Here is a 144,179-nt window from a genome sequence, read left to right as displayed (position 1 = left end):
CAAGACTCAGATGGAGTAGGACGCATCTTGCAGTGTCTCCCTCCTCCAGCGGCCGACCTAAAGAAACTAGCTGCAGTGGGGCTTTGGGGGCACAAACGGGCCCCTTCCTAAACTCCACCAACCCATCTACCCCGTATCTGCAACCCGCTTTGTCTTCCAGGCCCGAACTGGGGGCTGATACATAGTGGGCAACCAGGGAGAGCGGCTTTGCCCACCATCTTGGTCCTGGGGCTCGTGGAAGAGTCCAGACCGGTGGGGACCTGGGACCCCATTGTGGGGGCCCTGGCCAATGATTATTGGTGACCGGGGAGTGGTGCCTGAATTCCACGGGCATGGATGGGCCTCCGACGCCCCCACTTAGGGGGCTTGATTGCCAGACCCGGCTGGAGCTGAGCAGATAGTTGGACGGGTGGGGGGGTCAGGACGGTCCTCGCCTGCTCGGCGCCCAGTGGGTCCCATCTTCTCGGATCTATTTCAGACCCAATCTGTGTGGTTGTATCAGCGGGGATGTGTCTTCAAGCGATTGGACTGTTACCTGGAGGGGCCTCTGTCATCTGAGGCCGGCGACGCCATCATCGGGCACCATCTTGCAGGCTTCCTCCCCGTGACTAACCGGATGAGGAGAGGCGAAAACGCCCCACCTGTGCTGCCTGAGTTGAACTGTGGCATCCCCCTGCGGGGAAAGAGAAGTGATCCCGCTGCCCCTGAGTGGAGGTGCTCCATTCAGCAGGTTCCTGCCTCGGGGAGTCCCCGCCAGCGTGTGTATTGGAGAGAAAGATGCCGGCCCTCATCGGAGGCCGTGATGTTTATCGAGCTGAGTGTGGAGACTGGAGTGAATCTGCGCCACGCACAGACGGAGCTGAGGCGACCAGCTGTGCATTCGGCCAGCGAACCCAACCCCATACATCTGCCCTCCAGTCTTTGACGTTTAGTGGCCAGTGAGGCGGGGCTGGATCCTTTGCCTTTAATCTGTCAAGGCTTTGAGGTGACCGACCTGGCGGGGGCCACCACGCTATGAGGTTGCAATTGTTTGAACTAAGGGAGCTCCGGGAGACCGGCTTTGCAGTCGCACAGCGAGCCTGACCCCCATCCTGTGCCCTCCATGTTTGGCCTCCGGTGAGACCCTGACTTGAGGGTTGTGGGCTTATTTGATTGCCCTTTGCCTAACTCAGCAAAAAATGTAAGAGAGACCCTGAGAACACTGGTTCTGGGGGCAATTCCAATCCAGGGAATAATACAATGGTAAACAAGAATGAAAGGCCCCACTACAAACAATATGAAAGGGCAATAGCTCCAAATGTAAAAATGTAACCCACCAAAAAGCTGATATCACAATTATTTATTCATCGTATTTTCGGTAGCGATATGCTTGTAAGAGACATTTATTAGTGATAGATTCCTTACCTTAGAATTACCCCAGACGTCAGACAGGATCCAGAGAAATTCTATCTTAGCAGTACCCATGCACGTCAGTTGGTGGCGTCGGTTGACTCTGCATCCGTCGTCGCCATCGTGGTCGCCGGGATCACATTGCGCTGTTTACTTAGATGCCATCACTGCATTCTGATGTTAGTTCTGAAATGACTTTCCACACCAGAAGCGCAGAGCCATGCAACACCCTGACCATTTGCACACAAACCTAGGGCCCTGTAAGGGAGTCCCTATCCCTAGAAGTCAGTTCGCAGAACGGGAAGGATGGGTGGGACGGTAAGGAATCTACAACTAATGTCTTTCTTAGAGATACATCGTTATCGAAGGTAACTTGCTCATCTGAAAGAGACTATTAGTTATAAATTCCTCACCTTAGAATAGATACCCCAGCAATAACAACCCCGGAGGTGGGTCTGCGAACTAAGTTCACACCAGGAAGAGCTGGAGTACAGAACGTCTGAAAAAGCTGTCTCTCCGGACTTGGCTGTCCAGGCAGTAGTGCTTAGTAAATGTGTGCAGGGATTCCCCTGTGGCTGCCTGGCAGTTGTCAACCAGCGGAACTCCATGTCCCAAAGCAGTAGTCGCTGCCGTCGCCCTGGTAGAGTGGCCGCGAGGCCTACTGGAGGTTCCTTTTTAGCCAAAGAATAATATATCCGAATGCATAGGGCGCCCCATAGAGAGATGGTACATTTGTGCACTGCCCAACCTTTCTTGGCGTCCACATAACCCCCAAAGAGCTGATCGTCCACCCAGAAGTCTTTAGTGCGGTCAAGGTGGAATACAGCAATACAGCACACGTTTTGGTTCCAGATTGTGGAGTCTCTCCTCCTTTTTGGAAGGGTGCGGAGGCGGGAAGAAGGGGGTCATGTGATGGTCTGACCTATGTGGAAAGAGGTTACCACTTTGGGCAGAAAAGATGGCCTAGTGCAAAGAACCACTTTGTCCAGATGGACAGCAAGAAAGGGAGGTTTGGAACATAAAGCTTAAAGCTCACTCACCCTGCGAGCAGAGGTGATGGCAAGCAGGAAAGCAGTCATTAAAGTAAGGAGACAAAGAGGACAATTATGTAGTGCCTCAAAAGGAGCACACATAAGATAAGTAAGGACAAGATTCAAGTCCCACTGGGGCATTACGAAAGGAGAAGGAGGAAAGAGATGAGTAAAGCCTTTCAGAAATCTGTTACCAACAGGGGACTTGAAAAGAGAAGGCTGATCAGGAAGGCGAAGAAAAGCCAAAAAGGCCAAAAGATAGCCTTTAGGAGTGCCCAGAGCAGAGCCCTGCTGGACCAAAGAAAAAATGGAAGAGGGGCAGAAAGGAGAACCACAGCTTTTGCTGTGCACCATGCCACAAATTAGTTCCATCTACAGGCGTATACAGTTTTAGTGGAGGGACACCTGGCTGCCAAGATGACATTACAGACTTCAGGAGGAAGGTCGAAACCTGTCAGCTGTCGCCGCCCAATCTCCACTCAAGGAGGTAGAGGCTGGACAGGTTAGGGTGGAGGGCCGTCCCCTGCTGCTGCGACAGAAGATCCTTCTGAAGAGCCAGTCTGATCGGAGGATCGATGGCCATGCTCAAGAGCTCGGGGTACCGGACTGTTCGTACCCAGTCCGGAGCCACAAGAATGACGGGCCCGGTCGCGCTTGATCTTCTTCAGCACTCTGGGCAGAAGTGGTAAGGCGGAAAGGCAGACAGGAGGCCGCAATTTCACTCATGACGAAAAGCGTTGCTGAGCGAGTGCTGCCTTGGAAACTCTAACGCGCAGAACTGCTGACACTGCGTGTTCTCTTGGTGGTGAATAGATCTACCCAAGGCTCTCCACACCAACGAAAGAGCGCTTGCACCACGTCCGAGTGAAGGAACCATTCGTGATCCATGATGCACCAGCGGATGAGTTCATCCACCCTGGCGGAACCTGCCAGGTGTTGAACCGCCAAGGTCATGCCCTGATGTTCCAGCCATGTCCAAAGGTGAAGAGCCTCTTGACATAGGGTCCACAACCGCACCAAGTCAAGTCAAGTCAAGTTTAAATTTGTATAGCGCACTACTCACCCAGAGGGTCTCAAGGCGCTTGAGGGAGGGGGGAGCTTTTACCGCGCCTTGTGTGTTGCAGTGGCCACAAGGAAGTGGTGTTGTCCGTGAACACCTGCACTTCTCTTCCTTTGACAGAAGGAAGGAATGCTTTCACTGCAAGACGAATCGTCCGGAGCTTCAAAAGGTTGTTGTGGACCCCCGACTCCACCAGATGCCAGCGGCCTCTGATCTCCGCCTCTCCCATGTAGCCGCCCCATCCCAGGAGTGATGCATTAGTCACTACTGTGAATTCTGGTTGGGGAAGGGAGAGGGATCTGACGTTGAGCCAATCCTGGTTCGTAAGCCACCACTGCAACTGACTTGCAGTCCCATCCGAGATCTGGATGACATCTGAAAGACTCCCCTGATGCTGCACCCACTTGAACTTCAGGTCCCACTGCAGAGTTCGCATATGCCATCTGGCATGATCTTCCAGAAGGATGCAGGAGACCATGAGGCCCAGCAACCTTAGGATCATTCTCACCGAAATCCAGGATAGAGGCTGATACATCAGTATCATAGCCCGAATATCCTGGACTCGCTGCTCGGGAGGGTAAGCCCGAAACTGCCCTGTATCCAGAACTGCTCCGATGATAAGGAGCTTCTGAGAGGGAATCAGGTGCAACTTCGGCAAGTTGATAGTGAACCCCAGTGAGTCAAGGAAGTCCGTCGTAGTCTGGAGGTGGGAAACGACAGCCTGGGGCAAGACCACCATCAACATCCAGTCGTCGAGACAGGGAAAACTGGAACCCCTGGTCTATGCAGATGAGCTGCAACCACCGCCATCACTTCTGTAAACACCGAGAGGGGCTGGTAAGGCAGAAGGGGAGCACAGTAAACTGAAAATGCTCGTTGCCTACCGTGAACCGTAGGTAACACCAGTGGGCAGACAAGACAGAGATGTGAAAATAAACGTCTTGCAAGTCCAATGCTACCATCCAGTCTCCAGGGTCGAGGACAGACAAGACCTGAGCCAAGGTTAACATTTTGAACTTCTCCTTCCGGAGGAAGCGGATGACGACCCTGAGGTCTATTAAAGGATGCAGGCCTTTGACCTTCTTGGGTACCAGGAAGTAGTGGGAGCTACCACAACCTACTTCTGGCACAGGGGCCTGTTTGATAGCTCCCTTGGCCAAGACAGCCGCTACTTCCTGGCGAAGAAGGGCCAAATGATCCTCAAACATGCAATGGAGTGTTGGTAGCATGGAGGGAGGAGGGGTCTCAAAGGGGAGGGAGTAGCCCCTTCGGACTATCTGCAAAACCCACCTGTCCAATGTGATGTTGTGCCAGTGGGAGAGTTGATGGCAGGTCATGCCACCCACTGGCAACTGGTGGCCCTGAAAGGTCGGACTAGGAAGTTTTGAAGGCTGCTTCAAAGGGGGCATTGGTTAAATGGCCCACCCGCTGGCCCCCAGACCTGCGACACTGGGTCCCATGTTGTCCCGGGCCACACATAGGCTGGGTAGCTTCCACTGCACTGTGGCTCTGGGTGGAACGTTGTGGGGTACCCCTTCCGCAGCCACAAAAGGGCCAAAAGACGCACTGCATGAGGTGAGAAGATACTGCGAGGCCCCAGGATCTGACCGTAGCCCTAGAGTACTTGAAACGCTCGAGCGACGGCCATCAAAGGCCATGTCCAAAAGACTAGATTAGACATCCCCAGAGAAGCCAGACATTCTCAGCCAGGCGTAGGGCCTCAGGGCTACCAACGTGGAAAACCTTTCTACCTAAGGAGTTAGCGGTATTCAGCCCAAACCGGACGGTAAACTTTGCTGCGCCTCGACCCTCAGCAACAGCGTGGGGGAGCACAGCCCTGGCCTCCTCCGGGCACTGCGGCAGCACTTGCACAACTGTATCTCACACCGTTTGTGTGTAGCGGCTCAAAAGACATGCAGTGTCCACCCACCGCAGTTCTAAGCTGGCGGAAGAAACATCTTCTTTCCAAGAGGGTCCAGCACCTTGGATTCCCTATCTGGTGTAGCAGTAGGGAATGCGCCTCTTGAGGATGAGCCGAGGACCACCAAGCTCTCAGGGGTAGGGTGTTGAGAGAGGAAAAGGGTTTACCGGGGCCAGGCGGTGGAATTGGGCAATCATCCTGTCCACAGGAGCCCCTGTGTTGGGCTTGGACCAAGTGTCCCCAAGGGGATCAATGAATGCCTCATTAAAAGGCAGCAGGGGCTCCGAAGAGGCTGCTGCTGGCTCAAGCACCTCAGTCATGAAGTTAGTCCTGACAGCCACCGTAGGAAGATCAAGGCCCAGGGACTGAGCCACGCTAAGCAACACAACAGCATAGGAGGCTCTCTACTCCAAAGCCACAATTGGGGGATAAAGCATACCAAGGTCTGGGGAGGTATCCAGATCACTGGCATCACCGAACTCATCTCTCCAGTCCAGCTCCTCAAGTTGGTCTGCTAGAGGGTCAAAGACCCCTCCCAGTCATCCTCACCTGCCTATGTCTTCCAGTCAAGGCAGTAGGGAACGCCAGGGATGAACAATGGTACAAAAGTATCGTCCGCGCGGAGCAGACTGCCGGGCCTCCAAAAGCTTTCGGGTCTGCTCTGTCAGCGACTTCTGCTTCAGGGCCGGGCAGTCGGAGCACGATTTTGGGTCGCTGTCGTGCTCCAGGCACCAACGACACACGAGGTGTGGATCGGTGACCGACATCGACTTGTGACAGGAGTCACACAGGGCTTGAAACCAGGCCGATGGCTGGACATCCCTTATGCATCAGGAGTCGAAGACTCAAAAGACGTCGACAAAAAGTTGGAAAAAGTTAGTCAAAAAGCAACTAAGGGGCAAGCTCTCTCTGGACTGGCAAGCACGGAAAAAGAAATAACCGACGACAGTGCGCAGGGGCGGCATCTAAATAGAAACTGCGACGTCGTCCCGGTGACCACAACGCCGCCGACAGACGCGGATTTGACCAATGCCACATACAGAAGCACAGAGGTACTCCTGAGAAAAAAGATCTCCGGATCCAGTCTGACGCATGCCCAGACATGGGTCCCTTCCTCACTTTGCCACTGGATTCAAGCTAGCTTGGCTGATGACGGGTGTTAACCAGAAACCGGTCCCCGGATGCTTGTTTCCGGTCCAGGGAAGACATGACTTGGCAGTTCAGACTGGACTGTTCCCATGAGGCACAGGGTCAAGATTGATTTGCAGATAGCTATATCTGAACTGGGGTGGCAAAGTGACCTAAAGAATGATGATGGATTCATCCCTGATCTGTGACTGGTGGTGAGTGTCTCAAAAGTTTCAGCGCCTCTTCCATCATTTCCTTGTGTTTGCTTTTTGGGGGTAATTCTAAGGCAAGGAATCTATAACTAATAGTCTCTTTCAGACAGGTGTGATTTGCGTGCATTGGTAACAGCAATGTCTGAACCCTACCACCAAACAATGCCATTACATGGTAAGGTTGGTGGGCACTATAAAGACAGTCTCTTGCCTATATAGAGAGATACAGGAGTATACACTATAGCCACTGAAGACTTTGAAGTTTCACTGGGAGGAGGACCTGGGGATCCCCATTAAAGCAACAGTTTGGTGTAATATTTTAGCAAGCGTACCAAAAGTCTCCAGAAATGCACGATTTAAATTGATTAGCAACATTTCCCTACACAGACAATACATGTTACAAGGCCATATCAACACATATTTCCACACATTGGAGGAGGCCTGCCTGACATGCAGAACAGTGAGAGTGGTGTTCAAACACATGATCTGAGAATGCCCAACATTGGTATCTTATTGGGAAGACCTCACAGCAGCAGTAGCGAATACAATTTCCAGGTCGGTCCCTTGCACAATGGGCCTCTGCATAGTAAACTGTTTCCCCCACACCACCAAGGCGAAGGTAACAAGCAGATTCCAAGACTTGTTTTCATCCTAGCAAAACGAGAGATTATGAGAAATTGGAAAGCCCTGGGAGGACCGAGAATAGCAGGGTGGCGAAAGGAGCTAGAAAAATGGGGCAATTACTTAGGGAGGCCATGAGGAGCAATCGCTCCATTGAAATAGAGAGGGATTCGGAGATACTAATGGAGTTGTTGAGACACCCAGACCGAGATACACGAGTCCCCATCCCGGAAGGCTCACCAACACCAACTCCCCCTCTGTCTGGAGAGTCTTGCTTATCGCTATATTCATGATGACCCACATTGTATGTGCATTACTCTCCAACTGTGTGCGATTCACAGTTCGCATTAGACTAGTCGACCAGTAGTATGCTTACCCTCATTACAGATTCCTTGTAAAATGGAATCGACTTATGTAATAGGGAGTGTGGGAGAATTGGGATTATGGCAGTTGTCTATATTATAACGTGATGAAATGTAAAGATGTCTGACTTATGAGAAGGCCTATGAGGCGACGTTGCCTCAAAAAGTAGTCTGCTGTAGTTGACAAAAGCTTCAATAAAATCTGTTTACAAAAAAAAAACAAGTGTTGAGGTCTGAACACGGGGTTAAGTAGCAGTCTCAGTGTAACTTAGGGGCGAACTAGCTTCTGGAGGGCTTGCGCTGGCCGCTCCATTCCCTGTAACTACCTGATCTGTAGTGCCTTGTGCTGGTGTTGCCTTATACAGGGGTGGTTATACTCTAAGGAGTTTGTCTATGAATGGGTCTTCCTCTTCACTCTCTGGTTCTGCCTTATCTTTCGGTTTCTTTTTTCAAAAATGTTTTTCTTCTCAGAGTCATCGCCTTATATCAGTGAGTAAGCTCCTATTGTTTCAATCACTTCCTCCCTCCTCTTCTGCCTCTCATCATCTTGCAGGCTTATCCACTAATAAGCCTTTTTTTTAAAAAAAAAAACATTTTATTGACATGAAGAATAAACAATGGCATTTGAGAAAGACAATCAAGGCATACAGTTGTAAGGACTAATCAAAGACGAGTGAAATCAAGTATAGTGACACATTGCAAAGAATATAATACAGCTGTGGCATCATAGCAGCCCCTCCACTCCTTTCCCGAAACCCCTCATCACCCTCCCCCTCTAGTCGGAGTCAGTATCACTATCTAACTGCGGTGGGTCACAGATGAACCCTCTATACTCATTCCACGCCCCCCAAATCTTGGCCCACTGCCGTGGGCATTTTCGATTCAGATACACCGCTCTTTCTGCTACCATCGCAAAATCCAGATCAGCACACCAGTCCCTAAGCGCCGGTACCAAAGGGAACCCCCAAGCTTTGGCTACGTTTTGTTTAGCATACATAATACCTAGCGTGGCCCAATCTTGCATGGGGTGACTCAGATCGTTAGGCTCCCAAATGTTCAGCAGGCAACAGCGCGGCTCTGGAACCAGTGAGACCCTCGCTACTTGAGAGATGGTCCGCATAACCTTGGCCCAGAAACTAGCAATCAACGGGCAGTCCCAAATGGTATGAAAGAAAGTTCCCCCCTCCCCGCACCCCCGCAAGCAATACTGATGTGTAATTCTCCCTATCTTGTGAAGAGTGACCCTAGTATAATATACCCGGTGTAACATTTTCAGCTGCACCAATCTGAGCCTAGATGGCACAGCAACCTCCCGAGGAGAGGAAAGCGCGGTCTGCCAGTCAGACTCATCCATATCCCCTATCTCCACCATCCAGGCTGCCTTCAACTTCAGAGTGGGGTCGAGCAAATTATTGACAAGCTTACGATAAACCAACGAGGTTGCCTTTTTGGGCATATGCTCCGTAAGCAGTCTGTCTTCCAGCGGAGTGGATTCAGACAGCTCATCACCAGCGGGAATCACCGACCGGAGGGCATGGCTATCCTGTAAATACCGGAAGTGCTCTGTAGGTGCCAAATCATATTTGTCCACTAATTGGTCAAACACGAGGACTGCGCCCCACCGCCAAAGGTCCCCAACCGTTGACATACAAATCAAGTCCCAGGCCTCAAATCCCTTACTTTTGCAGAGCTGGCCGAGTTGACAGGAGGACCAAAGTGGCATCATCTGCGTGATCTTACCTTTTCATTTAAGGCGAGCCGAGGCCAAGTACCACAACCTTACCGTATGGGTCGTAGGGCCCAACAAGGCCGCCTCACTTTTAATATCGTAGAGCGCTGCCAGTACCCCACCGCCACCTAGATCGTACCTATCCGCTTTATACGCCGGTTCAGTCTGCGGAGCATGGAGCCAGTGATTTATAACCTTTAACTGGGCCGCCCAATAATACAGTTGAATATCCGAAAGGGCTATACCTCCATCATAGCAGCCCCTAACTAACTTCTGCCTGGAAATGCGTGCAGGTTTATCCCCCCAGAGGAGACCTGAGACCAGTGCGTTTATAGACGTAAAGTATTTCAAAGGCACAAGATACGGAGTGTTCTCAAGGATATATAATAATCGCGGTAAAGTCATCATTTTGAATAACGCCGCTTTCCCCAAAAGGATCAGCGGTAGGGTGTGCCAATGCTTCACTTCTGTACGGAACCGGTCAAGCGGGGGTGTCAAATTATGTAAGGCCTCCTGGCTAGGCGTCACCCAAACCCCCAAATATCTAAAGGGCCCATCAGTGATCACCAAGGGACAATCAGCCGGAAGTAGTGGTGGGGGTCCCTTAAGAACAAACAAAACCGATTTGGACCAGTTGATAGTGTATCCTGAAGCCCTGCCAAAAATGTCACAAATGTTAAGGAATACTATAATTACCCGCCTGGGCAAGGTCGAATAGAGAAGAATATCATCAGCATATAGAGATATGCGTTCTTCCCACTTCTCTCTCCAGCTAAGTCCTTTACTCATGGGGTCCCACCTTATCCATGCCGCCAGGGGTTCCAGGATTAGAGCGAAGGGCAGAGGCGACAAAGGGCATCCCTGATGCATGCCACGACCAAGCTGAAAGTCTCTGGAAATATGGCTGTTAGCCACCACATGTGCAAGAGTCTTCGTATACAGTAACTTCACCCAAGCACAAAACTTGGGAACGAAGCGCATATGTCGAAGAACCGCGAACAGATACGGCCATTCGACCGTGTCGAAAGCCATTCGGGCGTCCAACGAAAGAATCACCACCTGCTCAGACAGACTGGTTATCTGTGCCATCACCACATGGACTCGTCTCAAATTTAGTGCAGTATTTCTGTTTGGCATAAACCCGGATTGGTCCGGGTGGATGAGTGTCTCCAAGTGCGGGGTCAGACGACTAGCTATCATTTTTGCCAATATTTTCGCTTCCGCATTTAACAATGAAATCGGGCGAGAGGACGTGCACTCGTCCGGAGGCTTGCCTGGTTTTGGTATAGCAATTATCGTGGTTGTCCGCTGATCCCGCGGCAATTCCCCCTTATTCAAGCTATATACAAACATCTTCAAAAGAGGCGGGGCCGCGAGGTCGGAGATTCGCTTGTAGAGCTCTATAGGGATTCCGTTCCCTCCCAGGGCCTTACCCGAATGCAAGGAGTGTATTGCAATCAGGACCTCATCCTTCGTAAAGTCAGAGTCCAAGAGTGAGGCTTCAGTGTCTGATAGTGAAGGCATTCTTATATCTTGGATATAAGTCTGCGCCTCGTCTGTTGACAAGTGGGCGGTGGGGGTATAGACTGTCTCATAATAGTCGGCTAAGGTATCTAAGATGTCCGCAGGAGCGGTGACTACATCGCCGTTTGGGGTGCGGAGTTGTGCTATCGTCCTCTGGGCCCGTTCCTTTCTTTCCAGCCAGGCTAGAAGTTTCCCGGCCTTATCGTCAACTTCATAGACAGTATGTTGCAACCGCATGAGCCGCTGTCGAACCTGGGTCCGCTGATATTCAGTGAATTCAGCCTGTTTGAGTCGTAACTGTTGCGTAACCTCCTCAGTAGGGTCTTCCTCATGTCGGGACTGTAGCACTGCCAAGTCACCCTCGATCACCTGGAGGTCAGCGTGCATAGCTCGCTTGTGACCCATTATAGAAGCTATCGCTTGGCCCCGTAGCACCGTTTTATACGCCTCCCAGAGGACCCCGGGCGAGTCGACCGATTCCGTATTTTCTTGGAAGTAATATTTTGTGACCGTGACCAACTCTTTTCTGATTTGGGGGATCTGTAAATATCCAGTGGAGATCGGAAAAGTACGTCTCAGAGCTTTGAGATAGGAGAAATACGTCAGGGAGACCGGTGAGTGATCGGAAATACCTCTTGGGCCTATCACTGCCTCCGTTAAATGGGGCAGACTATCAGCGGATAGGATGAAATAGTCGATGCGTGAGAGACTATTGTGTACCCCTGAATAGAAGGTGTATCGGCGTTCCCTAGGATGTTTAAACCTCCACCCATCCGTGAGGCCAAGGGCTTCTGTGAAACCAGTCAGTTGCGACCTACCCGACCCCGGCTGCCTGCAGGGATGGCGGTCCAGCCCATCGTCTACAACCGCATTGAAATGAGTTCACCTTCCGGCAGTGTCACCAAAAAAGCACTAAGGGCGGGGAATGCAACAGCATGAAGGGCCGGTGGAATGTACACTGTCACCATATTGAACTTCCTCCCATCCCACAGACAGGAGATAGCTGAAAATCGTCCCTGCGTATCCCTCCATACCTGTTGTACAATCAAAGGGAAGCGTTTGCGCACCAATATGCCACGCCCCTGGAGCCAGTGGAAAATTCAGAATGCACCACCATCGTGTACCCCCAACGGTCCAGGGCCTTACAGGTCGACCGCACCAAGTGCGTCTCCTGGAGCAATACAAGTGCCAGGGCAGCACGGCGAACATACTGCAATACTAATCCTCACTTAATTTTGTCCCCCAACCCGTGCACGTTCCAAGTAAGCAAGGGCATGGGGGTCATAACAAGGGCGACAATATCTATCTTCGTCTCACCCAATTCATCGTCTGCCATCACAATCAAAATCGCCTTGAAGTCCCATCACTGTACCACGCACCTTAGCATAGAAAACTATAAGATGTAGCCTAAAACCAAAAGAAAAAACAAAACACAACAACCCCCCCTCTTCTGCCATTGAAAATGCAAGTCGTACATTGTCACTGCAATCAGTACCTTCAATCTCCCCGACATCGCCCCTCCAAATCCCTTCCAACCCCCTCCCTGCTCCCCTGCCAGTGGACCTCGAACTGCCCACCCCCCAACAAGGCAGAGTGCCTGTAGTACCCCAAACCATGTTAAACACGCAGAGGTGAAGCGGTCCCCCCCAACCCATGGCTAGGACTTTGATTATAAAAGAATGTTGCTTATCATTTAAAGACACAACCTTTAGAACAATATCATAACATGTCTATGAAAAAACGCAAAGTAGGCCTATTACACAATCGGAACATCGAGCTCGAGCGCTCCTCAAGGTCCCCCCTCCCGCCAGGTTAACCCCCCCTCTCACAGCACATCCCCCCACCCGTTACTTGTAAATGTCATCAGGGGCAGTCCATCAGGCGGACAAGGATGCCGCTCATTCCTGCTCGTCTAGTCCACTGGCCTCCATCCCAGCCTCCATCACTGGAGCAGCAGACTCTCCACCTTCCTGTCGCTTCGCCCTGTTGCGGCGGGTTCCTCTTGCGTCGCCGACCTTTGTCCATCCCTCCAGCCATTCCCAAGTTGCATCCAGAGAGTCAAAGAACCACGGTTTACCGTCCCATTCCACTCGCAATTTGAGTGGGAAAAGCATGGCATACTTGATTTCCCTGCTGCGGAGTTCCTGCTTAACCGCCTGGAAGCTGCGTCTCTGTGCTTGGACCCGCGATGCAAAATCAGGAAAAAAGGAGACCTCGTAGTTGTCTATCTTCAGCGGTGGACCAGCCATCGAGGCCTGTAAAATATTATCTCTGTCTCTAAAATTAAAAACTCTTGCAATCAAGGGTCTCGGCGGGGCCCCAGGCTTGGGTCGCCCGCCTGGCACTCTGTGAGCGCGCTCAATGGAAAAATAAACAGAGAGCGCCTTAGGATTCAGATGTTTCACAATCAACTCCTCTACAAAAAAGGTCCGCAGTAGGCCCCTCTGTTTTTTCCGGAACCCCAAGGATTCGTATATTGTTCCGGCGGGTCCTCCCTTCATAGTCGTCCAGTTGCTGCGCCTTGCGAGTCTGTTTCTTTTCCAGGTCTAACACTTGACGCTGCAACTCAGAGGTGTCCTCCTGTAGTGCCGCCGTCACCACCTTGAGCTTCTTCACTTTTTCATTTGTTTGTTTGGAACCTGCCCGGAGCAGGGAGACTTCAGTTGTGACAGAGTCCAGGGATGTACGCATACCCCCTATGGCCGCCAGGACGTCGTGAAGTGTTGGTTCCTTGGTCGGGGTAGACGATGCTCCCGCTCCCCCTTGTCCGCTCTCGGCGAGTCACCCTTGTCCGCTCCCTTGGTCCAGGCGAACTTGGACAACTGTGCCTGAGGTTTACTCCTAGAGCATCTGCCCCCCGTCGCCATTTTCTTCGTTGGCATAAGGATCAAGCCTGGGGACGCACAACGCCAGCAGTCTCAGCCTCTCCGCGATCTCCACCAGCTCCAAAAAGCTTGCAGGAAGGATGACTGCTACCCTTAGTAGCCCAGTGACGTAGTGGATGTGCAGTAGGCAGCACCTCAAATCCAGGTCGCACTCCCCAGCCGCAATCGATCACAGGGGACACGCCAAGAGCATGCAGCAGTGGACACCAGTATCCCCGCATACGGGCGTCACAGTTTAAGCCACCAGTGCCTGTCCAAGCCCTCCGACCAACATGCCCCCAGGAAAAGTCACCAAGGAAAGAGGGGCCCAATGCGCCCCCCTAAAAAAAAAAAAAAAGGGGTTTATTGCAGAGGGGGGAGCAGAGACACCAACCGCCCCCTGAATGCTGTGTCATGGCCCGCAGGCCCAAGAGCTTAGTCCCGGTCTTCGTAGACGGTTACAAAGGTCCACCTAGCGCCAGGTCTCGTGCCCAGTGAGGCAATTTCAGTTGCTCCAAATGAAAGCATCCTGGCAGCGTATCATGGGAGCAGCAAATCTTCCAAAGCCCCGCGGAAGACGCGGGGGGCCCCCGCAGCGATGTCGGCCTCAAACGGACACCAAACTGACCTCCGCTGTAGAACTGTCCGTGACCATGCGCCTCTCCACTCTATGCTCTGCAATATCGATCTCCGAGCTCCACCAGGCCCCAAAGCTGGGGCCTCAGGTAGCACCACGCCCCAGCCTGCACCTCCAGCCTTCACAGGGCCGGTGAGAAGTCTCGCAGGGGGAGCCGGTATCCGTAGCTTCCCGCAGCAGCACCCCCGTGCCCAAGGGTTCTTCAATCGGAGGGGGGGGGAAGGGCCCACACCAGTCCGGCCACGCACTCCCCCCGGCGTCGATCAGCGCTAGGCCCCGAAGCCGAGGCCTCAATTTGGGCCGCTTCCCGGGCCGACTAGACCACACCTCACGGAGCCCAGGATTGCACGAAAGGGCTGTCTCCGTCGTCCCCCGGTGTCTCGTTCCCCAGTCCGAGGAGCCAGGCCTGCCAAAGTCAACAGCTGAGGTATACGAGGGGTCCCCCGCAGAGTCTGGCGCACCCCAGCTCGGTGCTCACGCCGGCGGCGCCATTTTGCGGAGTGCAGTCTCGGGGCCTTCCAATCACTCGCCAGTCGTGTCTCAAGGGTCACGGCCCCGCAAATATCCTACCGGAGCCTCTCAAAGGGTTTCAGGCTTCCGATCGTGTCACCCCTGCTCAAATTTGCCCGAATCTGCAGGCTGTGTCTGTACTTTTAGCCACGGGTCAGTCGGAGCTCACTCAGGCTGCGGCCATCGCACTTGGCCGCTAGCCACGCCCCCCCCCACTAATAAGCCTTTTTGAGGACCTTGGATGCAAGCTTCTTCCTTTTCTTTTCATAGGCAACCTGCCCCCAAAGATTTAGGGCCTCAAAGTGTGAGGGTCTGGTCTGGGGGCTCAAATCGTACAATCTCATTCTCATATTCGCTATTCTGCAGAAAGTACCTGTAGGAAGCTGGCTCTGTATATGCTATACCAAAATGAAGTGTAGTGTGCACAAAGTCCAGTGGAATCCCAAAGGTAGGCAGAGGTAAAAGTAGATAGCACCTTAATCTCTATTTGTGGTAGGGTGGGCGAACAGTAAGGCTTTATCAGAGTGTAGTGTTAAGCATTTGTTGTACACACTCAATGAGAAAATGATGTCCCACACTCAAAGACTGAACTCAGACCAATTTTGTTTGTATAAAAATATTATCAATGTATTTTATTTCTAGAACCAAGCCAAGCTTGACACAGGTAAGTGAAATAAATGCTTTGCAATATATTATGCAGTGTTTACAAGTGAATGCAAGTTCAAATGCAGTTGCTTGAAATATAGGTAAGACAGGGTATTGAAATTACTGAAACAGATTACTTTTTAGATTACTTTTTCTGCTCAGTGTGATATGCCTAGATATCACACTGGGACATTTCCTAGAGAAAAGGTAAGTAAATTCTGTTTTCCACAATTGTTATTTTTCAGGTTTCCATACAAATCTACTCCACACTTAAAACAATTTTCAGAGAAAAACAGTCAATTGCTCCCTATGGAGAGAAATGAAGTTAACCGTAACCAGGTAAGTAATTGGTCTTTGGGGTTGAGCTTCTGGGGTTAGAACAAGGGTTCCCCCAGGGTCACGAATGCATTCTTTTTAAACCCTCAGCGGCACAAGGGCGGCCGGGTTCAGAGTGCTAACGCCCAATGTTATCCAACGGGGGATAGAGGGCCTCTGGTTAGTGGCTGCTTACAAGCAGGCCACTGGGTTGTGGCAGCAAAGCTCCTGGTGTTAGGCTCAGGGCAAGGGGGGATCCGGTTTAGCATACAAAGTGCACCCACAGAGGCGCAGGCGCAGCTGGAAGAAGGGGGCTGTTTTGGCGTTGGGTTCCCTGTTGTTTTCAATGGGGACTTTTGGTTTTGGTTTACAGCTGCAGTGCCTTTTGTTGTTGGATTTCACCTTACCAGGCCACTCGCTGTTGGGGGGATCTCCGTGCAGAGGCTGCAGGGGAAGTCGGGGAGTCCTAGAGGGGTCAACTCACTGTGGACGTGGGCTCCGGAGTGCTGGGGGACGTCGCTGGGACCGGTGGGCCATTCAAACTTGAGCAGTAAGCGACGAATGCAGTGGTGGTTCCAGGCATTGCGTTTCTTTGTCTTCAGCAGGCTCAGACTCTGTCTTGGGAGTTTTCTTTTGAACAGACCTGTTGTTCACATGAGATCTGGTCTTTGTTGAAGGCAGTCAATCCTCCCAGTGTTCTGCAGTCTCCTCTGCTGGGCGTCTTCTTTTGTCCTTTTTAAGTCACGCATTTGAGACCTCTTGTATATACTTTAGTATGTACTTACATGTACTTTGTGGGCTCTGGAGATCAGTCCTAGAACTTGTCGGCTTCCGCTTAGGGACTTTTATTTCTGTTCAACTACCTCTATTTAACTGTCTTGATAAAAACCGACCAGCAGAGGTCAATAAAATACCAGATTTAGCATTCTCTAAATTCCAGTCCATAGAAATTGTCTTACACGAGCACACGTTGACTTTTCAGTGATATAAACACCGAAGGCCCTGATTTTATATTAAAAACAATGCTTTGGACTATACCATTCTCCGCTGAAAGGCAATATTTCTCTCCATATGTTCCCATACCTGGAGTGTCAAACAGTTTGGTGCTTACTTTCCCACCATGTTGAAGAACAATAGATGTTTCAGCACCCAGGCTAATGTGCTGCATAGCTAAATACACATAAGGTCCCAAAGACGAGACCCAGAGATTTAAGTGGGCCGGGTATCACCGGTGCTGAGCACCAGCAGTTTTTGAAAGGGGGCCTCGAAATGGGTCTCTATCGGGTTCGTTTTTGTGCCCTGGCACAGGCTGTCTGTATTTTTGCGGACTGCAGTGACAGCAGGCACAATGATGTGTGCATACTCACACTGCTCACTAATGGAAAAGTTACGTCATGACGTCATGCCAGGTGAGTGTTGTAGAGGAAGGGGAATCCTTTAAAGAGACTTATTTTCTCTTTGGATGTCCCCTCTCCTTTTGAAACTCAGACGCAGAAACGTAGGGCCCGATTGACAGAACTAACTTAAGACAAAATCCTAACCTTACTACTTTTGGTATTCACAGAAGTTAGGATTTTATCTTAAATTTGTCTTAAGACAGACTTAAGACAGACTTAAGACAAAATCCTAACTTAAGTCTGTCTTAAGTCTGTCTTAAGACAAACTTAAGACAAAATCCTAACATCTGTGAATACCAAAAGTAGTAAGTTTAGGATTTTGTCTTAAGTTAGTTCTGTGAATCGGCCCCATTGTTGTGGTGTCACCAGGGCTTTTAGTTGGAGCTTTTTCAATATTATATACAAGCCATAGTTGCTGCTTATTTATCTTTTGCAACTAACAACCATTGACTAAGCCAATAGTCCTGACTTCTTGTACGTATGATGTTACTTATATCATATCTGGCAGCAATGACAGAAACAGCAAAATACAAGTCCGGCAGCCCACTATGCTAAGCACAGACTTTTAGCTTACGTGTTTTAAGCCACACCCTTAATTACATTGGCCACGCCCCTTTATGAGACCCTCCTAGATTTTTCATCCAACTTAAAGCCCTGGCGAGACTGATTGCATTGCAAATGCTTGTGTTATACTGTTGCTTCATTATTTTTTCATTTTTAGGTCGAGCCTATAGCGGCAGAAAGCATGTGCTGCTCGCTTTGCGAGGCATGAAGTATGGAGTGGAAGCTCTGCCCACTTCCACGCCCATCTTTTTCATTGGCTTGTGTCTTTGTCCTTTCTAAATGCTTCCTTCCGATTGGTTTATAGGCTGTTAGTCCATCCTCATGATGGCCATGTCCTCATTTATATCCTTCCATGGCTACTGGTCCCTTTACTTCGTGTGTTAAATGGTATGTGTTATTTAGATTGTAAGTACTATTTTCTTTCCATGCTCTCCCCCGTACTGCAGTCCATTCCTTCTCGCTCTTCTGACACCCCGCCCGCACTCCCGCTGGCAGTGCCTTCCCGCCCCCCTGCCTCCCCCCCACTCCAGTTTGCAATGCAATAGGTCTCGGGTAAATGCGAGTCCTATTGCATTGCAAATCTTGCTCTTCTTAGGTTGCGGGAATCTGCCTTCTTGGTTCAGGGCTGCCCTCTAAATACTGTATTTAGGTGAGTTTTAGGGGTCTCGGGGTCAGTAGCCATTGGGCTACTGACCTTAGGGTGGGTACACCCTTGGTGTGCCTACCCCACATGGGGGAGTGACCACACTCCCTAATCCTGATTGGGGAGTGCCTGCCATCTGCAAGATGGTGGGCACTTAAGAGTGGACTTCACCTCGCCTCCCCCACCTGAGGGGAGGTGTTGGCAGAGGTGGGAACACCTTCTGGGCTGGCTACATTTTCCCTCCTGTCTTCCCGCTGAAAAGGAGGGGAGACAGGAAGGGGGCCTGCTCCTGATAGCAGGAGAGGCTGGGGGTCGTATTACAAAGGCTGCAAGGCCTTTGAAGCTCCCCTGCCACAGATGGCACTTCCTGGACTGGGGGAGGTGGGAACACCTCCACCCAGAAAAGGATTTGTTTCTGGGCTCGGGGAGCAAAGGCTCCCATCCCACGGGTCCACAAACATGTTTTGTGGTGGCAGGCTGGAGTGTACCAGTCAGGAAACCCACCAGAGGCTGGTCGTTTTTCAGGGGGCATCTTTAACATGCCCTCTGAGTGCATTTTTCTTTGAATTCCACACTGACATCAGTGTGGGTTTAATGTCCTGAGGAGTTTTATACCAAACTTCTCGGTTTTCATTGTAGCCATTACAGTGCTGTGGAGGTAGTAATGACACCCTCCCTGTACCATATACTCTTAATGGCAGCACTGTACTTACAATGTCTAAGAAAGGACTTAGACACTGTAGGGATACAGGGCTCATGCACTTGTACCCTCACCACTGGTATAGTGCACTCAGCTAGAGTGGTGGATGAGCAATGCCAAGGCAGTGGGTTGTAGGCATGGCACACAGGGATGTGTGCCAAAACTAAATGAATACTACTGGTCTGTTGACAAAGTAATATACGGCAAAAAACAGAGTCTGTGGCAGCTAAAACTGTGCTAAGTTGGAAAGGAATCCCATCAGCCCACCAGATGGCAGAACTTTATCATCTGGGATTTGTAAGACTGGTATATGATAGGCAACTCACCTTATACAATCGTGAGCTGTCCTAACACACAACCACCAGTGATGGATCAAGCCATGAATGTAAGCTCGTGGTGCTATTAAATGTGAGAAAAAATCACATGTGCTGATTAAAATTGACTACTACGATAACAAAGGTAAATTTATTAGAGGCTTATCATAGTGTCAAAACTAAAAAGAGTGTGGATAGTTTGTCAAAATAACTATCGTCAGATGACTAAAGAGGACTTTAGTCATCTGACGATAGTTATTTATCTAAGAAATTTACCTTTGATATCATAGTAGTCAATTTTAATCTGCACATATGATTTTTTCTCACATTTAATATCACTGCAAAATTAGTTTTTGTTTTTCAGCACCACAGAGCTTACATTCATGGCTTGATCCATCACTGGTGGTTGTGTGTTAGGACAGCTCACGATTGTATAAGGTGAGTTGCCTATCATATACCAGTCTTACAAATCCAAGATGATGAAGTTCTGCCATCTGGTGGGCTGATGGGATTCCTTTCCAACTTAGCACAATTCTACCTGCCACAGACTCTGTTTTTTGCTGTATATTACTTTGTAAACAGACCAGTAGTATTCATTTAGTTTTGGCATATTGTGGATGGGGGACAAAATACTACTTGGTCTATAACGGAATTTCACCTTGGACCCTTTATCAATTGTGTATTTTGTTCACAGGGATGTGTGCCATGTCGACTCTTCACTTTGTTCTGCACCAAAACATGCAGCCTGCAAAGGCAGTGTGTTAGTGTAAAGGTAAAGGACCTCTAAGGGTGGCACAATATGTGGTGCAGCCCTTAGAGACCTTCCCTGGTCACATTGCCCTGGGTACTTGGGGTACCATTTACCAGGGGCTGACCTGTGGCCAGGGTGCCAATTGGGTTTGGTACCGTTTTGGAGAAAGAACACAGACCCTGGGAACCTGATTGGCAGGGGCCCAGGGCACATCAAGTCAAAGTGCATCAGTAGTTCTGGCAACAAGTGGGGGTGTTACTGCAACAGAAATCCAGCTTCTCACAGTACCGCTCAGTGGGAAGCACAGACTTTTCTGGATCCCTAATACTCTTTCCAGAAAACATATCTTCAAAAACTTCGTAGTGAAAAAGGGATCTTAGATCATTATAAATATTCTTCAGTTAACTTTTTTCTTAGCTGTGCAACTTTCATCAAGTCCAAGCAACCTATTGTGACAGACAGAAAAGTTAATTTCGGTTAACTTCATGAAAATGCCTAGTTGGTCCTGCTTTAAAACTCCCCTAAAAGCTGGGTGTTTAGCCTGCAACTAAAAGAAATATCCCTGTCGGGGTAGAAATGGAATGGTGGTGAATGATGCCTATTGTGGATCAACATAGAGCACTTGCTTCCTTACCTTGTTCCATCGGCTTTATTCGTATCCACTAGCAACTGGAAACCTAACAAGGAACTCATCATCCATGCTCCCACTAACCAAATATTACAGAAATGCAGTACATGTCCCTGACAAACCAAATCCGTGTGGCGTATTAATTCACAGAAAAATGGCTCTCTGTCCATTCTGGGGCATGGAATAGACAAAGGCATCTTTATTCTTATATATTATTTTCAAATGGATTCTTTTTGTACTTTCTAGGATACCAATCCAAAGACAAAATTATGCTGTATGGAAGAAAGAAAAATTCTAACATATTAAAATGTTCTAAGGCACATTTGCCTCCTCTGTGTTTAACACCCTTATGCTAAATCCTTTAGCACCTCACATGTTCACATAATTTATCATTCCACGAATGGCTGATGGTGGGAAGTGCTGCTTTTTGTGCCACTGCAGACCAGCAACATCTTAGCTTCCTGAATAGAACTGTGTTGCCTTGCTACCATCCATCTTCAGACTGTGACATCATTGGTTCTTACCAGAGTGAGCTGGCTTTGTGACATCAAAGAATCTTCACGGTCGCTAAGGCGCTGGTGTGTCAACATTGGCAGCTGTAGTCAAGACTTTGCTGCCATCTTTGTCAAAGTTGTTACATGCTACAGAATTTGTTTCTGGTTTAGAGATTTTGTCAGGCCTCCACCTACATCATTATCATAAATCTTCACTGTTACATCTTTGTGACATGACAGGTAAGGAATTCCTCATTTTATATTTTAAATGGCTCATTTATTCCCATACATATGATGTGATAAAGTAACTTGATGTTAATGTCTCATTTTGCCCCTTCATTTTGTGTCCTTCATCATCAGAATCGAAGACATATCAAGGATCAATAGCCAAACATCAGAGTCTTTGATATGTTCCTTCTCATTCACACCTTATCTCAGTACTTTTATTTCTGTTACCACTTTAGTACTGAAGACTTTCTACCTTGACTTGACTTGTAAACACAACGTAGCTAGGAAGCCTAGATCATCACATAAAAATCCTCATCTCTGTCCATACTGTGTTTCCAATGATTAACATACGTTGTAAAGCTAAGGGCTATGTTTTTAGGACATCAATAGCTCTAAACTCTTCATTGACATAACTGCCAGGCTAATAGAATGAGAAATGAGAGTGAAATACTAAAGAGAGAACCCAAGACAGAAATAAGAAATTAGGAAGATTTCATAATGAAAGACTCACTTAATCTGATCAGCGGCTTAGGGACATTGTACACCACAGACCTATATAAACCAGAGATGCATTTCCCCTCTACATCACAATTGTAAGCCTGGCCCTAGGGGGCTACACTACAAAAGTGCCCTGGCTGGCAGCTAGTAATTGTCTAGTGCATGTCAAAGTTGTAGATAAAAGAAAAATTGTGATTTTTGCAAATCATATTCGGCCTTTAGTTGTTCGTAGAGGGTCATGTGGTCAGACAGTCTACAGTTCAGAAATTCATGGCATGTACCACTTCTTCCTTCTACCTAAAATCCAAAACATTTCCCAGCTCGCTACATGCTTAATATTCTCAATCAATTCTCTCACATGCATCTTTAATCCCTTCAACTTTAACAGCTTTAACTCCTTGTCCCCACCAACATCCTGACATTCTTTCTCAACTACCTACTCTGTGTTAGAACAAATCCGCATTAATCTGACACCTTCTATTTTTGCTTAGGCTTTGTGTACCCTGGCAGCTCCCTTGCTCATGTAAAGCAATTTGCTCTCATTGTTATGCCCTAAGAAGTCCATCCCTACATTGTCTTTCATGATTTCCTCAAACTCAAAAAATTTAGAAATAAGTGGGGCGTGGCCAAGACTCCAATGGAGTAGGACGCACCTTGCAGTGTCTCCTTTCTCCAGCGGCCGACTTAAAGGAACTAGCAGCAGCGGGGGGCCTTGGGAGCACGAACGGGCCCCTTCCTAAACTCCACCAACCCATCTACCCGGTATCTACAAACCACTTTGTCTTCCAGGCCCGAGCTGGGGCCTGATAAATAGTGGGCAACCACGGAGAGTGGCTTCACTCACCATCTTTGGTCCGGGGCTTGTGGTAGAGTCCAGACCGGTGGGGACTTGGGACCCCAATGTGGGGGCCCTGGCCAACAATTATTGGTGACCGGGGAGTGGTGCCTGAATTCCAAGGGCATGGATGGGCTTCCGACGCCCCCACTCAGGGGGGCTTGATTGCCAGACCTGGCGGGAGCTGAGCAGATCGCTGGACTGATGGCGGGGTCCGGACAGGCCTTGCCTGCTGTGCGCCTGGCGGGTCCCACCTTCTCAGATCTCTTTGGGACCCAATCTGTGTGGTGGCATCAGCGGGGATGTGTCCTCAAGCGATTGGACTGTTACCTGGAGGGGCCTCTGTCATCTGAGGCTGGCGACGCCATCATCTTGTAGGCTTCCTCCCAGTGACTATCCTGGTGAGGAGAGGCAAAAATGCCCCACCTGTACTGCCTGAGTTGAACTGTGGCATTCCCCGGCGGGGAAAGAGGTGTGATCCCGCTGCCCTCCGAGTGGAGGTGCTCCATTCCGCAGGTTCCTGGCTCGGGGAGTCCCCGCCAGTATGGGTATCGGAGAGAAAGACGCCGGCCCTCATCAGAGGCCCTGATATCCATCGAGCTGTGTGTGGAGACTGGAGTGGATCTGCGCCATGCACAGACGGAGCTGAGGCGACCAGCTGTGCATTCGGCCAGATAGCCCAACCCCATCCAGCTGCCCTCCAGTCTTCAACATTCAGTAGCCAGTGAGGCGGGCTGGATCCTTTGCCGTTAACCTGTCCAGGCTTTTGGGTGATCGACATGGTTGGGCCACCACGCTATGGGGTTGCAATTGTTTGAACTAAGGGGGGGTCCGGGAGACCGGCTTTGCAGGCGGACAGCGAGCCTGACCCCTATCCTGTACCCTCCATGTTTGCTCTCCGGTAAGACCCTGACTTGAGGGATGGGGGCTTATTTGATTGCCCTTTGCCTAACTCAGAAAATAACGCAACAGGGACCCTGAGAACACTGGTTCGGAGGGCAATTCCAATCCAGGGAATAATACAATGAGAAACAAGAATGAAAGGCCCAACTACAAACAATATGAAAGGGCAATAGCTCCAAATGTAAAAATGTCACCCACCAAAAAGCTGATATCACAATTATTTATTCATCATATTTTCGGTAGCGATGTGTTTGTAAGAGACATTTATTAGTTATAGATTCCTTACCTTATAATTACCCCAGACATCAGACTGGATCCAGAGAAATGTTATCTTAGCAGTACCCATGCGCGTCAGTTGGTGGCGTCGGCTGACTCTGCATCCATCGTCGGCATCGTGGTCGCCGGTTTCACATTGCGTTGTCTACTTAGATGCCACCACTGCATGCTGATGTCAGTTCTGACATGACTTTCCACACCAGAAGCGCAGAGCCATCCAAGACCCTGACCACTTGCGCACAAACCTAGGACCCTGTAAGGGAGTCCCTATCCCTAGAAGTCAGTTCGCAGAATGGGAAGGAATCTACAACTAATGTATTTTTCTTGAAAGATACATCGTTTCCTAAGGTAAGTAACTTGCTCATCTTAAAGAGATTATTAGTTATAAATTCCTTACCATACAATAGATACCCCAGCAATAACAACCCCGGAGGTGGGTCTGCGAACTAAGTTCACACCAGGAAGAGCTGGAGAACAGAATGGCTGAAAAAGCTGTCTCTCCGGACTTGGCTGCCCAGGCAGTAGTGCTTAGTAAATGTGTGCAGGGATGCCCCTGTGGCTGCCTGGCAGATGTCAACCAGCGGCATTCCATGTCCCAAAGCAGTAGTCGCTGCCTTCGCCCTGGTAGAGTGGGCGCGAGGCCTACGGGAGGTTCCTTTTTAGCTAAAGAATAATAATGCATAAGGCGCCCCATAGAGAGATGGTACATTTGTGCACGGCCCAACCTTTCTTGGCGCCCACATAACCCACAAAGAGTTGATCGTCCACCCAGAAGTCTTTAGTGCGGTCAAGGTGGAAATACAGCAATGCAGCACACGTTTTGGGTCCAGATGGTGGAGTCTCTCCTCCTTTTTGGAAGGGTGCAGAGGCGGGAAGAAGGTGGTCATGTGATGGTCTGACCTATGTGGAAAGAGGTTACCACTTTGGGCAGAAAAGAGGGCAAAGAACCACTTTGTCCAGATGGACAGCAAGAAAGGGTGGTTTGGAACATAAAGCTTAAATCTCACTCACCCTGGGAGCAGAGGTGATGGCAAGCAAGAAAGCAGTCTTTAAAGTAAGGAGACGAATAGGACAATTATGAAATGCTTCAAAGGGAGCACCCATAAGATAAGTAAGGACAAGATTCAAGTGCCACTGGGGCATTACGAAAGGAGAAGGAGGAAAGAGATGAGTAATGCCTTTCAGGAATCTGTTAACAATAGGGGACTTGAAAATAGAAGGCTGATCAGGAAGGCGAAGAAAAGCCGAAAAGGCAAAAGATAGCCTTTAGGAGTGCCCAGAGCAGAGCCCTGCTGGACCAAAGAAAGAATGAAAGAGGGGCAGAAAGGGGATCCACAGCCTTTGCTGTGCACCATGCAACAAATTAGTTCCATCTACAGTCGTATACCGTTTTAGTGGAGGGATACCTGGCTGCCAAGATGATATTACAGACTTCAGGAGGAAGGTCGAAAGCTGTCAGCTGTCGCCGGCCAATCTCCACTCAAGGAGGTAGAGGCTGGACAGGTTAGGGTGGAGGACTGTCCCCTGCTGCTGCGACTGAAGATCCTCCTGAAGAGGAAGTCTGATCGGAGGATCGAAGGCCATGCTCAAGAGCTTGGGGTACCAGACTCTGCGTACCCAGTCCGGAGCCACAAGAATGATGGGCCCGGTCGCACTTGATCTTCTTCAGCACTCTGGGCAAAAGTGGTATAGGCGGAAAGGAGGCCGCAATTCCACTCATGACGAAAAGCGTCGCTGAGCGAGTGCTGCCTTGGAAACTCTAACGCACAGAACTGCTGACACTGCGTATTCTCTTCAGTGGTGAATAGATCTACCCAAGGCTCTCCCCACCGCCGAAAGAGAGCTTGCACCACCTCCGAAGGAGCGATTTGTGATCCATGATGCACCGGCGGCTGAGTTTGTCCGCCCTGGTATTCAGGGAACCTGCCAGGTGTTGTACCACCTAGGACATGCCCTGATGTTCCAGCCATACCGTGCCTTGTTTGTTGCAGTGTTGTCCGTGAACACATGCACTACTGACAGAAGAAAGGAATGCTTTCACTGCAAGATGAATCGTCCGGAGCTTCAAAAGGTTGTTGTGGACTCCGGACTCCACCGGAGACCAGCGGCCTCTCATCTCCGCCTCTCCCATGTGGCCGCCCCATCCCAGGAGTGATGCATCCGTCATTACTGTGGATTCTGGTTGGGGAAGGGAGAGGGATCTGCCGTTGAGCCAATCGTGGTTCGTGAGCCACCACTGCAATTGACTTGCAGTCCCATCAGAGATCTGGATGACATCGGAAAGATTCCCCTGATGCTGCACCCACTGGAACTTCAGGTCCCACTGCTGAGCCCGCATATGCCATCTGCCATGATCTTCCAGAAGGATGCAGGAGACCATGAGGCTCAGCAACCTTAGGATCATTCTCACCGAAATCCAGGATAGAGGCTTAAACATCAGTATCATAGCACGAATATCCGGGACTCGCTGCTCGGGAGGATAAGCCCGAAACTGCGCTGTATCCAGAACTGCTCCGATGAAAAGGAGCTTCTGAGAGGGAATCAGGGGAGACTTCGGCAAGTTGATAGTGAACTCCAGGGAGTCCAGGAAGTCTGGCGTAGTCTGGAGGTGGGAGACGACAGCTTGGGGCGAGCCCACCATCAACAGCCAGTCGTCAAGACAGGGAAGACTGGCACACCTGATCTACGCAGATGAGCTGCAACCATCGCCCTCACTTCTGTAAACACCGAGGGGCACTGGTAAGGCCAAAGGGGAGCAAAGTAAACTGAAATTGCTCGTGGCCTACCGTGAACCGTAGGTAACGCCAGTGGGCAGACAAAACAGGGATGTGAAAATAAGCATCTTGCAAGTCCAAGGCTACCATCCAGTCTTCAGGGTCGAGAGCAGACAAGACCTGAGCAAAGGTTAACATTTTGAACTTCTCCTTCTGGAGGAAGCGGATGATGTCCATAAGGTCTAAGATAATATGCAGGCCCTTGTCCTTCTTGGGTACCGGGAAGTAGTGGGAGCAACCACGACCTACTTCTGGCACAGGGACCTGTTCGATAGCTCCCTTGGCCAAGACAGCCGCAACTTCCTGGCGGAGAAGGGCCAAATGATCCTCCGACATGCGATGGAGTGTTGGTGACATGGAGGGAGGAGGATTTCTCAAAGGGGAGGGAGTAGCTCCTTCGGACTATCTGCAAAACCCACACGTCCAACGTGATGTAGTGCCAGTGGGAGAGTTGATGGCGGATCATGCCACCCACTGGCAACTGGTGGCCCTGAAAGGTCGGACTAGGAAGGTTTGAAGGCTGCTGCAAAAGGGCATTGGTTAAATGGCCCACCCCCTGGCCCCCAGACCTTCGACACTGGGTCCCACGTCGTACCGGGCCACACATAGGCTGGGTAGCTTCCACTGCACTGTGGCTTTGGATGGAACATGGTGGGGTACCCCTTCTGTACACACAAAAGGGCCAAAAGACGCACTGCATGAGGTGAGAAGACGCTGCGAGGCCCAAAGATCTGACCGGAGCCCTAGAGTCCTTGATACGCTCGAGCAACGGCCATCAAAGGACATGTCCAAAAGACTAGATTAGACATCTCCAGAGAAGCCAGATATTCTCAGCCAGGCATAGGGCCTCAGGGCTACCGACGTGGAAAACCTTTCTACCTAGTGAGTTGGCGGTATCTAGCCCACAATGGACGGTAAACTTTGCTGCGCTTCTACCCTCAGCACTAGAGTGGGGGAGCACAGCCCAGGACTCCTCCGGGCACTGCGGCAGTACTTGCACAACTCTATCCCACACAGTTTGTTTGTAGCGGCTCAAAAGACATGCAGTGTTCACCAACCGCAGTTCTAAGCTGGCGGAAGAAACATCTTCTTCCCAAGATGGTCCAGCACCTTGGATTCTCTATCTGGTGGAGCAGAGGGGAATGCACCTCTTAAGGACGAGCCTAGGACCACCAAGCTCTCAGGGGTAGGGTGTTGAGAGAGGAAAAGGGTTCACCCGGGTCAGGCGGTGGAGTTGGGCAATCATCCTGTCCACAGGTGCCCCTGTGTTGGGCTTGGACCAAGTGCCCCAAAGGACAACAGTGAGGGCCTCATTAAAAGTGAGCAGGGGCTCCGAAGAGGCTGCTGCTAGCTGAAGCACCTCAGTCATGAAGTTAGTCCTGACAGCCACCGTAGGAAGCTCGAGGCCCAGGGAATTAGCCACCCTACGCAACACAACAGCGTAGGAGGTTCTCTACTCCATAGCCACAGTCGAGGGAGAAAGCATACCAAGGTCTGGGGAGGTATCCAGATCACTGGCATCACCCAACTCCTCTCTCCAGTCCAGCTCCTCAAGTTGGTTTGTAGAGGGTCAAAGACCCCTCCCAGTCCTCCTCACCCTCCTATGGCTACCAGTCAGGGTGGTAGGGAACACCAGGGATGAACATTAGTACAAAAGTACCCTCCGACGCCAGCAGCACCGTATCCCCGTAGGAGGTGAAGCTTGAGTGAATGCCGGTTTGGGACAAAACCGTTGTCGGGGCGTCTCCACTGAAATTGGCGCCAGGGTAGGTACCATGAGGTGGACCAGCACCAATCTGGAACCAGCCTTTAATCCTTGGGGCCCTGCGAAGCCGGGCGAGAGCCACTGGCATCGAAGGCTCAGGGCACCCAACCGAGTCCGTAGGGCCCAAAGCTGTGCCTGCATGCAATGTCGGGCTGACCTAAGATGCTGTGCACCGTTTCGTAAAATTGACAAAGCTGGGCAGGGCATGCTACGGGAAAGGGAGGGAATCTTGCAGTCGTCCCAACACGCTCCGAGGAAGAAGTCAGAGAGTGATGAATCTCCGGGTCCAGTGTCCCGTCGGCCGATGGACGGGTAGAAGGCAAAAATCATCGATGCTTTTGCTTACCCAAGGTTATGAAGCCTTCGATAATGAGCGGTGATGGCTCAGCGGCCGGTCCCGCAACCTTCCCCTTGACTGGGGCCTCGAGCGGCGCGGAGCAGACTGCCGGACCTCCAAAAGCTTTCGGGACTGCTCCCGCAGCGACTTCTGCTTCAGGGCCTGGCAGTCGGAGCACGAATTTGGGTCGCTGTCGTGCTCCAGGCACCAACGGCACCCAAGGTGTGGATCGGTGACCGACATCTACTTGTGACAGGAGTCACACAGGACTTGAAACCGGGCCGATGGCTGGACTTCCCTTATGCACCAGAAAAAGTTAGTCAAAAAGCAACTAAGGGGCAAGTTCTCTCAGGATCTGGCTGGCACGGAAAAAGAAAGAACTGACGTCAGTGCGCAGGGGCGGCATCTAAGTAGAAACCGCGACGTCATCCCAGTGACCACAACGTCGCCGAATGATGAGGATTTGACCAATGCCACCTACAGAAGCACAGAGGTACTGCAAAGAAAAAAGATCTCCAGATCCAGTCTGATGTATGCCCAGACATGGGTCCCTTCCTCACTTTGTCACTGGATTCAAGATAGCTTGGCTGATGACAGGTGTCACCCAGAGACCGGTCCCAGGATGCTTGTTTCTGGTCCAGGGAAGACATGGCCTGACAGTTCAGGCTGGACTGTGCCCATGAGGCACGGGGTCAAGACTGATTTGCATATAGCTTTGTCTGAACCGGGGTGGCAAAGTGAGCTAAAGAATGATGATGGATTCAACCCAGATCTGTGACTGGGGTTGAGTGTCTGAAAAGTTTCAGCGCTCCGTCCATCATCTTCTTGTGTTTACTTTTTGGGGGTAATTCTAAGGCAAGGAATCTATAACTAATAGTCTCTTTCAGACAGGTGTGATTTGCGTGCATTGGTAACAGCAATGTCTGAACCCTACCACCAAACACTGCTATTACATGGTAAGGTTGGTGGGCACTATAAAGACAGTCTCTTGCCTATATAGAGCAATAGAGTAGTTTACACTACAGAAACTGAAGACTTTGAAGTCTCACTGGGAGGAGGACCTGGGGATCCCCATTACAGAAACATTTTAGGGAAATATTTTAGCAAGAGTACCAAAAGTTTCCAGAAATGACAGATTTAAATTGATTAGCAACATTTCTCTACACAGACAATTCGTTACAAGGCCATATCAACAAATATTTCCACACATTGGAGGTGGCCTGCCTGACATGCGGAACAGTGGGAGTGGAATTCAAACACATGATCTGAGAATGCCCAACATTGGTATCTTATTGGGAAGACCTCACAGCAGTAGTAGCGAATACAATTTCCAGGGAGGTCCCCTGCACAATGGGCCACTGCATAGTAAACTGTTTCTCCCACACCACCAAGGCGAAGGTAACAGGCAGATTCCAAGACTTGTTTTCATCCTAGCAAAACGAGAGATTATGAGAAGTTGGAAAGCCCTGGGAGGGCCCAGAATAGCAGGGTGGCGAAAGGAGCTAGAAAAATGGGGTGGTTTCTTAGGGAGGCCATGAGGAGCAATCGCTCCATTGAAATAGAGAGGGCTTCGGAGATACTAATGGAGTTATTGAGAGACCCAGACCGAGATACAAGAAACCCTATCCCGGAGGGCTCACCAACACCAACTCCCCCTCTGTCTGGAGAGTCTTGCTTATCGCTATATTCATGATGACCCACATTGTATGTGCATCTCTCTCCAACTGTGTGCAATTCGCAGTTCGCATCAGACTAGGCGACCAGTAGTATGCTTACCCTCATTACATATCTCTTGTAAAATGGAACCGACTTATGTAGTAGGGAGTGTGGGAGAGTTGGGATTATGGCAGTTGTCTATATTATAATATGTGATGAAATGTAAAGATGTCTGACTTATGAAAAGGCCTATGAGGCGACGTTGCCTCAAAAAGTAGTCTGCTGTATAGTTGACAAAAGCTTCAATAAAATATGTTTACAAAAAAAACAAGTCTTGAGGTCTGAACACGGGGTTAAGTAGCAGTCTCAGTGTAACTTAGGGGTGAACTAGCTTCTGGAGGGCTCGCGTTGGCCTTTTTGAGGACCTTGGATGCAAGTTTCTTCGTTTTCTTTTCGTAGACAACCTGCTCCCAAAGATTTAGGGCCTCAAACTGTGAGGGTCTGGTCTTGGCGCTCAAATTGTACATTCTCATTCTCATACTCTCTATTCTACAGAAAGTACCTGTAGGAAGCTGGCTCTGTATATACTATACCAAAATGAAGTGTAGTGTGCACAAAGTCCAGTGGAACCCCAAAGGTAGGCAGAGGTAAAAGTAGATAGCACCTTAATCTCTATTTGTGGTAGGGTGGGCGAGCAGTAAGGCTTTATCAGAGGGTAGTTTTAAGCATTTGTTGTACACACTCAATGAGCAAATGATGTCACACACTCAAAGACTGAACTCAGACCAATTTTGTTTGTATAAAAATATTATCAAGGTATTTTATTTCTAGAAGCATGCCAAGCCTGACACAGGTAAGTGAAATAAATGCTTTGCTATATATTATGCAGTGTTTACAAGTGAATGTAAGTCCAAATGCAGTTGTTTGGAATACATGTAAGACAAGGTATTGAAATTACTGTACAGATTACTTTTTAGTTACTTTTTAGATTACTTTTTCTGCTCAGCGTGATATGCCTAGATATCACACTGGGACATTTCCTAGAGAAAAAGTAAATAAAATCTGTTTCCACAATTGTTATTTTTCAGGTTTCCATACAAATCAACTCCAAGCTTAAAACATTTTTCAGAGAAAAACAGTCAAATGCTTCAAAAGGAGAGAAATTAAGTTAACAGTAACCAGGTAAGTAATCGGTATTTGGGGTTGAGCTTCTGGGGTTAGAACAAGGGTTCCCCCAGGGTCAAGAATGCATTCTTGTTACACCCTCAGCGGCGCAAGGGCGGCCGGGTGCAGAGTGATGACGCCCAATGTTATCCAACGGGGGATAGTGGGCCTCCGGTTGGTGGGTGCTTACGAGCAGGCCACTGGGTTGTGGGAGCAAAGCTCCTGGTGTTAGGCTCAGGGCAAAGGGCAAAGGGGGATCTGGTTTAGCATACAAAGTGCACCCGCAGAGGTGCAGTGGCGGCTGAGTGCAGGGTGCTGTTTTGGCTTGGGGTTCCCTGTTGTTTTCAATGGGGACTTTCTATTTTGGTTTACAGCTGCAGGCTCGGTCCAGGAAGACTTCCGGGAGGAACCAACAGCTCGACAGGTAAGTTGGAGGGCAGGGGGACGTAGGTGCACCTCAGGTTCTCTTATCCAGGGCTCAGGGTGGCTGGATGCAGGGGTGCCTTTTGTTGTTGGATTTCACCTTACCAGGCCACTCGCTGTTGGGGGGGGTCTCCGTGCAGAGGCTTCAGGGGAAGTCAGGTAGTCCTAGAGGGGTCAACATATTGTGGACATGATCTCTGGAGCGCTGGTGGACCTCGCTGAGACCGGTGGGCCAATCGAACTGGGGCAGTAGGCGACGGATGCAGTGGTGGTTCCAGGCGTTGCGTTTCTTTGTCTTCAGCAGGCTCAGACTCTGTGTTGGGAGTTTTCTTTTGAACAGAGCTGCTGTTCACAGGAGATCTAGTCTTTGTTGAAGGCAGTCAGCCCTCCCAGGGTTCTGCAGTCTCCTCTGCTGGGCGTCTTCTTTCGTCCTTTTTAGGTCACGCATTTGAGAACTCTTGTATATACTTTAGTATATAGTTATTATATACTTACATGCGCTTTGTGCGCTCTGGAGATCAGCCCTAGAACTTGTCTGCTTACGCTTAGGGACTTTTATTTCTGTTCAACAGCCTCTATTTAACTGTCTTGATAAAAAACGACCAGCAGAGGTCAGTAAAAACCAGATTTAGCATTCTCTAAGTTCCATTTCATAGAAATTGTCTGACACGAGCACATGTAGACAATAATATTTTTTTCAAATCTTGAATTTTCTGTGATATGACCACCGAAGGCCCTGATTTTATATTAAAAACAATGCTTTGGACTATACCATTTTCCACTGGAAGGCAATATTTCTCTCCATATGTTCCCATACCTGGCGTGCCAAACAGTTTGGTGCTTACTTTCCCTCCATGTTGAAGAACAAAAGATGTTTCAGCACCCAGGCTAATGTGCTGCAAAGCTAAATACATATAAGGTCCCAAAGGCGAGACCCAGAGATTTAAGTGGGCCGGGTATCACCGGTGCTGAGCACCAGCAGTTTTTTAAAGGGGGCCATGAAATGGGTCTCTATCGGGCTCATTTTTGTGCACTGGCACAGGATGTCCGTTTTTTTGAGGACCGCAGTGACAGCAGACACAATGATGTGTGCATGCTCACACTGCTCACTAGTGGAAAAAGTACGGCATGACGTCGTGCCAGGTGAGCATTGTAGAGGAAGGGAAATCCTTTCAAGAGAGTAATTTTCTCTCTGGATTTCTCTTCTCTTTTTGAAACTTAGGAGCAGCAACATTGTCTTGGTGTAACCAGAGGTTTAAGTGGAAGCTTTTTCAATATTATGTACAAGCCATAGTTGCTGCTAATTTATCTTATGCAACTAACAACCATTGACAAAGCCAATAGTCCTGACTTCTTGTACGTATGATGTTACTTGTATCATATCTGGCGGCAATGACAGAAACAGCAAAATACAAGTCGGGCAACCCACTATGCTAAACACAGACTTTTAGCTTAAGTGTTTTAAGCCACACCCTTAATGACATTGGCCACGCCCTTTATGAGACCCTCCTAGTTTTTTCATCCAACTTAAAGCCATGGCGAGACCCATTGCTTTGCAAATGCTTGTGTTATACTGTTGCTTCATTATTTTGTCATTTTTAGGTCGAGCCTATAGCGGCAGAATGCATGTGCTGCTCGCTTTGCGAGGCATGGAGTATGGAGTGGAAGCTCTGCCCACTTCCACGCCCATCTTTTTCATTGGCTTGTGTCTTTGTCCTTTCTAAATGCTGCCTTCCCATTGGTTTATAGGTTATTAGTCCCTCCTCATGACAGCCATGTCCTCATTTATATCCTCCATGGCTACTAGTCCCTTTAGTTTGTGTGTTAAATGGTATGTGTTATTTAGATTGTGAGCACTATTTTCTTTCCATGCTCTCCCCCTCTACTGCAGTCCATTCCTTCTCGCTATCCTGCCCCCTGCCCGCTCTCCAGCTGGCCGTGCCTTCCCGCCCCCTGCCTCCCCCCCACTCCAGTTTGAAATGCAATAGGTCTTGGGTAAATGTGAGTCCTTTTGCATTGCAAATGCTTGTTCTTCTTAGGTTGCGGGAATCTGCCTTCTTGCTTCAGGGCTGCCCCCTAAATACTGTATTTAGGGGCGTTTTAGGGGTCTCGGGGTCAGTAGCCATTGGGCTACGGACCTTAGGGTGTGTACACCCTTAATGTGCCTACCCCACATGGGGGAGTGACTACAATCCCTAATCCTGATTGGGGAGTGCCGCCATCTGCAAGATGGTGGGCACTTAAGAGTGGACTTCACCTCGCCTCCCCCACCTGAGGGGTGTGGTTGGCAGAGGTGGGCACACCTTCTGGGCTGGCTAATTTTTCCCTTCTGTCTTCCCGCTGAAAAGGAGGGGAGACAGGAAGGGGGCTTGCTCCTGATAGCAGGAAAGGCTGGGGGTCGCATTACAAAGGCTGCAAGGCTTTTGAATCTCCCCTGCCACAGATGGCTCTTCCTGAACTGGGGGAGGTGTGAACACCTGCACCCAGGAAAGGCTTTGTTTCTGGGCTCGAGGAGCGAAGACTCCCACCCCACGGGTCCACACACGTGTCTTGTGGTGGCAGGCTGGAGTGTACCAGTCAGAAAACCCACCAGAGGCTGGTCGTTTTTCAGGGGGCATCTTTAACATGCCCTCTGAGTACATTTTTCTTTGAATTCTACACTGACATCAGTGTGGGTTTGAAGTCCTGAGGAGTTTTGTACCAAACTTCTCGGTTTTCATTGTAGCCATTACGGTGCTGTGGAGGTTGTAATGACAACCTCCCAGTACCATATACTCTTAATGGCAGCACTGTACTTACAATGTCTAAGAAAGGACTTAGACACTGTAGGGATACAAGGCTCATGCACCTGTACCCTCACCACCGGTATAGTGCACCCAGCTAGAGTGGTGGATTATCTATGCCAAGGCATTGGGTTGTAGACATGGCGCACAGGTATGTGTGCCACGTCAACTCTTCACTTTGTTCTGCACCAAAACACGCAGCCTGCAAAGGCAGTGTGTGAGTGTAGAGGTAAAGGGCAGCTAAGGGTGGCACAATACGTGGTGCAGCCCTTAGAGACCTTCCCTGGTCACATTGCCCTGGGTACTTGGGGTACCATTTACCTGGAGCTGACCTGTGGCCAGGGTGCCAACTTGGTTTGGTACAGTTTTGGAGAAAGAACACAGGCCCTGGGAACCTGATTAGCAGGGACCCAGGGCACAACAAGTCAAAGTGCATCAGTAGTTCTGGCAACAAGTGGGGGCGTTACTGCAACAGAAATCCAGCTTTGCACAGTACCGCTCAGTGGGAAGCACAGACCTTTCTGGAGCCCCAACACTCTTTACAGAAAACATATGTTCAAAAAGTTTGTAGTGAAAAAGGGATCTTAGATCATTATAAATATTCTTCAGTTAACTTTATTCTTAGCTGTGCAACTTTCATGAAGTCCGAGCAACCTATTGTGACAGACAGAAAAGTTAATTTTTAGTTAACTTCATGAAAATGCCTAGATGGTCCTGCTTTAAAACTCCCCTAAAAGCTGGGTGTTTAGCCTGCCACTAAAAGAAATATCCCTGTCACGGTAGAGATGGAATGGTGGTGAATGATGCCTATTGTGGATCAACATAGAACACTCGCTTCCTTACCCTGTTCCATCAGCTGTATTCTTATCTACTAGCAACTGGAAACCTAACAAGGAACTCACCATCCATGCTCCCACTAAAAGAATATTACATAAATGCAGTAAATGCCCCTGACAAACCAAATCTGTCTGGTGTATTAATTCACAGAAAAACGTCTCTCTGTCCATTCTGGGGCATGGAATAGACAAAGGCATCTTTATTCATATATATTATTTTCAAAGGGATTCTTTTTGTACTTTCTGGGATATCAATCCAAAGACAAAATTATGCTTTATGAAAGGAAGAAACATTCTAATAGATTAAAATTTTCTACGGCACATTTGCCTCCTCTGTGTTTCATACCCTTATGCTAAATTCATTAGCACCTCACATGTTCACATAACTTAGCTTTCCTCCAATGGCTGCTGGTGGGAAGTGCTGCTTTTTGTGCCACTGCAGACCAGCAACATCTTAGCTTCCTGTATAGAACAGTGTTGCCTTGCTACCATCTCTCTCTCAGATTGTGACATCATTGGTTCTTACCAGAGTGAGATGGCTTCAAAGAATCTTCAGGGTTGCTAAGGCGCTGGTGTGTCAACATTGGCAGCTGTAGTCAAGACTTTGGCGCCATCTTTGTCAAAGTTGTTACATGCTACAGAATTTGTTTCTGGTTTAAAGATTTTGTCAGGCCTCAACCTACGTCATTATAATATTTCTTCACTGTTACATCATTGTGACATGACAGGTAAGGAATTCCTCATTTTATATTTTAAACGGCTCATTTATTTCCATACATATGGCTAGATTAGATTAAAGTCTGGACTTGTTGGCAGAGCATTGCAATGATAAAGTAACTTGATATTAATGTCTAATTTTTCCCCTTCATTTGGTGTCCTTCATCATCAGTAGCAAAGACATATCAAGAATCTATAGCCAAACATCAGAGTCTTTGATATGTTCCTCCTCATTCACACCTTATCTCAGTACTTTTAGCTCTGTTAGCACTTTAGTACTGAATACCTTCTACCCTGACTTGACATGTAAACACAACGTAACTAGAGAGCCTAGATAATCACTGAAAAAATCCTCTGCTCTGTCCATACTGTGTTTCCAATGATTAACACACGTTGTAAAGCTAAGGGCTAAGGGGCATATTATCATATCCTATCGGCGTCTATCCCCGATTTACATCGGCCTGTTAGCGGCGTGTTATCAATGCTCAGCTAACAGGCGATGTCCAAACCGGCGATAGACGGTGATAGTGAACATTAGGGCGTGAAAACAAGCGATGTTTTCACGCGCTAATGTTCACCTTGTGAATATGGGGGGTAGATTCAGCATAGCAATCCACACCCCCATGCAAAGTATGGCTAAGATCCAAAAATAGCCGGCGTTGGGAGACCAGCGATAAACGAGTTTATCGCAGGTTTTTGTCTCCCAACGCCTGTCACGGAACGCCTTGAAAATTATGCGTACCCACCTCCAACTACATTTTACATGTAGTTGGACGTGGGAACACTCACTTTGCATGTCATTAGCGATGTTTATCGCTGACATGCAAAGTGGGGCGGTATGAGGATTGAGGCAGGCGTTGGCATGCCCTTGTTGATAGGGCGCTAGAAGTATCGCCGCTTTCTCGGCACAATTCGCCGAAAAAGCAGCGATGCTTCACCTTGATAATATGCCACTAAGTTTTTAGGACATCAATAGCTCTAAACTCTTCATTGACATAACTGCCAGGCCAATAGAATGATAAATGAGAGTGAAATACTAAAAAGAGTACCAAAGACAGAAATAAGAAATTAGGAAGATTTCGTAATGAAAGACTCTCTTAATCGGATCAGCAGCTTAGGGACATTGTACACCACAGACCTATATAAACCAGAGATGCATTTCCCTTCTATAGCCAATATTGTAAGCCTGGCTCTAGGGGGCTATACTACGGAAGCGCCCTGGCTGGCAGCTAGTAATTGTCTAGTGCATGTCAAACTTGTAGATAAAAGAAAAATTTAGATTTTTGCAAATCATATTCGTTGTTTGTAGAGAGTCATGTGGTCAGACATCCTCCAGTTCGGAAATTCATGGCATGTACCACTTCTACCTCAATTCCAAAACATTTTCCAGCTTGCTACATGCCTAATATTCTCAATCAATTCTCTCACATGCATCTTTAATCCCTTCAACTTTAACAGCTTTAACTCCTTGTTTCACCAACATCCTGACCTTCTTTCTCAACTACCTACTCCGTGTTAGAACAAATCCGTATTAATCTGACGCTTTCTATTTTTCCTATGCTTCGTGTACTACCCTGGTAGCTTCCTTGCTCATTTAAAGCAATTTGCTCTCATTGTTATGCCCTAAGAAGTCTATCCCTACATTGTCTTTCATGATTTCATCAAACTCAAAACATTTAGAAACAAGTGGGGCGTGGCCAAGACTCCGACGGAATAGGACGCACCTTGCAGTGTCTCCCTCCTCCAGCGGCCGACCTAAAGAAACTAGCAGCAGCGGGGCCTTGGGGGCACAAATGGGCCCCTTCTTAAATTCCACCAACCTATCTACCCCGTATCTGCATCCCGCTTTGTCTTCCAGGCCCGAGCTGGGGACTGATACATAGTGGCAACCGGGGAGAGCTGCTTCGCCCACGATCTTGGGCCCGGGGCTCATAGAAGCCTTCAGACCGGTGGGGACCTGGGACCGCATTGTGGGGGCCTAGGCCAATGATTATTGGTGACCGGGGAGTGCTGCCTGAATTCCAAGGGCATGGACGGGCCTCCGACGCTCCCACTTGGGGGGGGCTTGATTGCCAGACCGGGCTGGAGCTAAGCACATCGCTAGACTGGTGGCGGGTTCCGGACGGGCCTCACTTTCTCGGATCTCTTTGGGACCCAATCTGTGTGGTAGCATCAGCGGGGATGTGTCCTCAAGCGATGGGACTGTTACCTGGAGGGGCCTCTGTCATATGAGGCCGGCGACGCCATCATTGGGCGGCCATTTTGCAGGCTTCCTCCCCGTGACTAACCGGGTGAGGCGAGGCGAGTTGAACTGTGGAATCCCCCGGCGGGGAAAGAGGAATGGTCCCGCTGCCCCTCGAGTGGAGGTGCTCCATTCCGCAGGTTCCTTCCTCGGGGAGCCCCCGCTAGCGTGGGTATCGGAGTGAAAGACTTCGGCCCTCATCGGAGGCCCTGATGTCCATCGATCAGAGTGTGGAGACTGGAGTGAATCTGCGCCAAACACAGACGGAGCTGAGGCGACCAGCTGTGCATTCGGCCAGCGAGCCCAACCCCATCCATCTGCCCTCCAGTCTTCGACGTTCAGTGGCAAGTGAGGCAGGGCTGGATCCTTTGCCGTTAATCAGTCCAGGCCTTGGGGTGACCAACCTGGTGGTGGCCACCACACTATGGGGTTGCAATTGTTTGAACTAAGTGGGCTCCGGGAGACCGGCTTTGCAGTCGGACAGCGAGCCTGACACCTATCCTGTGCCCTCCATGGTTGGCCTCCAGTGAGACCCTGACTTGAGGGTTGGGGGTTTATTTGATTGCCCTTTGCCTAACTCAGAAAAAAACGCAATAGGGACCCTGAGAACACTGGTTCTGGGGGCAATTCCAATCCAGGGAATAATACAATGAGAAACAAGAACGAAAGGCCCCACTACAAACAATATGAAAGGGCAATAGCTCCAAATGTAAAAATGTCACCCACCAAAAAGCTGATATCACATTTATTTATTCATCGTATTTTCGGTAGCGATGTGTTTGTAAGAGACATTTATTAGTTATCGATTCCTTACCTTAGAAGTACCCTAGACGTCAGACTGGATCCAGAGAAATTCTATCTTAGCAGTACCCATGCGCGTCAGTTGGTGGCGTCGGTTGACTCTGCATCCGTCGTCGGCATCGTGGTCGCCGGTATCACATTGCGTTGTTTACTTTGATGCCATCACTGCATGCTGATGTTAGTTCTGACATGACATTCCACACCAGAAGCGCAGAGCCATGCAAGACCCTGACCACTTGCGCACAAACCTAGGGGCCTGTAAGGGAGTCCCTATCCCTAGAAGTCAGTTCACAGAACGGGAAGGATGGGTGGGACGTTGATGAATCTACAACTAATGTATTTTTCTTAGAGATACATCGTTACCGAAGGTAAAGTAACTTGCTCATCTCAAAGAGACTATTAATTATAGATTCCTTTCCTTAGAATAGATACCCAAGCAATAACAACTCCGGAGGTGGGTCTGCGAACTAAGTTCACACCAGGAAGAGCTGGAGAACAGAACGGCTGAAAAAGCTGTCTCTCCGGACTTGGCTGTCCAGGCAGTAGTGCTTAGTAAATGTGTGCAGGGATGCCCCTATATCTCTTTTATGCGATCCCGCTTATGGTGGGGAAAAGCATGATAAAATCTATTGAATCAGTTTTTATAAAATGTATCTGGCAGTATGGGAAAACAAGAAGATCTCTTAAATACTTGTCTTTACCGCAAGAAAGAGGAGGACTAGGGGTCCCGTATATTTTGTTTTATTTGGGGGCTTTTCTTTTTAGTCAAATGGCAATACTTCTGGATACTGCCACAGATATGACGAATAGTGCACTTGGGAATATCTACCCCCCCATCTATCTTTGAACTATTGCTAGGAAAGGAAGCATTGGGGCTCCTACTGAGTAAAACAGATTGACAATATTATAATAAAAAAGATACAAGGTACTGGATAGCGTTTGGAGGGTGTGGAAGGTGATCTAGAAAACGTTAGGAATTCCTAAGTATAACTATTACACACCTCTCTGGAAATCAAATCTTTTTCCTCGTGTGAGTAGCGATAGATCCTGGACATTCTGGGAGGTCCAAGGGATTAGGAGTATCGGGAATCTCTGGGAAGGAACCGCCCGATGAGTTTTGCAGATGTACAGCGGAAATTTGGAATAGCATCGAAACAAAGGTTTAAGTATTTACAAATTTCCCAAACCCTAGTAAGTATCAGGCACGGATCACCCCAGGAGGTAAAATCAATATTCTAGAGTATATATTGGCAGGTGGTACTAAGATTGGTATGATTTATGGAGGCCTGATCCCTATGTTATGGGATGATATGGATAAGGTGGAGGCCTCCTGGGCCCTGAAACTAGGTGACCCTGATATCGGTCTTGATAGAACATTATTGATGGCAGGCAATCTATTTCGTTCCTCGAACCTCAGGGCTCAACATTACAAGACATTATATAATCTATATTATACTCTACCCAAGCTCTTTGAGTGGGGGGAAAAAGATGATGATAAGTGTCCAAGATGTTCCCAGGGGCCGTCAAACTTGGTACATATGTTTTTTCAATGCAGTACACTTAGGAAGATAGGCATGGAGATAGAAACATTCTGGGAGGGGCTGCTAGGGGTTAAAATCACCCTATCCCCAGTTTCAATGATTTTGGGCACTGATTCTAACTTGAGATTGAAAAAGGAGGAGTAAGCCTTTGTATTTATCTGTGTGGTTGTTTTAAAAATAATGCTGGCTGCGGGCTGGAAAGACTCCACAACTCCCTCATTTCAGATGTGGTTGTCAAGATTGTTGGGGATTCATAATGTGGAAGCAGCTTCATATTTCCAAAGGGAGCTGGGGCAGAACATCTGGCCCCCCTCAAAAATTGGAGGGAAGCTAGAGTATAAATTCCTTTTAATGGCTTTTATTCAGCCTTGGATAATGTAATTCTCTGTATATTGCTGTGTATTATTGTGTTTCTGATGAATTTATTGCTATTTCTCTTCAAATGTACTGTATTTTAAACACAGGGATGCTTAAATGTAATATTGTTTAACTATCTAACTTTTGTATGCACCAGATATTTATTTAATAAAAAATAAAAAAAAGGAAGAGCTGGAGAACAGAAATGCTGAAAAAGCTGTCTCTCCGGACTTGGCTGTCCAGGCAGTAGTGCTTAGTAAATGTGTGCAGGGATGCCCCTGTGGCTGCCTCGCAGAAGTCTTTAGTGCGGCCAAGGTGGAAATACAGCAATACAGCACACGTTTTGGGTCCAGATGGTGGAGTCTCTCCTCCTTTTTGGAAGGGTGCGGAGGCGGGAAGAAGGTGGTCATGTGATGGTCTGACCCATGTGGAAAGAGGTTACCACTTTGGGCAGAAAAGAGGGCCTAGTGCAAAGAACCACTTTGTCCGGATGGACAGCAAGAAAGGGTGGTTTGGAACATAAAGCTTAAAGCTCACTCACCCTGCGAGCAGAGGTGATGGCAAGCAAGAAAGCAGTCTTTGAAGTAAGGAGACGAAGAGGACAATTATGTAGTGCCTCAAAGGGAACACATATAAGATAAGTAAGGAAAAGATTCAAGTCCCACTGGGGCATTACGATAGGAGAGGGAGGAAAGAGATGAGTAATGCCTTTCAAAAATCTGTTTACAATAGGGGACTTGAAAAGAGAAGGCTGATCAGGAAGGCAAAGAAAATCCAAAAAGGCCAAAGGGTAGCCTTTAGGAGTGCCCAGAGCAGAGCCCTGCTGGGCCAAAGAAAGAATGAAAGAGGGGCAGAAAGGGGATCAACAGCCTTTGCTGTGCACCATGCCACAGATTAGTTCCATCTACAGGCGTACACTGTTTTAATGGAGGGACACCTGGCTGCCAAGATGACATTACAGACTTCAGTAGGTAGGTCGAAAGCTGTCAGCTGTCACCGCCCAATCTCCACTCAAGGAGGTAGAGGCTGGACAGGTTAGGGAGGAGGACCGTCCCCTGCTGCTGCTGCGACAGATGATCCCCCCTGAAGAGGCAGTCTGATCGGAGGATCGATGGCCATGCTCAAGAGCTCGGGGTACCAGAATCTTCGTACCCAGTCCGGAGCCACAAGAATGAAGGGCCCAGTCGCACTTGATCTTCTTCAGCATTCTGGGCAGAAGTGGTATAGGCGGAAAGACATACAGGAGGCCGCTATTCCACTCATTTTTTTTGGGGGGGGGGGTTTAAAGACCTTTATTGTACACATATTCGCCATCACATTGTATACAGTCTTGTCAGCCCACAGGGGCTGGCCGCGGAAAAAGGTAAACAAGTGAGAAATCATCTAGATGACACAGCCATTCAGCCGGTAACCCGGGGGTCCGGCGGCGGAGCTCAGGGAAACATATACACATCTTCTTATACATAGCATGGTAAGTAACAGGTCTATGGTTTTGCTTTTTTGTTGTTAAATAAAAGGAAAAAGGAAAAACATTGCAGTTCCAATTTAGCATCGACATCATTGTAGCCATTGTCCAAGTTCCTGCAGAGATGCAAAAGCTGCATGAAGTAGTTAACATCTGGAGTATCAGCAATAAACATATCATTAGCTTTATGCTTACTACATCAATGCAGTGTGAAAGTGGTGTATATCAGTATAGCTCACTGTGGTATAGGAGCAGACGTATATTGTTGGCGAAGTTGGTCTGCGGCCTCTGCGGTTGATGTCTGGCAATGCCGCAGGTTGGATACGTGTGGAACTCTCCAGTATTTCTAGCGGGGAGTTGCAGTGTTAGGTCAGGGGTCGGCGCGTGAGGCTTACCCTCCTTAGTTTATTAGCTTGGGCCCTGTGTGGGGCCTGAACCTTGTGCATGTCGTGAGTAATGTTATGTCTTTGCCACGAGAAGGTGGCGTGTGTACCGACAAATATCATCTCGTGTCCATGAAACGGCATGTGCAGTGTCCTCTTCAGTAACAATAAAGGGGGCCTGGTCGAGTAACATGACCAGTAAGTAAACCATTCCCTAAGCCTATATATCGGCGGGAAGTAACTGGGGGGTAATGGAAGTGAAGAGGGCTGGGGGTAGAGGGTCATTGCAATTCCATGTGGTGGGTCAGCACTGCGGAGGCGGGGTGAGGCGGGGTGTCTCTTGATATATGTGGGGCGAATGGGTGCATCATGTGGGAACCTGTGGGCGGTGGCCGCGGGGTACTGCCAGTCTTAGGCTTATCGTTCTGAGAGGCGTGTGCGTGGCCTTTCTGGCGTAGGTCGCACCCTAGTTTGGAGGGAGTGCTCTGTCATCGCCAGTTGTGGTCAATGCATTTGCAAGCAGGTGTCGAGTGGGGCAGGGATTTTAGTGTATTGCAGTTCAGATCCGTGTTATGTGGCGAGCGGTCATGGTGTCCGCGCTAGCAGCTATTCCACTCATGACGAAAAGCGTCGCTGAGCGAGTGCTGCCTTGGAAACTCTAACTCGCAGAACTGCTGACACTGCGTGTTCTCTTCAGAAGTGAATAGATCTACCCAAAGCTCTCCCCACCCCCGAAAGAGTGCTTGCACCACCTCAGAGTGAAGGAGCCATTCGTAATCCATGATGCAACGGCGGCTGAGTTCGTCCGCCCTGGCATTCAGGGAACCTGCCAGGTGTTGAACCACCAATTTCATGCCCTGATGTTCTAGCCATGTCCAAAGGTGAAGAGCCTCTTGACATAGGGTCCACGACCGCACTGCGCCTTGTTTGTTGCAGTGGCCACAAGGAAGTGGTGTTGTCCGTGAACACCTGCACTACTCTTCCTTTGACAGAAGGAAGGAATGCTTTCACTGCAAGATGAATCGTCGGGGAGCTTCAAAAGGTTGCTGTGGACTCTGGACTCCACGGAGACCAGCCGCCTCTCCCATGTGGCTGCCACATCCCAGGAGTGATGCAGCAATCACTACTGTGAATTCTGGTTGGGGAAGGGAGAGGGATCTGCCGTTGAGCCAATCCTGGTTCGTGAGCCACCACTGCAACTGACTTGCAGTCCCATCTGAGATGTAGATGACATCGAAAGATTCCACTGATGCTGCACCCACTGGAACTTCAGGTCCCACTGCAGAGCCCGCATATACCATCTGGCATGATCTTCCAGATGGATGCAGGAGACCATGAGGCCCAGCAGCCTCAGGATCATTCTCACCGAAATCCAGGATAGAGGCTGAAACATCAGTATCACAACCAGCGAGTCCAGAAAGTCCGTTGTAGTCTGGAGGTGGGAGTCGACAACCTGGGGCGAGCCCACCATCAACAGCCAGTTGTCGAGACAGGGAAGACTGGAACCCCTGATCTACGCAGATGAGCTGCCACCACCGCCATCACTTATGTAAACACCGAGGGGCGCTGGTAAAGCCAAAGGGGAGCACAGGAAACTGAAAATGCTCGTGGCCTACCATGAACCGTAGGTAACGCCAATGGGCAGATAAGACAGGGATGTGAAAATGAGCGTCTTGCAAGTCTAATGCTACCATCCAGTCTCCAGGGTCGAAAGTAGACAAGACCTGAGCAAAGGTTAACATTTTGAAATTCTCCTTCCGGAGGAAGCGGATGATGTCCCTGAGGTCTAAGATAGGATGCAGTCCTTTGTCCTTCTTGGGTACTAGGAAGTAGTGGGAGCAACCATGACCTACTTCTGGCACAGAGACCTGTTCGATAGCTCACTTGGTCAAGACAGCCACAACTTCCTGGCGGAGAAGGGCCAAATGATCCTCCGACATGCGATGGAGTGTTGGTGGCATGGAGGGAGGAGGAGTCCCAAAGGGGAGGGACTAGCCCCTTCGGCTATCTGCAAAACCCACCTGTCCGACGTGATGTTGTGCCAGTAGGGGAGTTGATGGTGGATCATGCCACCCACTGGAAACTGGTGGCCCTGAAAGGTCGGACTAGGAAGGTTTGAAGGCTGCTGCAAAAGGGCATTGGAAAAATGGCCCACCCGCTGGCCCCCAGACACTGGGTCCCACGTAGTCCCGGGCCACACATAGGCTGGGTAGCGTCCATGGCACTGTGGCTCTGAGTGGAACATGGTGGGGTACCCCTTTCGTAGCCACAAAAGGGCCAAAAGATGCACTGCATGAGGTGAGAAGATGCTGCGAGGCTCAAGGATCTGACCGTAGCCCTAGAGTCCTTGAAACGCTCGAGCGACAGCCATCAAAGGCCATGTCCAAAAGACCAGATTAGACATCCCCAGAGAAGCCAGACATTCTCAGCCAGGCGTAGGGCCTCAGGGCTACCGACGTGAAAAACCTTTCTACCTAGTGAGTTGGCGGTATCCAGCCAGTAGTACTTGCACAACTGTATCCCACACCGTTTGTGTGTAGTGGCTCAAAAAGACGTGCAGTGTTCACCGACCGCAGTTCTAAGCTGCTATGTTATATGTTATGTTATAAAGAGATTTATACCGTGCACTGATACTCAAGAGTGTGCTGGCGCGTAGGAGAACAGTGACAGAGGTGAGCAAAATAACTAGATTAGCTGTTTGAACAGGAAAGTTTTAAGAAGTTTTTTAAAAATAGGAAGCTCCTTGGTATGCCGGAGGTCAGCTGGCAGAGCGTTCCACAGTGTGGTTGCTTTTACCACAAAGGACTGCCCCCCAATCCGTGAGCAGCAGAACCTAGGGACCACCAGCCGATAATGGAGGGCGGAGCGAAGAGGTCGCCTGGGTAGATAAAAAGCGAACCGCGAACTAATGTAGGAAGGGCCAGGGCCTTGAAGTGCCTTATGAGTCATGGTCAAAACTTTGAAGCGAACTCGCTGGGCGACGGAAAGCCACTGCAAATCGCTTAGCTGCTGACGTACGCTTATTCTTCTCAGGATATTAAACAGGAGCCTGGCAACTGCATTTTGAATAACCTGCAGTTTTCCTAGGAGATACCCCGGGGTGCCAATGTAGAGGGCGTTAGCATAGTCGAGGTGCGATAGAATGAGCGCCCTAGCGACCGTCTCCCTGGCAGTGCGGGGGCGCAGAGGAAAAAGCCTTCTCAAGGCTTTGAGCAAGCCAAAGCAAACCCCTGAGAGACTTTTGATCTGCTCATGGAAGCCCAAGTCTTCCCCGAAACATATTCCTAGGTTCTTGGCAGCGCCACCATTCGCCTTAGGGCACGGATAATCAGGCGGCCAGAGAGATTTTCTAAAAGTGGGGGGAAACTGGTCATAGAGGAGCACCTCAGACTTTTCTTCATTGCACTTAAGGCTGGCCTGCGCCAGCCAGGAAAATACTGAAGACAGGCACTAATGGGCAGTGTCAGTTTGGAGATCAGAGCCCTTCCAAGTGAAAAGGAGCTGAGTATCATCGGCGTAAGCCATTATTTTGGCACCCAGCTCCTCTGCCAAATAAATCAGGGGTGTCAGGTAAATATTGAAAAGTAGAGGGCTCAGTGTGGACCCCTAAGGGACCCCCGTGGACAGTTTTCTGATAGGTGATGAAAAAGGCGGCATCCACACCTGTTGGGTGCGGTTATCCAAGAAGGATTCGACCCAGTCCCAGGCCACGCCCGTGATGCCAATGGCAGACAGACGGGAGAGAAGCTGGTGATGGGGTACCATGTCGAAGGCAGCAAAGAGGTCCAATAAGATCAGAGCCACCCTGCCGCCCGCGTCCAGGCACTCCCTAATTGCCTCCGTAATCTCCACCAGCACTGTCTCGGTGCTGAAAGATGTCCTAAACCCAGATTGGGCCGGGTGGAGAGCACCGGAAGATTCCACGAATCCCTCCAGTTGCCTAAAGGCCACCTTTTTGCACACCTTAGCCAAGGCCGGTAAACGGGAAATGGGGCGATAGTTAGAAAGGATAGAGGAATCAGCAGAAGGCTTCTTGAGGAGAGGGAGGAGTTTGGCGTGCTTTCATTGCAGGGGGACTATGCCTGATTGAAGTGAACCATTAACAAGTGCTGCTACATCAAGAAAAACTATCTCGTCTACCCCGCCTGGAACTCTCGCCGGACAAGGGTCCGCAGGGGAGCCTGATTTCAAAGATTTCAGGATGGCTAAAATGTCCCTCCCCTCCGCCGGCTTAAAATGCGAAAAGAGCTGGCTGGGTGTAATAGTGCTCGGGAGAGGGGGCAAAAGTAGAGAACACTGATCATGGGGGGTGGTCCCTAGACTATCTTGGATCCTTTGGATCTTAGCAATGAAGAAAGTGGATAGATCTTCGCACCATTGAGAGGAGATGGGGAGGGTGATTTGTTCTGCAGCAGGTGACCGAAAGCTACGGACGATGGAGAATATTTCTTTGCTGTTGTTATTAGCTTTGGAGATTCTTTCTGCAAAGAAGTTGCCTTTAGCTTCTTTAATGGCTGCGTAGTAATCCCTTTGGGCGGCGCGAAGCGCCGCCTTGGCGTGAGGGCAGTACTCGCGTCGCCAACATCTCTCAAGTTTTTTACATCCCAGCTTCAGTGCTTTTAGGGAGTCCTTAAACTAAGGTTTAGAGGGAGAGCCACGTTGTTGGCATCTCGAGGAGGGCTTAGGTAAAGAGTTGACCCCCTGGCTGATCCAGGCTGAGAACCTCTCCACGGCTCCATCGAGATCGAGGGCTTCTCCCGGGGGGGCTGATGACAGAGCTTTAGACAAAGCCGGAATATTAATCTTCTTTGGGGGATGTCCCATTGCCGGGCCAGAGGGTGGAAGAGGATTGCCAATGTCCCATGAGAACCTGATGAAAAAATGGTCCGACCATGTGACAGGCCAGGGATCCGAACCGGAGAGATCAAAGTTGGAACAGACTATGTCGATCAAATGACCACATTTGTGTGTAGCTCCACTGACCCGCTGGGTCAGGTGGGTGATATTACATATATCCAACAGGTCTCTCGTACCTGGAGCTTCCAGATTTTCCAAATGAATATTGAAGTCACCTAACAACAGAAACTTGGAGAAACGAAGCGCCCGCGAGGCAATAACATTATCAAGAGATTTGAGGAAGGTGCCCAGTAGGCCCGGTAAACCAAGATGCCGCTCAGCGTGAAGTGGGGGACATGGTCAGCGAGAACTCCAGAGCTTCGCCGTCCACAAGCTCCCCGGAGAGCTCCTTGGAAAGAGACCATATATCCCTAAAAACCACAGTGACACCTCCCCCTCTGCCTGACTTGCGATCTCTGGCTATTTTGTAACCTCGTGGAATAGCTAATTCAACCACTGGAGAGCAGGAATCGTTCAGCCATGTCTCCGTGATAAACAGGAGATCTAGTTGTTCATCTATGATCAACTCATGCACGTCCGAGGAATGCTTAGCCAAAGACCGTGCATTGATAAGAGCCGCCCGAATATTAGTCTTTAGTGCTGTGTGAAAAGGGAGAGCGGGCTGCAAGGTCTGAAAGCGAAAGTGACAGGAGGGACAGGTCCTCGACATACTATGTAGTACCTCCCAATGCCTACCATTATTACATGGAGTTGTGTCAAGCCTTATTAGTGTCTCCCGGTTAAAAGATTTTCTATCTGTACCATCCCTGCTGGTAATGCGGCCAGTATTTCTGGCTCAGTGCGCTTCCGGGGCGCGGACAGGCGCAGACGGGCTTACCTTTGGCGCATCTTCGGCGCACCATCGGCGCGCCAGCTTCGCGTGTCCGCTGTGCGCATGAGGACACATGTGCATTTTATGGGGTGCTCCCACGACCAGCGGGACCGCTAACTTCGGTCCAACCGCGCTTCGGGACACACCAAAGATGGTGCCCCGCCCTCCACACAATCGGCAAAAACAGCCGCGGAGGACCGGGGCAGGGGAGACCACAGAAGAGAGGTAAGAAATAAGATGGCAAATTGTATTTTAAAAACGGAGCTTCATGAAGTGCAAATTGCAATTATTTAAAAGAAATCGGCGCCTGCATAGTAGTCATGCAGGAGCAGTCAGCGGAATTCCAACAGTGCATAAAATATCGTAAAGACAGAAAATAATAATGCCCCACGCTGTCACAGTACCCCCAGCGGGAATCAGGAACTGCCACCACCTGATCTGACCGCAGTGAGCCCTGAACAGACTGCCGCTTTATGGCGCGCTCCCACGACCAGCTGGACCGCTAACTCCGGTCCAACCGGGTTTCAGGACACACCAAAGATGGCGCCCGCCCTCCACACAATCGGCACAAACAGCCGCAGTGGACCGGGGCCGGGGAGACCACAGAAGAGAGGTAAGAAATAATATGGCAAATTGTATTTTAAAAACGGAGCTTCATAAAGTGCAAATCGCAATTATTTAAAAGAAATCGGCGCCTGCATAGTAGTCATGCAGGAGCAGTCAGCGGAATTCCTACAGTGCATAAAATATCGTAAAGACAGAAAATAATAATGCCCCATGCTGTCACAGTACCCCCAGCGGGAATCAGGAACTGCCACCACCTGATCTGACCGCTGGCGGAAGAAACAACTACTTCCCAAGATGGTCCAGCACCTTGGAGTCCCTATCTGGTGGAGCAGTAGGGAGCGCACCTCTTGAGGACGAGCCTAGGAACACCAAGCTCTCAGGGGTAGGGTGTTGAAAGAGGAAAAGTGTTCACCCAGGCCAGGCGGTGGAGTTGGGAAATCATCCTGTCCACAGGAGCCCCTGTGTTGGGCTTGGACCAAGTGCGCCGAAGGACATCAGTGAGGGCCTCATTAAAAGGCAGCAGGGGCTCCAAAGAGGATGCGGTGGCTGAAGCACCTCAGTCATGAGGTTAGTCCTGACAGCCACCATAGGAAGCTCGAGGCACAGGGACTGAGCCACCCTACGCAACACAACAGCGTAGGAGGCTCTCTACTCCACAGCCACAGTCGGGGGAGAAAGCATACCAAGGTCTGAGGAGGTATCCAGATCACTGGCATCACCCAACTCCTCTCTCCAGTCCAGCTCCTCAAGTAGGTCTGCTAGAGGGTCAAAGACCCCTCCCAGTCCTCCTCACCCTCCTATGGCTACCAAACAGGGCGGTAGGGAACGCCAGGGATGAACAGTGGTATAAAAGTACCCTCCGGCGCCAGCAGCACCGTATCCCCGTAGGAGGTGAAGCTTGAGTCAAAGCCGGTTTGGGACAAAACCGGTGTCGGGGTGTCGCCACTGAAATTGGCGCCGGGGTAGGTACCATGAGGTTGACCAGCACCAATCCGGAACCAGGCCTGAATCCTTGAGGCCCTGTGGAGCCGGGCGAGAGCCACTGGCATCGAAGGCTCAGGGCACCCAACCGAGTCCGTAGTGCCCAAAGCTGTGCCTGCATGCGGTGTCGGGCTGACCTAAGATGCTGTGCAATGTTTTGTAAAATTGACAAAGCTGGGCAGGGGATGCTACAGGGAAAGAGAGGAAATCTTGCAGCAGTCCCAACAGGCTCCGAGGCAGGAGTCAGAGAGGGATGACTCTCCAGGTCCCGTGTCACGTCGGCCGATGGACGGAGAGAAGGCAAAGATCGTCGATGCTTTTACTTACCCAAGGTTGTGAAGACTTCGATAACGAGCGGTGATGGCTCAGCGGCCGGCCCCACAACCTTCCCCTTGACTGGGGCCTCAAGCGGAGCGGAGCAGACTGCTGGGCCTCCAAAACCTTTCGGGACTGCTCCAGCACCGACTTCTGCTTCAGGGCCCGGCATCAACTTGTGACAGGAGTCACACAGGGCTTGAAACCGGGCCGATGGCTGGACATCCATTATGCACTAGGAGTCGAAGACTCAAAAGACGTCAACAAAAAGTTGAAAATAGTTAGTCAAAAAGCAACTAAGTGGGCAACCTCTCACAGGATCTGGACTGGTTGGCACGGAAAAAGAAAGAACTGAAGTCAGTGCGCAGGGGCGGCATCTAAGTAGAAACTGCGACATCATCCCGGTGACCACAATGCCGTCTACAGATGCGAATTTGACCAATGCCACCTACAGAAGCACAGAGGTACTGCTAAGAAAAAAGATCGCCGGACCCAGGTGGACGTATGCCCAGACATGGTCCCTTCCTCACTTTGCCACTGGATTCAAGCTAGCTTGGCTGGTGACGGGTGTTACCCAGAAACTGGCCCCAGGATGCTTGTTTCCGGTCCAAGGAAGACATGGCTTGGCAGTTCAGGCTGGACTGTTCCCATGAGGCAAAGGGTCAAGACTGATTTGCATATAGCTATGTCTGAACTGGGGTGGCAAAATGAGCTAAAGAATGATGATGGATTCAACCCAGATCTGTGACTGGGGGTGAGCGTCTGAAAAGTTTCAGCGCTCTGTCCATCATCTCCTGGTGTTTGCTTTTTGGGGGTAATTCTAAGGCAAGGAATCTATAACTAATAGTCTCTTTCAGACAGGTGTGATTTGCGTGCATTGGTAACAGCAATGTCTGAACCCTACCACCAAACACTGCCATTAGATGGTAAGGTTGGTGGGCACTATAAAGACAATCACTTGCCTATATAGAGCAATAGAGGCGTATACACTACAGCAACTGAAGACTTTGAAGTCTCACTCGAAGAGGACCTGGGGATCCCCATTACAGAAACAGTTTGGGGTAATATTTTAGCAAGAGTACCAAATGTCTCCAGAAATGCAAGATTTAAATTCATTAGCAACATTTCCCTACACAGACAATACATGTTACAAGGCCATATCAACAAATGTTTCCACACATTGGAGGTGGCCTGCCTGACATGCGGAACAATGGGAGTGGCGTTCAAACACATGATCTGAGAATGCCGAACATTGGTATCTTATTGGGAAGACCTCACAGCAGTAGTAGCGAATACAATTTCCAGGTCGGTCCCTTGCACAATGGGCCACTGCAAAGTAAACTGTTTCCCCCACACCACCAAGGCGAAGGTAACAAGCAGATTACAAGATTTGTTTTCATCTTAGCAAAACGAGAAATTATGAGAAATTGGAAAGCCCTGGGAGGGCCCAGATTAGCCGGGTGGCGAAAGGAGCTAGAAAAGTCAATCGCTCCATTGAAATAGAGAGGGTTTCAGAGAAACTAATGGAGTTATTGAGAGACCCAGACCGAGATACACAAGAACCCATCCTGGAGGGCTCACCAACACCAACTCCCCCTCTGTCTGGAGGGTCTTGCTTATCGCTATATTCATGATGACCCACATTGTATGTGCATCTCTCTCCAACTGTGTGCGATACGCGGTTCGCATCAGACTAGGCGACCAGTAGTATGCTTACCCTCATTACATATCTCTATTAAAATGGAACTGACTTATGTAGTAGGGAGTGCGGGGGAATTGGGATTATGGCAGTTGTCTATATTATAATATGTGATGAAAAGTAAAGATGTCTGACTTATGAAAATGCCTTTGAAGCGACGTTGCCTCAAAAAGTAGTCTGCTGTACAGTTGACAAAAGCTTCAATAAAATCTGTTTACAAAAAAAACCAAGTGTTGAGGTCTGAACACGGGGTTAAGTAGCAATCTCAGTGTAACTTAGGGATGAACTAGCTTCTGGAAGGCTTGCGCTGGTCGCTCCATTCTCAGTAACTGCCTGATATGTAGTGCCTTGTGCTGGTGTTGCCTTATACAGGGGTGGTCATATTCTAAGGAATTTTTCCATGAAGGGGTCTTCTTCTTCACTCTCTGGTTCTGCCTTATCCTTCCGTTTCTTTTTTCAAAAATGTTTTTCTTCTCAGAGTCATCGCTTTATATCAGTGAGCAAGCTCCTATTGTTTCAATCACTTCCTCCCTTCGTTCTCTTCTGCCTCTCATCATCTTGCATGCTTATCCACTAATAAGCCTTTTTGAGGACCTTGGATGCAAGCTTCTTCCTTTTCTTTTCGTAGGCAACCTGCTCCCAAAGATTTAGGGCCTCAAAGTGTGAGGGTCTGGTCTGGGGGCTCAAATCGTACATTCTCATTCTCATACTCTCTATTCTGCAGAAAGTACCTGTAGGAAGCTGGCTCTGTATATGCTAGACCAAAATTAAGTGTAATGTGCACAAAGTCCAGTGGAACCCTAAAGGTAGGCAGAGGTAAAAGTAGATAGCACCTTAATCTCAATTTGTAGTACTGTGGGCGAGCAGTAAGGCTTTATCAGAGGGTAGTGTTAAGCATTTGTTGTACACACTCAATGAGCAAATGATGTCACACACTCAAAGACTGAACTCCAATTTTGTTTGTATAAAAATATTATCAAGGTATTTTATTTCTTGAACCAAGCCAAGTTTGACACAGGTAAGTGAAATACATGCTTTGCAATATATTATTCAGTGTTTACAAGTGAATGCAAGTCCAAATGCAGATGTTTGAAATACAAGTAAGACAAGGTATTGAAATTACTGTACAGATTACTTTTTAGTTACTTTTTAGATTACTTTTTCTGCTCAGTGTGATATGCCTAGATATCACACTGGGACATTTCCTAGAGAAAAGGTAGGTAAAATCTGTTTTCCACAATTGTTATTTAGGTCGGGATTGGCATAGGCTGCGCGCATGCGCAGTCTCGCCAGCGAGACTTAATGTCTAAGAGTAGCGAGGGTAAACCCCGCCCTTCTTCTCCATTGGCTGGCCTCCTAAACGGTTGCCAGCCATTGGAGAAGAGGTCTCTGTGACGTTCTCTTTTTGCTGTAAGCCCTGTCCTTTTCGGATTGAGGGGCGGGGTTTTTTCGTTTCTTTCTCTCCTCTCCTCCAGCCAATGGAGAAGAGGGGAGAAAGCAAAACACGCCCCTCAATCCGAAAAGGACGGGGCTTACAGTTTGATCAGTACATGCAGAGCCTCGGTAAGAGGGACCATTACCGTCCCGCGCTTCACGTTTTGGCTTCATCTCTCCCCTTGTTTCAGGACTCCTGTTCTTGGGCCGTGGGGTTTCAGGACCGGGGGCCAGAGCGCAACAGGTGCATCCCCCCCCTTACAGCCGGCTCTCATGCGGCCGATAGTGCAGCGAGAGGTCGTAATGGAGTAAAACAACCGAGTTTGGTATTAACCTTATTATGCCTTTAGCGCCAAGACGCGAGCGGACTGTCCTGCGGCATGCTTCCCCATTCAAGTAAGGGTGGTCAGGGCAAGCGCTGCATCCACCGAGGGAACCAGCACGGTTTGATTGCGTGGTGAGTCGCCACACCTGGTTACAGCCAGCCCGGGGCTCGTATGGGTCTCTGTGACTGGGTGCGCGGCGTTGCCATGGTCCGGATCACTGGCATTCGTCTTCCACCGTCTTTTGTAGCGCTGAGATGCACGTGCCTCAGGCAGCTGAAAGTGAGGGAGTGGGCTGCCCCCCTCTCTTCAAGTAGGCGCTTCCCAGCCAAGACTGGACTTGCGATGCCTAGGGGTGGTGGGGAATTGAGGAGCTCCCCCAGGAATGTCTCGCTCCTTCCGCTTTGGGGCACTGGGGTAGATCTAGGGGTTTGATCTATAGGATCCTCTGCTCATGTCCTGCTACGATGTAGGTAATTTTGATGTTAGGGGAATGTAGCATGTTACGATGTCCTCAGGTTCCGTTATTCATTCTGGGTGTAGGCCGCGTCAGCGGGTTATAAGAGAATGCGTTGAATCAGCCCAGGAGTCCAGGGCCTGCCAGCACCACCCACCTCCCACACCTCGGAAATCTAGGGCATGCCTGTCTCTCGCACACAGGGCACCCTGGCACCCATGCAGGCACAAGGGCCACATTAGCAGGCCTGGGGCGGGGGAGCAAGGGTGGCCCTGAATGTGGGCATGATCACAGTGGCGGGCGTTTGAAGTCCCTGATTTGTACCCCAATGGCTTGGCCGGATGTACACGGCGAGGGGCCGGCCCTCACCTCCTCTCCTTGCGTCCCCTGTCTCAGAGGTTGTGACTGTAGCCTCGCTGCTTTGGTCATATACACAGGCGCGTGAGAGCAGAACCGTCTTTGGTCTGGAGCGGGTTGATCCCGGAGAAAGCAATTAGTCCTAGCTCCGGCGTGTGAGCTCCCAACACCCCTTGCCCCCTCCCCGGCCCCTCTGGCTACCCGCCTGGGAGGTAGCAAACGGGCCGCGGGGCGGCAGGGGGTATGGTGGGGTTGAGTGATTAACCGTACGGGTTGTCTTGTGTCGCGACGGATCCCGAGTACAGAAGGCTAGGCGGGGAAGGTGGCCAGGCATGGGTCGTGTGGCATCCCTGCGGTTTATGCCTGTGTCCGGTGGGCTACTCGCACTGCTTTGTTGTGTCGAGTAGCTGTGTGTAGGCATCAACTCATGTTCGGGGTCGTGGTGTCAAGCCCCATTTCCTGCGGTGGAGATTTGGTGCACGTGTTATTATCATGGTGTTAGAGTTGGGGGGGCGCTAGAGGGGGCGTGGGTCCAGGGGCAGCAGCCACTAGCGGCTTTCACACCTCCGGGCGCAGGGGAGATCAACCTTGCCTAGGGCGCAGCCACCAGGTATGGGGCGGCGATGCTCGGCACTGGTTGAAGAGCTTAATCGGGAAAATGTTCAATTATTGCGGGGGCCAATGGGGGTGGACGTACGCTCGCCCGCTGGCATGCATGCACGCTGAATAGCCAGCCGGTTGCCAGTGCAGTCCACTGCCCTCGCCCTTTTGGCTTCTCTGCCCGGAGGCGCCGCATCTGGCCGCGGGCCTCGGGGGCCATTTTGACACTGCCTGGCCCCCTGCTTCGGACCCCGTCAGGGGGTCATCAGCTAAGCAAGCATATCCGTTCGGTCCCCCGGGCCCACGTGGTCAGCCCGCCCCTGCGGCATCGGTCCAGCACAGCAGGGGTATCTCATGGCGGTCGTCGGGCCAGCGTGAATAGCACTAAGCATGCGATGCAGGGCCCATCCCCGACAGTGAAAGTGTAATGTTTGCAGCAGGGCGAGAGTCGGGTAAAAACATAAGGAGTTTCGTTGGCCTAGGGGTAGAGCGGCTAACTCCCACTCCCATGGTTAGATGTTCGACTTTGGTGTGTCATTATCCTCACTGGGGAATGAAATGGAACGGGTCTTAACTGCGGTTAGAAATGTGTTTTGAAGAACCTGGGATTCCACAGTCTGAATCGGCCTGCCCCAGGCTCCCAGGCCACCCCTGGGGACGGACCGTGTCGAGGTTACCCCACCACATCCACCACTACCACATCCAGCAACACATCCACCACCACCTCCACCACATCCACCACCACATCCACCACCACCACATCCACCACATCCACCACCACATCCACGTCTACCACCAGCACATCCACCACCACATCCACCACCTCCACCACATCCACCACCACCACATCCACCACCACCACATATACCGTCACATCCACATCCTCCACATCCACATCCACCGCATCCACCACCACCACATCCACCACCACCACATCCACCACCACATCCACCACCACATCCACCACCACTACCACATCCACCACATCCACCACATCTACATCTACCACATCCACCACCTCCACGACCACCACATCCACCACTACCACCACCACCACCACATACACCGCCACATCCACAGCTACATACACCACAACTACATCCACATCCACCACATCCACCACCACATCCACCACCACCACATCCCCCACCACATTCACCACCACCACATCCACCACCACCACATCCACCACCAAATCCACCACATACACATCCTCCACATCCACATCCACCGCATCCACCACCACCACATCCACCACCACCACATCCACCACCACATCCACCACCACATCCACCACCACTACCACATCCACCACATCCAGCACATCTACATCTACCACATACACCACCACCACATACACCACCACCACATCCACCACCACCACATACACCGCCACATCCACAGCTACATACACCACAACTACATCCACATCCACCACATCCACCACCACATCCACCACCACCACCACATCCACCACCACATTCACCACCACCACATCCACCACCACCACATCCACCACCAAATCCACCACCACCACATCCACCACCACATCCACCACCACATCCACAACCACATCCACCACCTCCACCACATCCACCACATCCACCACCACAACCACCACAACCACATCCACCACCACATCCACAACCACATCCACCACTTTCACCACCTCCACCACATCCACCATCACCACATCCACCACCACCACATATACCGTCACATCCACCACATCCACCATATCCACATCCACTGCATCCACCACCACCACATCCACCACCACCACATCCACCACCACTACTACATCCACCACCACCACATCTACCACATCCACCACCATCATATCGACATCTACCACCACCACATCCACCACCACATCCACCACCAAATCCACCACCTCCACTACATCCACCACCTCCACCACCACCAAATCCACCAACACCACCACCACATCCACCACCACCACATACACCGCCACATCCACAGCCACAGCCACATACACCACAACTACATCCACATCCACCACTTCCACCACCACCACATCCACCACCACCACATCCACCACCAAATCCACCACCAAATCCCTCACCACCACATCATCCACCACCACCACATCCACCAAATCCGTGCGTGTGTGTGTGGCTGTATGTGCATATTCAATAGGTCTCATATTTGCGAGAGATTAAGCTATTGGCATTGTAAACGAGATAGCCATTTATTTATCTGATTTCAAAATCAACACATAAATAAAGAAAATGGTCATTTACAATGCCAATAGCTCTAACTTTTGCAAAGGTGAGACCCTTGCATTGTAATGCTTGTTTTCAGGTTTCCATACATATCAACTCCACACTTAAAACATTTTTCAGAGAAAAACTGTCAATTGCTTCCTAAAGAGAGAAATTAAGTTAACGGTAACCAGGTAAGTAATCGGCCTTTGGGGTTGAGCTTCTGGGGTTAGAACAAGGGTTCCCCCAGTTTAAAGAATGCATTCTTGTTACACCCTCAGCAGCACAAGGGCGGCCGGGTGCAGAGTGCTGACGTCCAATGTTATCCAATGGGGGATAGAGGGCCACCGGTTGGTGGCTGCTTACGAGCAGGCCTCTGGGTTGTGGGAGCAAAGCTCCTGGTGTTAGGCTCAGGGCAAAGAGGGATCCGGTTTAGCATACAAAGTTCACCCGCAGAGGCGCAGGGGCGGCTGAGTGCAGGGTGCTGTTTTGGCATTGGGTTCCATGTTGTTTTCAATGGGGTCTTTCGATTTTGGTTTACAGCTGCAAGCTCGGTCCAGGAATACTTCCGGGAGGAACCAACAGCTCGACAGGTAAGTTGGACCCTCGGGATATAGGAACACCTCGGGTTCTCTTATCCAGGGCTCAGGGTGGATGGATGCAGGGGTGCCTTTTGTGGTCCGATTTCACCTTACCAGGCCACTCGCTGTTGGGGGGTCTCCATGCAGAGGCTCCAAGGGAAGTCGAGGAGTCCTAGAGGGGTCAACTCACTGTGGACGTGGGCTCTGGAGCGCTGGGGGACCTCGATGGGACCTGTGGGCCAATTGAACTTGGGCAGTAGGCGACGGATGCAGTGGTGGTTCTAGGCGTTGCGTTTCTTTGTCTTCAGCAGGCTCAGACTCTGTCTTGGGAGTTTTATTTTGAACAGAGCTGCTGTTCACAGGAGATCTGGTCGATGTTGAAGGCAATCAGCCCTCCCAGGGTTCTGCAGTCTCCTCTGCTGGGCGTCTTCTTTCGTCCTTTTTAGGTCATGTATTTGAGACCTCTTTCATATACTTTAGTATATACTTATTATATACTTACATGCACTTTGTGGGCTCTGGAGATCAGCCCTAGAACTTGTCTTCTTCGCTTAGGTACTTTTGTTTCTGTTCAACTGCCTCTATTTTACTGTCTTGATAAAAACCGACCAGCAGAGGTCAGTAAAATACCGGATTTAGCATTCTCCAAATTCCAGACCATAGAAATTGTCTTACATGAGCACACGTAGACAGTAATATTTTTTTCAAATCATGAATTTTCAGTGATATGACCACCGAAGAGCCTGATTTGATATTAAAAACAATGCTTTGGACTACACTATTTTCCGCTGAAAGGCAATATTTCTCTCCATATGCTCCCACACCTGGCGTGTCAAATAGTTTGGTGCTTACTTTCCCTCCATGTTGAAGAACAATAGATGTTTCAGCACCCAGGCTAATGTGCTGCATAGATAAATACATATAAGGTCCCAAAGGCGAGATCCAGAGATTTAAGTAGCCCGGGTATCACCGGTGCTGAGCACCAGCAGTTTTTTAAAGGAGGCCTCGAAATGGGTCTCTATCGGGCTCGTTCTTGTGCCCTGGCACAGGTTGTCTGTTTTTGGCGGACTGCAGTGACAGCAGGCACAATGATGTGTGCATACTCTCACTGCTCACTAGTAGAAAAGTTACGGCATGACGTCATGCCAGGTGAGCGTTGTAAAGGAAGGGAAATCCTTTAACCACTACAGCGCTAGCGGGTTTTCCCGCTGTGCGCTGAATGCACATAAATCCCACTTTACATGACAAAGCCAGCTCGTCATGAGCGCAGCGCAGGTAATGCCCATGACGAGCTGGCTTTGTCATTAGCGTGGAAGTGGTTAAAGAGACTCATTTCTCTCTGGATTTCCCCTCTCCTTTTGAAACTCAGGAGAAGCAACATTGTCGTGGTGTCACCAGGGCTTTAAGTGGAAGCTTTTTCAATATTATATACAAGCCATAGTTGCTGCTTATTTATCTTATGCAATTAACAACCATTGACAAAGCCAATAGTCCTGAATTCTTGTAGGTATGATGTTACTTGTATCATATCTGGCGGCAATGACAGAAACAGCAAAATACAAGTCGGCTGGCCCACTATGCTAAACACAGACTTTTAGCTTACGTGTTTTAAGCCACACCCTTAATTACATTGGCCACGCCCCTTTATGAGACCCTCCTAGTTTTTTCATCCAACTTAAAGCCCTGGCAAGTGTGATTGCATTGCAAATGCTTGTGTTATACTGTTGCTTCATTATTTTGCCATTTTTAGGTTGAGCCTATAGCGGCAGAAAGCATGTGCTGCTCACTTTGCGAGGCATGTAGTATGGAGTGGAAGCTCTGCCCACTTCCACGCCCATCTTTTTTATTGACTTATGTCTTTGTCCTTTCTCAATGCTGCCTTCCGATTGGTTTATAGGTTGTTAGTCCCTCCTCATGACGGCCATGTCCTCATTTATATCCTTCCATGGCTACTGGTCCCTTTACTTTGTGTGTTAAATGGTATGTGTTATTAAGATTGTGAGCACTATTTTCTTTCCATGCTCTCCCCTCCTACTGCAGTCCATTCCTTTTCGCTCACCTGCCCACCGCCCGCACTCCCACAGGCCGTGCCTTCCCGCCCCCCTGCCTCCACCCCACTCCAGTTTGCAATGCATTGGTCTCGGGTAAATGCGAGTCCTATTGCATTGCAAATGCTTGTTCTTCTTAGGTTGCGGGAATCTGCCTTCTTGGTTCAGGGCTGCCCCTAAATACTGTATTTAGGGGCATTTTAGGGGTCTCGGGGTCAGTAGCCATTTGCCTACTGACCTTAGTGTGGGTACACCCTTGGTGTGCCTACCCCACATGGGGGAGTGACCACAATCCCTAATCCTGATTGGGGAGTGCCTGCCATCTGCAAGACGGCGGGCAATTAACAGTGGACTTCACCTCGCCTCCCCCACCTGAGGGGTGGGAACACCTTCTGGGCTGGCAAATGTTTCCCTCCTGTCTTCCTGCTGAAAAGGAGGGAAGAAAGGACGGGGGCCTGCTCCTGATAGCAGGAGAGACTGGGGGTCGCATAACAAAAGCTGCAAGGCCTTTGATGCTCCCCTGCCACAGATGGCTTTTCCTGGACTTGGGGGAGATGGGAACACCTGCACCCAGGAAAGGCTTTGTTTCTGGGCTCGGGGAGCAAAGGCTCCACCTCACGGGTCCACAAACATGTCTTGTGGTGGCAAGCTGGAGTGTACCAGTCAGAAAACCCAACAGAGGCTGGTCATTTTTCAGGGGGCATCTTTAACATGCCCTCTGAGTGCATTTTTCTTTCAATTTCACACTGACATCAGTGTGGGTTTAATGTCCTGAGGAATTTTATACCAAACTTCTCGGTTTTCATTGTAGCCATAACCGTGCTGTGGAGGTTGTAATGACAACCTCCCAGTATCATATACTCTTAATGGCAGCACTGTACTTACAATGTCTAAGAAAGGACTTAGACTCTTTAGGGATACAGGGCTCATGCACCTGTACCCTCACCACTGGTATAGTGCAGCCAGCTAGAGTGGTGGATGATCTATGCCAAGGCAGTGGGTTGTAGGAATGGCACACAGGGATGTGTGCCATGTCGACTCTTCACTTTGTTCTGCACCAAAATACGCAGCCTGCAAAGGCAGTGTGTTAGTGTAAAGGTAAAGGGCCTCTAAGGGTGGCACAATACGTGGTGCAGCCCTTAGAGACCTTCCCTGGTCACATTGCCCTGGGTACTTGGGGTACCACTTACCAGGGGCTGACCTGTGGCCAGGGTGCCAATTGGGTTTGGTACAGTTTTGGAGAAAGAACACAGGCCCTGGGAACCTGATTAGCAGGGACCCAGGGCACAACAAGTCAAAGTGCATCAGTAGTTCTGGCAACAAGTGGGGGCGTTACTGCAACAGAAATCCAGCTTCTCACAGTACCGTTCAGTGGGAAGCACAGATCTTTCTGGAGCCCCAACACTCTTTCCAGAAAACATATTTTCAAAAACTTCATAGTGAAAAAGGGATCTTAGATCATTATAAATATTCTTCAGTTAACATTTTTCCTAGCTGTGCAACTTTCATGAAGTATAAGCAACCTATTGTGACAGACAGAAAAGTTAATTTCAGTTAACTTCATGAAAATGCCTAGATGGTCCTACTTTAAAACTCCCCTAAAAGCTGGGTGTTTAGCCTGCCACTAAAAGAAATATCCCTGTCACGGTAGAGATGGAATGGTGATGAATGATGCCTATCGTGGATCAACATAGAGCCCTTGCTTCCTTACCCTGTTCCATCAGCTGAATTATTATCCACTAGCAATTGGAAACCTAACAAGGAACCCACCATCCACGCTCCCACTAAAAGAATATTACAAAAATGCAGTAAATTCCCCTGACAAACCAAATCTGTCTGGTGAATTAATTCACAGAAAAACGGCTGTCTGTCCATTCTGAGGCATGGAATAGACAAAGGCATCTTTATTCTTATATATTATTTTCAAAGGGATTCTTTTTGTAATTTCTGAGATACCAATCCAAATACAAAAGTATGCTGTATGGAAGAAATAAACATTCTAATATATATGAAAATGTTCTAAGGCACATTTGCCTCCTCTTTGATTCACACCCTTATGCTGAATCCTTTAGCACCTCACATGTTCACATAATTTAGCTTTCCTCAATAGCTGATGGTGGGAAGTGCTGCTTTTGGTGCCACTGCAGACCAGCAACATCTTAGCTTCCTGAATAGAACAGTGTTGACTTGCTACCATCTTTCTCTCAGATTGTGACATCATTGGTTCTTACCAGAGTAAGATGGCTTTGTGACATCAAAGAATCTTCAGGGTCGCTAAGGCGCTGGTGTGTCAACATTAGCAGCTGTAGACAAGACTTTGCCGCCATCTTTGTCAAAGTTGTTACAAGCTACAGAATTTGTTTCTGGTTTAAAGATTTTGTCAGGCCTCAACCTACGTCATTATAATATTTCTTCACTGTTACATCTTTGTGACATGACAGGTAAGGAATTCCTCATTTTATATTTTAAATGGCTCATTTATTCCCATACATATGGCTAGATTTGATTAAAGTCTGGACTTGTGGGGAGAGCATTGCAGTGATAAAGTAACTTGATATTAATATCTCATTTTGCCCCTTCATGTTGTGTCCTTCATCATCAGTAGCAAAGACATATCAAGAATCAATAGCCAAACATCAGAGTCTTTGATATGTTCCTCTTCATTCACACCTTATCTCAGTACTTTTAACTCTGTTAGCACTTTAGTATTGAAGACTTTCTACCTTGACTTGACTTGTAAACACAACGTAGATAGAGAATCTAGATAATCAATTTAAAAATTCCTCATCTCTGTCCATACTGTGTTTTCAATGATTAACACACGTTGTAAAGCTAAGGGCTACGTTTTTAGGACATCAATAGCTCTAAACTCTTCATTGACATAACTACCAGGCCAATAGAATGAGAAATGAGAGTGAAAAACTAAAGAGAGTACCAAAGACGGAAATAAGACATGAGGAAGATGTCGTAATGAAACACTCTCTTAATCTGGTCAGCGGCTTAGGGACATTGTACACTACAGACCAATATAAACCAGAGATGCATTTCCCCTCTATAGCCACAATTGTAAGTCTGGCTCTAGGGGGCTATACTACGGAAGCGCCCTCGCTGGTAGCTAGTAATTGTCTAGTGCATGTCGAAGTTGTAGATAAAAGAAAAATTGGGATTCTTGCAAATCATATTCGGACATTAGTTGTTCATAGAGGGTCATGTGCTCAGACATCCTACAGTTCGGAAATTTATGGCATGCACCACTTCTTTCTTCTACCTCAAGTCCAAAACATTTTCTAGCTCGCTACATGCGTAATATTCTCGATCAATTCTCTCACATCCATCTTTAATCCCTTCAACTTTAACAGATTTAACTCCTTGTCCCCACCAACATCCTGACATTCTTTCTCATCTACCTACTCTGTGTTAGAACAAATCTGCATTAATCTGACACTTTCTATTTTTGCATATGCTTTGTGTACTACCCTGGCAGCTTCTTTGCTCATGTAAAGCAATTTGCTCTCATTGTTATTTCCTAAGAAGTCCATCCCTACATTGTCTTTCATGATTTCCTCAAACTCAAAAAATTTAGAAACAAGTGGGGCGTTGTCAAGACTCAGATGGAGTAGGACGCACCTTGCAGTGTCTCCCTCCTCCAGCGGCTGACCTAAAGAAACGAGCAGCAGTGGGGCTTTGGGGGCACAAACGGGCCCCTTCTTAAACTCCACCAACCCATCAACCCCGTATCTGCAACCCGCTTTGTCTTCCAGGCCCGAGCTGGGGGCTGATACATAGTGGGCAACCAGGGAGAGCGGCTTCGCCCACCATCTTGGTCCTGGGGCTCGTGGAAGAGTCCAGACCGGTGGGGACCTGGAACCCCATTGTGGGGGCCCTGGCCAACGATTATTGGTGAGCGGGGAGTTGTGCCTGAATTCCACGGACATGGACGGGCCTCCGACGCCCCCACTTGGGGGGCTTGATTGCCAGACCCGGCTGGAGCTGAGCAGATAGTTGGACGGGTGGGGGCGTCAGGACGGGCCTCGCCTGCTCGGCGCCCAGTGGGTCCCACCTTCTCGGATCTATTTGAGACCCAATCTGTGTGGTTGTATCAGCGGGGATGTGTCCTCAAGCGATTGGACTGTTACCTGGAAGGGCCTCTGTCATCTGAGGCCGGCGACGTCATCATCGGGCACCATCTTGCAGGCTTCCTCCCCGTGACTAACCGAATGAGGAGAGGCGAAAACGCCCACCTGTGCTGCCTGAGTTGAACTGTGGCATCCCCCTGCGGGGAAAGAGAAGTGATCCCGCTGCCCTTGAGTGGAGGTGCTCCATTCACCAGGTTCCTGCCTCTGGGAGTCCCCGCCAGCGTGGGTATCGGAGAGAAAGATGCCGGCCCTCATCAGAGGCCGTGATGTTTATCAAGCTGAGTGTGGAGACTGGAGTGAATCTGCGCCATGCACAGACGGAGCTGAGGTGACCAGCTGTGCATTCGGCCAGCGAACCCAACCCCATACATCTGCCCTTCAGTCTTTGAAGTTCAGTGGCCAGTGAGGCGGGGCTGGATCCTTTGCCGTTAATCTGTCAAGGCTTTGGGGTGACCGACCTGGCAGGGGCCACCACGCTATGAGGTTGCAATTGTTTGAACTAAGGGGGCTCCGGGAGACCGGCTTTGCAGTCGCACAGCGAGCCTGACCCCTATCCTGTGCCCTCCATGTTTGGCCTCCGGTGAGACCCTGACTTGAGGGTTGTGGGCTTATTTGATTGCCCTTTGCCTAACTCAGAAAAAAATGTAAGAGAGACCCTGAGAACACTGGTTCTGGGGGCAATTCCAATCCAGGGAATAATACAATGAGAAACAAGAATGAAAGGCCCCACTACAAACAATATGAAAGGGCAATATCTCCAAATGTAAAAATGTAACCCACCAAAAAGCTGATATCACAATTATTTATTCATCGTATTTTCGGTAGCGATATGTTTGTAAGAGACATTTATTAGTGATAGATTCCTTACCTTAGAATTACCCCAGACGTCAGACAGGATCCAGAGAAATCCTATCTCAGCAGTACACATGCACGTCAGTTGGTGGCGTCCGTTGACTCTGCATCCGTCGTCGGCATCGTGGTCGCCGTGATCACATTGCGCTGTTTACTTAGATGCCATCACTGCATTCTGATGTTAGTTCTGAAATGACTTTCCACACCAGAAGCGCAGAGCCATGCAACACCCTGACCACTTGCGCACAAAGCTAGGGCCCTGTAAGGGAGTCCCTATCCCTAGAAGTCAGTTCGCAGAACGGGAAGGATGGGTGGAACGGTAAGGAATCTACAACCGAAGGTAAGTAACTTGCTCATCTGAAAGAGACTATTAGTTATAAATTCCTCACCTTAGAATAGATACCCCAGCAATAACAACCCCGGAGGTGGGTCTGAGAACTAAGTTCACACCAGGAAGAGCTGGAGTACAGAACGGCTGAAAAAGCTGTCTCTCCGGACTTGGCTGTCCAGGCAGTAGTGCTTGGATCACTGACATAATATCGACCCCAAAAATATCGAGATACCAAAATATCGAGGGACAAAATATCGACTGCCTATCTTCAAACAGGTAAGTACTAAAATATCGACTCCAAAATATCGACTTACAAAAATATAGACTGTCAAAATATCGATTTTTTTAAATGTCTTAAAATTAAGTTAAAAATAATATATATAAATATATTTAATATAAACTTAGAAATAATTATGAAATAAATGTAATATTAATAAATAATTAATATAAATTAAAAAATTATATCACCAAAAATAATATATATATATATATATATATATATCTAAACATATTATTAAATAAACATATTAATATAATATAATTTAATTTAATTTAATTTAATTTCATTAAATTAATTTAATTTAAATTTAATTTTACTTTTTTTTACACTGTACCCCTGTACCCCAAAAACCCCAAACTGACCCTGAACCCTAAAAATACCCCTTTACCCAAAAACTAAAAACTGACCCTGAACCCTAAAAATACCCCTTTACCCAAAAACTAAAAACTGACCCTGAACCCTAAAAATACCCCTTTACCCAAAAACTAAAAACTGACCCTGAACCCTAAAAATACCCCTTTACCCAAAAACTAAAAACTGACCCTGAACACTAAAAATACCCCTTTACCCAAAAACTAAAAACTGACCCTGAACCCTAAAAATACCCCTTTACCCAAAAACTGAAAACTGACCCTGAACCCTAAAAATACCCCTTTACCCAAAAACTAAAAACTGACCCTGAACCCTAAAAATACCCCTTTACCCAAAAACCCAAAATGGACCCTGAACCCTAAAAATACCCCTTTACTCAAAAACCCAAAACTGACCCTGAACCCTAAAAATACCCCTTTACCCAAAAACCCAAAACTTAAATTTAATTTCCAAAACCAATTACTTTTATTTACGAAGTAAATTTTATTTAATGGTCAATTAATAATTAATTAACAAATTTAATTAATTAACATATTTAATTAGTTATTATTAAATTACTCCCCACCCTATCCCCCTATAAACTCACAACCCACTACAGAAATAAATTTACTAATTATTATTTATGTATTTTTTTAATATTTATAATTACCAATTATATTTTAATTATTTACCAAATAATAATTAATTAACAATTATTATTAATTTACATATTTAATTAATTAAATTTAAATTACTTCCCACCCTATTCCCCTATAAACCCACCACCCGCTACAGAAAATAATTTAATAAAATTAACATATTTATAAATTAATCAATTATAATGAATTACCAATTATATTTTAATTAATGACCAATTAATAATTATTTAACAATTAATTCTAAATAAATATCAATACATAAATTAACATATTTAATTAATTATAATTAAATTACTTCCCACCCTATTCCCCTATAAACCCACAACCCGCTACAGAATAATATTACACAAAAAATTAAAAATAATATTAACTTACCTTAAATTCTATATTTTTGTTGTCTATATTATGTCTAGTCGATATTATGTCCATTCTATATTTTTGATTCGATATTATGTCCATTCTATTCGATGTAAAAAAAAATTGTCGATATTTTTGTTGTCTATATGTTTATGTCTAGTCGATATTATGTCCATTCTATATTTTTTACTCGATATTCTGTCCAATCGAAATAAAAGACTCGATATTATGACTGCACACCGTAGTGCTTAGTACATGTGTGAAGGGATTCCCCTGTGGCTGCCTGGCAGATGTCAACCAGCTGAACTCCATGTCCCAAAGCAGTAGTCGCTGCCGTCGCCCTGGTAGAGTGGGCGCGAGGCACTGCCCAACCTTTCTTGGCGTCCACATAACCCACAAAGAGCTGATCGTCCACCCAGAAGTCTATAGTGCGGTCAAGGTGGAATACAGCAATACAGCACACGTTTTGGTTCCAGATTGTGGAGTCTCTCCTCCTTTTTGGAAGGGTGCGGAGGCGGGAAGAAGGGGGTCATGTGATGGTCTGACCTATGTGGAAAGAGGTTACCACTTTGGGCAAAAAAGAGGGCCTAGTACAAAGAACCACTTTTTCCAGATGGACAGCAAGAAAGGGTGGTTTGGAACATAAAGCTTAAAGCTCACTCACCCTGTGAGCAGAGGTGATGGCAAGCAAGAAAGCAGTCAAAGAGGACAATTATGTAGTGCCTCAACAGGAGCACACATAAGATAAGTAAGGACAAGATTCAAGTCCCACTGGGGCATTACGAAAGGAGACGGAGGAAAGAGATGAGTAAAGCCTTTCAGAAATCTGGTACCAATAGGGGACTTGAAAAGAGAAGGCTGATCAGGAAGGTGAAGAAAAGCCGAAAAGGCCAAAAGATAGCCTTTAGGAGTGCCCAGAGCAGAGAACTGCTGGACCAAAGAAAGAATGAAAGAAGGGCAGAAAGGGGATCCACAGCCTTTGCTGTGCACCATGCCACAAATTAGTTCCATCTACAGGCATATACAGTTTTAGTGGAGGGACACCCTGCTGCCAACATGACATTACAGACTTCAGGAGGAAGGTTGAAACCTGTCAGCTGTCGCCGCCCAATCTCCACTCAAGGAGGTAGAGGCTGGACAGGTTAGGGAGGAGGGCCGTCCCCTGCTGCTGCGACAGAAGATCCTTCTGAAGAGCCAGTCTGATCGGAGGATCGATGGCCATGCTCAAGAGCTCGGGGTACCGGACTCTTCGTACCCAGTCCGGAGCCACAAGAATGACGGGCCCGGTCGCGCTTGATCTTCTTCAGCACTGTGGGCAGCAGTGGTGAGGCGGAAAAGCGGACAGGAGGCCGCAATTCCACTCATGATGAAAAGCGTTGCTGAGCGAGTGCTACCTTGGAAACTCTAACGCGCAGAACTGCTGACACTGCGTGTTCTCTTGGTGGTGAATAGATCTACCCAAGGCTCTCCACACCACCAAAAGAGCGCTTGCACCACCTCCAAGTGAAGGAGCCATTTGTGATCCATGATGCACCAGCGGATGAGTTAATCCGCCCTGGCGGAACCTGCCAGGTGTTGAACCGCCAAGGTAATGCCCTGATGTTCCAGCCATGTCCAAAGGTGAAGAGCCTCTTGACATAGGGTCCACAACCGCACCACGCCTTGTTTGTTGCAGTGGCCACAAGGAAGTGGTGTTGTCCGTGAACACCTGCACTACTCTTCCTTTGACAGAAGGAAGAAATGCTTTCACTGCAAGACGAATCGTCCGGAGCTTCAAAAGGTTGTTGTGGACCCCGGACTCCACCAGAGGCCAGCGGCCTCTGATCTCCGCCTCTCCCATGTAGCCGCCCCATCCCAGGAGTGATGCATTAGTCACTACTGTGAATTCTGGTTGGGGAAGGGAGAGGGATCTGACGTTGAGCCAATCCTGGTTCGTAAGCCACCACTGCAACTGACTTGCAGTCCCATCCGAGATCTGGATGACATCTGAAAGACTCCCCTGATGCTGCACCCACTGGAACTTCAGGTCCCACTGCAGAGTCCGCATATGCCATCTGGCATGATCTTCCAGAAGGATGCAGGAGACCATGAGACCCAGCAACCTTAGGATCATTCTCACCGAAATCCAGGATAGAGGCTGATACATCAGTATCATAGCCCGAATATCCTGGACTTGCTGCTCGGGAGGGTAAGCCCGAAACTGCCCTGTATCCAGAACTGCTCCGATGATAAGGAGATTCTGAGAGGGAATCAGGTGCAACTTCGGCAAGTTGATAGTGAACCCCAGTGAGTCCATGAAGTCCGTCGTAGTCTGGAGGTGGGAGACGACAGCCTGGGGCAAGCCCACCATCAACATCCAGTCATCGAGACAGGGAAGACTGGAACCCCTGATCTACGCAGATGAGCTGCAACCACCGCCATCACTTCTGTAAACACCGAGGGGGGCTGGTAAGGCAAAAGGGGAGCACAGTAAACTGAAAATGCTCGTGGCCTACCGTGAACCGTAGGTAACACCAGTGGGCAGACAAGACAGGGATGTGAAAATAAGCGTCTTGCAAGTCCAATGCTACCATCCAGTCTCCAGGGTCGAGGGCAGACAAAACCTGAGCCAAGGTTAACATTTTGAACTTCTCCTTCCAGAGGTAGCGGATGACGTCCCTGAGGTCTATCAAAGGATGCAGGCCTTTGTCCTTCTTGGGTACCAGGAAGTAGTGGGAGCAACCACAACCTACTTCTGGCACAGGGACCTGTTTCATAGCTCCCTCAGCCAAGACAGCCGAAACTTCCTGGCGAAGAAGGGCCAAATGATCCTCCGACATGCAATGGAGTGTTGGTGGCATGGAGGGAGGAAGGGTCTCAAAAGGGAGGGAGTAGCCCCTTCGGACTATCTGCAAAACCCACCTGTCCGACGTGATGTTGTGCCAGTGGGGGAGTTGATGGCGGATCATGCCACCCACTGGCAACTGGTGGCCCTGAAAGATTGGACTAGGAAGTTTTGAAGGCTGCTTCAAAGGGGGCATTGGTTTAATGGCCCACCCGCTGTCCCCCAGACCTGCGACACTGGGTCCCACGTCGTCCCGGGCCACACATAGGCTGGGTAGCTTCCACTGCACTGTGGCTCTGGGTGGAACGTGGTGGGGTACCCCTTCCGCAGCCACAAAAGGGCCAAAAGACGCACTGCATGAGGTGAGAAGATGCTGCGAGGCCCCAGGATCTGACCATAGCCCTAGAGTACTTGAAACGCTCGAGCAACGGCCATCAAAGGCCATGTCCAAAAGACTAGATTAGACATCCCCAGAGAAGCCAGACATTCTCAGCCAGGCGTAGGGCCTCAGGGCTACCAACGTGGAAAACCTTTCTACCTAGTGAGTTGGCAGTATCCAGCCCACACCGGACGGTAAACTTTGCTGCACCTCGACCCTCAGCAACAGCGTGGGGGAGCACAGCCCTGGCCTCCTCCGGGCACTGCGGCAGCACTTGCACAACTGTATCCCACACCGTTTGTGTGTAGCGGCTCAAAAGACATGCAGTGTCCACCCACCGCAGTTCTAAACTGGCAGAAGAAACATCTTCTTCCCAAGATGGTCCAGCACCTTGGATTCCCTATCTGGTGGAGCAGTAGGGAATGCGCCTCTTGAGGACGAGCCTAGGAGCACCAAGCTCTCAGGGGTAGGGTGTTGAGAGAGGAAAAGGGTTTGCCCGGGCCAGGCGGTGGAATTGGTCAATCATCCTGTCCACAGGAGCCCCTGTGTTGGGCTTGGACCAAGTGCCCCGAAGGACAGCAATGAAGGCCTCATTAAAAGGCAGCAGGGGCTCCGAAGAGGCTGCTGCTGGCTGAAGCACCTCAGTCATGAAGTTAGTCCTGACAGCCACCGGAGGAAGCTCGAGGCCCAGGGACTGAGCCACCCTACGCAACACAACAGCATAGGAGGCTCTCTACTCCAAAGCCACAATTGGGGGAGAAAGCATACCAAGGTCTGGGGAGGTATCCAGATCACTGGCATCACCTAACGCCTCTCTCCAGTCCAGCTCCTCAAGTTGGTCTGCTAGAGGGTCAAAGACCCCTCCCAGTCCTCCTCACCCTCCTATGTCTTCCAGTCAAGGCAGTAGGGAACGCCAGGGATGAACAATGGTACAAAAGTACCCTCCGCGCGGAGCAGACTGCCGGGCCTCCAAAAGCTTTTGGGTCTGCTCTGTCGGCGACTTCTGCTTCAGGGCCAGGGAGTCTGAGCACGATTTTGGGTCGCTGTCGCGCTCCAGGCACCAACGACACACGAGGTGTGGATCGGTGACCTACATCAACTTGTGACAGGAGTCACACAGGGCTTGAATCCGGGCCGATGGCTGGACATACCTTATGCACCAGGAGTCGAAGACTCAAAAGTCGTCGACAAAAAGACGGAAAAAGTTAGTCAAAAAGCTAAGAGGCAAGCTCTCTCTGGACTGGCAGGCACGGAAAAAGAAAGAACTGACATCAGTGCGCAGGGGCGGCATCTAAATAGAAACTGCGACGTCGTCCCGGTGACCACAACGCCGCCGACAGACGTGGATATGACCAATGCCACCTACAGAAGCACAGAGGTACTGCTAAGAAAAAAGATCTCCGGATCCAGTCTGACGTATGCCCAGACATGGGTCCCTTCCTCACTTTGCCACTGGATTCAAGCTAGCTTGGCTGATGACGGGTGTTACCCAGAAACCGGTCCCAGGATGCTTGTTTCCGGTCCAGGGAAGACATGACTTAGCAGTTCAGGCTGGACTGTTCCCATGAGGCACAGGGTCAAGATTGATTTGCAGATAGCTATGTCTGAACTGGGGTGGCAAAGTGAGCTAAAGAATGATGATGGATTCAACCCAGATCTGTGACTGGTGGTGAGTGTCTGAAAAGTTTCAGCGCTTCTTCCATCATTTCCTTGTGTTTGCTTTTTGGGGGTAATTCTAAGACAAGGAATCTATAACTAATAGTCTCTTTCAGACAGGTGTGATGTGCGTGCATTGGTAACAGCAATGTCTGAACCCTACCACCAAACACTGCCATTACATGGTAAGGTTGGTGGGCACTATAAAGACAGTCTCTTGCCTATATAGAGCGATACAGGAGTATACACTATAGCCACTGAAGACTTTGAAGTTTCACTGGGAGGAGAACCTGGGGATCCCCATTAAAGCAACAGTTTGGGGTAATATTTTAGCAAGAGTACCAAAAGTCTCCAGAAATGCACGATTTAAATTGATTAGCAACATTTCCCTACACAGACAATACATGTTACAAGGCCATATCAACAAATATTTCCAAACATTGGAGGTGGCCTGTCTGACATGCAGAACAGTGGGAGTGGTGTTCAAACACATGATCTGAGAATACCCAACATTGGTATCTTATTGGGAAGACCTCACAGCAGCAGTAGCGAATACAATTTCCAGGTCGGTCCCTTGCACAATGGGCCTCTGCATAGTAAACTGTTTCCCCCACACCACCAAGGCGAAGGTAACAAGCAGATTCCAAGACTTGTTTTCATCCTAGCAAAACGAGAGATTATGAGACATTGGAAAGCCCTGGGAGGACCCAGAATAGCAGGGTGGCGAAAGGAGCTCGAAAAATGTGGCGATTACTTAGGGAGGCCATGAGGAGCAATCGCTCCATTGAAATTGAGAGGGCTTCTGAGATTCTAATGGAGTTGTTGAGACACCCAGACCGAGATACACGAGACCCCATCCCGGAGGGCTCACCAACACCAACTCCCCCTCTGTCTGGAGAGTCTTGCTTATCGCTATATTCATGATGACCCACATTGTACGTGCATCACTCTCCAACTGTGTGCGATTCACAGTTCGCATCAGACTAGTCGACCAGTAGTATGCTTACCCTCATTACAGATTCCTTGTAAAAATGGAATCGACTTATGTAGTAGGGAGTGTGGGAGAGTTGGGATTATGGCGGTTGTCAATATTATAACGTGATGAAATGTAAAGATGTCTGACTTATGAGAAGGCCTATCAGGCGACATTGCCTCAAAAAGTAGTCTGCTGTTTAGTTGACAAAAGCTTCAATAAAATCTGTTTACAAAAAAAAACAAGTGTTGAGGTCTGAACACGGGGTTAAGTAGCAGTCTCAGTGTAACTTAGGGGTGAACTAGCTTCTGGAGGGCTTGCGCTGGCCGCTCCATTCCCAGTAACTGCCTAATCTGTAGTGCCTTGTGCCGGTGTTGCCTTATACAGGGGTGGTCATATTCTAAGGAGTTTGTCTATGAAGGGGTCTTCCTCTTCACTCTCTGGTTCTGCCTTATCGTTCGGTTTCTTTTTTCAAAAATGTTTTTCTTCTCAGAGTCATCGCCTTATATCAGTGAGTAAGCTCCTATTGTTTCAATCACTTCCTCCCTCCTCTTCTGCCTCTCATCATCTTGCATGCTTATCCACTAATAAGCCTTTTTTTAAATAAAAAAAACATTTTATTGACATGAAAAATAAACAATGGCATTTGAGAAAGACAATCAAGGCATACAGTCATAAGGACTAATCAAAGACGAGTGAAATCAAGTATAGTGACACATTGCAAAGAATATAATACAGCTGTGGCATCATAGCAGCCCCTCCACTCCTTTCCCGAAACCCCTCATCACCTTCCCCCTCTAGTCGGAGTCAGTATCACTATCTAACTGCGGTGGGTCACAGATGAACCCTCTATACTCATTCCACGCCCCCCAAATCTTGGCCCACTTCCGCGGGCATTTTCGATTCAGATACACCGCTCTTTCTCCAACCATCGCAAAATCCAGATCAGCACACCAGTCCCTAAGCGCCGGTACCAAAGGGGACCCCCAAGCTTTGGCTACGTTTTGTTTAGCATACATAATACCTAGCGTGGCCCAATCTTGCATGGGGTGACTCAGATCGTTAGGGTCCCAAATGTTCAGCAGGCAACAGCGCGGCTCTGGAACCAGTGAGACCCTCGCTACTTGAGAGATGGTCCGCATAACCTTGGCCCAGAAACTATCAATCAACCCCCGCACCCCCGCACCCCCGCAAGCAATACTGATGTGTAATTCTCCCTATCTTTTGAAGAGTGACCCTAGTATAATATACTCGGTGTAAAATCTTCAGCTGCACTAATCGGAGCCTAGATGGCACAGCAACCTCCCGAGCAGAGGAAAGCGCGGTCTGCCAGTCAGACTCATCAATATCCCCTATCTCCACCATCCAGGATGCCTTCAGCTTCAGAGAGGGGTCAGGCAAATTATTGACAAGCTTACGATAAACCAACGAGGTCGCCTTTTTGGGCATATGCTCCGTAACCAGTCTGTCTTCCAGCGGAGTGGATTCAGACAGCTCATCACCAGCGGGAATCACCGACCGGAGGGCATGGCTAACCTGCAAATACCGGAAGCGCTCCGTAGGTGCCAAATCATATAGGTCCACTAATTGGTCAAACGTGAGGACTGCGCCCCGCCGCCAAAGGTCCCCAACCGTTGAAATACAAATCAAGTCCCAGGCCTCAAATCCCTTACTTTTGCAGAGCTGGCCGAGTCGAAGCGAGGACCAAAGTGGCGTCATCTGCATGATCTTACCTTTACATTTAAGGCGAGCCGAGGCCAAGTACCACAACCTTACCGTATGGGTCATAGGGCCCAACAAGGCCGCCGCACTTTTAATATCGTAGAGTGCTGCCAGTACCCCACCGCCACCTAGATCGTACCTATCTGCTTTATACGCCGGTTCAGTCTGCGGAGCATGGAGCCAGTGATTTATAATCTTTAACTGGGCCGCCCAACAATACAGTTGAATATCCGGAAGGGCTATACCTCCATCATAGCAGCCCCTAACTAACTTCTGACTGGAAATGCGCGCAGGTTTACCCCCCCAGAGGAAACCTGAGACCAGTGCCTTTATAGACGTAAAGTATTTCAAAGGCACAAGATACTGAGTGTTCTCAAGGATATATAATAATCGCGGTAAAGTCATCATTTTGAATAACGCCGCTTTCCCCAAAAGGATCAGCGGTAGGGTGTGCCAATGCTTCACATCTGTACGGAACCGGTCAAGTGGGGGTGTCAAATTATGTTGAAAAAAGGCCTCCTGGCTAGGCATCACCCAAACCACCAAATATTTAAAGGGCCCATCAGTGATCACTAAGGGACAATCCGCCGGAAGTAGCGGTGGGGGTCCCTTAAGAACAAACAAAACCGATTTGGACCAGTTGATAGTGTATCCAGAAGCCCTGCCAAAAATTTCACAGATGTTAAGGTGTACTATAATTGACCGCCTGGGCAAGGTCGAATAGAGAAGAATATCATCAGCACATAGAGATATGCGGTCTTCCCACGTCTCTGTCCAGCTAAGTCCTTTAATCATGGGGTCCCACCTTATCCACGCCACGAGGGGTTCCAGGATTAGAGCGAAGAGCAGAGGCGACAAAGGGCATCCCTGATGCGTGCCACGACCAAGCTGAAAGTCTCTGGCAATATGGCTGTTAGCCACCACATGTGCAAGAGGCTTCGTATACAGTAACTTCACCCAAGCACAAAAGTTGGGAACGAAGCCCATATGTCGAAGAACCGCGAAAAGATACGGCCATTTGACCGTGTCGAAAGCCATTCGGGCATCCAACGAAAGAATCACCACCTGCTCAGACAGACTAGGTATCTGTGCCATCACCGCATGGACTCGTCTCAAATTTAGCGCAGTATTTCTGTTTGGCATAAACCCGGATTGGTCCGGGTAGATGAGTGTCTCCAAGTGCGGGGTCAGACAACTAGCTATCATTTTTGCCAATATTTTCGCTTCCGCATTAAACAATGAAATCGGGCGATAGGACGTGCACTCGTCCGGAGGCTTGCCTGGTTTTGGTATAGCAATTATCAAGCTATCTACAAACATCTTCCAAAGAGGCGGAGCCGCGAGGTCGGAGATGCGCTTGTAGAGCTCTATAGGGATTCCGTTCCGTCCCAGGGCCTTACCCGATTGCAAGGAGTGTATTGCAATCAGGACCTCATCCTTCGTAAAGTCAGAGTCCAAGAGTGAGGCTTCAGTGTCTGATAGTGAAGGCATTCTTATATCTTGGATATAAGTCTGCGACTCGTCTGTTGACAAGTGGGCGGTGGGGGTATAGACTGTCTCACAATAGTTGGCTAAGGTATCAACGATGTCCGCAGGAGCGGTGACTATATCGCCGTTTGGGGTGCGGAGTTGTGCTATCATCCTCTGGGCCGGTTCCTTTCTTTCCAGCCAGGCTAGAAGTTTCCCGGCCTTATCGCCAACTTCATAGACAGTATGTTGCGACCGCATGAGCCGCTGTCGAACCTGGGTCCGCTGATATTCAGTGAATTCAGCCTGTTTGAGGCGTAACTGTTGCGTAACCTCCTCAGTAGGGTCTTCCTCATGTCGTGACTGTAGCACTGCCAAAGAAAAACCAAAGGAAATGATGGACGGAGCGTTGACAATACAAGCACTCACCCCCAGTCAACTGATCTGGGTTTAATCCATCACCGTTCTTTAGCCCACTCTGCCACCCCAGTTCAGACATGGCCATATGCAAATCAGTCTGACCCTGTGCCTCATGGGAACAGTCCAGCCCGAACTGCCAGGCCATGCCTTCCCTGGACCGGAAACAAGCTACCGAGGACCGGTTTCTGGCATTTCAGCCGTCTTCAGCCCGGCTTGCTTGAATCCAGTGGCAAAGGGAGCAAGGGACTCACGTCTGAGCATACCCTGCCAACTTATAGCGAACAAAGAAAAACCAAAGGAAATGATGGACGGAGCGTTGACAATACAAGCACTCACCCCCAGTCAACTGATCTGGGTTTAATCCATCACCGTTCTTTAGCCCACTCTGCCACCCCAGTTCAGACATGGCCATATGCAAATCAGTCTGACCCTGTGCCTCATGGGAACAGTCCAGCCCGAACTGCCAGGCCATGCCTTCCCTGGACCGGAAACAAGCTACCGAGGACCGGTTTCTGGCATTTCAGCCGTGTTCAGCCCGGCTTGCTTGAATCCAGTGGCAAAGGGAGCAAGGGACTCACGTCTGAGCATACCCTGCCAACTTATAGCGAACAAAGAAAAACCAAAGGAAATGATGGACGGAGCGTTGACAATACAAGCACTCACCCCCAGTCAACTGATCTGGGTTTAATCCATCACCGTTCTTTAGCCCACTCTGCCACCCCAGTTCAGACATGGCCATATGCAAATCAGTCTGACCCTGTGCCTCATGGGAACAGTCCAGCCCGAACTGCCAGGCCATGCCTTCCCTGGACCGGAAACAAGCTACCGAGGACCGGTTTCTGGCATTTCAGCCGTCTTCAGCCCGGCTTGCTTGAATCCAGTGGCAAAGGGAGCAAGGGAATCACGTCTGAGCATACCCTGCCAACTTATAGCGAACAAAGAAAAACCAAAGGAAATGATGGACGGAGCGTTGACAATACAAGCACTCACCCCCAGTCAACTGATCTGGGTTTAATCCATCACCGTTCTTTAGCCCACTCTGCCACCCCAGTTCAGACATGGCCATATGCAAATCAGTCTGACCCTGTGCCTCATGGGAACAGTCCAGCCCGAACTGCCAGGCCATGCCTTCCCTGGACCGGAAACAAGCTACCGAGGACCGGTTTCTGGCATTTCAGCCGTCTTCAGCCCGGCTTGCTTGAATCCAGTGGCAAAGGGAGCAAGGGACTCACGTCTGAGCATACCCTGCCAACTTATAGCGAACAAAGAAAAACCAAAGGAAATGATGGACGGAGCGTTGACAATACAAGCACTCACCCCCAGTCAACTGATCTGGGTTTAATCCATCACCGTTCTTTAGCCCACTCTGCCACCCCATTCAGACATGGCCATATGCAAATCAGTCTGACCCTGTGCCTCATGGGAACAGTCCAGCCCGAACTGCCAGGCCATGCCTTCCCTGGAACGGAAACAAGCTACCGAGGACCGGTTTCTGGCATTTCAGCCGTCTTCAGCCCGGCTTGCTTGAATCCAGTGGCAAAGGAGCAAGGGACTCACGTCTGAGCATACCCTGCCAACTTATAGCGAACAAAGAAAAACCAAAGGAAATGATGGACTGAGCGTTGACAATACAAGCACTCACCCCCAGTCAACTGATCTGGGTTTAATCCATCACCGTTCTTTAGCCCACTCTGCCACCCCAGTTCAGACATGGCCATATGCAAATCAGTCTGACCCTGTGCCTAATGGGAACAGTCCAGCCCGAACTGCCAGGCCATGCCTTCCCTGGACCGGAAACAAGCTACCGAGGACCGGTTTCTGGCATTTCAGACGTATTCAGCCCGGCTTGCTTGAATCCAGTGGCAAAGGGAGCAAGGGACTCACGTCTGAGCATACCCTGCCAACTTATAGCGAACAAAGAAAAACCAAAGGAAATGATGGACGGAGCGTTGACAATACAAGCACTCACCCCCAGTCAACTGATCTGGGTTTAATCCATCACCGTTCTTTAGCCCACTCTGCCACCCCAGTTCAGACATGGCCATATGCAAATCAGTCTGACCCTGTGCCTCATGGGAACAGTCCAGCCAGAACTGCCAGGCCATGCCTTCCCTGGACCGGAAACAAGCTACCGAGGACCGGTTTCTGGCATTTCAGCCGTCTTCAGCCCGGCTTGCTTGAATCCAGTGGCAAAGGGAGCAAGGGACTCACGTCTGAGCATACCCTGCCAACTTATAGCGAACAAAGAAAAACCAAAGGAAATGATGGACGGAGCGTTGACAATACAAGCACTCACCCCCAGTCAACTGATCTGGGTTTAATCCATCACCGTTCTTTAGCCCACTCTGCCACCCCAGTTCAGACATGGCCATATGCAAATCAGTCTGACCCTGTGCCTCATGGGAACAGTCCAGCCCGAACTGCCAGGCCATGCCTTCCCTGGACCGGAAACAAGCTACCGAGGACCGGTTTCTGGCATTTCAGCCGTCTTCAGCCCGGCTTGCTTGAATCCAGTGGCAAAGGGAGCAAGGGACTCACGTCTGAGCATACCCTGCCAACTTATAGCGAACAAAGAAAAACCAAAGGAAATGATGGACGGAGCGTTGACAATACAAGCACTCACCCCCAGTCAACTGATCTGGGTTTAATCCATCACCGTTCTTTAGCCCACTCTGCCACCCCAGTTCAGACATGGCCATATGCAAATCAGTCTGACCCTGTGCCTCATGGGAACAGTCCAGCCCGAACTGCCAGGCCATGCCTTCCCTGGACCGGAAACAAGCTACCGAGGACCGGTTTCTGGCATTTCAGCCGTCTTCAGCCCGGCTTGCCTGAATCCAGTGGCAAAGGGAGCAAGGGACTCACGTCTGAGCATACCCTGCCAACTTATAGCGAACAAAGAAAAACCAAAGGAAATGATGGACGGAGCGTTGACAATACAAGCACTCACCCCCAGTCAACTGATCTGGGTTTAATCCATCACCGTTCTTTAGCCCACTCTGCCACCCCAGTTCAGACATGGCCATATGCAAATCAGTCTGACCCTGTGCCTCATAGGAACAGTCCAGCCCGAACTGCCAGGCCATGCCTTCCCTGGACCGGAAACAAGCTACCGAGGACCGGTTTCTGGCATTTCAGCCATCTTCAGCCCGGCTTGCTTGAATCCAGTGGCAAAGGGAGCAAGGGACTCACGTCTGAGCATACCCTGCCAACTTATAGCGAACAAAGAAAAACCAAAGGAAATGATGGACGGAGCGTTGACAATACAAGCACTCACCCCCAGTCAACTGATCTGGGTTTAATCCATCATCGTTCTTTAGCCCACTCTGCCACCCCAGTTCAGACATGGCCATATGCAAATCAGTCTGACCCTGTGCCTCATGGGAACAGTCCAGCCCGAACTGCCAGGCCATGCCTTCCCTGGACCGGAAACAAGCTACCGAGGACCGGTTTCTGGCATTTCAGCCGTCTTCAGCCCGGCTTGCCTGAATCCAGTGGCAAAGGGAGCAAGGGACTCACGTCTGAGCATACCCTGCCAACTTATAGCGAACAAAGAAAAACCAAAGGAAATGATGGACGGAGCGTTGACAATACAAGCACTCACCCCCAGTCAACTGATCTGGGTTTAATCCATCACCGTTCTTTAGCCCACTCTGCCACCCCAGTTCAGACATGGCCATATGCAAATCAGTCTGACCCTGTGCCTCATGGGAACAGTCCAGCCCGAACTGCCAGGCCATGCCTTCCCTGGACCGGAAACAAGCTACCGAGGACCGGTTTCTGGCATTTCAGCCGTCTTCAGCCCGGCTTGCTTGAATCCAGTGGCAAAGGGAGCAAGGGACTCACGTCTGAGCATACCCTGCCAACTTATAGCGAACAAAGAAAAACCAAAGGAAATGATGGACGGAGCGTTGACAATACAAGCACTCACCCCCAGTCAACTGATCTGGGTTTAATCCATCACCGTTCTTTAGCCCACTCTGCCACCCCAGTTCAGACATGGCCATATGCAAATCAGTCTGACCCTGTGCCTCATGGGAACAGTCCAGCCCGAACTGCCAGGCCATGCCTTCCCTGGACCGGAAACCAGCTACCGAGGACCGGTTTCTGGCATTTCAGCCGTCTTCAGCCCGGCTTGCTTGAATCCAGTGGCAAAGGGAGCAAGGGACTCACGTCTGAGCATACCCTGCCAACTTATAGCGAACAAAGAAAAACCAAAGGAAATGATGGACATAGCGTTGACAATACAAGCACTCACCCCCAGTCAACTGATCTGGGTTTAATCCATCACCGTTCTTTAGCCCACTCTGCCACCCCAGGTCAGACATGGCCATATGCAAATCAGTCTGACCATGTGCCTCATGGGAACAGTCCAGCCCGAACTGTCAGGCCATGCCTTCCCTGGACCGGAAACAAGCTACCGAGGACCGGTTTCTGGCATTTCAGCCGTCTTCAGCCCGGCTTGCTTGAATCCAGTGGCAAAGGGAGCAAGGGACTCACGTCTGAGCATACCCTGCCAACTTATAGCGAACAAAGAAAAACCAAAGGAAATGATGGACGGAGCGTTGACAATACAAGCACTCACCCCCAGTCAACTGATCTGGGTTTAATCCATCACCGTTCTTTAGCCCACTCTGCCACCCCAGTTCAGACATGGCCATATGCAAATCAGTCTGACCCTGTGCCTCATGGGAACAGTCCAGCCCGAACTGCCAGGCCATGCCTTCCCTGGACCGGAAACAAGCTACCGAGGACCGGTTTCTGGCATTTCAGCCGTCTTCAGCCCGGCTTGCTTGAATCCAGTGGCAAAGGGAGCAAGGGACTCACGTCTGAGCATACCCTGCCAATTTATAGCGAACAAAGAAAAACCAAAGGAAATGATGGACGGAGCGTTGACAATACAAGCACTCACCCCCAGTCAACTGATCTGGGTTTAATCCATCACCGTTCATAAACCCAGATCAGTTGACTGGGGGTGAGTGTTTGTATTGTCAACGCTCCGTCCATCATCACCTTTGGTTTTTCTTTGTTCGCCCTAAATTGGCAGGGTATGCTCAGACGTGAGTCCCTTGCTCACTTTGCCACTGGAGTCAAGCAAGCCCGGCTGAAGACGGCTGTAATGCCAGAAACCGGTCCTGGGAAGCTTGATTCCGGTCCAGGGAAGACATGGCTTGGCAGTTCGGGCTGGACTGTTCCCATGAGGCACAGGGTCAGACTGATTTGCATATGGCCATGTCTGAACTGGGGTGGCGGAGTGAGCTAAAGAACGGTGATGGATTAAACCCAGATCAGTTGACTGGGGGTGAGTGTTTGTATTGTCAACGCTCCGTCCATCATCACCTTTGGTTTTTCTTTGTTCGCCCTAAGTTGGCAGGGCATGCTCAGACGTGAGTCCCTTGCTCACTTTGCCACTGGAGTCAAGCAAGCCCGGCTGAAGACGGCTGTAATGCCAGAAACCGGTCCTGGGAAGCTTGATTCCGGTCCAGGGAAGACATGGCTTGGCAGTTCGGGCTGGACTGTTCCCATGATGCACAGGGTCAGACTGATTTGCATATGGCCATGTCTGAACTGGGGTGGCGGAGTGAGCTAAAGAACGGTGATGGATTAAACCCAGATCAGTTGACTGGGGGTGAGTGTTTGTATTGTCAACGCTCCGTCCATCATCACCTTTGGTTTTTCTTTGTTCGCCCTAAGTTGGCAGGGTATGCTCAGACGTGAGTCCCTTGCTCACTTTGCCACTGGAGTCAAGCAAGCCCGGCTGAAGACGGCTGTAATGCCAGAAAACGGTCCTGGGAAGCTTGATTCCGGTCCAGGGAAGACATGGCTTGGCAGTTCGGGCTGGACTGTTCCCATGAGGCACAGGGTCAGACTGATTTGCATATGGCCATGTCTGAACTGGGGTGGCGGAGTGAGCTAAAGAACGGTGATGGATTAAACCCAGATCAGTTGACTGGGGGTGAGTGTTTGTATTGTCAACGCTCCGTCCATCATCACCTTTGGTTTTTCTTTGTTCGCCCTAAGTTGGCAGGGTATGCTCAGACGTGAGTCCCTTGCTCACTTTGCCACTGGAGTCAAGCAAGCCCGGCTGAAGACGGCTGTAATGCCAGAAACCGGTCCTGGGAAGCTTGATTCCGGTCCAGGGAAGACATGGCTTGGCAGTTCGGGCTGGACTGTTCCCATGAGGCACAGGGTCAGACTGATTTGCATATGGCCATGTCTGAACTGGGGTGGGGGAGTGAGCTAAAGAACGGTGATGGATTAAACCCAGATCAGTTGACTGGGGGTGAGTGTTTGTATTGTCAACGCTCCGTCCATCATCACCTTTGGTTTTTCTTTGTTCGCCCTAAGTTGGCAGGGTATGCTCAGACGTGAGTCCCTTGCTCACTTTGCCACTGGAGTCAAGCAAGCCCGGCTGAAGACGGCTGTAATGCCAGAAACCGGTCCTGGGAAGCTTGATTACGGTCCAGGGAAGACATGGCTTGGCAGTTCGGGCTGGACTGTTCCCATGAGGCACAGGGTCAGACTGATTTGCATATGGCCATGTCTGAACAGGGGTGGCAGAGTGAGCTAAAGAACGGTGATGGATTAAACCCAGATCAGTTGACAGGGGGTGAGTGTTTGTATTGTCAACGCTCCGTCCATCATCACCTTTGGTTTTTCTTTGTTCGCCCTAAGTTGGCAGGGTATGCTCAGACGTGAGTCCCTTGCTCACTTTGCCACTGGAGTCAAGCAAGCCCGGCTGAAGACGGCTGTAATGCCAGAAACCGGTCCTGGGAAGCTTGATTCCGGTCCAGGGAAGACATGGCTTGGCAGTTCGGGCTGGACTGTTCCCATGAGGCACAGGGTCAGACTGATTTGCATATGGCCATGTCTGAACTGGGGTGGCGGAGTGAGCTAAAGAACGGTGATGGATTAAACCCAGATCAGTTGACTGGGGGTGAGTGTTTGTATTGTCAAAGCTCCGTCCATCATCACCTTTGGTTTTTCTTTGTTCGCCCTAAGTTGGCAGGGTATGCTCGGACGTGAGTCCCTTGCTCACTTTGCCACTGGAGTCAAGCAAGTCCGGCTGAAGACGGCTGTAATGCCAGAAACCGGTCCTGGGAAGCTTGATTCCGGTCCAGGGAAGACATGGCTTGGCAGTTCGGGCTGGACTGTTCCCATGAGGCACAGGGTCAGACTGATTTGCATATGGCCATGTCTGAACTGGGGTGGCGGAGTGAGCTAAAGAACGGTGATGGATTAAACCCAGATCAGTTGACTGGGGGTGAGTGTTTGTATTGTCAACGCTCCGTCCATCATCACCTTTGGTTTTTCTTTGTAGCACTGCCAAGTCACCCTCGACCACCTGGAGGTCAGCGTGCATAGCTCACTTGTGACCCGTTATAGAAGCTATCGCTTGGCCCCGTAGCACCGTTTTATACGCCTCCCAGAGGACCCCGGCGAGCGGACCGAGTCCGTATTTTCTTGGAAGTAATATTTCGTGACCGTGACCAATTCTTTTCTGATTTGGGGGATCTGTAAATAACTAGGGGAGATCGGGAAAGTACGTCTCTGAGCTTTGGATAGGAGAAATACGTCAGGGAGACCGGTGAGTGATCGGAAATACCTCTTGGGCCTATCACTGCCTCCGTTAAATGGGGCAGACTATCAGCGGATAGGAAGAAATAGTCGATGCGTGAGAGACTATTGTGTACCCCTGAATAGAAGGTGTATACGCGTTCCCTAGGATGTTTAAACATCCATCCATCCGTGAGGCCAAGGGCTTCTGTGAAACCAGTCAGTCGCGACCTACCCGACCCCGGCTGCCTGCAGGGATGGCGGTCCAGCCCATTGTCTACAACCGCATTGAAATCTCCCCCTAGGATGAGTTCACCTTCCGGCAGTGTCAACAAAAAAGCACTAAGGGCGGGGAATTCAACAGCATTATGGGCCGGTGGAGTGTACACTGTCACCACATTGAACTTCCTCCCATCCCACAGACAGGAGATACCTGCAAATCGTCCCTGCGTATCCCTCCATACCTGTTGTACAATCAAAGGGAAGCGTTTGCGCACCAATATGCCCACCCCCTTGAAGCCAGTGGAAAATTCAGAATGCACCACCATTGTGTACCCCCAACGGTCCAGGGCCTTACAGGTCGACCCCACCAAGTGCGTCTCCTGGAGCAATACAAGTGCCGGGGCAGCAAGGCGAACATACTGCAATACTAATCCTCCCTTAATTTTGTCCCCCAACCCGTGCACGTTCCAAGTAAGCAAGGTCATGGGGGGCACCAGGGTCATAACAGGGGCGCCAATATCTATCTTCGTGTCACCCAATTCCTCGTCTGCCATCACAATCAAAATCGCCTTGAAGTCCCATCACTGTACCATGCACCTTAGCATAGAAAACTATAAGATGTAGCCTAAAACCAAAACAAAAAACAAAACACAACAACCCCCCCTCTTCTGCCATTGAAAATGCAAGTCGTACATTGTCACTGCAATCAGTACCTTCAATCTCCCCGACATCCCCCCTCCAAATCCCTTCCACCCCCCTCCCTGCTCCCCTGCCAGTGGACCTCGAACTGCCCACCCCCCAACAAGGCAGAGTGCTTGTAGTACCCCAAACCATGCTAAACACGCAGAGGTGAAGCGGTTCCCCCCAACCAATGGCTATGACTTTGATTATAAAAGAATGTTGCCTATCATTTAAAGACACAACCTTTAGAACAATATCATAACATGTCTATGAAAAAACGCAAAGTAGGCCTGTTACACAATCGGAACATCGAGCTCGAGCGCTCCTCAAGGTCCCCCCTCCCGCTAGGTTAAACCCCCCCCCTCTCACAGCACATCCCCCCACCCGTTACTTTTAAATGTCATCAGGGGCAGTCCATCAGGCGGACAAGGATGCCGCTCATTCCTGCTCGTCTAGTCCACTGACCTCCATCCCAGCCACCGTCACTTGAGCAGCAGACTCTCCACCTTCCTGTCTCTTCTCCCTGTTGCGGCGGGTTCCTCTCGCGTCGCCGACCTTTGTCCATCCCTCCAGCCATTCCCAAGTTGCATCCGGAGAGTCAAAGAAGCACGGTTTACCGTCCCATTCCACTCTCAATTTGGCCGGGAAAAACATGGCATACTTGATTTCCCTGCTGCGGAGTTCCTGCTTAACCGCCTGGAAGCTGCGTCTCTGTGCTTGGACCCGCGCCGTGAAATCAGGAACAAAGGAGACCTTGTAGTTGTCTATCTTCAGCGGCGGACAGGCCCTCGAGGCCTGTAAAATATTATCTCTGTCTCTAAAATTAAGAACTCTTGCAATCAAGGGTCTCGGCGGGGCCCAAGGCTTGGGTCGCCCGCCTGGCACTCTGTGAGCACGCTCAATGGAAAAATAAGCGGAGAGCGCCTTAGGCTTCAGATGTTTCACGATCAACTCCTATACAAAAAGGTCCGCAGTAGGCCCCTCTGTTTTTTCCGGAACCCCAAGGATTCGTATATTGTTCCGGCGGGCCCTCCCTTCATAGTCGTCCAGTTGCTGCGCCATGCGAGTCTGTTTCTTTTCCAGGTCTAACACTTGACGCTGCAACTCAGAGGTGTCCTCCTGTAGTGCCGCCGTCACCACCTTGAGCTCCTTCACTTTTTCATTTGTTTGTTTGAAATCTGCACGGAGCAGGGAGACTTTAGTTGTGACAGAATCAAGGGATGTACGCATACCCCCTATGGCTGCCAGGACGTCGTGAAGTGTTGGTTCCTTGGTCGGGGTAGACGATGTTCCCGCTCCCCCCCTTGTCCACTCTTGACGAGTCACCCTTGTCCGCTCCCTTGGTCCAGGCGAACTTGGACAACTGTGCCTGAGGGTAACTCCTAGAGCCTCTGCCCCCCGTCGCCATTTTCTTCGTTGGCATAAGGAGCAGGCCTGGGGACGCACGACGCCAGCAGTCTCAGCCTCTACGCGATCTCCACCAGCTCCAAAAAGCTCTCAGGAAGGCAGACTGCTACCATTAGTAGCCCAATGACGTAGTGAACGTGCAGAAGGCAGCACCTCAAATCCAGGTCGTACTTCCCAGCCGCAATCGATCGCAGGGGACACGCCAAGAGCATGCGGCAGTGGACACCAGTATCCCCACACACAGGCATCACAGTTTAAGCCACCAGTGCCTCCTAGGCCCTCCGACCAACATGCCCCCAGGAAAAGTCACCAAGGAAAGAGGGGCCCTATGCGCCCCCCTAAAAAAAAAAAAAAAAAGGGGTTTATTTCGGGGGGGGGGGGGGCAAAGACACCAACCGCCCCCTGAACTCTGTGTCGTGGCCCGCAGGCCCAAGAGCTTAGTCCCGGTCTTCGTAGACGGTTACAAAGGTCCACCCAGCGCCAGGTCTCGTGCCCAGTGAGGCAATTTCAGTTGCGCCAAATGAAAGCACCCTGGCAGCATCTCATGTGAGCAGCAAACCTTCCAATGCCCCGCGGAAGACGCGGGGGCGGGGGCCGCAGCGATGTCGGCCTCAAACGCACACCAAACTGACCTCTGCTGTAGAACTGTCCGTGACCATGCTCCTCTCCACTCTATGCTCTGCAATATCGATCTCTGAGCTCCACCAGGCCCCAAAGCCGGGGCCTTAGGTAGCACCGTACCCCAGCCTGCACCTCCAGACTTCACAGGGCCGGTGAGAAGTCTCGCAGGGGGAGCCGGTATCCGTAGCTTCCCGCCGCAGCACCCCCGCGCCCAAGGGTCCGGGCGGAAGACTTCTTCAATCGGAGGGGGGGGGGAAGGAAGGAGGGCCCACACCAGTCCGGCCATGCACTCCCCCCGGCATCGATCAGCGCTAGGCCCCGAAGCTTCGGGGCCTCAATTAGGGCCGTTTCCCGGGCCGACTAGACCACACCTCACGGAGCCCAGGATTGCAAGAAAGGGCTGTCTCCGTCATCCCCCGGCGTCTCGTTCCCCCGTCCGAGGAGCCAGGCCTGCCAAAGTCAACAGCTGAGGGATACGAGGGGTCCCCCGCAGAGTCTGGGCACCCCAGCTCAGTGCTCACGCCGGCAGCGCCATTTTGCGGAGTGCAGTCTCGGGCCTTCCAAGCACTTGCAAGTCGCCTCTCAAGGGTCAAAAAATGGCCATCCCACTCGGCCGCTAGCTATGCCCCCCCACTAATAAGCCTTTTTGAGGACCTTGGATGCAAGCTTCTTTCTTTTCTTTTCGTAGGCAACCTGCCCCCAAAGATTTAGGGCCTCAGAGTGTGAGGGTCTGGTCTGGGGGCTCAAATCGTACAATCTCATTCTCATATTCGCTATTCTGCAGAAAGTATCTGTAGGAAGCTGGCTCTGTGTATACTATACCAAAATGTAGTGTAGTGTGCAGAAATTCCAGTGAAATCCCAAAGGTAGGCAGAGGTAAAAGTAGATAGCACCTTAATCTCTATTTGTGGTAGGGTGGGCGAGCAGTAAGGCTTTATCAGAGGGTAGTGTTAAGCATTTGTTGTACACACTCAATGAGAAAATGATGTCCCACACTCAAAGACTGAACTCAGACCAATTTTGCTTGTATAAAAATATTATCAAGGTATTTTATTTCTAGAACCAATCCAAGCCTGACACAGGTAAGTGAAATAAATGCTTTGCAATATATTATGCAGTGTTTACAAGTGAATGCAAGTTCAAATGCTGTTGCTTGAAATACAGGTAAGACAAGGTATTGAAATTACTGAAACAGATTACTTTTTAGTTACTTTTTAGATTAATTTTTCTGCTCAGTGTGATATGCCTAGATATCACACTGGGACATTTCCTAGAGAAAAGGTAAGTAAATTCTGTTTTCCACGATTGTTATTTTTCAGGTTTCCATACAAATCTACTCCACACTTAAAAAAATATTCAGAGAAAAACAGTCAATTGCTTCCAATGGAGAGAAATGAAGTTAACCGTAACCAGGTAAGTAATTGGTCATTGGGGTTGAGCTTCTGGGGTTAGAACAAGGGTTCCCCCAGGGTCAAGAATGCATTCTTGTTACACCCTCAGCGGCACAAGGGTGGCCGGTTCAGAGTGTTAACGCCCAATGTTATCCAATGGGAGATAGAGGGCCTCCGGTTGGTGGCTGCTTACGAGCAGGCCACTCGGTTGTGACAGCAAAGCTCCTGGTGTTAGGCTCAGGGCAAAGGGGGATATGGTTTAGCATACAAAGTGCACCCACAGAGGGGCAGGGGCAGCTGGAAGAAGGGGGCTGTTTTGGCGTTGGGTTACCTGTTGTTTTCAATGGGGACTTTCAGTTTTGGTTTACAGCAGCAGGCTTGGTTCAGGAGGACTTCCGGGAGGAACCAACAGCTCGACAGGTAAGTTGGAGGGCTCTGGGACGTAGGGGCACCTCGGGTTCTCTTATTTAGGGCTCAGGGTGGCTGGATGCAGGGGTGCCTTTTGTTGTTGGATTTCACCTTACCAGGCCACCCGCTGATGGGGGGGTCTCCGTGCAGAGGCTGCAGGGGAAGTCGGGGAGTCCTAGAGGGGTCAACTCAATGTGGACGTGGGCTCCGGAGTGCTGGGGGACGTCGCTGGGACCGGTGGGCCATTCGAACTTGAGCAGTAAGCGACGAATGCAGTGGTGGTTCCAGGCATTGCGTTTCTTTGTCTTCAGCAGGCTCAGACTCTGTCTTGGGAGTTTTCTTTTGAACAGACCTGCTGTTCACATGAGATCTGGTCTTTGTTGAAGGCAGTCAGTCCTCACAGAGTTCTGCAGTCTCCTCTGCTGGGCGTCTTCTTTTGTCCTGTTTAGGTCACGCATTTGACACCTCTTGTATATACTTTAGTATATACTTACATGTACTTTGTGGGCTCTGGAGATCAGCCCTAGAACTTGTTGGCTTCCGCTTAGGGACTTTTATTTCTGTTCAACTACCTCTATTTAACTGTCTTGATAAAAACCGACCAGCAGACGTCAGTAAAATACCAGATTTAGCATTCTCTGAATTCCAGTCCATAGAAATTGTCTTACACGAGCAGACGTAGACAATAATATTTTTTTCAATTCTTGACTTTTCAGTGATATGGCCACCGAAGGCCCTGATTTTATATTAAAAACAATGCTTTTCCGCTGAAAGGCAATATTTCTCTCCATATGTTCCCATACCTGGCGTGTCAAACAGTTTGGTGCTTACTTTCCCACCATGTTGAAGAACAATAGATGTTTCAGCACCCAGGCTAATGTGCTGCATAGCTAAATACATATAAGGTCCCAAAGACGAGACCCAGAGATTTAAGTGGGCCGGGTAGCACCGGTGCTGAGCACCAGCAGTTTTTTAAAGGGGGCTTCGAAATGGGTCTCTATCGGGTTCGTTTTTGCGCCCTGGCACAGGCTGTCCGTATTTTCGCGGACTGCAGGGACAGCAGGCACAATGATGTGTGCATACTCACACTGCTCACTAATGGAAAAGTTACGTCATGACGTCATGCCAGGTGAGTGTTGCAGAGGAAGGGGAATCCTTTAAAGAGAGTTATTTTCTCTCTGGATGTCCCCTCTTCTTTTGAAACTCAGACGCAGAAACATTGTCGTGGTGTCTCCAGGGCTTTTAGTGGAAGCTTTTTCAATATTATATACAAGCCATAGTTGCTGCTTATTTATCTTATGCAACTAACAACCATTGACTAAGCCAATAGTCCTGACTTCTTGTAGGTATGATGTTACTTGTATCATATCTGGCAGCAATGACAGAAACAGCAAAATACAAGTCCGGCGGCCCACTATGCTAAACACAGACTTTTAGCTTACGTGTTTTAAGCCACACCCCTAATTACATTGGCCACGCCCCTTTATGATACCCTCCTAGATTTTTCATCCAACTTAAAGCCCTGGCGAGACTGATTGCATTGCAAATGCTTGTGTTATACTGTTGCTTCATTATTTTTTCATTTTTAGGTCGAGCCTATAGCGGCAGAAAGCATGTGCTGCTCGCTTTGCGAGGCATGGAGTATGGAGTGGAAGCTCTGCCCACTTCCACGCCCATCTTTTTCATTGGCTTGTGTCTTTGTCCTTTCTAAATGCTGCCTTCTGATTGGTTTATAGGCTGTTAGTCCTTCCTCATGATGGCCATGTCCTCATTTATATCCTTCCATGGCTACTGGTCCCTTTACTTCGTGTGTTAAATGGTATGTGTTATTTAGATTGTGAGTACTATTTTCTTTCCATGCTCTCCCCCCGTAATGCAGTCCATTCCTTCTCGCTCTCCTGCCACCCCGCCCGCACTCCCTCTGGCAGTGCCTTCCCGCCCCCCTGCCTACCCCCCACTCCAGTTTGAAATGCAATAGGTCTCGGGTAAATGCGAGTCCTATTGCATTGCAAATCTTGCTCTTCTTAGGTTGCGGGAATCTGCCTTCTTGGTTCAGGGCTGCCCTCTAAATACTGTATTTAGGTGAGTTTTAGGGGTCTCGGGGTCAGTAGCCATTGGGCTACTGACCTTAGGGTGGGTACACCCTTGGTGTGCCTACCCCATATGGGGGAGTGACCACAATCCCTAATCCTGATTGGGGAGTGCCTGCCATCTGCAAGATGGCGGGCACTTAAGAGTGGACTTCACCTCGCCTCCCCCACCTGAGGGGTGGGGTTGGCAGAGGTGGGCACACCTTCTGGGCTGGCTAAATTTTCCCTCCTGCCTTCCCGCTGAAAAGGAGGGGAGACAGGAAGGGGGCCTGCTCCTGATAGCAGGAGAGGCTGGGTATCGTATTACAAAGGCTGCAAGGCCTTTGAAGCTCCCCTGCCACAGTTGTCTCTTCCTGGACTTGGGGAGGTGGGAACACCTGCAGCCAGGAAAGGATTTGTTTCTGGGCTCGGGGAGCGAAGGCTCCCATCCCACAGGTCCAAAAACGTGTCTTGTGGTGGCAGGCTGGAGTGTACCAGTCAGGAAACCCAGCAGAGGCTGGTAGTTTTTCAGGGGGCATCTTTAACATGCCCTCTGATTGCATTTTTCTTTGAATTCCACACTGACATCAGTGTGGGTTTAATGTCCTGAGGAGTTTTATACCAAACTTCTCGGTTTTCATTGTAGCCATTACAGTGCTGTGGAGGTAGTAATGACACCCTCCCAGTACCATATACTCTTAAAGGCAGCACTGTACTTACAATGTCTAAGAAAGGACTTAGACACTGTAGGGATACAGGGCTCATGCACCTGTACCCTCACCACTGGTATAGTGCACTCAGCTAGAGTGGTGGATGAGCTATGCCAAGGCAGTGGGTTGTAGGCATGGCACACAGGGATGTGTGCCAAAACTAAATGAATACTACTGGTCTGTTGACAAAGTAATATACGGCAAAAAACAGAGTCTGTGGCAGCTAAAACTGTGCTAAGTTGGAAAGGAATCCCATCAGCCCACCAGATGGCAGAACTTTATCATCTGGGATTTGTAAGACTGGTATATGATAGGCAACTCACCTTATACAATTGTGAGCTGTCCTAACACACAACCACCAGTGATGGATCAAGCCACGAATGTAAGCTCGGTGGTGCTGAAAAACTAATTTTGCAGTGATATTAAATTTGAGAAAAAATCATATGTGCAGATTAAAATTGACTACTACGATAACAAAGGTACATTTATTAGAGGCTTATCATAGTGTCAAAACTAAAAACAGAGTGTGGATAGTTTGTCAAAATATCTATCGTCAGATGACTAAAGAGGTCTTTAGTCAACTGACGATAGTTATTTATCTAATAAATGTACCTTTGTTATCGTGGTAGTCAATTTTAATCTGCACATATGATTTTTTCTCACATTTAATATCACTGCAAAATTAGTTTTTGTTTTTCAGCACCACAGAGCTTACATTCATGGCTTGATTCATCACTGGTGGTTGTGTGTTAGGACAGCTCACAATTGTATAAGGTGAGTTGCCTATCATATACCAGTCTTACAAATCCCAGATGATGAAGTTCTGCAATCTCGTGGGCTGATGGGATTCCTTTCCAATTTAGCACAATTTTAGCAGCCACAGACTCTGTTTTTTGCCGTATAATACTTTGTAAACAGACCAGTAGTATTCATTTAGTTTTGGCATATTGTGGATGGGGGACAAAATACTACTTGGTCTATAACTGAATTTCCTCTTGGACCCTTTATCAATTGTGTATTTTGTACACAGGGATGTGTGCCATGTCGACTCTTCACTTTGTTCTGCACCAAAACATGCAGCCTGCAAAGGCAGTGTGTTAGTGTAAAGGTAAAGGGCCTCTAAGGGTGGCACAATACGTGGTGCAGCCCTTAGAGACCTTCCCTGGTCACATTGCCCTGGGTACTTTGGGTACCATTTACCAGGGGCTGACCTGTGGCCAGGGTGCCAATTGGGTTTGGTACAATTTTGGAGAAAGAACACAGGCCCTGGGAACCTGATTGGCAGGGAGCCAGGGCACATCAAGTCAAAGTGCATCAGTAGTTCTGGCAACAAGTGGGGGCGTTACTGCAACAGCTTCTCACAGTACCGCTCAGCAGGAAGCACAGACCTTTCTGGAGCCCCAACACTCTTTCCAGAAAACATATGTTTAAAAACTTCATAGTGAAATAGGGATCATAGATCATTATAAATATCCTTCAGTTAACTTTTTTCTTAGCTGTGCAACTTTCATGAAGTCCAAGCAACATATTGTGACAGACAGAAAAGTTAGTTTTGGTTAACTTCATGAAAATGCCTAGATGGCCCTGCTTTAAAACTCCTCTTAAAGCTGGGTGTTTAGCCTGCCACTAAAAGAAATATCCCTGTCACGGTAGAGATGGAATGGTGGTGAATGATGCCTATTGTGGTTCAACATAGAGCACTCGCTTCCTTACCCTGTTCCATCAGCTGTATTCTTATCCACTAGCAACTGGAAACCTAACAAGGAACAGACCATCCATGCTCCCACTAAAAGAATATTACATCAATGCAGTAAATTCCCCTGACAAACCAAATCTGTCTGGTGCATTATTTTACAGAAAAACGTCTCTCTATCCATTCTGGGGCATGGAATAGACAAAGGCATCTTTTTTCTTATATATTATTTTCAAAGGGATTCTTTTTGTACTTTCTGGGATAGCAATCCAAAGACAAAAGAATGCTGTATGGAAGAAAGAAAAATTCTAATATATTAAAATGTTCTAAGGCACATTTGCCTCTTCTGTGTTTCACACCCTTAAGCTAAATCCTTTAGCACCTCACAAATTCACATAATTTATCATTCCACGAATGGCTGATGGTGGGAAGAGCTGCTTTTTGTGCCAATGCAGACCAGCAACATCTTAGCTTCCTGAATAGAACAGTGTTGCCTTGCTACCATCCATCTTCAGACTGTGATATCATTGGTTCTTACCAGAGTGAGATGGATTTGTGACATCAAAGAATCTTCAAGGTCGCTAAGGCGCTGGTGTGTCAACATTGGCAGCTGTAGTCAAGACTTTGCTGCCATCTTTGTCAAAGTTGTTACATGCTACAGAATTTGTTTCTGGTATAGAGATTTTGTCAGGCCTCAACCTACATCATTATAATATTTCTTCACTGTTACATTTTTGTGACATGGCAGGTAAGGAATTCCTCATTTTATATTTTAAATGGCTCATTTATTCCCATACATATGGCTAGATTAGATTAAAGTCTGGACTTGTTGGCAGAGCATTGCAGTGATAAAGTAACTTGATGTTAATGTCTCATTTTTCCCCTTCATTTTGTGTCCTTCATCATCAGAAGCAAAGACATATCAAGAATCAATAGCAAAACATCAGAGTCTTTGATATGTTCCTTCTCATTCACACCTTATCTCAGTACTTTTAGCTCTGTTACCACTTTAGTACTGAAGACTTTCTACCTTGACTTGACTTGTAAACACAACGTTGCTAGAGAGCCTAGATAATCACATACAAATCCTCATCTCTGTCCATACTGTGTTTCCAATGATTAACACACGTTGTAAAGCTAAGGGACACGTTTTTAGGACATCAATAGCTCTAAACTCTTTATTGACATAACTGAAATGAGAGTGAAATACTAAAGAGAGTACCAAAGACAGAAATAAGAAATTAGGAAGATTTCGTAATGAAAGACTCACTTAATCTGATCAGCGGCTAAGAGACATTGTACACCACAGACCTATATAAACCAGAGATGCATTTCCCATCTACATCACAATTGGAAGCCTGGCCCTAGGGGGCTACACTATGGAAGTGCCCTGGCTGGCAGCTAGTAATTGTCTATTGCATGTCAAAGTTGTAGATAAAAGAAAAATTTTTGCTAATCATATTCGGCCATTAGTTGTTCGTAAAGGGTCATGTGGTCAGACATCCTACAGTTCGGAAATTCATGGCATGTACCACTTCTTTCTTCTACCTCAAATCCAAAACATTTCCCAGCTCGCTACATGCCTAATATTCTCAATCAATTCTCTCACATGCATCTTTAATCCCTTCAACTTTAACAGCTTTAACTCCTTGTCCCCACCAACATCCTGACATTCTTTCTCAACTACCTAGTCTGTGTCAGAACAAATCCGCATTAATCTGACACTTCTATTTTTGCATATGCTTCGTGTACCCTGGCAGCTTCATTGCTCATGTAAAGCAATTTGCTCTCATTGTTATGCCCTAAGAAGTCCAGACCAAAAATTGTCTTTCATCATTTTCTCAAACTCAAAAAATTTAGAAACAAGTGGGGCATGGCCAAGACTCCGATGGAGTAGGACGCACCTTGCAGTGTCTCCTTCCTCCAGCGGCCGACCTAAAGAAACTAGCAGCAGCGGGGGGCCTTGGGTGCATGAACGGGCCCCTTCCTAAACTCCACCAACCCATCTACCCCGTATCTGCAACCCACTTTGTCTTCCAGGCCCGAGCTGGGGCCTGATACATAGTGGGCAACCACGGAGAGGGGCTTCACTCACCATCTTTGGCCCGGGGCGTGTGGAAGAGTCCAGATCAGTGGGGACCTGGGACCCCAATGTGGGGGCCCTGGCAAACAATTATTTGTGACCGGGGAGTGGTGCCTGAATTCCAAGGGCATGGACGGGCTTCTGACGCCCCCACTTAGGGGGGCTTGATTGCCAGACCCGGCTGAGCTGAGCAGATCGCTGGACTGGTGGCGGGGTCCGGACAGGCCTCGCCTGCTGTGCGCCCGGCGGGTCCCACCTTCTCAGATCTCTTTGGGACCCAATCTGTGTGGTGGCATCAGCCGGGTTGTGTCCTCAAGCGATTAGACTGTTACCTGGAGGGGCCTCTGTCATCGGAGGCCGGCGACGCCATCATCGGGCGGCCATCTTGTAGGCTTCCTCCCAGTGACTAACCTGGTGAGGAGAGGCAAAAATGCCCCACCTGTGCTGCCTGAGTTGAACTGTGGCATTGCCCGGCGGGGAAAGAAGAGTGATCCCGCTGCACCCCGAGTGAAGGTGCTCCATTCCGCAGGTTCCTGGCTCAGGGAGTCCCCGCCAGCATGGGTATCGGAGAGAAAGACGCCGGCCCTCATCAGAGGCCCTGATATCCATCGAGCTGTGTGTGGAGACTGGAGTGGATCTGCGCCAAGCACAGATGGAGCTGAGGCGACCAGCTGTGCATTCGGCCAGCGAGCCCAACCCCCTCCAGTCTTCGAGGTTCAGTGGCCAGTGAGGGGGGCTGGATCCTTTGCCCTTAATCTGTCCAGGCCTTTGGGTGACTGACCTGGTTGGGCCACCACGCTATGGGGTTGCAATTGTTTGAACTAAGGGGGCTCCGGGAGATCGGCTTTGCAGTCGGACAGCGAGCCTGACCCCTATCCTGTGCCCTCCATGTTTGGCCTCCGTTGAGAACCTGACTTGAGGGTTGGGGGCTTATTTGATTGCCCTTTGCCTAACTCAGAAAAAAACACAAGAGGGACCCTGAGAACACTGGTTCTGGGGGCAATTACAATCCAGGGAATAATACAATGAGACACAAGAACGAAAGGCCCCACTACAAACAATATGAAAGGGCAATAGCTCAGAATGTAAAAATGTCACCCACCAAAAAGCTGATATCACAGTTATTTATTCGACATATTTTCGGTAGCGATGTGTTTGTAAGAGACATTTATTAGTTATAGATTCCTTACCTTAGAATTACCCCAGACGTCAGACTGGATCCAGAGAAATTCTATCTTAGCAGTACCCATGCGCGTCAGTTGGTGCCGTCGGTTGACTCTGCATCCGTCGTCGGCATCGTGGTCGCCGGTATCACATTGCATTGTCTACTTAGATGTCACCACTGCATGCTGATGTAAGTTCTGACATGACTTTCTGCACCAGAAGCGCAAAGCCATGCAAGACCCTGACCACTTGGCCACAAACCTAGGGCCCTCTAAGGGAGTCCCTATCCCTAGAAGTCAGTTTGCAGAAAGGGAAGGGTGGGTAGGACGGTAAGGAATTTACAACTAATGTATTTTTCTTAGAGATACATCGTTACCGAAGGTAAGTAACTTGCTCATCTGAAAGAGACTATTAGTTATAGATTCCTTACCTTAGAATAGATACCCCAGCAATAACAACCCCAGAAGAGGTTTGCGAACTAAGTTCACACCAGGAAGAGCTGGAGAACAGAATGGCTGAAAAAGCTGTCTCTCCGGACTTGGCTGTCCAGGCAGTAGTGCTTAGTAAATGTGTGCAGGGATGCCCCTGTGGTTGCCTGGCAGATGTCAAATAGCGGAACTCCATTTCCCAAAGCAGTAGTCGCTGCCGTCGCCCTGGTAGAGTGGGCGCGAGGCCTACGGGAGGTTCCTTTTTAGCCAAAGAATAATATATCTGAATGCATAGAGAGATGGTACGTTTATGCACTGCCCAACCTTTCTTGGCGCCCACATAACCGACAAAAAGCTGATAGTCCACCCAGAAGTCTTTAGTGTGGTCAAGGTGGAAATATAGCAATACAGCACACGGTTTGGGTCCAGATGGTGGAGTCTATCCTCCTTTTTGGAAGGGTGCCGAGTTGGGAAGAAGGTGGTCATGTGATGGTCTGACCTATGTGGAAAGAGGTTACCACTTTGGGCAGAAAAGAGGGCCTAGTGTAAAGAACCGCTTTGTCCGGATGGACAGCAAAAAAGGGTGGTTTGGAACATGAAGCTTAAAGCTCACTCACCCTGCGAGCAGAGGTGATGGCAAGCAAAAAAGCAGTCTTTAAAGTAAGGAGACGAATAGGACAATTATGAAATGCTTCAAAGGGAGCACACATAAGATGAGTAAGGACAAGATTCAAGTCCCACTGGGGCATTACGAAAGGAGAAGGAGGAAAGAGATGAGTAATGCCTTTCAGAAATCTGTTAACAATAGGGGACTTGAAAATAGAAGGCTGATCAGGAAGGCGAAGAAAAGCCGAAAAGGCCAACAGATAGCCTTTAGGAGTGCCCAGAGCAGAGCCCAGCTGGACCAAAGAAAGAATGAAGGAGGGGCAGAAAGGGGATCCACAGCCTTTGCTCTGCACCATGCAACAAATTAGTTCCATCTACAGGCGTATACCGTTTTAGTGGAGGGATACCTGGCTGCCAAGTTGACATTACAGACTTCAGGAGGAAGGTCGAAAGCTGTCAGCTGTCGCCGCCCAATCTCCACTCAAGGAGGTAGAGGCTGGACAGATTAGGGTGGAGGACTGTCCCCTGCTGCTGCGACAGAAGATCCTCCTGAAGAGGAAGTCTGATCGGAGGATCGATGGCCATGCTCAAGAGCTTGGGGTACCAGACTCTTTGTACCCAGTCCAGAGCCACAAGAATGACGAGCCCGGTCGCACTTCATCTTCTTCAGCACTCTAGGCAGAAGTGGTATAGGCGGAAAGGCGTACAGGAGGCCGCAATTCCACTCATTTTTTTTTTTTTTAAATAATTTTTATTGCAGTCATGCCTGTACAGGCCCATACATGCGCAAGTAGTTTCATAAGAATGAGCAGAAATACAATATGAATTGGTGGTCAGTACACAGCCGGTATGCCCACAACCCGGGGGTCGGGCGGCGTTGATATCTCTGCGCTCACATGCCCGACGTCCAGATCAAAGGAGTAATCGGTGTCCTGATCGTGTGCATGACTACTTTTACAGTCCTACTTAACTTATGCGCTAACCCCCAACTCCCACCCCCGCGCAAAAACCCAGAACTCCCCCCCTCATCCCACCCCAGTCACCACCACCCATCTAAGGCACTTATAGCGTTCGTTCCTGGAGTACCAGTACCTGTCCTCCTGTGTATCTGATGCTCTCGGGGCCTCAGCTAGTCTCTGTCTCCCTTCCTGCCTCGGGGGCCTCTTCCTCCTCATCTGCCTCGTTGTCCCGGAGTGCCTGCACCATTACTTCCCAAGCGGTCGCCGTATCTGCCGCCGTCTGGCTAGGGGACCTACGCGCAATCTGGTATCTATATGAGCTGTCAGCCGCCGCCCACTTCAAGAATTCCCGCCGCCACCTCCGCGGAGTTGGCCCCAACCTCGCCTTCCAGTTCCTAGTGATCTCCCTCTTAGCCACCATCAGTCCCATATCAATGAACTTGCTCGTGAGTTTGTTTTTGGGGGTATGGGGAAACCAGTGCAGGATGCATTCCGCTGGTCCATAGTCTACGGTCCTTTCAGTCACCTCATTCAGCACCACCCCTATTTCCTGCCAATATCCCCGCAGGGCCGGACACGCCCACAGCATGTGCACTAATTCGGCCCCCTCAGCTAGGCATCGGGACAGGACGCTGTTTCCGCACCGAAATATCGCCTGATCCTTCCCGGAGTCATGTATGCCCTATGTAATATGTAGTAGTGGATTAGTTGGAATCTAGCGTTTCTTGTGCTGTTGCGGGCCCTTCGGACCAGCTGTGCCCATGTCGTGTCTGGCATGTCCTTACCCAGGTCCGCCTCCCACTTGGCTTTCAGAGATGCAAGAGGAGGAATGTTCTCTCTTATCATCCGATTGTAAAGGCATGTAACCGCCTTGAGTGTTCCCGCCGCCATCATAGTGTACTGACACGCTGCTGCCGTCTCGGGCTCCTCAAGCCCCGTGCCCCAGTGGGCCTGCATTGCCCTGGTTACCGCCGCGTGTAGCAAAAATCCCCCTCTTGGGATGTCAAATCGCTCCATTAACTCCTGAAACGGGATCAGCGCGCCATTTTCGTACAGGTCCCCCACCACCTGCATGCCCGCTTCTTCCCATCCTTGCAGATGTGACCAGTCCCCGCCATGCGGTAGGGCTGTTAACATGCCCAGAGGGATCTCCGGTGCGTACGGGCGCCGAATACCGGCTCTCCTCTGTGCCCGGTCCCAGCAGTGGCGGTACGTGCGCTGCTCCAGCGATAAATCCCTATTGTCCAGCCGCTGTTGGAGAGTAATATAAGCCAGGACATGCCTGGGCGTTCCCCGCAAGATGCCATCCTCCGGACCCCGAAACACCCTTGCAACCTCCTGCGTGAAGACCTGCAGTTGGGCCGCTAGGTAATAAAGCTCGAAGTCCGGGACCGCTAACCCCCCCCTCATCTTTCGGGCGAGAGAGCGTGGCCAGCGCCACTCTACACCGTCCCGCGCCCCAAATGAATGTCGTGATCAGAGATTTAAGTAGTCTAAAGAAGGAGCCAGGTAGCCAGATCGGGAGCGTCCGGAAGTAATATAATAATCTTGGCAGTGCAACCATCTTCAGCAAGGAGATCCGGCCAGCCACCGATAGCGGCAATGTGGCCCAGAAGGTCATGCAGCCCCTCAATCCACGCACGCATCGCCCCAGGTTGCCCTCTAGCAAGTCTTCCGCCTTATGGTAAATTTGGACCCCCAGGTATTTAATACAGGCAGGCTCCCAAGCTACTTCTGATCGGTGGTGCGGCTGGGCAGCGCCCTCCTGCAGCGGGAACAAGCTCGTCTTGGGCCAGTTAACTTTCAGGCCCGACATCTGTCCGAAGCTCTCTAATAGCGCCTCCGCTCCCTGCAAGTCCTCAACGCCGTCATGGAGGAACAGCAGTAAATCATCGGCATATAGCGAGATGAAATGTTGCCCGTCTCGGGCCTGCACTCCACGGAAGTGCCGCCCAGTCCGGGCCTGAGCCGCCAGCGGTTCTATAGCCAGTGCAAATAGCAACGGCGAGAGAGAGCAACCCTGTCGAGTGCCTCGTTCAACCGGGTATCGGAGGGACACCGTTGATCCCACCCTTACTCTCGCTATCGCCTCCGCATAAAGGACCTTCGTCCAATGAATATAGCCGGTCCCCAGCCCGAACCGTTCCATTACAGCATAGAGGTAGTCCCACTCTAGACTGTCGAAGGCTTTTTCGATGTAAACCGAAAGGACCAGTTCCGTCCCAGCTCCGCCGTCCAACCCGTCCATGAGGCGGACAAGCCTTCTAATGTTGATTGTGGTGTTGCGTGTTGGTATAAAACCATTCTGGTCCTCGTGCACGAGGTCCGTCATGTGTGGCAGGAGCCTCGCTGCCAGTATGGAGCTCAGGATCTTATAGTCAGCGGTGAGCATAGAGAGTGGTCGATAGGACGCCGGGTCACTACTCTCTCTGCCGGGCTTCAGTAGTGGGACCACCAATGCCTCCCGCATTGACTGCGGTAGTTGGCCCGCTGCCTTGGCCTCTTTATAGACAGTCAACAGTCGTGGGGCCAGGATATCTAGATATTTGCCATAGAATTCTATGGGGAGCCCGTCTATTCCCGGTGACTTGTTTCGTGCCATGCGTCGCACCGCCGATCTGATCTCCCCTAACTCAATGTCCGAGCCCAGGTCTTTCGCCTGCTCTGCCTCTAGCCGTCGTAGAGGTAGACCCATCAAGAAGGGTTCTGCCAGGCCCGGCCGGTCTCCCGGGGCACTCTTATATAGGCCCTCGTAATACTCCCGGAAGCCGTCAACTATGCCCAACTGAGTGTGCTGTACTACACCCGACGTATCCCTCAGTTGGAGTATGGGAGTGTACCGTCTAGTGGGGTTCGAAAGCCACGCCAGAAGGGTGCCCGCCTTGTCGCCGTCCACATGGGAGCGCAGCACATACCTCTTGAAGTCAAAGGCTCGAAGCCTCTCCACCTCAACCGCTACCGCCTCCCTAGCCGCGCAGAGTGTCTCCTGGAGTTCAGGGTGTCCGGGCCGCTCCCTTTCCGCTTCTCTCAGCCTAGTATCCGCCTTAGCCAGATCGCCCAGCAATACTCTTCGCACACCTACATAATCTTTGATGCAGACACCCCTCACCACTACCTTAAAGGCGTTCCATTCCATCGCCCTGGAGGACGCCGTCCCTTCATTTTCCGCGAAATATGAGGCCACCCCCTCCGCCAGGGCCGCCTCGAATATGGGGTCTTCTAAGGTCTCAGGCCGTAGTTTCCAGATCGGGATCCTGGGTGTCCCCGCCACCCAAGCCAGCCGGATCAGGAGTGGATTATGGTCAGAGATCGTTCTCGACAGGTACTCCGATCCCGTGACGCACGGCAGTACCCCCCGGGAGCAGAGTATCGTGTCCAAGCGGACATGCAAGTCGTGCAGTCCGGAGAAGAATGAGTAATCCCGGTCAGCCGGGTGTTGCCCTCTCCAGACATCCGTTAGTTCCCAACTCTCTTGCCACTCCCTTCTACCTCTAGATAGCCTGTGTACCGGGGAATCGTGCAGGGGGGGGTGGGACCTATCCAACAAAGGGTCCGTAATGGAGTTGAAGTCACCCCCCATCAGGACCGGGCCCGCCAGGGAGTGAGCCAGCGTACCTGACAGTGTCGTGAGGAAAGCCAGCTGGTCCGAATTCGGGGCATAAAGGCTAGCTAAGACCACATCTCTACCTTCCAGATTCCCCTCCGCCACCACATACCTCCCTTCCTGGTCTACCCATTGGCGCGTGAGCTGGAAAGGTGTGCCTGCTCTAATCCAGATTAGGACCCCCCTAGCATATGCCGAGTAGCTGGTATGAAAAACCTGTCCCCGCCACCTTCTCTGCAGCGCTGCCCCCTCCTGCCGTGTAAGATGCGTCTCCTGCAGCATGGCAATGTGCACTCCCCTCCGCACTAAATAGGCATGTACCTTGTGTCTGCGCTGCATAGTGTGTAGGCCCCGCACATTCCAGGTAATACAGTTCAAGTTATTCACATTAGCCATTGTCCCAGCGATCTGATCGACACATTTCCTCCAGTTCCCGCCCTTCAATGGTGGTGATGCCCCCCCTTAACAAAACAAAACATCTCAGCAGTCCTACCCGTGGTGTACCCAGGGTCAATAACTTCAAAAAGGGTAAACAATCCCCAACTGTGGAACCCCCCCCTCCCCCAGAATAGGCCCCAATACCAAGATATCAGTCCCCATCCAAACTCCCACACCTGATCGTTCCCAGGTCGAAACTACACAGCCGTAGCCGTGGGTGCCTTAAGGGCCTACGGAGTGCGGCCTTGTCCAGAGGGGGGCTGCGCCGCCTAGCTCCTCGCTCCCTCCCCAATTCCCCATGTCCTCTCTGCTACGAGGTCCCCGGTGTGCCCCGGCGCCCGCTATATACTTAGGCATGGGTCCCCCTTCCAGCTTCCCAAACATTACCCATAGTCTTCCGCCAGCAGTTCAGACATTCAGGATCTCGTCCGCCGTCTGCGGCGTCACCAGCGGCCCTCCAGGCCGAAGAATCTCAGAAAGGTCCGATTCTGAGCCGGAGGCCGATACAAGAGCGTCCGAGTCCAAGGCCCCCCCAGAACCGGGGCCCTCCGCCTGACTCAGCTTTCCCACTTCCAGTAGTGCGGCCTGCCGCTCTGCCTCGGTCTGGGAGGCCGTTGGTCCCATCTTCCCCTGCCCTCGTTTCCTCAGCCTCCTCGACCTCCGCGGCCGCTGTGGCGAGCGCCCCCGCTCCTTCTCCCGCTCCTCCCGTGCTCTGGCGCCGTCCGTCCCAGCCTTGTATGTCTCCCACCAGTCCCAGGCCTCCGCTGATGTGTTAAAGAAGCTCGCCTTGTCGTCCACCACCACTCGGAGCCTGGCTGGGAAAAGCAACGAGTAGGCAATCCCCTCATTCCGCAACTCCTTTTTGATTGTAAGGAAGGAGGCCCGCTGCTTCTATGTCTCGAAGGTGAAATCTGGGAAAAGCGTGACCCTGCTGTTCGCAATCTGGAAGGGGCCATCCTCTCGAGCTCTCCGCAGGAGCAAGTCCCTATCCTTGTGATGAAGCAACTTAGCTATGATCGGCCTGGGTGGGAGCCCGGGCTTGGGAGGCCCTGAGGGGACTCTATGTGCACGCTCCAGTGTGAAGAAGGGCGAGAGCCCTTCCGGCGCCACCACTGTTTTCATCCATTCCTCCATGTAGGCAACCATGTCCCTCGCCCCCTCCGTCTCTGGTACGCCCACGATCCGCACATTGCTGCGCCGGCTTCTATTTTCCGCGTCCTCCGCCCGCCTTTCCAGGGTGCGTATGCGGTCCAGGGCTTCCGTTAGCTTCCCTTCCATCACCTTGTGAGCCGGCGCCAGGTCCTTGATCACCGTTTCAGCGTCCTTGACCCTGTCTTTCAATTTGTCATGGTCCGCCCGGAGCAAGCCCAGTCCCGACGCGACTTGCGCAATATCGTTGTGGAGCGCGTCTCGAGTGGCCGTTATGGCTTCCAGTATCCGGTCCTGTAAACGCTGCAGGTCCGTCTGCCCGGTGGGGCCCCCCTCCGCCGCATCAGACGGCTCAGCCTCCTCCGCCTTAGTCCTCGGCTTCCCCATTGTGGCTGACTTCGTCCTGCTCGGCCTGCCTGGTTGGCTGAGACCCCCCCGGGCCACGGCCTCACGGCCTGTCCCTGTACGCTACGGGGTCGCGCTGTCGCAGATGTCACACCCCAGCAGTGGCGCCTGTCGTGGCTCTCGGCCCCCGGGGGCTGTGGATGTCCGTTCTGTCTTCCCTCGGGCCTCAGCCACGTCGCCGGCTCCTGTGCGCCACGGGATCCCACTGCTCTGTTGCCGCACTCCAGAAGCAGCGCCTGCCGTGCAGTTCGCTCCCTGGGGGACTATGGTATACCGTCTCCCCTCTCCTGGGCTAGCAGCTCAAGTGTGGCGCGCTATCGGGAGTTTGGCGCTGTCGGGGGACCGCTGCTGGCCTGCAGGGCGTCTCCGCTACGTCTCCAACCACCATGCGCTCAGTCGCGGCGGGGGGGCAACGAGAAAAAGGAGGTGGGGGGCGGGGGGGGGCCCCGGGCCGTGCTGCAGTAGTTCCCGTTCCTCGTGGCCCACCTCTCAGGGCTGCCCCCGCTCACCCGCCATCAAGTTCAGTGCCCAGGGCTGGGTCGGAGGTCGTCTCTCCGCTCTCCTGGCTAATGAAGCTGCCTGGGAGCTCCGCCTGCAGTGACGTACCTGGCGGCCCTGTTTCCTAGCGGTCGCGGTCGCCGCGCACCGCAGCCGAGGGTCAAGGAGCTCCTCCCGCTGCGGGGGGTATCGCCGTTGGGACCGTCCCAGACGGCGGCCGCGCCCCCACCGTGTGCTCCGGGTGTGTGGACCGCTGCGCCGCCCTCGGTCAGTCAAGGCTCCGTCGCGGCCGCCATCTTGCACGCCGCCGTCTCTCCCTTCACTCAGGCGGCCGCTGCGACCGGCGGCCGATCTCGGCGCTGCAGCGCCGCCAGCAGCTCAGATCTCGCCCGGCCAGTCTCCCTCAGGTCCGCCACCGGCTCCGGGGCACTTGCGGGTTCTCTGGCCCCGTTTTCAGGAGTATTGTGGGGAAGGAGGCACGGAGCTCCGGGCTCACGCCGCCATCTCCCTCGGCGCTCAAGCCACGCCCGCCGCAATTCCACTCATGACGAAAAGTGTCGCTGTGCGAGTGCTGCCTTGGAAACTCTAACGCTCAGAACTGCTGACACTGTGTGTCCTCTTCAGTGGTGAATAGATCTACCCAAGGCTCTCCCCACCGCCGAAAGAGAGCTTGCACCACCTCCGAGTGAAGGAGCGATTCGTGATCCATGATGCACCGGTGGCTGAGTTTGTCCGCCCTAGCATTCAGGGAACCTGCCAGGTGTTGTACCACCTAGGCCCTGATGTTCCAGCCATGTCCAAAGGTGAAGAGCCTCTTGACATAGGGTCCACGACCACACCGTGCCTTGTTTGTTGCAGTGGCCACAAGGAAGTGGTGTTGTCTGTGAACACATGCACTACTCTTCCTTTGACAGAAGGAAGGAATGCTTTCACTGCAAGATGAATCGTCCGGAGCTTCAAAAGGTTTTTGTGGACTCCGGACTCCACCGGAGACCAGCGGCCTCTGATCCCCGCCTCTCCCATATGGCCGCCCCATCCCAGCAGTGCTGCATCCGTCATTACTGTGGATTCTGGTTGGGGAAGGGAGAGGGATCTGCTGTTGAGCCAATCCTGGTTCGTGAGCCACCACTGCAACTGACTTGCAGTCCCATCAGAGATCTGGATGACATCGGAAAGATTCCCCTGATGCTGAACCCACTGGAACTTCAGGTCCCACTGCTGAGCCCGCATATGCCACCTGGCATGATCTTCCAGAAGGATGCAGGAGACCATGAGGCTCAGCAACCTTAGGATCATTCTCACCGAAATCCAGGATAGAGGCTTAAACATCAGTATCATAGCACGAATATGCGGGACTCGCTGCTCGGGAGGATAAGCCCGAAACTGCGCTGTATCCAGAACTGCTCCGATGAAGAGGAGCTTCTGAGAGGGAATCAGGTGAGACTTCGGCAAGTTGATAGTGAACCCCAGTGAGTCCAGGAAGTCCGGCGTAGTCTGGAGGGGGGAGATGACAGCTTGGGGAGAGCCCACCATCAACAGCCAGTCATCAAGACAGGGAAGACTGAAACACCTGATCTACGCAGATGAGCTGCAACCACCGCCCTCACTTCTGTAAACACCGAGGGGCACTGGTAAGGCCAAAGGGGAGCAAAGTAAACTGAAATTGCTCGTGGCCTACCATGAACCGTAGGTAACGCCAGTGGGCAGACAAGACAGGGATGTGAAAATAAGCATCTTGCAAGTCCAATGCTACCATCCAGTCTCTAGGGTCGAGGGCAGACAAGACCTGAGCAAAGCTTAACATTTTGAACTTCTCCTTCTGGAGGAAGCGGATGACGTCCCTGAGGTCTAAGATAAGATGCAGGCCCTTGTCCTTCTTGGGCACCAGGAAGTAGTGGGAGCAACCACAACCTACTTCTGGCACAGGGACCTGTTCGATAACTCCCTTGGCCAAGACAGCCGCAACTTCCTGGCAGAGAAGGGCCAAATGATCCTCTGAGTTAGAAGTGAAATTAGACAGCATCTAGTTTCATCCCTTTAAGGCACACATGTTGATTGTCTTTTCTTTGGAAAAAAGACTTCCACTCTGTTTTTTTGGGTTGCGTGTGTAACTTTTTAATAGGTTAAATTTTCTCTTCTGTTAGTCAACTTCAATACATTTTCATTTTTCATGTGAAGTATAACTTTATGCATTTCAGGCAATGTCTATTCATGGTATCCAATGCATTTCGGGCATTACATTCATGCCCTTCGTCAGGGAATCGACACTGTAAACATAATGTGGTGACAGTTATATTTTTGTCATTTTAACTACCGTGTAACATAATATCTACTAGTAACAACATGATAGCTAAACATTGTGAAAATATACAGTGGGTAGTGATGTCGAGTGGGGTTCTGCATGCAATAAAGTGCAAAAAAACGTAACGGAAAATGACGAGTTACTCACAAGCCTTTCCTTATGTATTTGGTTACATGTGCGAACAACATGGAAACGGCGGTTAGTGGCGTGCTTGGTAATTATCAAAAAGAAAGGCTTTACAACTGATGGGCTGCTGTGTACTAACCTGAAATGCTGGTTTTGGCGTGTTCTGATCCACGAGTGGACTTAAAAAACGGCTGCTCGGACGAACACCGGCTGCGCTTTGGAGTTTTTGGGAAATGTTCCGGTCATGTGACCGTCAATATGGTAGACAGACTATCAGTGATGTCTGCTCTAAACGTGGTGATCTCCGGGATGTTAAAATGGGAATTTGCTGCAAGTCAAAAAATAGAGTTCGAGTTTTGGCAATGATAAGTGATGGTGGTTAATGGTTACGGGTTACTATTGGGTGCATAAAAAAGCTAACAAAAGTGCAACGAAAAATCTCACAGGGGTAGCGAACCCTAGGTGAACCGATGTTGGTAGTGAGGTGCTCTATGGGTGGAGCTATCTACAGTGCAATGGTGTTAACGGTGAATTGGTGTGTGTGTGCTTAGTGTCTATTTGGGTCTCACACAATATATACAAGGTACAGTCATTGGAGCAATATTTACAAGTAACATGACAGTTCGATTCTATCATTTAACCCCGCCGGCTTTTGCGTGGAAAGTTTTTGAATCCAAAAGTTCTCTCTTATGAGGAGGTGTTTGGTGTTGTCTCTCCCCTCAATTTTCTGAACAGTCTCTAATATGGTGAACTTCATTTGGGAGATGTTATGGTGTTGTTCTACAAAGTGCGCTGACAGGGCTGACTTGGTGTTCTTCAATCGTATGTTAGATTTATGTTCTGTTAAACGCACTTTGATGCGGCGTTCTGTTTTGCCAACATACATCTTTCCACAGGGACATCTTATTCCATAGATCAAATTACTGGTGTCGCATGTGGCATTTACTTTGAGTTTGATTGGGTGCCCTTGCGTTGGATGGTTGATCGTGTTACCTTTAATTATGCTGTTACAGTTGCCGCAATTGAGGCAAGGTTTGGTACCTAGATATGTTATGGGTTCAAGAGGTCTGTTTTGTAAAATTTCCCCAAGATTCTTGGCTCTCGTAAATGCGAATATTGGTGGTGCAATAAAAGATTGCTTGAAATCGGGTTCCATGTTTAATATTGGCCAGTGTTTCAAGATCACTTTTTTGTATTTCTTGCTTGCAGTGGAAAATTTTGAAACTACGACTGTTCGTGTCTGTTCCAGTTTTTTTCTTGGTGTTAGGAGTTTTGTTCTGTCAATTTCATCAATCCTCTTTTTAGTTTCATCTATTAAAGTTTGTGGATACCCTCGGTTTATGAATTTGTTTGCGGTTTCCTTTAGTCTGGTATTGAGGGTATGTTCTTCAGAGGAGATTCTTTTGACCCTGGCCATCTGTGAGAAAGGTAAATTCCTTATCAAATTGGGCTCGTGAAAACTTGAGTATAGTAGCATATTGTTTCTGTCCGTCGGTTTTACATATAGATCCGTAGTCAATCCGTGTGGGGTTATGGTGATTTTGACATCCAGGAAGTTCACCGTGGTGTCAGATGTATCCCAAGTGAGTTGGATTCGTTGGTCTATGTCATTGAATTTGTGCAGTTGAGTGAGAAGTTTCTCCTCCGAGTCTGTCCAGATGATGAAATAGTCATCAATGTACCTGATGATCATTTTTAGATTGTCCGTCCATTCTTTTTTGGTCAATATATGTTGGTTTTCGTACCACTGCATGAAAATATTTGCATACACGGGTGCCGCCGAGTTGCCCATCGCCATTCCGGGCAGTTGTTGATACCATGAATCGTTGACTTTGAAATAACTTTGATATAGGGTAAAGTACATGAGTTCCATTAAAAAGATCTGAAAGTCGTGATCTAACTCTGTTTTCATCAGTGCTGCTTCCATGGCTTCTATCCCCATATCATGGGGTATGCTGGTATAGAGGCTGCGAACATCTGCTGTGCACAGTATGATTTTTTCTTGTGGGTCCCATGACACTTTTTCTAGTTTCAATAGAAATTGAGAGGTGTCCTTGACATAAGTCTGCATTGTTTGTACTGTTGGTTGTAGGTATTTATCTATTAGCTGTCCTATTGGTTCGTGTAGACTGCCGCGTGTAGATACTATGGGTCTCATTGGAGGGTCCATCGTATTTTTGTGGATCTTGGGTACCATCCGTAGGGTAGGGCTTTTAGGATTGTCACGTATGTGAAAACTTTTTGTCTTATCAGTGATGGTGCCTTGTTTATGAGCATTATCAATGATTGTCCTCAATATTTTAGAGTATTCTGATGTGGGATTGTTGTCCAATTTGCTGTATGTGTTGGTATCATTGATGTGTTCCATCACTTTAGTTTCATACATGGTTTTGTTCATGATAACAATTGCCCCTCCTTTATCCGCTTTAGTGAAAGTAATGTTGTCATTAGAAGCAAGTTTATGTAATGTGTCAAGATCTTTTTGCGTTGTGTTTCTACTTTTGGATTTGGGTTTAGGATGTTTGAACTTGTTTAATTCCTGTTTGACTATATTTTCAAATAGGTCCAAAGTTTTGTGACTTGTAGGTGCTTGAAAGGAGCTTGTTGGTCGTAACCCTAATAGTTGGTCCTTCTCCTGTTGAGGTCGTTCCGGCAATACGTTGTCAAAAAAGTGTCTTAATCTTAATTTGCGCATTAACTTGAAAAAACTCACTTCAAGTTCTAGATTGTCTGTGGTTGTCGTCGGTACAAAGGATGTACCCTTTTGGAGTAATCCTAATTCATATGTGTTGAAGTGGTGATCACTTATGTTGATAACGAGTGGGTCTATGTCTGGTTCTTCTTGGTTCGTTTTTCTTTCTCCTTGTCTTTGAGCGTTCCTGTCGTGCTTCGTGTGTTTGGTGGGTCTCTCTCCTTTTCCTTTTTTTTGCCCTCTCCAGGGTCTCCTTTTTGGGCCTGGCCCTGTTCTAAAAAAGGATTAGTGTCGGTAGTTGCACTGGTGGTAGGTTGTTCAGCTGAATCTTTATCACATGTTTGTTGAGTGAGTTGTATCCTGCGTGGTTTTTGACTGGTGTCGCTCCCAGTGGACGAAGTATCCGTGTTGGATTGATATGGGCGGTTCCTCCTTTTCTGGGCATAGATGTCTGCCCAAGTGTAGACTTCTCCGAGTCGGTAATCGAGGGTGTCCCTCTTGAATTTACGAATTTTGCGTTCGTTTATTTCTCTTGAATGTTTATCTATTTGGGTTTTTATGTCCTCCAAAGTTGTTTTTAATTCCTCTTCTGTCATCATTTGGGATAATTCAGTTGATACTTCTTGGATTTCTGTGCTCAAGTCTTCTAAAATTGTGGATAGTTCTTGAATTATGAGAAGGATCAGATCTAATGAGCATTTATTCAAGATTTCGTACCAACGTTCCTGAAATTTTTTTGAGTGCTTACAGAGGGATGGTTTCAGTGCAATTCTGAGGCCTCGTGGTATGCGTTGGTTGCGGTGATATTTTATAAGGGTACTGGCATGGAGTTGTTGATTGGTTTTCCTTTTTGAAAGATACAGTAACTGTCTTATATTTTGCTCTTTTGACCGGCTTGTAGTTTCCTGTGCGAGTTCCTCCCTGATTAAAGAATAGATTTGTTCCACATCTTTTGCTTCAAATGCGAAAGTTGAGGCTTTGGCCTCGGTGCTTTTTGATATCTCATCATAGTTATTCATTTTGTTGTAGTGGGTTGGTCTAGTTGGTGCGTGCTATCAGTCCTGGGCACACTAACATATGGAACATGGATAAGATGTAGGATAGATGCACAGCTTTGATGTTGGAGTGTTGTTTTAAAAGAAACAAGGTTTGTTACGTATTATTTGGTGCTCCTTAAGGTGACGATGCTGTCTAATTTCACTTCTAACTCATTAATCCGACGCCGTTGGACCTACGCCGTCACCTTTAGGAGCACCAAATAATACGTAACAAACCTTGTTTCTTTTAAAACAACACTCCAACATCAAAGCTGTGCATCTATCCTACATCTTATCCATGTTCCAAATGATCCTTTGACATGCGATGGAGTGTTGGTGGCATGGAGGGAGGAGGATTCTCAAAGGGGAGGGAGTAGCCCCTTCGGACTATCTGCAAAATTCACACGTCCAACGTGATGTAGTGCCAGTGGGGGAGTTGATGGCGGATCATGCCACCCACTGGCAACTGGTGGCCCTGAAAGGTCAGACTAGGAAGGTTTAAAGGCTGCTGCAAAAGGACATTGGTTAAATGGCCCACCCCCTCGCCCCCAGACCTTCGACACTGGGTCCCACGTCGTCCCGGGCCACACATAGGCTGGGTAGCTTCCACTGCACTGTGGCTTTGGGTGGAACGTGGTGGGGTACCCCTTCCGTACACACAAAAGGGCCAAAAGACGCACTGCATGAGGTGAGAAGATGCTGCGAGGCCCAAAGATCTGACCGTAGCCCTAGAGTCCTTGAAACGCTCGAGCGACGGCCATCAAAGGACATGTCCAAAAGACTAGATGAGACATCCCCAGAGAAGCCAGACATTCTCAGCCAGGCATAGGGCCTCAGGGCTACCGACGTGGAAAACCTTTCTACCTAGTGAGTTGGCGGTATCCAGCCCACACCAGACGGTAAAATTTTCTGCGCCTCTACCCTCAGCACCAGAGTGGGGGAGCACAGCCCAGGACTCCTCCGGGCACTGCGGCAGTACTTACACAATTCTATTCCACACAGTTTCTTTGTAGCGGCTCAAAAGACATGCAGTGTTCACCAACCACAGATGGTCCAGCACCTTGGATTCTCTATCTGGTGGAGCAGAGGGGAATGCACCCAGGGAATTAGCCACCCTACGCAACACAACAGCTTAGGAGGCTCTCTACTCCATTGCCACAGTCGAGGGAGAAAGCATACCAAGGTCTGGGAAGGTATCCAGATCACTGGCATCACCCAACTCCGCTCTCAAGTCCAGCTCCTCAAGTTGGTCTGCTAGAGGGTCAAAGACCCCTCCTAGTTCTCCTCACCCTCCTATGGCTACCAGTCAGGGAACGCCAGGGATGAACAGTGGTACAAAAGTACTCTCCGGCGCCAGCAACACCGTATCCCCGTAGGAGGTGAAGCTTGAGTCAACGCCGGTTTGGGACAAAACCGGCGTCAGGGCGTCTCCACTGAAATTGGCGCCATGGTAGCTACCATGAAGTTGACCAGCACCAATCTGGAACCAGCCCTTAATCCTTGGGGCCCTGCGGAAACGGGCGAGAGCCACTGGCATCTAAGGCTCAGGGCACCCAACCGAGTCCGTAGGACCCAAAGCTGTGCCAGCATGCAGTGTCGGGCTGACCTAAGATGCTGTGCACCGTTTCGTAAAATTGACAAAGCTGGGCAGGGGATCCTACGGGAAAGGGAGGGAATCTTGCAGCCGTTCCAACACGCTCCGAGGAAGGAGTCAGAGAGTGATGACTCTCCGGGTCCAGTGTCGCGTCGGCCGATGGACGGGTAGAAGGCAAAAATCATCGATGCTTTTGCTTACCCAAGGTTGTGCAATCTTCGATAACGAGTGGTGATGGCTCAGCTGCCGGTCCCGCAACCTTCCCCTTGACAGGGGCCTCGAGTGGCGCGGAGCAGACTGCCGGACCTCCAAATGCTTTCGGGCCTGCTCCCGCAGCGACTTCTGCTTCAGGGCCCGGCAGTCGGAGCACGAATTTGGGTCGCTGTCGTGCTCCAGGCACCAACGGCACCCAAGGTGTGGATCGGTGACCGACATCTACTTGTGACAGGAGTCACACAGGACTTGAAACCCTGCGATGGCTGGACTTCCCTTATGCACCAGAAAAAGTTAGTCAAAAAGCAACTAAGGGGCAAGCTCTCTCAGGATCTGGCTGGCACGGAAAAAGAAAGAACTGACGTCAGTGCGCAGGGGCGGCATCTAAGTAGAAACCGCAACGTCATCCCGGTGACCACAACATCGCCGACTGATGAGGATTTGACCAATGCCACCTACAGAAGCACAGAGGTACTACTAAGAAAAAGGATCTCCAGATCCAGTCTGATGTATGCCCAGACATGGGTCCCTTCCTCACTTTGTCACTGGATTCAAGCTAGCTTGGCTGATGATGGGTGTCACCCAGAAACCAGTCCCAGGATGCTTGTTTCTGGTCCAGGGAAAACATGGCTTGACAGTTCAGGCTGGACAGTTCCCATGAGGCACAGGGTCAAGACTGATTTGCATATAGCTATGTCTGAACTGGGGTGGCAAAGTGAGCTAAAGAATGATGATGGATTCAACCCAGATCTGTGACTGGGGTTGAGTGTCTGAAAAGGTTCAGCGCTCCGTCCATCATCTTCTTGTGTTTACTTTTTGGGGGTAATTCTAAGGCAAGGAATCTATAACTAATAGTCTCTTCAGACAGGTATGATTTGCGTGCATTGGTAACAGCAATGTCTGAACCCTACCACCAAACACTGCTATTACATGGTAAGGTTGGTGGGCACTATAAAGACAGTCTCTTACCTATATAGAGCAATAGAGTAGTTTACGCTACAGAAACTGAAGACTTTGAAGTCTCACTGGGAGGAGGACCTGGGGATCCCCATTACAGAAACAGTTTGGGGTAATATTTTAGCAAGAGTACCAAAAGTTTCCAGAAATGACAGATTTAAATGACAGATTTAAATTGATTAGTAACATTTCTCTACACAGACAGTACGTTACAAGGCCATATCAACAAATATTTCCACAATTTGGAGGTGGCCTGTCTGACATGCGGAACAGTGGGAGTGGAATTCAAACACATGATCTGAGAATGCCCAATATTGGTATCTTATTGGGAAGACCTCACAGCAGTAGTAGCGAATACAATTTCCAGGGAGGTCCCCTGCACAATGGGCCACTGCATAGTAAACTGTTTCCCCCACACCACCAAGGCGAAGGTAACAGGCAGATTCCAAGACTTGTTTTCATCCTAGCAAAACGAGAGATTATGAGAAGTTGGAAAGCCCTGGGAGGGCCCAGAATAGCAGGGTGGCGAAAGGAGCTAGAAAAATGGGGTGGTTACTTAGGGAGGTCATGAGGAGCAATCGCTCCATTGAAATAGAGAGGGCTTCGGAGATACTAATGGAGTTATTGAGAGACCCAGACCGAGATACAAGAGACCCCATCCCGGAGGGCTCACCAACACCAACTCCCCCTCTGTCTGGAGAGTCTTGCTTATCGCTATATTCATGATGACCCACATTGTATGTGCATCTCTCTCCAACTGTGTGCAATTTGCGGTTCGCATCAGACTAGGCGACCAGTAGTATGCTTACCCTCATTACTTATCTCTTGTAAAATGGAACCAACTTATGTAGTAGGGAGTGTGGGAGAATTGGGATTATGGCAGTTGTCTATATTATAATATGTGATGAAATGTAAAGATGTCTGACTCATGAAAAGGCCTATGAGGCGACGTTGCCTCAAAAAGTAGTCTGCTGTATAGTTGACAAAAGCTTCAATAAAATCTGTTTACAAAAAACAATTTTTAGGTCTGAACACAGGGTTAAGTAGCAGTCTCAGTGTAATTTAGGGGCGAACTAGCTTCTGGAGTGCTCACGTTGGCCTTTTTGAGGACCTTGGATGCAAGCTTCTTCCTTTTCTTTTCGTAGACAACCTGCTCCCAAATATTTAGGGCCTCAAAGTGTGAGGGTCTGGTCTTGGGGCTCAAATCGTACATTCTCATTCTCATACTCTCTATTCTACAGAAAGTACCTGTAGGAAGCTGGCTCTGTATATACTATACCAAAATGAAGTGTAGTGTGCACAAAGTCCAGTGGAACTCCAAAGGTAGGCAGAGGTAAAAGTAGATAGCACCTTAATCTCTATTTGTGGTAGGGTGGGCGAGCAGTAAGGCTTTATCAGAGGGTAGTTTTAAGCATTTGTTGTACACACTCAATGAGCAAATTATGTCACACACTCAAAGACTGAACTCAGACCAATTTTGTTTGTATAAAAATATTATCAAGGTATTTTATTTCTAGAACCAAGCCAAGCCTGACACAGGTAAGTGAAATAAATACTTTACAATATATTATGCAGTGTTTACAAGTGAATGCAAGTCCAAATGCAGTTGTTTGAAATACATGTAAGACACGGTATTGAAATTACTGTACAGATTACTTTTTAGTTACTTTTTAGATTACTTTTTCTGCTCAGTGTGATATGCCTAGATATCACACTGGGACATTTCCTAGAGAAAAGGTAAGTAAAATCTGTTTCCACAATTGTTATTTTTCAGGTTTCCATACAAATCAACTCCACGCTTAAAACATTTTTCAGAGAAAAACAGTCAATTGTTTAAAAAGGAGAGAAATTAAGTTAACAGTAACCAGGTAAGTAATCGGTCTTTGGGGTTGAGCTTCTGGGGTTAGAACAAGGGTTCCCCCAGGGTCAAGAATGCATTCTTGTTACACCCTTAGCGGCACAAGGGCGGCCGGGTGCAGAGTGATGACGCCCAATGTTATCCAAAGGGGGTATAGAGGGCCTCCGGTTGGTGGGTGCTTACGAGCAGGCCACTGGTTTGTGGGAGCAAAGCTCCTGGTGTTATACTCAGGGCAAAAGGGGATCCGGTTTAGCATACAAAGTGCACCTGCAGAGGTGCAGGGGCGGCTGGGTGCAGGGTGCTGTTTTGGCTTTGGGTTCCCTGTTGTTTTCAATGGGGACTTTATGTTTTGGTTTACAGCTGCAGGCTCAGTCCAGGAAGACTTCCGGGAGGAACCAACAGCTCGACAGGCAAGTTGGAGGGCTCGGGGACGTAGGTGCACCTCGGGTTCTCTTATCCAGGGCTCAGGGTGGCTGGATGCAGGGGTGCCTTTTGTTGTCCAATTTCACCTTGCCAGGACCCTCGTTGTTGGGGGGTCTCCGTGCAGAGGCTGCAGGGGAAGTCAGGTAGTCCTAGAGGGGTCAACATACTGTGGACGTGATCTCTGGAGCGCTGGTGGACCTCGCTGGGACCGGTGGGCAAATCGAACTTGGACAGTAGGCGACGGATGCAGTGGTAGTTCCAGGCGTTGCGTTTCTTTGTCTTCAGCAGGCTCAGACTCTGTGTTGGGAGTTTTCTTTTGAACAGAGCTGCTGTTCACGGAGAGCTGGTCTTTGTTGAAGGCAGTCAGCACTCCCAGGGTTCTGCAGTCTCCTCTGCTGGGCGTCTTTCGTCCTTTTTAGGTCACGCATTTGAGAACTCTTGTATATACTTTAGTATATACTTATTATATACTTACATGCGCTTTGTGCGCTCTGGAGATCAGTCCTAGAACTTGTCTGCTTACGCTTAGGGACTTTTATTTCTGTTCAACTGCCTCTATTTAACTGTCTTGATAAAAAACGACCAGCAGAGGTCAGTAAAAAACAGATTTAGCATTCTCTAAATTCCAGTCCATAGAAATTGTCTTACACGAGCACACGTAGACAATAATATTTTTTTCCAAATCTTGTATTTTCAGTGATATGACCACCGAAGGCCCTGATTTTATATTAAAAACAATGCTTTGGACTCTACCATTTTCCGCTGAAAGTCAATATTTCTCTCGATATGTTCCCATACCTGGCGTGTCAAACAGTTTGGTGCTTACTTTCCCTCCATGTTGAAGAACAAAAGATGTTTCAGCACCCAGGCTAATGTGCTGCATAGTTAAATATATATTAGGTCCCAAAGGCGAGACCCAGAGATTTAAGTGGGCCGGGTATCACCGGTGCTGAGCACCAGCAGTTATTTAAAGGGGGCCTCCAAATGGGTCTCTATCGGGCTCATTTTTGTGCCCTGGCACAGGCTGTCCGTTTTTTTGAGGACTGCAGTGACAGCAGACACAATGATGTGTGCATGCTCACACTGCTCACTAGTGGAAAAGGTACGGCATGACGTCATGCCAGGTGAGCATTGTAGAGGAAGGGAAATCCTTTCAAGAGAGTCATTTTCTCTCTGGATTTCCCCTCTCCTTTTGAAACTTAGGAGCAGCAACATTGTCTTGGTGTAACCAGAGCTTTAAGTGGAAGCTTTTTCAATATTATATACAAGCCATAGTGTAGTACTGAAGAATTTTGGACTCGTGTAATACGTCTGCACTCGAGAATAAAACTTTGTCGTAAATTGACGAATTTAGTTTCAAAAGACCGAGAATGACGAGTACATCGTGCACAAGTATTTTCAGCATATTCGAGTGACGATTTCACCTTGGAAACGTCACTCTCGTTCAGAACCCTCGGCTTCCATTTTGTGTAGGGCAGCCTTTTTGTGAGTTGCCCTTCACATAGGCTTATAATCGAGCTGAATTCGATCCCAGAAGGACACGTACACCTTGATCGACTTTTCCATGACCTATGCAAGTTGGAACCATTGCCCCAGGCCGTACCTGTTAGGTCAGTTCCTCTCCAGTGGCCGAGCAAGATAGCATCAGGGCTCAACCGGCCATAAAACCTTCTCATTGCGCACACACCTGCCGTATCTTGCTCACATCTGTCTTTTCTCTTTTGCTTCACTTGCTTTATGATGGGGAGGCGCCCGTTTTTATTGGGGGTCCACCGATATCTGATGAAGGGTCGGGCCTCACCGGGTGATTAGTTATGGGCTGGGCAAAGTGAAATATGGAGATATCATCATGACTCTGCGTTTCCCTTTGTACATAAGTTATGTCAATGATCTACCGTAAAACCAAGAATGTTTGCCTGAAGCTTAAAATTCTGTATAAGAAGAGAAGCCTGATTTTGTAAATTGCGACAGTCTCCTGAGCACATACTCCCTGTGTGTTGTACTTCTAGGACGCTTGTTACCTTGGTTGCAGCCAATAAATCGATCCTTGAATTCACCTAGAAGACTCTGAGTTTCTGTGGTCTGAATCAGGAAAAGGACTCGAGGTCTTCGGGTGTGTTTCCCCTGACACCGCTGGGTTACCGGTTAAGTACCGGTTCTGAAAAACCCAGTACCTCAGTTGGCGCCCAAAGTTTGGGGCGATTCCAGCGGCACCGGTCCAGCCAGAGGTTCGTGAGGAGCTTCGTGTGAAAATTCTGGAGGAAGGCCAACCACCATCGATCCCTGCATGTCGACGTGGTCCGAAAGTCTTTGCTGCGAGGCTCCCCGCTTCCCGACGGCTACAAAGGTCTGCTGCCCTGGCTATCGCCCTGATTTGGACCCTTGAAGTTTGGTAGAGCGAAACACTGAGACGAGTCTTCTGGTGACGTCATCGATATTTCAGTTAAGTATAAGTGGAGCGTCTCCCAGTCCTTAGTTGGTCTTAGTTTTGGGTATCTTTTGGGAACGTTTTGTTGGTACTTGCAAGCACCAAAACCGAAGGACTCGTGTATTCACGAGAAATATCGTAATCGATAATCCTTTGAAGTTTGGAACTAGACCAGAGAGCGAAGATGCCTGGTTTTAGACTTGGAAACTTATTTTGTCTGGGTTATAATAATAGGGACTCCCGATTGGAGGACCCGTGTCCGGGTCCTCCGGTTGGAACTCCAACTTACGAATTATATGTGAAGCATGGAGTAGGCCCCATCACATATAACGAAGTGTGGATTAAATACACCAGAAAAGATGGTGTTTTAAAATGGCCCCAATATGGTAGCTTTGACACAGAAATCTTAGACAACCTCGAAGTTAAACTTTTCAAGAAGAAAGCACGACCGGCAATGTTTGACTCTTTCCGCCTATGGCGTAAGGAGGCTAGACAAAAGGAAATTAAATTAGAGAAGAAAAATAAGAGAGAAGGGAATATTTCAGTAATGAAAGCTGCTATGCAGTTTAAAGACAATGAAGAACAGATGAGCGAGCAGTTGCATAGGCAACGTAAAATGGCGATAGATAAATGCTATCCAGTTTTGCCACGTCCCAAGAAAGATGCAGCAAAGGACCTTGAGAAAGACCCGTTAATGGGCCATTTATTAAGTTCGCCACCCCCCATGCGCAAACCGCCACGGCGCCTCCTTAACCCTCCGTTGCGCCACCCATGGTTGTTATGCCTGCTCTTCTACAGCACCCACCAGCTACTCTTCAGCTGGCTTCTGCTCCTCTGGTGCAGCCTCCTCATGGCCCACCGACTGCATCTACTTCGCCTATGCCCTCTACGACTTTGCCCAGTGCACCTTCAATTTCTCCTAATGCACCCTCTGCCATTGCCTCAACTTCCGCCTTATCTTACCCCGCTTTTCCACCTGTTCTCCCTTCAGTTTCTCCTTCCGTTCGACAGAGAATGGCCAACACTGTAACTAATATTTTCTCACCTCTTTTCGGGTCGCCTACTACGACCCCTAACACAGGACGAAGACAGTTGCGCAGTCGACTGCCTGACTATCAAGAGAGAGATGTATTGAATCGTTTAGCTCGTAAATGGATTATGGACACTGTAAAATATGACGTTGAGTCTGTCACGGAAGTCTTCCTTCAGTGGGAAGCACCGACACAGAGATATGTATTTGAACAAATGTGTGTTTTCTCTGCGAGGATTTGGAAGATAACGATTTGGAATGTAACCCGCAGGAGTTGTGTCGGGTACGGTTTAAGTTTGGGGAAGGTATGATCGTAGGCCCCGATGTCAAACAGGCGATTGAGATATTGTTGTCGTATCGGAGTAAAGGGAATACTTCTGGATCGCAATCTGAGCGCGATACACCTAAGAAAAAGGCACGACAGTACCCTATGAGAGAGGTTCCACCTCAATGGAGAGAGGGTGACGCAAGTGTTGACCCACCTATTCTGCCACACTTTCAGCTGGTGTGGGTACATGTCCCATGGAAACTATCTGAAGTTTTAGCACTTAAACAGACATTACCTGATCCGCGCAAAAACCCCGCAGGATATTACAAAGAGTTGTCACAGACTGCTGGGTCATGTATAATGAATTTAGCCGATATCGATATGTTATTTGGGAACGTTGTTCCACAGCCTTTATGGGGAAAGATTCGTCATACAGACCATGATCAGGAATTAGGTGACTCATGGGCTAATATTACTGCGGCAGATGCCCTACAAGTAGGTGGTGCTAAGCCTGAACCTTTAATAGCAGAACTACCTGGTAAAATACTTGATTACATGAAAACGATAATGCCTGCAATGCGTGTGAATTGGGATAAACTGTCTGCGTGTAAGCAGAAGAAAGATGAAATGGTATCAGATTTCTTCACCAGGTTTGAAGACACTTTTGCCGACCACAGTGGTCAAGATATGAGCACAGAAGGTGGTCAGAGATTGTTCGTTGATAAATTCGTGCACAATTTGCTTCCCGAATTGTGTAAAAAGTTAAAGGATTCGGAAAGTTCTTGGGCAGTTTCGTCTTCAGCACAGATATTAGCTACAGCTCAATACTACGAAAATAGAGACAAAGACGAAAAAGATAGAGCAGAAAAGAAAACGAAAGAATTGAAAACGAAGGTTTTGTTACAGCAAGCATATCCGCCACGTGGTGGTGGCGACCAGAATAATGGTGGTCAGAATAACTACCAGAGTAATTTTCAGCAGCCTCAACAGTATCAGAGGAACTCGCAAAGGATTGAGTATTCTCAACCACGCGTTTCTGTAGGTCCCAACCAGTGTTCGTATTGCAAGGAAGAAGGTCATTTTAAATATAATTACCCTATCTTGCTACAACGCGCAAATGGCGCTTCTGGTGTAAGAGGTCGAGGTGCTCAGCAAGCGCCTAGAGGAAGAGGACGTGGAAACGCCCCCCAGAATGCGCGTCCCCTTCCACCTCAAATGTCTATGAATAAGTTCGATCAGCAGAATAACGCATCTGGTAGGACAGCTCAGTACTATACCGATGACTACTATACAGAAAATGAGAATTGGGAAAGTAATGATTGCTAGGACAGCCATAGACAAAGAGAGGGAGTTGTTTAAGTTCCAGTAGATCAGAGTAGACCATACGTTGAGGTGATTACATCAGGTGTGTCAGAACCTTTTCTGTTGGATACTGGTGCTACAAAGAGTTCTATTATGCACTCTAAACTCCCTGGAGCACCTTTGTCTGGCGAAATGAATGTATCAGTAGGCTTTTCTGGCGCCCCGGTTAGGAACCCGATTTCCGACCCTTTGACTCTTTCTGTTGGTCCTCGTGAATTAGAAGCACCCCTTATTCTGACGACAGGTTGTGGTGAAAACTTGTTGGGATTGGATCTGTTAAAAAGATTGTATGCGGCTTTGTACTGTTCTCCTTCAGGAGTACGACTTACTCTAGGTAAGAAAGTGTTTTCTCCAATGTATTTGTCGAGGGACAAACTTCCAGCAGAATTGTCGTTTCTTCCAGATATTCTTTGGGCTACTGGTCCTAATGATGTCGGTCTTTTAGAAATTCCACCATATGTTGTAACATTGAAAGCCAATGTTCAAATGCCACGAATTCCCCAATATCGAATTTCTAGTGAAGGCGAGAAAGCGTTGCTAGCGATCGTTTATGAGTTAATTGAAAAAGATGTCATTGAAGAGACAAGAGGCAACATGTGCAATAGTCCCGTTCTACCTGTTTTAAAACAAACTGACCCATCTCAGCCACCTGTGTACAGATTTGTGATCGATCTCAGAGAGGTGAATAAAATCGTTGTGCCACAATTCCCAGTTGTCCCCGACATTACTACATTATTGACTATGATCCCAGCTTCTGCCACTTGGTTCTCGGTGATTGACTTGAAGAATGCTTTCTTCAGCATCCCGATTGCCGAGGAGAGCAGGGATATTTTTTCCTTCAGTCTAGGAGGACGAAGCTTCCGCTTTAAACGCGCTCCTCAGGGCTATTGTGAAAGTCCGTCAATATACAGTCAAGCTCTAAAAACGCAGCTTGATACGATTGTTTTACCGGAAAAAGCTACTCTTGTACAGTACGTCGATGATTTGCTCATTGCTGCAGATACTGAGGAAATATGTAAGAAAGCTACATTGTCATTGTTGCGGCATTTGTGTGATCTACATCACAAGGTGTCACTTTCCAAATTACAATACTGCCGACAAGAAGTGACCTACTTAGGTCACCTCTTATCGAAGAAGGGAAGGAAACTGACCCCAGAACGAATACAGGCAATAGCGAAATTGAGTGTGCCAAGAACACAGAGAGAAGTACGTGCTTTCTTAGGCATTACATCGTACTGTAGACAGTGGATTTCAAATTTTTCGTTATTAGCCAAACCTTTGGTGGTGTTAACATGTAAAGGTACACCCAATCCTGTCCCTTGGTCCGACGAGTGTCAGAAGAGTTTTTCGGAATTGCGCACAGCATTATGTTCGGCTCCTGTGTTAGGTAACCCCAACTACAGTAAGCCTTTTACATTGTATGTCCACGAGAAGGAAGGTTGTGCATTGTCGGTACTGACTCAGTTATTTGGGGACAGACAACGTCCATGCGCGTATTTTTCGTCGGCTTTGGATCCGGTAGCTAGAGCGTTACCAAGTTGTCTAAGAGCAACAGCGGCAGCAGCTGTTTCTATTCGACAGTCTGCTGGTCTAGTCATGAATAATACACTAGTTGTGATGGTCCCGCATGCAGTAGACACATTGTTAAACAGAACCAAGACACAGCACTTAACCAGTGCTCGATTGTCAGGGTACGAATTGACTTTGCTAGCAAGTCATGTGCACATTCAAAAGTGCAATACCCTTAACCCAGCTACGTTATTGCCAATCGTAGAAGAACCAGATGCTTCAGAACAGCATGATTGTCTTTTCAGAACAGAAGAAGAGACGAAAGGAAGAGTAGACCTCTTCGACACTCCACTTACTGAATGTGATGGTACATTGTGGGTGGATGGTTCATGTTTCAAGCTTCCGAATGGTGACACGACTGCAGCGTATGCGGTCACGACTTTGCACACAGTTGTTGAAACTGCACGTATTCCACATAATTCAGCTCAAGCAGCAGAATTGATTGCACTTACAAGAGCATGTGTGTTGTCGAAAGGAATGAAAGTGACTGTCTATACCGACAGTCAATATGCATTTGGAGTGGCTCACAGTTTTGGACGATTGTGGAAGGAACGTGGGTTCCTGACTTCGCATGGAGCTAAGATTCAGCATGGTCAGTTGGTGAATGAGCTTCTAGAATCACTGACTTTGCCTTTACAAGTGGCGATTGTGAAATGTAGTGCTCACAAGAAGGTGACTGATGATTTGGTCGTGGAAATGCCCTTGCTGACGAGGTCACGAAAGAAACTGCAAGGAATATGACGAGCCGAATGTATGTTGCAGGCCCTGCAAGATGGATTGGGGATGTGGGAATGTGTGAAGACACGATAGAGAGTGTGAAGTCCATTCAAGCTGAGGCCACAGAGAAAGAGTTGAGCATGTGAAGAGAAAGTTTGGGTAGACTGGATGCGAATGGTTGTTGGATTGAATTGTCAGAGCATCAGAGATGGTTGTTACCCGATGCGTACGTGCTTGCAGTAGTCACTATGGCTCATGGAATGGCTCACATCAGCGTGAAAGGGATCTGCAAGTTGTTGGCTCCAGTATGGCAAAACTCAGGAATTCCCAAGTGTGCAGAGAATGTCGTCAAGAATTGCATGGTGTGTCTGCAACACAACCCTGGTAGGGGAACCCCAACTCCAGCCGGTCATTTTGCACCTCCTACGCATCCGTTTGAGGTTTTGCAGCTAGATTTCATACACATGGAGAGGTGCAACAACTTAAAATACGTGCTCGTTGTTGTTTGTGCTTTCTCAAGATGGGTAGAAGCATATCCCCTAAAAGACAATACTGCCTTATCCACAACGAAAGCCCTTGTGAAAGAGTTCTTCCCGAGATTTGGAATGCCTAGAATGATCTGGAGTGATAACGGGAGTGAATTTGTGGGACGAGTGATGAAGAATGTATGCGAAGGGCTAGGCATTAGGCAAAAGTTCCATGCTGCAAATCACCCCCAATCAGCTGGATTAGTAGAATGTTACAATGGCACGCTGAAACTTAAATTGGCCAAAATCCAAGCGAGCACAGGTCTTAAATGGCCTGACGCTCTACCCTTAGCACTCCTATCCACCAGAATGACTGTGCATTCACGAGTGAAACTTAGCCCTTACGAGATCGTCTTTGGCCGGCCAGCCAATATATGGGGAGTGCCTAGGCCCACCAACCTTAGCGAGCTTGAACACCCTGTTTTGCTTGATTACCTGTATGAATTGATGGCTAAATTGCGTGTTTTGCATCAACAGGTACATGACACCCTGCCTCCAGTCTCTGATACTCCGGGCCACACCATAAACCCTGGATCCTGGGTGTTGGTACGGAATTTCCAGAGGACTAAGAACGACCAGCCCAGGTGGACAGGACCATACCTCGTCCTTCTCTCTACCAGATCGGCGGTTCGAGTGGAAGGGAAGAAGGCCTGTATACACGGGGTCCACTGTAAAAGGATCCCCTTACCTCTGCCATATGACCAGTGGGTCCAGGAGGGTGTCGGCGACTCAGAGACGGACACAGTCCCTCGGTTTCTACCTTTCAGCGATGCACGAGTGAAAGGAACTAACTCTGAACGTGAAAGTGAGAACGTTCTACAAGAGGCTGTGCCTCCATCAAAACGATTGAACACTACAGAGCCTGAACTTTTGTTTATGGATCAAACAGCACCGGGAAAAAGAAGATACAATTTGAGAACGAGAAACACGAACTAATAAAAATAATTTCTTTTTGCAATTTGAGACCAAAACCTATGGACAGATAAAATATATTCTTTTTCCTCCCAAATACTATTTTTGAAAAACGCAGCTCTCCCATCTAAGAAACTTGCTTATTTTTGTTTTTCGAACCGCCATCCGGGTTCCGCTGCTAGGGCCGCGGTTGACAAAAAGTCTTCAGAGTGCAGCTGACGACGTTAGGTCGGTAGTTCTGGTTGGTCTAAGGGAGTTGCCCTGGACTGACAGAAGCATCCCTTAGCAGAATCAACCTACCACCGCGGGCAGCACCTTAGAGAGGATGGAGTTTCCCGATGTGGAGAGACCTGCCAAACCTGTGAACTTTAAACGGAAATTACGTAACGTAATGACAAAGAAGGGTTTTATAATCTTGTGCATATGTATGTTATTGAGTATGATGATATTTCTAATAAGTTACATTTTATTCTCTTTTCGTGTAACATTTGCACCCACTGCATCGCCCATACCTCCCCCTACTGTTTTCTCTCATTCTTTCCACCCTCTTCCTGACCACGAATCCAATAGAAGGTTAGAGTTCATTAATAACTCCTTTGTTCAACTGTTACACCAACACCAATTAGTAATGAATACGACTAACTGTTGGGTGTGTGGCCTTATGCCTCACACAACAGATAAAGGTATCCCTTATCTGGTCCTGCCTTTCAGTCATAATGGGTCTGTTTGGGCATACAGAACAATGTTCATATACGCACGTGAAGTCCACCCCCTACGTTCTTTAAAAGATAGCCCCAAGAATAGTGCTCTGGTTAGGGGTATAGTCGACATGATCAAGGGAGAAATCTCTTATGAAAATACCCCGAGCGACGAGATATTCGCATATGTAAATTGGAACGTGACCGGATATGAAGCCACCCTTAGTGAGAAGCAGCAAGCTAAGGAATCACCCCCGATCTGGATCGTACCCCATCAGGGTCACCTGTGTCTGCAAGGTACTGGTAAGAACCTCAGAGCTCAGTTAGGGAAGAGTGTCTGTACAGGAACGTATGTTTTTGGGTCTCAGACTTCCCCTGCGTTTTTAGCAGCTAAGGGTACTTATTTCATCTGCCATGATAGAGCCTATACATGGTTGCCCCCTGACTTTTCGGGCTCATGTTTTGTTTCATTTCTGTTACCGCCCACCTACACAGCAGTGGCAGATTACCACCGGACAAGGGTAGTTAGAGGTGTCTTGACTAAAGAAGACACTACAGGTCAAGAATTTGGGGACCTTGCAAAGGGCTTTCTGCCGTTCTGGGGATCTATGGCTAACAGTAGGAACATAAGGCAATTGACAAGGGTAGTTGAGTCCACCGTGATTGAAACGGCTGGTGCCCTTAGTAACTTGACTGCTGAGCTCCAGTCGGATCGTCTTATGACCCTTCAGAACAGGGTCGCATTAGATGTCATCCTTGCAGACCGAGGTGGAGTGTGTAGATTGATCCAATCGAGTTGTTGCATCTTCATCCCAGATAACACTCCGACAGTATACCAGGCCATCTCCAAACTACACAAGATTTCCGAATCTATTCGTGTGGATAAAGGAGATTGGTCGTTAATGGGTTTGGTTCTGGGAACTAATATCCGCCTAGGGATGGAAAATTCTGATGGTCATTGGGATGGTTTTAGCCATTCTTTTCCTGTTCTGTCTGTGCGTACAGTGCGCACCTGCAATATGTGGCCTCTGTGTTACATTATGTGTAAGGAAGCCTGTATCAAGAGATGAACTAAGTACTAGGATGATGTTACAGCAACATCTCAATGACTTTAGGAATATGGATCTGGACTCAGATTAACATGAGGATAGATTAATTGCCTATGTAAGGGCAAAAGGAGGGATTGTAGTACTGAAGAATTTTGGACTCGTGTAATACGTCTGCACTCGAGAATAAAACTTCGTCGTAAATTGACGAATTTAGTATCAAAAGACCGAGAATGACGAGTACATCGTGCACAAGTATTTTCAGCATATTCGAGTGACGATTTCACCTTGGAAACGTCACTCTCGGTCAGAACCCTCGGCTTCCATTTTGTGTATGGCAGCCATTTTGTGAGTTGCCCTTCACATAGGCTTATAATCCAGCTGAATTCGATCCCAGAAGGACACGTACACCTTGATCAACTTTTCCATGACCTATGCAAGTTGGAACCATTGCCCCAGGCCGGACCTGTTAGGTCAGTTCCTCTCCAGTGGCCGAGCAAGATAGCATCAGGGCTCAACCGGCCATAAAACCTTCTCATTGCGCACACACCTGCCGTATCTTGCTCACATCTGTCTTTTCTCTTTTGCTTCACTTGCTTTATGATGGGGAGGTGCCCGTTTTTATTGGGGGTCCACCGCTATCTGATGAAGGGTCGGGCCTCACCGGGTGATTTGTTATGGGCTGGGCAAAGTGAAATATGGACATATCATCATGACTCTGCGTTTCCCTTTGTACATAAGTTATGCCAATGATCTACTTTAAAACCAAGAATGTTTGCCTGAAGCTTAAAATTCTGTATAAGAAGAGAAGCCTGATTTTGTAAATTGCGACAGTCTCCTGAGAACATACTCCCTGTGTGTTGTACTTCTAGGACGCTTGTTACCTTGGTTGCAGCCAATAAATCGTTCCTTGACTTCACCTAGAAGACTCTGAGTTTCTGTGGTCTGAATCAGGAAAAGGACTCGAGGTCTTCGGGTGTGTTTCCCCTGACACCGCTGGGTTACCGGTTAAGTACCGGTTCTGAAAAACCCAGTACCTCAATAGTTGCTGCTTATTTATCTTATGCAACTAACAACCATTGACAAAGCCAATAGTCCTGACTTCTTGTACGTATGATGTTACTAGTATCATATCTGGCGGCAATGACAGAAACAGCAAAATACAAGCCGGGCAACCCACTATGCTAAACACAGACTTTTAGCTTAAGTGTTTTAAGCCACACCCTTAATTACATTGGCCACGCCCTTTATGAGACCCTCCTAGTTTTTTCATCCAACTTAAAGCCCTGGCGAGACCCATTGCTTTGCAAATGCTTGTGTTACACTGTTGCTTCATTATTTTGTAATTTTTAGGTCGAGCCTATAGCGGCAGAATGCATGTGCTGCTCGCTTTGCGAGGCATGGAGTATGGAGTGGAAGCTATGCCCACTTCCACGCCCATCTTTTTCATTGGCTTGTGTCTTTGTCCTTTCTAAATGCTGCCTTCCCATTGGTTTATAGGCTGTTAGTCCCTCCTCATGACGGCCATGTCCTCATTTATATCCTTCCATGGCTACTGGTCCCTTTAGTTTTGCGTTAAATGGTATGTGTTATTTAGATTGTGAGCACTATTTTCTTTCCATGCTCTCCCCCCTACTGCAGTCCATTCCTTCTCCCTCTCCTGCCCCCCGCCCACACTCCAGCTGGCCGTGCCTTCCCGCCCCCTGCCCCTGGGTAAATGCAAGTCCTATTGCATTGCAAATGCTTGTTCTTCTTAGGTTGCGGGAATCTGCCTTCCTGGTTCAGGGCTACCCCCTAAATACTGTATTTAGGGGCATTTTAGGGGTCTCGGGGTCAGTAGCCATTGGGCTACTGACCTTAGGGTGAGTACACCCTTGGTGTGCCTACACCACATGGGGGACTGACCACAATCCCTAATCCTGACTGGGGAGTGCCCGCCATCTGCAAGATGGTGGGAACTTAAGAGAGGACTTCGGGGGGGAGGAGCTTCGCGGGCATCCAAGATTGTCGTGTGAGTGAGGAGCTCCCGAGACCCGCGCCGCCCTTCGCATTTATCCTTTCTTAATCCTTACTTTAACGATGGGCTTTTGAAAACAAACTTTGGCTGACTTCAACATTCTTCGAAAAATCGAAATCGGACGCCTGGGTCCATTTTTACACCGTCTGGTACTTTCACGGCCTGCCCCGAGGCGAGTCTGGGGGCTTGGTTGCTTGGCTGGCCAGGGAGTAGTTGAACAACATCGGCCAAAGGGGTTTTCCCCATGGACGGCCTCTGTCTAACTTTCGGTTTCACTTCCTACTCCCGGCACGGATTGACTGGACTGTGGTTCAGATCGACTCCTACTCCTGCCTGGCTTTTCTTCATTGTTTCCAGCCTTCCCATTTGATCGCCGTGTCTTCAACATTGTGGACGTTTGTGCCCATTTGGTCCAGTTTTGTGGCTTTTTGGCCTCATCATGTCCGGCCATTTTCACCAGGTCGCGCGGGCCCCTCCGGGGTCCCTATTCCAATATGGCCGCTAGACACGAACCGGAGAAACGTAAGACCAAGGCACAGCTCCGTGGGGGCCCATCCCAGACGAATATTATGGACCATTATTCTCACCTAAAGGGATCCCCCGGCAATGCTTGCGGATCGCCTGACGATCCTAAGGCTGTTTCTGCCGCGACGGAATTATCGTTGCAGGATGTCATGAGTGCCATCACCGGTCTTAAGACCTCCATGGGACAGCAATATGAGGCGCTTGCCTCTAAGATAGACACGGTGGCTGTGGATGTTACGCTAATCAGAGCGGACTTGGCGAAGACCAATGAGAGAGTTAAGGAGTTAAATTTGAAGACTTCCAGCCTGACTACTGATGTTACAGAAGTCCAAACGGAGATCGGGAACCTGCGTTCCTCTCACAACATGATGGCACGTCGTCTGGAGGATTATGAAAATCGGTCCCGTCGCAATAACGTGCGCATTATTGGCGTTCCTGAGAATTCCGATATCTCTGCTACTAACCTCCTGGTGGAAGATCTGGTCTCGAACCATCTTGCTCCCCCCGGCTTTCCAAATTCTTTGCCGTTGAGCGAGCCCATCGCTTTCCTGGAGGTAAGGGTAAGCCGGGTGCCCCCCCGAGGCCCATCGTTGCCAGATTGTTCCACTTTAGGGACAGGGACGCTATCCTGCAAGCTTCCCGGGACAAGGGCCCGGTGAAGTTCGAAAATTCTACAGTAAATTTCTATCCCGACTTTACTCCATTTGTCCAACGGCAGAGGATGGGATTTCAGGGAGTCAAGAGACGGATGCGGGAACTGGGTCTCAAATATGCCATGTTGTTTCCGGCCAGACTTCGTGTGGAACATGGGGAACGAACGTTTTTCTTTGATCGCCCGGACAGTGTCAGTGACTGGCTTGACTCTTTGCCTAAAATGGATGATCGGACTGAGCACCCCGGCGGTGCTGAAGGTGGCTTGTTGGAGCAGGAATGATACTGTGGATCCTGGCATCTGAACTTTTCTACTTTCTCTGCTGAGTCTGGACTTTGGTTCTTTTGTTTTTCTTTTATTGATTGGGCCTGAGGGTGGCGGGGGTTACTGGGGACTCTGTCTCCTCCTGGGTTCTTTGTGTAGAGTGGTTTCATTATGGGGCGACAGGCACACTGCAAGTTGGGGTGGCTTCTAAGTCGTACGCAGGGGTGCAGGGTGGGGGGCGTTGTAACGGGCATCAGTTGGGGCGTGGTGGGGGGGACTGTGTGTGTTTGTTTTTTGTCACAAGGCTTCATTTTGGTGTTTCTTCCTGCTCGTGTCAATTGGGTTCGTGTGTGGGGTGCCCTGCTTCCTTCTCGGGGGTGGGAGGTGGTGAGTTGAGACTGTTGTCCTGGAATGTTAATGGGTTGGGAGACAGAATAAAGCGGGGGGTGGTCTTGCAGTTCCTCAGACGCCATTCTCCCGATATCGTTCTCCTACAGGAGATGCATCTGATTGGTAACGTATGTCAAGCCTTGAATAGGCGTTGCTACCGCTTAGTCGCTCACTCTGGTTTCACTTCTGGCTCTAGGGGGGTGGGCATTCTCATCCGGTCATCTCTCCCTTTCGAGATCGATGAGGTGATACTTGACGATAGAGGGCGCTATGCTGCCCTCACGGGTAGATGGGAGGGGAAGACGCTCTCCATTCTCTCGATATATGTCCCTCCGGGCCTACAGGCCTCTACTTATGCTGATCTGGGTAAGGTTATATTAGGGCTCCCTGAGGGTCTTCTCATCCTTGGTGGGGACTTTAATTCCGTGGTCTCTGGTACTGTTGATCGTTCCCCCCCCCCCCCCGGGATTTGGTCAGATCTCAGAGGTGGCTGAGTGATCTATTGGAGACCTTTGGCTTCATTGATAGTTGGAGGCTGATGCATCCCACACAGCTTCAATACACCTTTCATTCCGGGGCTCATGGTAGTCTCTCTAGGCTGGACTATTTCCTCATGCCATCAGCCCAATCCTCCTTCATTAATGAGGTTTGTCATTTGCCCAGGGGTATATCGGACCACTCTCCTTTGTGGCTCCGGTTTCGGGTTGGAGTAGGCAATGCGGGTAGAGTGGCCCCCATCAACCCTTGGTATTTATGTAATCCTAAGACCCGTTCTGAACTTGTGAAGGCTATTGACCACTATTTCAATGACAATGTGGGGTCTGTTTCTTCTTCTGTTTCGCTGTGGGAGGCTTTTAAGACGGTTATTCGTGGGCAGTCACTGTCACTTATTGCTGCTGTAAAGAAGGCTAAAAATGAGGAAATTGTACGCATTGAAACTGATATCACTGCACTTGAGAATGATCTCGGTTCTGGAGTAACACGTTTAGTATCGCATTCCCTCAGTTTGAAGCAGGCTGATTACAGAGCCCTCGTTACCGATGCAGCAAAGGTGATGTACAGTGAGCAACGGGGCCGGTTGTATGACGTGGGAGACAAGGCTGGTAAATTGATTGCGTGGCTGGAAAAGAAAGAGAGAGAGAATAGTGTTGTCCCTGTGATTGAGAGGCCGGATGGTGAGCGTGTCACTGATCCAGTGGGGATTGTTGATTGCTTTAATGACCACTTCCAAACAGTGTATGCCTCGGTCTCTGCCAGAGACGAGGATGATTCCCGGTTACTTCTTCGGGATATTGCGTTGCCCTGTCTTTCAGAGGACGACAGAGACCTCATGGATGCGCCCATCACGGTGGAGGAGATCGCTGGTGCTATACGTTCCCTCGGCTCTGGCAAAGCAATGGGCCCCAATGGTTTACCCATTGAATTGTATAAACTACGACCCGACAACATGGCGCCCTATCTAAAGGGGATGTTCCTGGAGGCGCTGGACTCTGGTTCCCTTCCCACAGATCAGCGGCTTGCTACCATTGTGGTTCTCCACAAGGAGGGTAAGCCTTGTGATCGCTGTGCCTCGTATAGACCCATTTCATTGCTTAACGCCAAACCCAAAATTCTCGCCAAACTGTTGGCTAATCGTTTGATTACGGTAATCGGGGACTTGGTCCATCCGGACCAGTCCGGTGTCATTCCTCATCGAAACACCGCCCTTAATCTATGGAGACTCCATGGAGTTCTCGCGAGGGCTGCGACTCTCACTGAGTCGGCCATTTTGGTTTCCCTTGATGCGACAATGGCTTTCGACACCATAGAATGGCCCTACCTTTGGGCGGCCCTCTCGAAGTTTGGGTTCAGACTGGGATTCATCGCTTGGGTTAAACTTCTATATGAGAAGCCCCTGGCTCAGGTGGTGGTTAATGGTAAGGTGTCCGGACCCTTTACGCTCGGGCGGGGCACCCGGCAGGGCTGCCCGCTATCTCCGTTGCTCTTCGCCCTCGCTTTGGAACCGCTGGCTGAGTGGCTCTGTTGGGAGCCTTCCATGAGGGGTATTCGGTGGACTCCCGGTTTTGAGGATCGTATCTTGCTCTACGCGGATGACATCCTCCTATACCTTACCTCCCCTCGGAAATCTCTTAATGTGCTTTTCAATATTCTGACCTCCTTCGGAAAGAACTCGGGTCTCGTTATAAATTGGACTAAATCTTGTGTCTACGTTTTGGCTGGAGGACTCCCCCCATTGCCTCGTAGATTTCCAATTCAAGTGACTGAGATCGGCTTTAAATACCTGGGGATCTACATCTCATTGAATGCCACCGCCCGTTATGAACATAATTTGTTACCACCTCTTCAAAGGCTGAAGTTGGATGTCGCTCGCTGGCGTCAGTTGCCATTGTCCCCGCTTGGACGTGCGGCTCTATTTAAAATGATGTCGCTGCCCAGATTTCTGTACGCTCTCCAGAATTCATTTGATCCTGTTCCCTCTAGTTACTTTCGTGAGGTGGAGGGTCTACAAAGGCGGCTAGTCTGGGATGGGCGTGTGCGCATCGCCCTGTCTAAACTCACATTGCCGTGGTACGACGGAGGTATCGCCCTCCCTGACATTAGGCGCTACTATTGGGCTTCTCAGCTGAGTGCGGTTAACCACGCAACGTATGCTCCCGGTCCGGCCTCGGCCTTTGAGATGGATAAACACCTTCTGCCGGGGGAAATTTCAACAGGGCGCTTTATTCCCGGAGGCTCTGTAAACCGCTGACAGGACCCACTAAGATTGCTGTACGAGTGTGGCGTGATGCGACTGCGGCTCTTGGATGAAATGAAAGACTCACCTGTGCGACCCCCCTTTATGACTCTGAATGTTTGGGTAATCTGTGGCGGACGAAAGGATTTGATAAATGGGACATGATTGGGATCAGCAGGGTGGGGGATCTCTGGTCCAAAGGGATCGTTAAGTCCTTTGCGGTGCTACAGGCTGAGTACGAACTTGGGGATAGAGAATATTTCCGGTATGCCCAGGTCCGACATGCCCTATTATCGGTTTTCCCCGTGGGTACTGAGATTCCTGAATCCTCTCCCCTTGAGGATCGTATCCTTGACGGACATGTACCCGATAGCACAATTTCTTTGATTTATAAGAAGCTAATAAATAATAGAGCTGATCTGCTTGTGCGCCTCAGGGCTTCGTGGACCGCTGATGGTCTAGAATTGGACGACGAGGACTGGCAATCCGCCTTGTCCTCGCCTAAGGAGGTCGCCATACCAGCTCGCCTTCGATTCGTTCAACTTAAGATCCTCCATCGTGTTTACGTCACTGGTCCGATTCTGGTTCGCATTGGTTTCTCTATGGATGGTCAATGTAGGCGTGGATGTGGCATGACTGGCACCTTCCTCCATATTCTGTGGGAATGCCCGGTGGTGAGTGAATTCTGGTCTCGTGTACATGCTGTATTGGAAAGGGTGACTGGTGTTGCACTACTGCCCGAAGCCAGGCGTTGTCTCCTTAATGTCTGGGAACTTAATGACTACTATACGGCTCAGACCACCTGGGTGACCCTGGGCAACATGATTGCGAAACGAGACATTGCACAGCTGTGGGGCTCCAATAGGCCGCCTACTGTATCGTCATGGAAGGAAAACATGGACTGGTGCATGTTTCGGGAGAAAACTGTTTATTTGTCACGGGGTCGACCCAAGAAATGGAGTAGAATTTGGTCGCAGTGGAACTCCTATCGTGGGAATGTTTGCACCCCCCCACATGCTCTGCTTCCCGATGTTGTCATGTCCCTGTGATTGACATTCCATGTATTAATTTTTTATGTATGATTGCTTGTCTCCTCGCTGCCCCCCCCCCTCCTTCTGGATACTGACTGTTTGATGTATGCCGTTAAGCTGGAGCGCCTTCTGCACGGACCCATGACCAACTGATTAATTATCTTTGAGACTTGTGATATTTGTTGTGTTTCTTGTTAATATTTCAATAAAAATAAAAAATAAATAAAAGAGTGGACTTCACCTCGCCTCCCCTACCTGAGGGGTGGGGTTGGCAGAGGTGGGCACACCTTCTGGGCTGGCTAATTTTTCCCTCCTGTCTTCCCGCCAAAAAGGAGGGGAGACAGGAAGGGGGCTTGCTCCTGATAGCAGGAGAGGCTGGGGGTCACATTACAAAGGCTGCAAGGCATTTGAATCTCCCCTGCCACAGATGGCTCTTCCTGAACTGGGGGAGGTGTGAACACCTGCACCCAGGAAAGGCTTTGTTTCTGGGCTCGGGGAGCGAAGACTCCCACCCCACGGGTCCACAAACGTGTCTTGTGGTGGCAGGCTGGAGTGTACCAGTCAGAAAACCCACCAGAGGCTGGTCGTTTTTCAGGGGGCATCTTTAACATGCCCTCTGAGTGCATTTTTCTTTGAATTCTACACTGACATCAGTGTGGGTTTAATGTCCTGAGGAGTTTTGTACCAAACTTCTCGGATTTCATTGTAGCCATTACGGTGCTGTGGAGGTTGTAATGACAACCTCCCAGTACCATATACTCTTAATGGCAGCACTGTACTTACAATGTCTAATAAAGGACTTAGACACTGTAGGGATACAAGGCTCATGCACCTGAACCCTCACCACCGGTATAGTGCACCCAGCTAGAGTGGTGGATGATCTATGCCAAGGCATTGGGTTGTAGGCATGGCGCACAGGTATGTGTGCCACGTCAACTCTTCACTTTGTTCTGCACAAAAACACGCAGCCTGCAAAGGCAGTGTGTGAGTGTAAAGGTAAAGGGCCGCTAAGGGTGGCACAATACATGGTGCAGCCCTTAGAGACCTTCCCTGGTCACATTTCCCTGGGTACTTGGGGTACCATTTACCAGGAGCTGACCTGTGGCCAGGGTGCCAATTGGGTTTGGTACAGTTTTGGAGAAAGAACACAGGCCCTGGGAACCTGATTGGCAGGGACCCAGGGCACATCAAGTCAAAGTGCATCCATAGTTCTGGCAACAAGTGGGGGCGTTACTGCAACAGAAATCCAGCTTTGCACAGTACCGCTCAGTGGGAAGCACAGATCTTTCTGGAGCCCCAACACTCCTTCCAGAAAACATATGTTCAAAAACTTCATAGTGAAAAAGGGATCTTAGATCATTATAAATATTCTTCAGTTAACATTTTTCCTAGCTGTGCAACTTTCATGAAGTATAAGCAACCTATTGTGACAGACAGAAAAGTTAATTTCAGTTAACTTCATGAAAATGCCTAGATGGTCCTACTTTAAAACTTCCCTAAAAGCTCGGTGTTTAGCCTGCCACTAAAAGAAATATCCCTGTCACAGTAGAGATGGAATGGTGATGAATGATGCCTATCGTGGATCAACATAGAGCCCTTGCTTCCTTACCCTGTTCCATCAGCTGTATTCTTATCCACTAGCAACTGGAAACCTAACAAGGAACTCACCATCCACGCTCCCACTAAAAGAATATTACAAAAATGCAGTAAATTCCCTTGACAAACCAAATCTGTCTGGTGAATTAATTCACAGAAAAATGGCTGTCTGTCCATTCTGAGGCATGGAATAGACAAAGGCATCTTTATTCTTATATATTATTTTCAAAGGGATTCTTTTTGTAATTTCTGGGATACCAATCCAAATACAAAAGTATGCTGTATGGAAGAAAGAAACATTCTAATATATATGAAAATGTTCTAAGGCACATTTGCCTCCTCTTTGATTCACACCCTTATGCTGAATCCTTTAGCACCTCACATGTTCACATAATTTAGCTTTCCTCGAATAGCTGATGGTGGGAAGTGCTGCTTTTGGTGCCACTGCAGACCAGCAACATCTTACCTTCCTTAATAGAACAGTGTTGACTTGCTACCATCTTTCTCTCAGATTGTGACATCATTGGTTCTTACCAGAGTAAGATGGCTTTGTGACATCAAAGAATCTTCAGGGTCGCTAAGGCGCTGGTGTGTCAACATTAGCAGCTGTAGACAAGACTTTGCCGCCATCTTTGTCAAAGTTGTTACAAGCTACAGAATTTGTTTCTGGTTTAAAGATTTTGTCAGGCCTCAACCTACGTCATTATAATATTTCTTCACTGTTACATCTTTGTGACATGACAGGTAAGGAATTCCTCATTTTATATTTTAAATGGCTCATTTATTCCAATACATATGGCTTGATTAGATTAAAGTCTGGACTTGTTGGGAGAGCATTGCAGTGATAAAGTAACTTGATATTAATATCTCATGTTGCCCCTTCATGTTGTGTCCTTCATCATCAGTAGCAAAGATATATCAAGAATCAATAGCCAAACATCAGAGTCTTTGATATGTTCCTCTTCATTCACACCTTATCTCAGTACTTTTAACTCTGTTAGCACTTTAGTATTGAAGACTTTCTACCTTGACTTGACTTGTAAACACAACCTAGATAGAGAATCTAGATAATCACTTTAAAAATTCCTCATCTCTGTCCATACTGTGTTTCCAATGATTAACACACATTGTAAAGCTAAGGGCTACGTTTTTAGGACATCAATAGTTCTAAACTCTTCATTGACATAACTACCAGGCCAATAGAATGAGAAATGAGAGTGAAAAACTAAAGAGAGTACCAAAGACGGAAATAGGACATGAGGAAGATGTCGTAATGAAACACTCTCTTAATCTGGTCAGCGGCTTAGGGACATTGTACACTACAGACCTATATAAACCAGAGATGCATTTCCCCTCTATAGCCACAATTGTAAGTCTGGCTCTAGGGGGCTATACTACGGAAGCGCCCTAGCTGGTAGCTAGTAATTGTCTAGTGCATGTCGCAGTTGTAGATAAAAGAAAAATTGTGATTCTTGCAAATCATATTCGGACATTAGTTGTTCATAGAGGGTCATGTGCTCAGACATCCTACAGTTCGGAAATTTATGGCATGCACCACTTCTTTCTTCTACCTAAATTCCAAAACATTTTCTAGCTCGCTACATGCGTAATATTCTCAATCAATTCTCTCACATCCATCTTTAATCCCTTCAACTTTAACAGATTTAACTCCTTATCCCCACCAACATCCTGACATTCTTTCTCATCTACCTACTCCGTGTTAGAACAAATCCGCATTAATCTGACAATTTCTATTTTTGCATTTGCTTCGTGTACTACCCTGGCAGCTTCTTTGCTCATGTAAAGCAATTTGCTCTCATTGTTATGCCCTAAGAAGTCCATCCCTACATTGTCTTTCATAAGTTCCTCAAACTCAAAAAATTTAGAAACAAGTGGGGCGTTGCCAAGACTCAGATGGAGTAGGACGCACCTTGCAGTGTCTCCCTCCTCCAGCGGCCGGCCTAAAGAAACTAGCAGCAGTGGGGCTTTGGGGGCACAAACGGGCCCCTTCCTAAACTCCACCAACCCATCTACCCCGTATCTGCAACCCGCTTTGTCTTCCAGGCCCGAGCTGGGGGCTGATACATAGTGGGCAACCAGGGAGAGCGGCTTCGCCCACCATCTTGGTCCTGGGGCTCGTGGAAGAGTCCAGACCGGTGGGGACCTGGGACCCCATTGTGGGGGCCCTGGCCAACGATTATTGGTGACCGGGGAGTTGTGCCTGAATTCCACGGGCATGGACGGGCCTCCGACGCCCCCACTTGGGGGGCTTGATTGCCAGACCCGGCTGGAGCTGAGCAGATAGTTGGACCGGTGGGGGGGGTCATGACGGGCCTCGTCTGCTCGGCGCCCAGTGGGTCCCACCTTCTCGGATCTAGTTGAGACCCAATCTGTGTGGTTGTTTCAGCTGGGATGTGTCCTCAAGCAATTGGACTGTTACCTGGAGGGGCCTCTGTCATCTGAGGCCGGCGACGTCATCATCGGGCACCATCTTGAAGGCTTCCTCCCCGTGACTAACCGGATGAGGAGAGGCGAAAACGCCCCACCTGTGCTGCCTGAGTTGAACTGTGGCATCCCCCTGCGGGGAAAGAGAAGTGATCCCGCTGCCCCTGAGTGGAGGTGCTCCATTCAGCAGATTCCTGCCTCGGGGAGTCCCCGCCAGCGTGGGTATCGGAGAGAAAGATGCCGGCCCTCATCGGAGGCCGTGATGTTTATAGAGCTGAGTGTGGAGCCTGGAGTGAATCTGCGCCACGCACAGACGGAGCTGAGGCGACCAGCTGTGCATTCGGCCAGCAAACCCAACCCCATACATCTGCCCTCCAGTCTTTGACGTTCAGTGGCCAGTGAGGCGGGGCTGGATCCTTTGCCGTTAATCTGTCAAGGCTTTGGGGTGACCGACCTGGCGGGGGCCACCACGCTATGAAGTTGCAATTGTTTGAACTAAGGAGGCTCCGGGAGACCGGCTTTGAAGTCGCACAGCGAGCCTGACCCCTATCCTGTGCCCTCCATGTTTGGCCTCCGTGAGGCCCTGACTTGAGGGTTGTGGGCTTATTTGATTGCCCTTTGCCTAACTCAGAAAAAAATGCAAGAGGGACCCTGAGAACACTGGTTCTGGGGGCAATTCCAATCCAGGGAATAATACAATGAGAAACAAGAACGAAAGGCCCCACTACAAACAATATGAAAAGGCAATAGCTCCAAATGTAAAAATGTCACCCACCAAAAACCTGATATCACAATTATTTATTCATCGTATTTTTGGTAGCGATGTGTTTGTAAGAGACATTTATTAGTTATAGATTCCTTACCTTAGAATTACCCCAGACGTCAGACTGGATCCAGAGAAATGTTATCTTAGCAGTACCCATGCGCGTCAGTTGGTGGCGTCGGTTGACTCTGCATCCGTCGTCGGCATCGTGGTCGCCGGGATCACATTGTGTTGTTTACTTAGATGCCATCACTGCATGCTGATGTAAGTTCTGACATCACTTTCCGCACCAGAAGCGCAAAGCCATGCCTGTAAGGGAGTCCCTATCCCTAGAAGTCAGTTCGCAGAATGGGAAGGATGGGTGGGACGGTAAGGAATCTACAACTAATGTCTTTCTTAAAGATACATCGTTATCGAAGGTAAGTAACTTGCTCATCTGAAAGAGGCTATTAGTTATAAATTCCTCACCTTAGAATAGATACTCCAGCAATAACAACCCCGGAGGTGGGTCTGCGAACTAAGTTCACACCAGGAAGAGCTGGAGAACAGAATGGCTGAAAAAGCTGTTTCTCCGGACTTGGCTGTCCAGACAGTAGTGCTTACTAATTGTGTGCAGGGATGCCCCTGTGGCTGCCTGCCAGATGTCAACCAGCGGCACTACATGTCCCAAAAGAAGTAGTCGCTGCCGTCGCCCCGGTAGAGTGGGCGCGAGGCCTACGGGAGGTTCCTTTTTAGCCAAAGAATAATAATGCATAAGGCGCCCCATAGAGAGATGGTACATCTGTGCACTGCCCAACCTTTCTTGGCGCCAACATAACCCACAAAGAGTTGATCGTCCACCCAGACGTCTTTAGTGCGGTCAAGGTGGAAATACAGCAATGCAGCACACGTTTTGGGTCCAGATGGTGGAGTCTCTCCTCCTTTTTGGAAGGGTGCAGAGGCGGGAAGAAGGTGGTCATGTGATGGTCTGACCTATGTGGAAAGAGTTTACCACTTTGGGCAGAAACTAGGGCCTAGTGCAAAGAACGACTTTGTCCAGATGGACAGCAAGAAAGGGTGGTTTGGAACATAAAGCTTAAAGCTCACTCACCCTGCGAGCAGAGGTGATGGCAAGCAAAAAAGAAGTCTTTAAAGTAAGGAGACAAAGAGGACAATTATGTAGTGCCTCAAAAGGAGAACACATAAGATAAGTAAGGACAAGATTCAAGTCCCACTGGGGCATTACGAAAGGAGATGAGTAAAGCCTTTCAGAAATCAGTTAACAATAGGGGACTTGAAAAGAGAAGGCTGATCAGGAAGGCGAAGAAAAGACGAAAAGGCCAAAAGATAGCCTTTAGGAGTGCCCAGAGCATAGCCCTGCTGGACCAAAGAAAGAATGAAAGAGGGGCAGAAAGGGGATCCAGAGCCTTTGCTGTGCACCATGCCACACATTAGTTTCATCTACAGGTGTATTCGGTTTTAGTGGAGGGACACCTACCTGGCTGCCAAGAAGACATTACAGATTTCAGGAGGAAGGTCGAAAGCTGTCAGCTGTCGCCGCCCAATCTCCACTCAAGGAGGTAGAGGCTGGACAGGTTAGGGTGGAGGACCGTCCCCTGCTGCTGAGACAGAAGATCCTCCCGAAGAGGCAGTCTGATTGGAGGATCGATGGCCATGTTCAAGAGCTCGGGGTACCAGACTCTTCGTACCCAGTCCGTTGCCACAAGAATGACGGGCCCGGTCGCGCTTGACCTTCATCAGCACTCTGAGCAGAAGTGGTATAGGCAAAAAGGCGTACAGGAGGCCGCAATTCCACTCATGACGAAAAGCGTCGCTGAGCGAGAGCTGCCTTGGAAACTCTAACGTGCAGAACTGCTGACACTGTGTGTTCTCTTCAGTGGTGAATAGATCTACCAAAGGCTCTCCCCACCGCTGAAATAGAGCTTGCACCACCTCCGAGTGAAGGAGCCATTCGTGATTCATGATGCACCAGCGGCTGAGTACATCCGCCCTGGCATTCAGGAAACCTGCCAGGTGTTGAACCGCCAAGGTCATGCCCTGATGTTCCAGCCATGTCCAGAGGTGAAGAGCCTCTTGACATAGGGTCCACGACCGCACTGCGCCTTGTTTGTTGCAGTGGCCACAAGGAAGTGGTGTTGTCCGTGAACACCTGAACTACTCTTCCATTGACAGAAGGAAGGAATGCTTTCACTGCAAGACGAATCGTTTGGAGCTTCAAAAGGTTGTTGTGGACCCCAGACTCCACCGGAAACCAGCGGTCTCTGATCTCCGCCTCTCACATGTGGCCGCCCCATCCCAGAAGTGATGCATCCATCACTACTGTGAATTGCCGTTGAGCCAATCCTGGTTCGTGAGCCACCACTGCAACTGACTTGCAGTCCCATCCGAGATCTGGATGACATCTGAAAGATTCCCCTGATGCTGCACCCACTGAAACTTCAGGTCCCACTGCAGAGCCCGCATATGCCATCTGGCATGATCTTCCAGAAGGATACAGGAGACCATGAGGCCCACCAACCTTACAGGCTGGGTAGCTTCCACGGCACTGTGGGTCTGGGTGGAACGTGGTGGGGTACCCCTTCGTAACCACAAAAGGGCCATAAGACATGAGGTGAGAAGATGCTGCGAGGCCCAAGGATCTGACCATAGCCCTAGAGTCCTTGAAACGCTTGAGTAATGGCCATCAAAGGCCATGTCCAAAAGACTAGATTAGACATCCCCAGAGAAGCCAGACATTCTCAGCCAGGCTTAGGGCCTCAGGGCTACCGACATGGAAAACCATTCAACCTAGCGAGTTGGCGGAATCCAGCCCACACCGGACGGTAAACTTTGCTGTGCCTCAACCCTCAGCAACAGTGTGGGGGAGCACAGCCTTAGCCTCCTCCGGGCACTGCGGCAGTACTTGCACAACTGTATCCCACACCGTTTGTGTGTAGCGGCTCAAAAGACATGCAGTGTTCCCCGACTGCAGTTCGAAGCTGTTATGTTATATGTTGTGTTATAAAGAGATTTGTACCACGCACTGATACTGAAGAGTGTCCTGGCGCGTAGGAGAACAGTGACAGAGGTGAGCAAAAGAACTAGATCAGCTGTTTGAACAGGAACGTTTTAAAAATAGGAAGCTCCTTGGTATGCCAGAGGTCAGCTGGCAGAGCGTTCCACAGTGTGGTTGCTTTTACCACAAAGGCCTGCCCCCAATCCGCGAGCGGCGGAACCTAGGGACCACCAGCCGACGTTGGAGGGCGGAGCGAAGAGGTCGCCTGGGTAGATAGAAAGTGAACCGCAAATTAATGTAGGCAGGACCAGGGCCATGAAGTGCCTTATGAGTCATGGTCAAAACTTTGAAGCGAACTCGCTGGGCGACGGGAAGTCAATGCAAATCGCTTAGCTGCTGACGTACGCTCATTCTCCTCGGGATATTAAACAGGAGCGTGGCAACAGCGTTTTGAATAACCTGCAGTTTTCCTAGGAGATACCCCGGGGTGCCAATGTAGGGGGCCTTAGCATAGTCGAGGCGCGATAGAATGAGGGCCCGAACGACCGTCTCTCTGGCAGTGCGGGGGAGCAGAGGAAAAAACCTCCTCAAGGCTTTGAGCAAGCCAAAGCAAACCCCTGAGAGTCTTTTGATCTGCTCATGGAAGCCCAAGTCTTCCCCGAACCATATTCCTAGGTTCTTGGCAGCTCCGCCATCCGCCTTAGGGCAGAAACATCTTCTTCCAAAGATGGTCCAGCACCTTGGATTCCCTATCTGGTGGAGCAGTAGGGAATGCGTCTCTTGAGGACAAGCCTAAGACCACCAAGCTCTCAGGGGTAGGGTGTTGAGAGAGGAAAAGGGTTTGCCCGGGCCAGGCGGTGGAGTTGGGCAATCATCCTGTCCACAGGAGCCCCTGTGTTGGGCTTGGACCAAGTGCCCCGAAGGACATCAGTGAGGGCCTCATTAAAAGGCAGCAGGGGCTCCGAAGAGGCTGCTGCAGGCTGAAGCACCTCAGTCATGAGGTTGGTCCTAGCAGCTACCGCAGGAAGCTCAAGGCCCAGGGACTGAGCCACCCTACGCAGCACAACAGCGTAGGAGGCTCTCTACTCCATAGCCATAGTCGGGGGAGAAAGCATATCAAGGTCTGGGGAGGTATCCAAATCACTGGCATCACCCAAGTCCTCTCTCCAGTCCAGCTCCTCAAGTTGGTCTGCTAGAGGCACAAAGACCCCTCCCAGTCCTCCTCACCCTCCTATCGCTACCATTCAGCGTGGTAGGGAACGCCAGGGAGTAACAATGGTACAAAAGTACCCTCCGGCGCCAGCAGCACCGTGTCCCCGTAGGAGGTGAAGCTTGAGTCAACGCCGGTTTGGGACAAAACCGGCGTCGGGGCGTCGCCACTGAAATTGGCACCGGGGTAGGTACCATGAGGTTGACCAGCACCAATCTGGAACCAGGCCTGAATCCTTGGGGCCCTGTGGAGCCGGTCGAGAGCCACTGGCATCGAAGGCTCAGGGCACCCAACCGAGTCCGTAGGGCCAAAAGCTGTGCCTGCATACGGTGTCGGGCTGACCTAAGATGCTGTGCAACGTTTCGTAAAAATTGACAAAGCTGGGCAGGGGATGCTATGGGGAAAGGGAGGGAATCTTGCAGCTGTCACAACAGGCTCCGAGGAAGGAGTCAGAGAAGAGTGACGACTCTCCGGGTCCCGTGTCGCGTCGGCCGATGGATGGGGAGAAGGCAAAGATCATCGATGCTTTTGCTTACCCAAGGTTGTAAAGACTTCGATAA

Source organism: Lissotriton helveticus, chromosome 8, assembly GCF_964261635.1.
Source record: "Lissotriton helveticus chromosome 8, aLisHel1.1, whole genome shotgun sequence".
Classification (NCBI taxonomy): domain Eukaryota; kingdom Metazoa; phylum Chordata; class Amphibia; order Caudata; family Salamandridae; genus Lissotriton; species Lissotriton helveticus.
This window is presented reverse-complemented; position numbering follows the sequence as displayed.